Source organism: Cololabis saira, chromosome 4 (assembly GCF_033807715.1).
Source record: "Cololabis saira isolate AMF1-May2022 chromosome 4, fColSai1.1, whole genome shotgun sequence".
NCBI classification, from domain to species: Eukaryota; Metazoa; Chordata; class Actinopteri; order Beloniformes; family Belonidae; genus Cololabis; species Cololabis saira.
In genome coordinates, this window is record NC_084590.1 from 16,259,866 (window position 1) to 16,396,370 (window position 136,505).

Below are 136,505 nucleotides of genomic sequence, written 5' to 3' on the forward strand. Positions count from 1 at the left end.
GACCCTCTGCTTTAATGTGCCCAGCTGATCATGCAGGAGCAACAGAAAGTTCAGACAACGTTCACAACTACAAATCCAGGAGGAACCAATCCAAACCACTTTACATATAAGAACACACATATTTCTTACCCCCAAAATTAACGAGCCGGCTGATTCTTGTAGCAGGGACCTTCCTCTCTCTGGCGTGGTCACTCAGCTACAGAAAATGAATATAAACAAACATCACTTGTAAATTGAAAGAGGCAAGTTGACATTTTGGCCCCAAGACAGAAAAAAAAACAGATTATAAATATGATTTAAAGAAACAGAAATGTGTACATCACCAAGTAAGTATACACACACACACACAGTCATGATCTGAACACAGAGACATATTTCTAAAAATATTCTAGGAGCTAAGAAAAGTACTTAGATGAAAACTTCACCTCCAAAACTTATCGAAAAGATTGCTTTTAAATCATCAGGTATTAAATGACCTCATTAAAGTAAAACCATCGCCTCTTTACAGTCTCTCCTTAAGCATTAGCCATCAAGTGAAGACATCAAGTAAATGATGTGCTCTACTACGATTCTAAACATTTCAACTATCTCCACTGCAAGTCGTCTGTAAGCGAGTCCTTAAACCAACCTTTTGTCTGACCGGTTTCACCAGGGCCTGCTTGGCCTCCCTGGCCTTCTTGATGTCCTCTGGTGTGAGTTTGGCCACCACAGTGCTGTGGAGAGACCTCGTCTGATAATAGTACCGTTGCAGGCTGGCGGCAGTGTGCAGGAAGCGAGAACTCTGCCCCTGCCAGCCTGGCCCTCCCGCTGCAGACCCTGGATTAGGATAACCCCCTAGAACAGAGAGATGTTTTACTGAACCTGAACATCAAGGTCAAAATAAGCTTCTTCTTATGATGTCACACCTATAAAAGTCTCTCTCAGAGGCTGTGCAGCATGGGACTGCTGCACATGGATTCTGTCTGTAAGGCACAAAGGCAGAACAGTGAAGGGTACCATCATTGTGTCTGCGGCGATTGATGGTGCCGCATGATTCTGTAACACGGCTCATTTAAGCATGCAAAAGCCAAAGCTTACTAAGATTAGAATGATTATTCTCTGTTTCCCAATTTTCTGTACCTTCAATGTTCAAAGTGACAGCTATTGTCATAAAATCTTCCTGCCTGATTACCTTGATGAGAATTTCATTAAAAGTCGGGCCTCTCAATAACTGGGGCCGCGCTAAGCTATTGAGAGGCCCGACTTTGATGACACATTTTAATAAAATCCATTCCACCATGTGCTGGACCAGGATTGGAAGGCAGGCCAACGAGCTAACCAAAGGGTTTCCTTCAATTTAAGTTCAGAAGAAATTTTAATTTGAAATGGTACAAGAAGTATGAAGTGTGTAGTAAAAGCATGGTAAGATAACACTGTTCAGCACTTCACATTTATCTAAATTTTCTGGCACACAATGTCTCTACACTGAAGTCCTTTGCGAAGTTAAAATAAAAAGATAACGCACTCGAGGCAAACACTGAGTGGGGAAAAGAAAGACTGCACATTTTTAGGCATAATAACAACAGTGAGAAATCCAACAAACGACCCAGTACCTTTACCAGGTGGAGTAAATAAGGCATCTACTTTATGACACATGACACCTGTGATCCATGTATGTAAATATGGAATGAGGGTTAGTTTGAGGAATAATGACGAGCAACTTGTTACAACATGTTTTACTTTTGTGGCTTTTTTCCCCCCTTTATTTATTTTAGTTTTATTCTTTTAATTACAAGCTTTGGTGAACGAATACTTTTGGTACTAATATGAAATGCATCAATGCCATCCAGGAGAACATGACATAAATGTATTGTGTTAAGTAACGTAACTTAATACCTTTTAATAGATCAAACACACGTTACAGTTCAGTGGTCGGATTTTTGTCTCAGCACGTAAAGTTCACTTAAATCCTTACAAATTGTCTGTAATGATCTTCAGGTTCATGGGTGGTGCAGCATTAAAAGTAAAAATGATTCTGTGCAGGACATTAGTGACTCAGTACAGAAAATGCATTACTAATAAATATAAATAGAGTTAAAACTGTCCTCCCCTGTGATCTGAGCATTCAAAATTTCTTTCGGGGATTGTGGACACTGTTGTCCACATGCACTTTGCAGATAATAATTAACGGTAACAGTTTGTTACCTTCCCAGCCAAAGTACACCTTGAATATTTTCTCAATATAATTTGAAACCTCTCGCTGGAGTTCAAACCTATCATTTTCCTTGGTAATACTTGATACAAACATCTACCAGCTTAGTGTGACAGTACCTGTATGCATGCCGGCTGCAGGTCCACCTCCTGTCTGGCTTTGCTCCATGGCATCGGGAGGGAATTCAGACCCCACAGCCCACTTTGCTGCTTCATCAGGGTCCATATCTTCCCAGCCCTCAGCATCCGGAAACACATCCTCCTTTATAGATTGCTGCAACACCAACAAACAATATAGCTGGATCAGGCATTTATCCAACCACTTGTTTTTGTCAAAGATTCTATTGAACCGTGACTTTATTTTCATTGCATTTGTTAATTAATTCACCTGACTGGTGCCTCCAAAAACTGTGGTCACCAGTCCTTCTACAACATCCTGAGCAGCTTGGACTCCTGCACCCAGAGAGGAGTTGCAGGCCATGAACCGGAGCTGTTCTCCCTGAGTGGCGACCAGGGCAGAGCCCACTTTACCAGCTCCACGGAGCACCTGCAGGACTTCTGACAGCATCACTGTAAACACACAGGGACACGAGAACAAGACAATTACATGCTGTAAGATTATAATATTATAAGAGTCCGGAGGACCCAGGTTCAAGCCCCTGGATTGCAACCGAGGTCAACCCCTGAGCAAGGCCCTTAACCCTTACTGCTCCCCGGGCGCCGTGCAAATGGCAGACCACTGCTAGTTCAACTAGAAATTGGGTTAAATGTGTCCCATTGTGGGAATTTCCCAGTGATCTGAAAGCTCTCTAGACACTACCGTTGCTGCTCGAAAGTCTAATTCAGTCTTGTTTCCAAAAAAAGTTGGAACACTGTAAACAGATAAAAACAGATTGTAGTTTCAAAGACAACACGTCACTCTTAACAACACAGGGGATCTATGTTATTTTAAGAGTATTTGGTCATTTTGCTAACAGAAAACAAACACTGGGGCAATTTGGAATGGGGTGTTGTTGAAGTGTTATCCCACGCTAAAAACACCAAGTGGAGCATCTGACATGTCGTTAGGGTAAATGTCAACAGGTCTCTCCAGTTAGCCACCCTGTGGTGGTTTGACATAAACATTTGACAATGTATGATTGCATGGAATATATGTATCATACTATCTACAATACATAATATAGCTTGAAAACCCTGCCAAACGACATTAAGACTTCAACCTAGATGTGATGGCTTCATCCCTATTAAGAGGGAAAATCAATGCTTGGATTTTTCACCAAATGCTGCAAGAAAATGAAACTAATCACTGCACATTTAAGCCTTAAGATTTCCTCAGACTGGCCTGAGACTTTTGCCAATGATGTGAAGTTTAATTCACAACAAATAATACAAAAGACTTGATTCTCACCTAAATGTATATTGGAATATTATTATTATTATAAAGTGACCATTTATAAAAGCATGCCAGATGTGTCTCCTGTTCCAAAACACACATTTTAAGCAATATGAGAAGAAATAAAAATGCTAAAATTGCATTATATAAAAGTCCATTATATAAAAAACCAGGATTCCTTTTCCTCGGTTGGAGGTTTAACCTTGGATGCTCCTGTTTCAAGACGTGTCATAACCACGTGTGAGATTATAAATACTCATTAAGAGGAAATCTACAGATGGATTATACCTCTATCCTCACAGACACGTTAACTACCTCCATATCTGGTTCCTAAATGATTCAGGCTGAAACTCAGCTGATGTCAACAATAATCTGCAGCAGCAGAATGACGCTCAAAACATATATATATATTCTATATCCAGCAGGCAAAAAGCTTCACACTTAAACCCAGAGTTTAAAACTCGATGAAAACTCGTTTCAACTATCTTGATAACAAATAGGGAGACTTACTTTCCCCGAAGATGTATTACAAAGCTTTTTTTTCACAGGGTTTGTCCTTTTGCAGCTCTATGCAATCTGTTTTACAACGACTCCACACCCGGAAGTTAAACCTTGACTGACAGGAGAGACATCCAATCAAGTGTAGGTGGGCGGGGCTGAGACGACTAGGTCACGTGGGGGGTTCTATTAGCCAATGGGAGCACACAACGTCACAGGACGAACACCTATCGGGTCTGTTTGTCTAATCAAAGGCGTACCAGAAGTGGAACAAGCATCCAATGAGCGTTGTGGTTCCTGCATGCACGTGTATGCGCGGTGCAGTTATCAAACAGGACATATTTATGTTTACAGGCTGGAATTTGTTGCATTCTCAATTCAAAAACGAGCTGCCGTAGTATTTTTTATTTTTTTTTAATCTGTATTAATTGTCTGCATGTTTCTGTCTGACCCATTTTCAGCTTTTTCGGTCCCACTAAATGAACAAAGTTTGAATACCTTTTATGAGTCGAATTTATGCCCTATTATCAGAACTCGAGTTGTAAAAAAAAATTGGGGGGTGGTGGATTTGATCATATGGGGACAGATGATTTGTGCTGATTACAAATAATATAATATATTACAAATGATAGCACTGACCAAAACACCTGCAGAAATACTGCAGGAATGACATAGCAGCAGTTAAATGCAGCCTTCTGTAAGCTTTAAATATCCACTGGGCTTACATCAAATACATCAAAACACAAAAATAAAAAACAGTTTTCTGAACTTATCAATACGACTCTGTCCTTCACAGGATAAGTAAAATGGATCACTGCAAAAACTCAAAATCTTAACAAGAATATTTGTCTTATTTCTAGTTAAAATGTTTCATTTTAGTAAAAAAAATCTCATTACACTTAAAACAAGACTCATCACTGGAAAAAACAACAATTTTCACCTGTTTCAAGTAGATTTTCACTTAAGATAAGTAGAAAAATCTGCCGGTGGAAGATTTTTTTGCTTTTAATGAGAAGAAAAATCTTGTCCCACTGGCAGATTTTTCTACTTATTTCAAGTGAAGATTTACTTGAAACAGGTGAAAATTGTCAAATAAGTTATTTTTCTGATGTTATTTTTCTGGTGATGACTCTAAGTGTTGAAATAGCAGTAATACCACATCCATTGATGAAATGACATAAGGGATGGAAAGGGGGGGATGGCAGTTTTACAGGGGGGATGATTTTGACCGTTTTTATTTCAGGGAGGATGCCATCCCCCCTCATCCCCCCTCAACTCGAGTACTGCCTATTATACCACAAATCACTATTTTACATTAAATCTGGCCCTAATCTCAATCTCTCTTCAGTTTGCATGGAGTTCTGAGACAACAAACCAGTCCAGAGCAATGAGTTGCTAACAACCCATTCCTCTGGACTGTGTGAACAGAGGAAAATCTCATGAAAGAAAACCTATAAAAAAGATTTTTGACTCAACAGGTTTTTCTTCAAAACTCACATAAACAACAAATGAAAGAATATTGAACAGCAACAACAAAACAGAGGAGAACATGGGTTGCAAACACCAAAATGAGAGCCTTGTTAATCTTATTACTATTAGCATATCTGTGTAGACTGTATTGTGTGAGTGTGTACTATTTACTTTGTATTTATTTATTTCAGGCAATCCACAGACCACACGTAGTTTAATTTAAAGTGCACCCCACTGGGGGACACAACACCACCATCAACCCTACTCCTGTCTCCTATACCCTCGTCTCCTCCCCACAGGTTTTCATCCTCCTTTGATAGCCCAGTCACACCTCCTCTCTTTTTCCCCAAGTAAATTGTACTCGGCCACCCAAGGTCTTAACTAAAGCCCCAGGGTGCTCATGGGCGTGGAGCCAGTGGAGTACTTCACCATGTCTTCAGTGTGAGCCGGAGTCTGCATGGGGCCCCTGTGCTGTGGACAATATCCTGCCTTGTTCCTAGACATTGCATCCTAGTGGCTCCAAGGACTACATACTTGTGACATTGACCTGCTACGTCATGACGGTCCTGGAGAGACTTGTATTGGAGCAGCTGTGGCCCTTGATCAAATGGGACTTAGACCCCTACAGTTCGGCTGTCAGACCCAAATTGAAGATGCCAACAATTGCCTTTGTATGTGTATTTAAGCCCAATTTGACAAAAGTTGTGTTTTTTTTAACAAATATATCTCTAGTGCATTCAAAACCACGTATCATGGCTGAGACACTCACAGTGATGTGTGTGGATATGCAAATATGTTTTTTTCTGGTAAGGTTGCCTGGAGTTAACACTCTTGGTGTCTTGTGTTTTTCCAGAGATGGATATGATGTGATTTCTTAGATTGAGACTACAGTTTAGTTTTAAAAATGGGGAGAAAACTGATTTAAAAAAATCCAACTACAAAGGAGTGAGTGAGAAAGTTCATCTGGTTTCACATGGAAAAGTGTGAAACTTTGTAACAGGATTTGTGAATAAGGTGTCCTTGAGGGACCTGAGCGATTCTAAAAAAAAAAAAAAACAACATAGTTTAGCCTGTGTTTTGTGGTGTTAGAACTTTGTAAAGCATTTCTGATTAAAAAAAAAAAAAGGATTTTGGCATGTCTTTAATACAATTACAAAACTATGACCCCGTGCTTAGAGAAATTGACTGAACAAACGTTAACTAAATGTAAATGTACTAAAATATATATATATATATATATTTTAGGTACTAATTTCATAACACTTCTCGGAACACTTCTCAGAATGTAGGTGTTTGAATGGAAAGTGGGATTCTTCTTTGTCTTGTTGTGTGTCACAATACTGCAGATATTTCTTTACCTCAAGCCTCTGGATTTGTAAGCCTGTAATAAGCTTGTAATACAATATACATCTGGGTGTACTGCAATAAAGTACATCCAGATGTATACTGTGCATGTGTACAGTATGTATGTGCATCTGTTTATATCTGGAAAAGAAATACTGTTTACTAGTAATTACTAACATACAGGATGACCACACTATGCAGTGGCATGTGGCCCTCTGCTGGACTGACATAGTGTTGCTCAAAGCACATACCGGTATTCAGATTCTTTATGACTTTATTAATCCCTTTGGGAGGTTCGCTTGGGGAAATTGACATCTCCATCTCACACACACAGCACTGTCATTTACAAAACACCTCAAAAGCCAAAACACCCATATAAAGATGAAAAATTAAAAATAAAGATAAAAAATAGAAACAAAAGGTAAAAACAAAAATAAATAGTGCAGTGCCATAAAAAGAATTATATGGATAGAGAAAGTGTCGTGTAATATTGCAAGTTATTGCACTGTCCTGGTTACTGCACAGATATTGTACACTGACTGACCCCCCACAGTCCCTCTGTACTTCATTCCATACTTCATTTATATATATATATATATATATATATATATATATATATATATATATATATATATATATATATATATATATGTTATATATATATGTTATATATATATAAAAAATATATATATATGTATACCGTATTTTCCGCACTATAAGGCGCACCTAAGAGCCTTCAATTTTTTCAAAAGCTGACCATGCGCCTTATAATCCGGTGCGCCTTATATATGGATCAATATTGAGCCGCAACTTCACCCACTTCTTGAAGTGATTTTTCGTCAGATCAGCCTTCCGCATCAGTTCTGAAACAGCTTTTTTTCTCTCTTCTCCCTCTGGATATTTTTCAGCAAAGGCTCTGTGTGTATTGTTGAAATGTCTTGCGACATTTGACCGTTTATTGTTAGACAGTTTTTCTCCACAAATTAGGCATACTGGTAGGCCACTCTCATCAGAGGTAAATGCAAATTAATCTGCCCAGGCATCATTGAATGTTCGATTTTCTTCAGATATTTTTCTTTTCTTACATTTCTCCATACTTGGTCTTGCTGGGGTTGAAAGTCGCGACGAATGGATGGCGTTTTGGCGGGTATACCGGCTTTCGCGAGTATGATGTTTATTTGGAGCGATGAAAAACAATAAAATATATTTATTCTAATATGTCAAGATCACAATAATCTTCAAATTTAGAACTAAAATATTAAACAACTAACACAAATAAAATACACTTCAATTAAATACTTAGTTTTTTTTTTTTTTTGTAATTTATTTTAAGGATAAGGATGAAAGAGCCGCATGCGGCTCCGAAGCTGCAGGTTGCCGACCCTTGGTCTAATGGATGCAGAACGTAACCCCAGCCTCTACTGTAGCGCCTTATAATGCAGTGCACCTTATATATGGAAAAAGTTTTAAAATACGTCATTCATTGAAGGTGCGCCTTATAATGTGGTGCGCCTTATAGTGTGAAAAATACTGTGTATATATGTATATATGTAAATATATATACATATATATGTATACAGTATATATATATATATATATATATATATATATATATATATATATATATATATATATATATATATATATATATATATATATATATGTATTATATATTATATATTATATACACACACACACACACACGCACACACATATCTATACATACATGCAGACACCTGTCTGCTGTGGTCAGTGTGGTGTGTGTGTGTGTGTGTGTGTGTGTGTGTGTGTGTGTGTGTGTGTGTGTGTGTGTGTGTGTGTGTGTGTGTATGTATGTATCTCTGTATGTGTGTGTGTATCTCTGTATGTGTGTGTGTGTGGGGGGCAGCAGGGCAGCAGCAGGGCGGGGGGGGCAGCAGCTCCTTATTTGGGCACAGCCTCGACTCCGCGCCGCCATTGGCTGCTCGCCTGCGCAGCTGCTTGTCAACAAGATGGCCTTCCTCCTCTCGCAGCTCTGACTCTCACCACTCCGGTTTCCCCGAGAAACACACCGTGAACGCTCGCGTCGCCTCCGAGCAGACAGCGGAGGGGCGAGCAGCCGGGAGTCCTGGCAACAGCCGCCGTGGTCGGGGGGCTGACAGGCGGCGCAGCGGCGCTGCTGGCCGGGCCGGGCCAGCGTGTGCTGGGGCTGGGCTAGCGGCTAGCCCGCTACGTGGACCTGCGGTCCGCCGAGGACCTGCTGCTACCACCACCGGGACACCACCGGGACACCCGCACACCGCCGGGACACCGCAGGGGTCGTGCGGGGCCGAGCTGGTCCTCTCCAGACCTGCTGGTCCCGCAGCGCGGCGGGGAGCTCACCTTTACTCAGGTGAGGTAAACCTGAATTATGCTTCTGCGTCAAATCGACGCGTACCCTACGTAGGGTTGCCACCTTTCAGAAATAGAAATAAGGGACGCCCTGATTTCAGCAGCGGAGGAGCCAAAAAAAAGCCCCAAAACTTCTAAACTGAATAAAATATGTTTATTTTATATGAAAAAACAAAATGCTTTGATTTAAAGTTTAAAGTGCTTTAATAGCATTGAACTTGCATGACTGTACAGACAGACAACCATACTAGCAACTGAAATATCCTCCTATGCTCTGTATGTCCACATCAGCCCAGATGTATAATATAGCCTACAGGTGAAGAATATGGTGTAAAAGTTAATTTATTTCAATAATTCAACTAGAATATGGTGTAAAAGTTAATTTATTTCAATAATTCAACTAGAATATGGTGTAAAAGGTAATGAAAATACGGTACAAATCGTGTCCCGTATTAGTTCAATACGGGACGCAACATTTTTTTCTCAAATAAAGGACAATTCCGTATTTTTTACGGGACGGGTGGCAACCCTAACCCTACGCCGTAGGCTCTGCGTCGGGGCAACGCGGGACTATAAATCAGCCTTTAGCTGGTTAGCTCCGCAGAGCCAGGTGATGGATTAGCAGCAGAAACACACCTGCTGCAGCAGCTACACCATATTCTAGTTGAATTATTGAAATAAATTAACTTTTACACCATATTCTAGTTGAATTATTGAAATAAATTAACTTTTACACCATATTCTAGTTGAATTATTGAAATAAATTAACTTTTACACCATATTCTAGTTGAATTATTGAAATAAATTAACTTTTACACCATATTCTAGTTGAATTATTGAAATAAATTAACTTTTACACCATATTCTAGTTGAATTATTGAAATAAGTTAACTTTTACACCATATTCTAGTTGAATTATTGAAATAAATTAACTTTTACACCATATTCTAGTTGAATTATTGAAATAAATTAACCTTTACACCATATTCTAGTTGAATTATTGAAATAAATTAACTTTTACACCATATTCACGAGATTCACAGGATTCTGTTGTAACTGTTTTATGTCTTCGTTAGTGTTTTTACCGTGCAATACTTCTCTTGGACTATCTGTGCAATATTCCACTACATGTGTAACTATATACTATCATCTGTAAATAGAATCTCAGGTCTTCACTATTCATTTCTTTCTTTCTTTCTTTCAGGCTCATATCTTTCTTTCTTTATTTATTTATTTCTTTCTTTCTTTCTTTCTTCCGCGTGGATTTAACGCAGAACCATAAATCAGTTTTACACAAAAACTTCATCAACGGGAATTTATAATTTTTACCGTGAGATGACAAATTCTTACCGTGGGGAATATTTTTGACGGTTTATCGTGAACGGTAAAATATCGCCCATTCCTAATTGACAATAAAGTATTCTATTCTATATATAGTTGTATATGTGTTTGTCATGTTGGAGGGGGGTTGTTTCAGCTGGTTCTGCAGACTCACTAGGTTATCTCAAATACAGCTAGAAAAGTAATGGTTAAATGACTCCACAGGCCTTAATTTTTCGACTGGGAAGTCTGAGACTTTTAATGTCATGTAAACTAGCCACAGAGTCATCTTTTATACTTTCAGCGACAAGATAATTTGTTATGGGAACCACATGCTGCCAAAAGTAGGAGAAAAGAAGGAAACTTCAATAAGTAATGTTGTCAGTGGAGATCCTTTTGTTCAGAGATGTTGCTAAAGTTGCTAACCTTGTTAAGTAAGCAGACATGCTTGTAAACATGTTAGGCAATATCCTGATATGCTCTTCAATAGTCAATATAAAAACAAGTTGGTCAGTTACTAGATATGTCAATGATCCAATCATGTCAGGCCTATGGGTGGAAATACACTTACTGGAGAGTCACATTTGGTTTTTGTATGAATATGTATACAGTCGGATAAAGTTGGATTTTGAGAATGTCAGTATTTGTTATTATATGTTAAAAGTGATACATTTACTGAAATTGCAGTGTTAGTTTTCTTGATGTAACCCTCTAAAGTGATGTGATTCCCTGAAACGGTTAGTAATTGATTCTTCCTTCAGGTGTTCAATACGATAGAGCACTTTGACACAATGGCCTTTGATTACCTTGTCAAAGGTTGTATCAGTCTTTGCTTGGGACATTACTACAGTACAAACACGCAGATGCTCACATTTTGACTTGCAGGCCACAAAGCTGCTCCGTGGGTGGCTCATCTTGTTGCGCAGCCTTCAAAGACACTCATTTGGAAAGGGAGCTTGAGCATAGATTATTTTGGCATGTCTTTACACGGTCATTTGTGAGCTTTGAGCTAGGTGTGTGTGTGTGTGTGTGTGGGGGGGGGGGTGAGTGATTAAAATAAGTGTACTTGCAACTTATTTCATGTGTATTTTTGTTCACACACATAAATATAGTGGACTGGAGAGAATGATTTGTTGAGAGAAATGGTGCGGTCTGAAATATTTGATTTAGTTTGTATATTTATATCTTATAAGTAATTGAACAAAATTGTCAGTCAGTCATTGTACACCAGCTGGACAGTCATATGTGAACATTTTAGATTTAAATGTGTTCTGTATATTTGTGGCAGGCATTTTGTGAATGATCACGTTTTACCGCATCAGTAATCCACATGCCTCTGATTCTAATAATTGGCAGAAAGCCATGTGCGTATCTAGACATGTCTAGCAACCTTAAAAACACTTAATCAGTCTTGCAGATAGAGGAAGGCTGATGGATTCTGGATTATTGACATGATATACTTGTATGGCAAAATGGCGGTTTTTGGTCAGGTATAATTAACCAAACTATTTGATTAAACTGAACATTGATGTTTAGTTTAATATCTTACTCTGTATTGCTTTTGTAAGGGCTCAAATAGCAGTATCACTGATAAATATGGCAAAGTAGTTGGAGATATGTCATTTGGCTCATCTGTACACAGAGTTCTGTACAATATTGTGTGTAGGAAAGCAGTTGATTGTTAAAATATATTACTCTTTCTCCCCTTTTCTCTCACTTTGTCAGGCAACTTGGGCACCTAATGATGGAGTGCTGGGCACTGTAGTGTTGCTGTGGTGTCACTGGGCGCCACTGTGGACAGGATTTGAAGGATTATCTACTTGCAGAAGGCTTAAAACCAAACTCGAGGCTTTATTTGCAGCAACTGTTTTAAAGCAGTAAATTAAGCATAGAAAAAAAACACACCACTTTGTTGCATTTTTGATTTAAAGATAGTACAACCTAACTGGTATTAATACTTTTCTTGAATCTACCAAGCGTACTGTACATAGACACTATAGACCACCTATTGTTAGAGAGACATTGCAGGGTAAGCACTGCAAGACTATCTTGCATTTCTGACTTGGTTTGTCTCTCAACAACTACATACTGAGCTTTAAATATAGCTTCTTTTTTTAAAATTTGACACAGTGCAACTACATTTTCAAATGTGTCACACCAGACTTGGAAATATTGCACTGATCTGTTTTTGTCGTCACCATAACTAGAGTTGTGAGCAATGTCCCACAAGCTCATGTGTGCTCTATAGTCTCACTTGGCTCATTTTTCAGGGCTAAATGCGATACTACAGCCCCAAATTTATGTTGACTGACCGAGGAATCATTTTTAGAAAGGGGCAATTGTCATGAAAAATGGAAGCAATATCGTAAATAAGGCAACACGGTGTATTCTTTGTCAATGTGACTGAACATGCAGTATGTGGAGAAAAAAATATGCCAACTTGACCACTAATGTTAAACATGAAACACTCACAAATGACAGCATTCCATATGTGCTATGAGGGACAAGTGTATTTTTGCAGGGCATTTAACTTCAGCATTTGAAAGGAGGAATCCGTAGAAGTCAGTAGAAGATGCTGAAATACAAAAAGCACTGGTTTTTAAGTTGCTTCCTTGAATTGTGTGTTTAGTAATGAACTAATAAACTGTCTTCAAAATGCAGTGTACATGCACAACATTTATCTATTTGTGTAGAAGTGGATTTAAGTGGCGCTTCTAAATTCTGCTCATAATATTTTCTGGATAGTCTCTGTTGCTTTATGTTTTGTTGTCAGAAGTTAAAAGGTGGTGTTGTTGTGATGATTATTAAAATCTTATTTCAGCACTGAGGTGGTACTTGCTTTAGTGGCAAAGAAATGTTTACCAGCTTTACTGATGCTAACATACCTTTTTTATAATGGAAAAATACAATTAGATCAACTGTCGATGAGAAATGGGAAATCTTCAAGAGAGGGCTCTCCAGTTGTCTCTGGATGTGGACTACTGTACAAAGTATTTAAAATTATATTAAACAATTTTTCTTCCAAGACTAAATATTTTCAGAAGATACTTGATTGTATTTTGGACAGAAAAAAGAAAGCTGTTCCAAAACTGCAGATTTGTCAAAGCGCAGAGGAGTCTCCATTCTGAGAAGCAGAAACCTTTTCTCACGATACCTCCTTAATCCCACATTTTGAAGGCAGTTCTGTTCATCACACAACTGAAAATACTTTCCTTTTTTCTTAATTATATATAACAAATTGTATTTTCTCAGATGACATACCAGTGTTGGACTAACGAGTTAATCTATAATCTCAGTAAATCAGTTCAGTAATGTGCCGTTTACCTTTTGAAAACTTGTTGGCGTTTGTATACCTGTGCACGCTTGTTCAGCCCTTGGACAACAGAAAAAGCTTTGCAATAGCTCTGAAATTGTCTATTCAGCTGTATTGAAAAATAAAATCCAATATGTAGATATAGAGAACTGGAAGTGACAGGATGGCATTTTAACTTGAACACAACAGAAGCAGCCTGATTCTGACTGTTTAACTTTATATTTGTATGCATTTCTATAGAAAAAGGGGTCCTAATGGTTAATCTGCATATAAAGATATACCGTATCTTCCAAGCACTCTAAATTTGCAAGACAGTAAAAGCTTATAGAAACAAAATCTATATGTCTGGAGCTGGTTAAGGTGTGTGTGTGTGTGAGAGAGAGAGACTTCATTAGTGTGCAGGAGTGGTGGAGTCTTTCTTCTGGCTCCTCGTATAAGATGATCTAATTTGGTATGAGCAATGGATTGCGTGATTTGTGAGCAGAAAGTAGCAGAAGATGAGTGAATGAAAAGGGAAGTAGAGAACAAAAATGGATAAAGTTAAAGGGGTCATGGATAGAAAAGACAGTAAAAACATTGCTGTCGTGTTGTTTGTTTTCCTCACAATACTGTAATCTGTCTATAACTGAGTTTTGGTTGTGTGACTTATAGAGGAGGAATGTCATAGAAGTAATTCACACTATAGTACAGAATCAGAGTGGATTGATTGTTACAGTGGCAGAGCTTCGCCAGTCAGACACATATTTTTACCTTTGATGCTAAACCTCAAGTCCCTGACAACTATAGTTTTCTTGTGATCAGTATTTTCCTTTATGAAAAGGTTACCGCAAGCAGCAGTTCAAAAACTGCTGAAGAAAGTATAAGGGGTTGTTAATAGGAAAAGACCTGTATTGACCCCAAAAAAAATCAGTATTTTGATTATGAAACTCAGTTGTACAAATTGTACAACTGCTTGTCACACATTTCAAAACGATGCAGTCATGATAATAAAACGGCACACCTGCTTGTATAATTTCTTTCTCCACAGGGTTTATATGAGACCAATCAAAAGTGAGAGTTTTAGGTTTTATATGGCCTAGAGTTTGTCTTAAAGAGTATTATTTCTGTCTTGTTTAAGAACAGTGAGTTAAAAAAAAAGTATTTATTCTTTCAATGATAACCCCATTCACTTTCAGTGCTGGCAGTCACGTAGAGCTGAACTTTGAGAGCTGTCTGAGAAAGCTGTGGTGCTATAATCATGTGGGATTTTGACCAAAGCATGTCAGAGACAATTTATTAACACCTCTCTAAAAAAGGGCACAATGCGTCTCCTTTGCAGTGCAGGATTGCTGCACAGCATCATTGTAATAAAATATAAAGCTTTAAGGCATCAGTTTGTACGTCTCGTACTTAAAATAAAATTGACTGAGGATATTAATTGGATTAAGAAAGCAAACATGACATGTCACAACTTAATAATTATGGGCTAACGGTCATCAAAGACACCAGTAAAGGACAAGGATTAGACAGTATTGGCCATTTATTCAGCCATTACACGACACCTTCTTCATACTTTATAGTTTAGGAAGACTGCAACCTTTTTCAGCTCTCATTGGCTGAGAAGTGGGGTACAGTGTGGGCAGATATTCAGCTGGCTGGTGATTCCAAGCCAAATGTAAGGGTGTGTGAATGATTAATGTGTTTGGACTATGGGAGGAAGCTGGAGCACCCAGCAAAAACCCACGCACACACACAAGGAGCACACGAAACTGCTACAGTGAAAAGCCCCAGCTGAAGTTTTAACTAGAAATCTGATTGCCAACTACCACATCACCATGCATAATTTAAAGAAAACCAGAGAAAATGTGTGCTTATGCGTTGGCAAATGAGTACTGGTAAATGGTTAATAAAGACAGATGTGGTCATACTTCTGGAGTATTACTGGTATACATGACTCAGAGGCTTGTGTTGCCGGTGAATCATGAGACACATCACACAGTGTATTAAAAAAGAAAAGTCTCTGGTACTGTGAAATATTGTGCCACTATGGAACCAGATACAAATAGGGATCAAGAGAGAGATTAATTAAAATATACAAATTGCTATCTTTGCCAAGCTCCATCACAGTCCAGACCTCAACCATGTCCACCTGTATCCTTGTAAAGTGTTGCCAAGGAAAAGACTCTGCCATGGAGTCCACAAGGCCTTCATGGATGCCAGTCCCATCCTTTATGGATCCATCAAATATCTATGACTATGACTGCGACACACGCGTGTCCTTACAGGAACCCCATTAAAACCCAGTCTCTTCTAAATTGTGCAGCTATTTGTATTAATAAATACTCTGTAGGATGTCAGAATGCCTAGTATTTCTTAGTTTTTGCATTTATGCATCATATAATATACCAGATATTTATGTTTATTCATGATGTTTATGATTGTTTTGATGTGTATGTGGGAAGGGGGGAGGGATGAGATAAGATAAACCTTTAATAGTCCCACAGAGGGGAAATTTGCAGTTTACAGCAGCAAAGGGGATAGTGCAAAAACAAGAGGCATCAATATAAAAGTAATAACACAGTAATAATAATAACACACTATAAACAGTAAACTGGTATATACAATAATAATAAGAAGAAAAATAAATAATAAGAAATACTAGTATATAAAAAGATAACAGACTGATATTTACAGATGGATATTTACATAATTGCACGTTGCAGTGAATGAAAGATATTGCACATTATTTCCAGTATGTACATTTATTGTCAGGATTGTTTGTATTGTTTGTGGTCTACTGTGAGCAGTGCTGGTTGTGTAGTCTCTCAGCTGCAGGGAGGAAGTACCTTCTGTAGTGTTCCTTCACACACCTAGGGTGAAGGAGCCTGTCGCTGAATGAGCTCTCCAGCGCTTTGAAGGTCCTTCATGGGGTGGGAGTCCTTCTCCATCATGGATGACAGCTTAGCCATCATCCTCCTCTCTCCCACCACCTGCACTGTGTCCAGAGAGCAGCCCACGACAGAGCCGGCCCTTTTGATGGTTTTGTCCAGCCTCCTTCAGTCTGCAGCTGTGATGTTGCTGCCCCAGCAGACCACTCCGTAAAAAATGGCTGATGCCACCACAGTGTCATAAAAAGTTTGTGTGGGGTATATGTGTGCTGTGTGGGTATCAATGTGAGGATGTGTGTGAATACCTGATGTTTTTTAACCATGAGTGTGTGTGTGGGTTTTTTTATTTATATATATATATATATATATATATATATATATATATATATATATATATATATATATGTTGATTTTATTATGTAAAGCACTTTGTGCTGCTGTTGTCTGAAAATTTTTATATAAATAAAGTTTTATTTGATCTATTAGTAACCTTTAAAACATTTCAAGTTACGTACTTTATTTCCTCTATACTAAAGTCAAGAATATGAAATAATTTGAATTTTTGGGGTCTTGATTAATTGCACATATCAATTTGTATGACTCCATAAAATGGCTACAATTCATCATAATTAGTATTTGTTTACACACAAACAACAAAAAGTGTGAAATAGTCACACCATCGCTGTCTGCTCACATAGATGTTCATGGTATTGCAATCAAAATGTATTTTAAATATATTGTTGTAATTGGTTGACTTCTGTTTAAACTTTTTTTTGGTTATTTTTGTCAAAGTTAAGCAAGAGTGATATAAAATCCTTGCGTTGCACAACACAGATGTTAATTTATTTGATTTACCATTTAAATGGGATATGTAAGTAATTGAACACAGTGAGGTCATTGAACTGTTAATATCCAGGTAGATTGTTTTCCCTGAAGAGGTCCACTAATATCTTTAGTATTGTTTAAAGCCAAGTTGACCTGACGTTGGACTCAACAGTATATTGTCTTCCTTTTTATAATTTATTATATCACGTCAAAGACACGGGAGGAAGTGGAGGTGGAGGATTCAGTTCAGTTAATACTGTTTGGAACAATCAATAACAAGAGAAAAGCAGTAGTGTACATCAGAATGACATCATCATTGAATCATTGTCCTACTTCGTAACTTGTGATATGATGCACTTTGGAGCTGAAGAGGTCAGGGTTTGAAAACCCAGAAGAGTGACTGCCCTTGCATATGCTTCACATAAGTGATGTGGTTTAAGTTGATATGTTGATGACTGAGTCTTGTGGAGTTTTTTCTTCAGTATTTCAACTACCGGTATGCCTATTGCCTATTCAACTCCCCCATGAAGTTTGATTGAACATGGCCACCCCCTTTTTCTAAACAGTATTCAAGAGCTATGGTTGAAACCTTTTCACTAGTGATGCACCGAAATGAAAATTTGTGGCCGAAACCGAAAATAATAATAAACACTTGGCCGAATACCGAATAATACCGAACAATGGTTCTTCGCAGTTTTTCATTTATTTTGCCAATTTTTTCACCATTGCATAAATCAAATAAATGTGCAGTGAAATACCCGCCAGTCACAATTTGTTTTACTGTACTTATTGTATTGTTTCTCATAATCCTTTTTCATCTTCTCCCGTTCAAATTCAATTAATCGGGTCACTGTGGGATGGCTGATCTCCGCAATTTGAAGCCTTGTATAATAATTTGAAAAATCTGGGTTATTTTCTTGGAGGATCTGGTCATATCAGACAGTGAGGGTTCGCGCACCGCATCGGTAGTACGGGCCCTTTTCTTCTGCGCTTTCATCTCAGTGCTCCAACGCTCCAACTCAGCCTGGATCATTTCTTGTGTCCTCTGCTTTTTCCCCACATCCAAGTAATGATCTGACATGCTGACATGTTTTCTGCATTTAACAGTGCACGCCCCTCACTCCACGCTGTTCGCTGTTTGAATGCGTCATCACACGCGTTATTAATTGTTCGGTTTTTTTCCCCCACTTATTCCACCGAACACCGAAAGTGTTTTTTTTGCTATTTTTGGCCGAACAATTTCGGTTACCGAACATTCGGTGCATCACTACTTTTCACGGACACATTGAGTTATTAACTCGCATAACAAAAAGATGGTCCAGACAATAACTGTTGGAGATAAATTTAACTGATGACATAAGTTTTTCCAATTGAGTGTTTATTTGGTTGTCTTTAGTCAAGTCACTACCAAGTCAAAAACTGAAAGAACAACCCAATGTTTTTGTTAGGTACTGCTTAATGCAGATTTGCAGGGGGCTGGGTATGTCACAGTGCTCAGAGAAGAATTACTGAAATCACCATCTTCTTCAAAACAATTTTCAGCGTGGAAATAGTTCACTCAAATCTGTTTTAGGAGTAAAACTGTGGAACTCATTAGAAAATGACCTTAAACTAGCAAATTCAATAAAAGCATACAAGATATTATTCAAAGCAAAGGTAATGGACACATACAGAAACACAATAAGCAAACAAAGAAGAATGTACACATGCATGAGATAAAATGACAACTTTAATTTGTTTTGCCGGTTTCCTTAGCATCTTTTCACTTTCTGTTTTCAGAGCTATTATTATTATTGCTATTATTATTATTATTACTATTATTATTGTCGTCGTCGTCGTTATTTTGTGTAGACTTATGATACTTCATTTGTTTTTTTTTTGTATATTCTATTCTGTTAAAAGGTGGGCAAGATAAGCTTTATGCTTCAAGCCCAGACCTTTTCGGTCAAATAATCACAATGTTGACCAGGGAAAAACCTGTGTTATCTTGTTTGTTCATTTTTGTTTGTGATTGACCGAAATAAATATTTACTAACTACTAAATTGAGACTGAAATTGGTAAATACAACTGTACCATTACTTCAAGTTTTATAATCTGAAAATAAGTTTCAAATTTGAAGTTATGAAAGTTCTTCTTCTCTGGAGTTTTACAAGTATAGAACATAAGGTCATGAAGGCCTCACTGTAGCGCATCATTGTTTTGCTCTGTTTTAATGATCAATTAACAATAATCAACTATAGTTTCATTTAGGCTGCAAACTTTCATTTTGTTCTGGTACTGCATCAAGGCCATCTTGGGCTGAACTACACTCAACAAGTTTACAAGTGATTTCAATGTCACAGGCACATTTCTACAGTTGGAAGAAAATCTTATTCTTGCTAGAGTTAAAATAACTTGGGGTTTGGAGGACAAAGGAGATCAAAATAAGTTGTAGAACATTGGCACAATTCTGCTTCTCCTGTTTGCATCATACTTAAAGGCTAAAATGTTGTCACTTTTTATTCTCGGGCATGCGTGGGTTTATCTGGATGCGTACAGTATGTTGGCTGGTGGATGTGGACATTATTTCACCTTCATATCAAAATGCTTTTGTTTTTTGGTCCAATGTCAGCCCAGAAGACGCATCATTGTGATGTCCAATGATTGTCGAACCTCATCCTCAGAAGTAAATTGTACTTTTGAGTCACAAATTGATATGAATCAGAATTGTTCTGTCCACTTTTAATCCTTTTTTAATACAGATAAACCATGAAATGTACAAAAGGTGACCTCTGCTTGTGTGGGTTGTTTCTGCAGCTCAAATGAGATGTAAAGTGCTTTGTAGAGCTACTCTAGTTAAAAGGCATTACATAAGACAGTTTACCAATGAGACAAACAAGTTGCTCTGTTGCCACTTGTGTCCGTCCTTAAGCATTCTGGCACGTTCCTGGCATTCCCCATAGCTGGCCTAGCTACAGAAGCAAGGGATGTTGGGTGGATGAAAAGCTCCCTCCTCCTTTGGCTGTAGTACTCTTCAGCAGCGGGAACGGGCTGAGCACAAGGAGGATGGCAACAACAGTTTAACTTCTACCCCACTCTCTGCTGCTGTTGGCTAAAAATAGATCTGGCATATGCCCGCATGCTCCTCCCCATGTTGCCTCTTATTAAGCAAGTCCTCTTTGAAAGGCTGAGATGCAGCAGGAGAGGGTAGAGAATCCATTTGGTGCTTTTGTGTTCCATCTCTCATCTCTCTCATCGGCTGACCACACACCCCAAACCTGAAATGTAATCCCTTAATTTAATTTAGTGGCTCCAAAGTGGAGGATGTGATCTTGGTATGCACTGGCAAATGTAACTGCTAATTCAGTTTGGCCAAAGTACAGTATAAAGCAAGCTATCTGTGATTGGTCTCAGTCTAGTACAGGGGTCGGCAACCCGCGGCTCTAGAGCCGCATGCGGATCTTTAGCGCCGCCCTAGTGGCTCCTGGAGCTTTTTCAATAATTTTTCACCTTTTTTTTCCTTTTTTTTTCCCTTTTTCTTCTTTTTTGCTTCCTTTTTTTCTCTTTCTTTCTCTTTCTTTTCTCTTTTTTTTTCTCTTTTTTTTCCTTTTTTTCTTTTCTTGTTTTTTTTCTTTTTTCCCGTTTTTTTCCTTTTTTTCCCTTTTTTTTCTTTTTTTTCTCTTTCTTTGTCTTTTTTCCTTTTTTTTCTTGTTTTTTTTTGCTTTTTTCTTCTTTCTTCTTTCTTTCCTTTTTCCACTTTTTTTCTTCCTTTTTCCTTTCCTAATCTCGACATTTCGACTTTTTTCTCAACATTTCGACTTTTTTCTCGACATTTCCACTTTTTTCTCAACATTTCCACTTTTTTCTCGAGATTGTACTTCAACATTAATCTCAACATTTTGACTTTTTTCTCTAAATTTTGACTTTTTTCTCCACATTTTGACTTTTTTTAGACATTTCTCCTTTCACCATTTGTCTTCATTCTAAGGCTGATACAAGGCCTTTCATTTTTTGCGGCTCCAGACATATTTGTTTTTTGTGTTTTTGGTCCAATATGGCTCTTTCAACATTTTGGGTTGCAGACCCCTGGTCTAGTATGATAGTTCTGTTGTCTCCACTCTTGTGGCTGGGCCGTGGATGTAAACCAGCCTGTCCGACTACCGCAGGCCAACTCTTCAGGGTGGCCTTGATTGGCTATTGATTATCCGAATAAATCCCAGCCTTGACAAGCTTTGTTACCCTAGAGATAAAACTGTTTTAATTTATCAAGCTGTTAATCACAGTGTAATAATTTCTCCTTCTCCAACCCATCCCTCCCCCTTCCAGTGTTTGCAGGTTGTATGCCCGGCATTGGTGTTGGTCTTGCTGCTGGTGCCCATCGGGTTGCCACTGGAGCAGGGGTCCTATAATGAGAGCTCTACGTGTCTGCTGACCAGCATAGATGCAGATATGCCTCGGTGGTCTGCATCCTGATGGACCGAGACACCTTCTCCCACATCCGCCTCTGGTGCCCGCGCCCCTTTGGCACCTACTCCCAGAACAAAGCTAGGAGCCCAGGATCGGGGGGCAGTGGTGGGGTTGCCAGCGGGGCAGGGTCCCCCTCGCTCTGCAAGGCCGAGCTCTCGCAAGGGCCCAGAAGGACAGCAGACGATAGTGACGATGTAGGGATGATAGTTGGAGCTCAAGAGGGAATTGAAGAAGATGAGGATGTGGGCTCCGAGAACACGCCGCCTGAACCTGAGCTTGAGTCCAGCTCCTTGTCACCGAGCCAGACTCCTCAGCCCCCTTCCGGCCCTCCTTCCCCACCCTCTTCGGGGCCCCAGATGGAGGACGGACGTGTACTGCTAGACACCTGGTATGTTATAAAGCCAGGCAACACAAAGGAAAAGATTGCCTTCTTCGTTGCACACCAGTTTAGCGGAGCAGGCCAACCCAGACCGAGCGCCATGAAGGTAAGATGTTGAAAATGGCCTCAATTAGGGCTGTTCGATTAATCGATTTTAAATCGTAATCGCGATAATGTAATTAGAACGATGTTAAAACGTGAAAATCGTAAAATCGATTTTTCACTTTTTTTTTTTTTTTTTTTTTTTTTACCTTGTCTGCACACATATTAATGATTGATACCATATTAATGATTGATGGAAATACCTCTCAATACCTGCGACAAGTGCCCCATCGGAGAGGCTCTTTAGTGTAGGAGGGGGCGTTGGAACATGCCACCGGGCATCCCTCAAGCCAGATGCGGTAGACCGGCTCGTGTTCCTTGCAAAAAACTTGCAAATGTGAATAGCAAATGTAATGACTGACATTACACACCTCTACCTCCTTCATGGGTTGCATTATTATTTAGCATGCAAAGACCCAGTTTAGTTAAATGAGAAAATATCTTGTTTTATTTAATTGGAAATATAACTTACTGTATGTTTGCAAGTGCTGATTTGCTGATTTTTTTTTTTTTTTTCAGAGATAAAACTTTATATTTTATTATATTTTTTAAAACTTTTTTTCAACTTATTTTACAGAGTTTTGCACTTTATTCATTCATTTTTGGTTTAATAAGAGCAAAGTTTGCACTTAAAGCCCAATTGGGCAAATGTTCAATAAAAAAACAGCATACCGTATTTTCTGGACTATAAGCCGTTACTTTTTTCATAGGTTTTGAACCATGCGGCTTATACAAAGGTGCGGCTATTCTGTGGATTTTTCTTCCACCGCTCGGGGCGCTCTAACCGGTATTACAATCAAAACTAAGACAAAATAAATGCAAAGAAGAATACGCTACTTCTTCTTTAGCAGATAGAAGTAGAAGCAGATTTCAAACAGATAAATAGATAAATAAATACCAGTTATTTTCTCTTGGTTCTGTCCTGTTTTAATCAGCAAAGTTGCTGCCGTGTTAAAAGACACTGATAGGAAAGATCTATTTAGGTACAAACATGTACATTATTTACGTTCAAAATGGTTCTGTACATGTAGTAAATATCTAATCTAACAACATAAATATCTGCGGCTTGCATATCTTTTTTTTTTAAATAGAGCGGATGCGGCTTATATACAGGTGCGGCTTGTATATCTTTTTTTTATTATTTTTTAAAAAATAGAGCGGGTGCGGCTTATAGTCCAGAAAATACGGTATTTGAAATAATTTCTTTGCCTTTTGTCAATTCACCAAATAATCGTAATCGAAAATCGGATTTTGAGAGAAAAAAATCGAGATTTTATTTTTGTGCAAAATCGAACAGCCCTAGCCTCAATAGTTATTATGTTTTTGGTATTTCTGAATTCCTAATGAGATATTTCTTCTCCACAGGTTAAAGGTAACTGGGCAACTGACTGCAGCAAGGCCAAAAGACGACGAAGATGCTCGTCCTACGACCCCCCAACACGCTCTCAGGCTGTCAGTCATGAGTCGTCTCTTGCACCTCCGAGCCACGACGAGGCACAACTAGGAAATGTGAATGAAACAGACCTGCTTTCTGTGGCAGAGATGGTTGCCTTGGTTGAGCAGAGGACCGCCATGGCCCTTCAAGGGATCGTAGCTGTTCATGGAAACCAGCTTGAGGAGCAGCCATTTCCTATCACCACTCACAGTCAGGGCCTTACCAGCAACCAGCACACTCTACTCCGGGAAACGGTGTCGGATCCCTCTCCTATGGTGTTTATGTCAAATGGTTCCAGTGGTCAGCCCTCCAGAGAAGTCCAGAAGCCGTCGTCTCCCATTCAGACGGACCAGGAGCTAGAGGAGCAGGAAGAGTCGTGCAGGGTGGCACAGGCCATTGCACACTTTGAGTCCCAGAGCCTTGAAAATCGGCTCCATCTCGGCCCCAGTTCTGGAGTACATTCTTCTGATGGGGACAAAGAGAGGGACCATAGGAGAGGAGACGAGTCTGGCACTGTCACTCCACCGCCGCCACCCAACCACAGCCACGGGGAGGTCAGGATAGCCTTCAGAGTATCAAACTCCCGCTCTCTGCTGGAACCAGCCGGCCGGTCTCGTTGTATGTTCATGAGCTGTGGTGGAGGGAGTAATCAAGCAGCAGCCAGGGCCAAAGAGAAAATTACTTGTGATCTATACCAGCTGGTCAGTCCCTCGTCCAGAGACCCCGGCTGTCTGCTGCTCGCTGCCACAACTGCTGCCGGCCCCAAACCAGAGGGAGACCCGCATCATCCAGAACGGCCGGCGTGCAACAGCCCCGACCCAAAGCAGGAGCTCTGCTCCGGGGAGAAGAAGAGCTCCAACGTGTGCCGAGAGCGAGTCACTGGCTTCCACGTGGAGGTGGTGGTAACGGGCGCGGTGGACCAATGCGTTTTTTACGGCAAGGACAGCACGGAGAATGTGCAGGAGGAGACGGTGTGTTTTGCTTTGCCTAGTGGTGGCGTCTCTGGAGGGGGTGTTGGAAACTCCAGCGAACCTTCGTCAGACGACCCCCCTCCTGGACAACTCTTCTTCCTTCAGCCCCCTCGGGGACCAGAGGAAGATGCGAAAGCAAAATCCACTGGCGGCGGGCCAGGAATGTGCTCTTTGGACTGTGCCAACAACAACAGTCCCGGGTCGGGGTTGACGGTGGGTTCGGGGGAGCGGACGGCGCGACCAGATTCTCCCGGTGTGGGGGAGGACTGTTCGGATCCCTCGCTGTGTCGCCTCTACCGCCACGTGTCCCATGACTTCCTCGAGATCCGCTTCCAGATCCAGCGGCTCCTGGAGCCGCGGCAGTATATGCTGCTGCTCCCCGACCACATCATGGTCAACATCTTCAGCTACCTGCCCACGCGCTCCCTGGCCGCCCTCAAGTGCACCTGTCACTACTTTAAGGCGCTGATCGAGACGTACGGGGTGCGTGCCGTGGATTCACGCTGGAACCAAGACCCTCTGTACAGGGACGACCCCTGCAAGCAGTGTAAGCGACAGTACGAGCGGGGGGACGTTTCTCTATGTCGCTGGCACCCCAAACCTTACCACCACGACCTGCCTTACGGACGCTCCTACTGGATGTGCTGCCGGCGCACGGACAAGGACACGCCCGGCTGCCGCGTCGGCCTCCACGACAACAACTGGGTGCAGCAGCCGGCCGACGGCTCCACGCCCGTCCGCACCAAGAGGGAGGACAGGAGGGAGGAGGCCAGGTAGAGGGGCGCGAGCCGCCTCGCACACACCAACTTTCATCTCATTCTGCACCTCCTCCTTTCTCTCCCAGCTCTGGGAAACGGAGACGAGTACGAGGAGGAGCGACACTCCAGGACTGCTCCAGTGTTTTTGTTTGTTTTGTTTTTGCTTCCACCCTTCTTTTTCAAACTGGCCCTCAAAAGAGAGGGCAGCTGAGAAGTAAAGATGGAAGAGAGGTGTGTTACACCCCCCCAGCCCTCCAGATCCCTCTCTCCCCGACTGCTCCAGAGTGGCTGCTTTTAAGTTTGCATACCAGGGTTGGGGTCCTCTCCTGCTGCTGTCATTCAGTCCTTTATCTGCCTCTTAGGTGTGTGTGTGTGTGTGTGTGTGTGTGTGTGTGCATGAGTGTGTGTGTGTGTGCGTGTGTTTTCTTTTTTGTCTAATTACACATGGATGTTACAGTAGGTGATTCACGTGAAAATGTTGCAGTGTATTTTACTGAGATTAGCATTCAGAAAGTGACGCATAGAAATGTAACGCCCTAGAGCCTGCTGACTACTCCCAACACTTACTGTGTCCTATGTCGTATCACAAACATCCATGTTAGCTGTATTGTGGTGCTTCAGGAACGAGCTGTATTGAGTCCAACAGATTAAAAACCTTTCAGTGGTGGAATGTTCAGCATTACCATAGAAATGTGATTGTATAAAGCAACCCCCCCCCCTCCCCTCCCCTCTGATGTAAAAGATGCCATTTGTACCTGTCCTGCACCATCTGTTTCTATTTTTCTGAATGTGCTGTAATGTTGTACTGTGTTGATCAGTCCCCTGATGATGCTGCTGCTGAAGTTACTGCTTGTGTCTCTCGTGTTAAACCTGAACAGCCATACCATTGGTTCATGACAGACGCAGCCTCCGCATATACAGGTTTAGTCTGTAATCTTCAGAGTGGACCCTAACCTTGCTGATCAGCCATAAACAGGAGCCACTGAGTGCTTTCTGGTTTACAGAGAATTATGGGAGATGGACTTGAATGGGATTTAAAAAGAGAAACTTGATGTCACTTTGGAAAGGCCTGATGTCACTTTGTATGGTTTGATTGATTTGCTTGTTTGCCTTTTTTTTTTTTTTTTTTGACTGTTTTTGAGTTGTGTGTCAGAATGTTTGCCGTTATTTGCTTTTACTCTTGAGGACTGTGTTCTCCTTGTATCAGTCTGTCACCCTACTCAACCTGCAGAGATGTCTTTTTCTTTTTGAATACTCCATCTTTGTGGTTTGTTTTTTGGTTTTTTTTTACCTGAGCTCTCTTCCTTCCCTCTATCCCTCCGTCCTATGATTCGGCCGAGAGCAGTGTTTGCCAAACTTGTCATTCATGCTTTGAAGCGAGTGAAACATCTACCACAGACAGCAGAAACTCTCTTTACACCAGCTTCCAGCCTTAAAAGCCCCCTACCTCTTACCCACCCTCCAGGAGACTGAGGTGTCAGATACCTCGCAGATGATGAGTATTGGGAGTTGCACAGGACCCTGTAAGTGGTTAGGTTTCATATGCTTGACACTCCATTCGGCACTACTGGATCCACCCAAGACTCTTACTGTGGGAGCGTAACATTAACAGTGCCTGATGACGGCTCTGACTCTTCCTTCTTAAGGAGGGGGGGGAAAAAAACAAACGGTCTCTCCTTCCCCCTCGTCCCTTCCTTTTACACTCCCAGACCCCTGCAAACTGACAGACTGGACATTTGAGAACTGATGTGATGACTGATACTGAAACTCTGCATGAAAATGGGAAGATGGTTGGGGAGTCATGGGAGATCTGTAGGTTGCAGATGTGTACAGTGCTAATGGGAAGTATCTGCTTAAATAAAAACAGAAGTGATGATTAAAACTGGAAATCTCAATCACGACCTGTTTTCTTGTGGTGTGTTATATGCAGTGGTGGACAGTAACGGAGTAAATTTACTTGAGTACTGTACTTAAGTACATATCCAGAGGATTTGTACTTTACTTGAGTATTAGATTTCTTTGGTACTTATTATTCTTACTTGAATACATTTCCAAGACAAATATTTTTACTTTTACTCGAGTAAATTTCTAGGAAGGCTGAAAAGTACTCGTTACTTTCAGGTCTGCTCTTTTTTCTTCTTCCCTAAAATCCTATTGGACACAAGCTGTTTTTGTCAAAGGAGGAGACCTATCACAGTGCACGCTCTCCACTGGGATGTACGTAAAGCAGAAATACGTCAAGCCTCCTCAAAACGATACCGCCAAAGTAGCCTGCGTTTGTCAAGACAGAGCCGCAAGAAGTCAAGACAGAACCGCAACAAATAATTTATAAAAAATATAGTAATTTACTGATGTGGAAAATAAGAAATTTACTCTTACTCTTACTTAAAGTAAATTAAAAAGCATTTACTTTTGGATACTTAAGTACCTTTTAAAAGCAAGTACTTTTCTACTCTTACTCAAGTAATATTTTGACTGAGCTACTTTTACTTGTAACGGAGTAAATTTTGACCAGTAGTATTTGTACTCTTACTCAAGTACTGGGGTCGAGTACTCTGTCCACCTCTGGTTATATGTAGAAAGTGATTGATCATTTTCATGGGAATAGTACGTCTTGTCGGATCTCTCATGTACGTGTGTATTCTTTCATGACGAAATGTGTCAATAGTTTATCTAAAAACAGATTATATTGGCTCTGGAAAACCAGTTTGAGTTAGTTTGCCTAAGAAACTGCATTTAGAGTCATCGTGGTGAAATGAGCATGCAGATGTTTGATAGAAAGCAGCTCGGCTTTAACCTTTCATAGCGCTCTTTCGAGCTGAAGACTAAAAACAAGCTGGAGGGCTACTTAACAATTTATTGAATTTCATACAGAAAAATCTTAATTTAGGCTTTTTTGCAGTGAATGTGATTGACTTTGATTGGATCACCATGTAATTGTATACAGTAATGGATTCCTAACTTGATCAATGGTTTTAGAGCCTCCATTACACTTTAGATGAGTGGAGGCGAGGACTTTAACCGTTTTTTTTTTACATTTAGACGTGTGAAATCTATTACTTGGAGTGCAAGGACAACTTGAGGCCAGCAGATGGCAGCATTGTCTTCATTTTCTTCTCTGAGTCCAACACTAGAAATATAATCATCAGAGTGAACGATTTCAATCAAACTAAGATGCAGATTTTGACTGATCCGTTTTTATCAAGGACCAGAAGACTGTCAGGCAAAGTATCCCCACATGAAAACTGCTGCAGTCATCATGATGAGGGCGTTAACATTCACAAGGTTCTTCCACAGCGGGTCCTCTGTGATGTCAGGCATCTCCTGCTCCTCCGGTTCCGGTTCTTCTTGTTCAGGAGCCGGTGAGCTGCTATGCAGCCCAAAGAAACCAGCAACCAGCTGACAGATGGAAGGCTTTTCTTCTTCGGCCACTGAAAGAGAAGATGGGTTTGTGCTTGGATTTATTTTTAATATCTTTGCAAGTGTGATGTCCTTTCCTGCTCACCAACAACAGTGTTGTTAAGTTCTGTCCCCCTCCCCTTATCTTCTTCCTGGGCTCTCTGGGCTTTTTCCTCTAACTGCAAGTCCAGATCTTTCCTTTCCTCTTTGGAATGACGAAGACTGAACACCAGCCGGTGGAGCTAAGAGGAGAAATTGAGACGGTGGTTTTAATTTGCACTTCATCTTTAAAGGTTGTTGCTCTGCAGACAGGTGTCAAAAGTATTCACATTCATTACTCAGAAGTATAGATACTAGAGTTTAAAAATACTCTTGTAGAAGTTGAAGTATCAAGTCAAGTAAAAGTATAAAAGTACTGGTTTAAAAACTACTTAAAGTATAAAAGTAAAAGTAATGTAAGGGAGAAAAAAGCCATTAAGGACAAAAGCCATTGAAAATGAATGCATCTTAGTATAATGCAAATATATTAAAGAACCATATATGTGTACTATTGAGCATTAACATGTGTTTCAGAGAGCAGAAGATATGATGACTAGTTGCCTATAAGTATTGTAATGGTGCAAAAAGTCAAACTTCAGAGGCATGTTATCATTTATCCTAACCTTTATTGGAATGTACATCCAAGTTTAGTTGCAGGAATCTGAGGGAACGGATGTAAGAACAAAACTGGACAAGAACATCTGAAACAACCACAACCAAATTCACTCTATCCGGATGGTGCAATTTAACTGGATAGTTTTTTTTTAAAGGCCGAAATTAAATAGAGTAACGAGGCTGTTTTTAAAATGTAAAGATAATTGTGTGAAAATGTAAGGAGTAAAAGTAAAAAGTTGTCTGAAAAATAATTACTTCAGTGAAGTATAGACAACCAAAATTTCTACTTAAGTAAGGTAACAAAGTATTTGTACTTTGTTACTTGACACCTCTGTCTGTAGATGAGTTGAGCGTGTCACTTACATGCTCATCGGCTATGGGCTCAGTGCAGTAGCTGACTAGCAGCACCAGCACTGTCGTGCAGGAGAAGAGTATGATGGCAAAGTGCAAGTAGTGGACTCCACAGATAATGAAAGGGCACTGACTGGGGAAAATGCAGTTGCCAGAACCAAACCAGAATTCCAGCCCCATCCGACACAGACCAATCGCCAGGCCGCCCATCAGGCCCCAGAAGGCCCCCTGGAGGCAGAGGAAAACGCTTATGCTCTACATGCAGTACTTGAGGGGGGATGAGGGGGGATGGCATCCCCCCTGAAATAAAAATGGTCAAAATCATCCCCCCCTGTAAAACTGCCATCCCCCCTTTCCATCCCTTATGTCATTTCATCAATGAATGTGGTTTTACTGCTATTTCAACATTTAGAGTCAACACCAGAAAAATAACTTATTTGACAATTTTCACCTGTTTCAAGTAAATTTTCACTTGAAATAAGTAGAAAAATCTGCCAATGGGACAAGATCTATCTTCTCATTACAAGCAAAAAAATCGTGTTCCACTGGCAGATTTTTCTACTTATTTCAAATGAAAATCTACTTGAAACAGGTGAAAATTGTTGTTTTTTCCAGTGATGAGTCTTGTTTTAAGTGTAATGAGATTTTTTTTTTACTAAAATTAGACATTTTAATTAGAAATAAGACAAATATTCTTGATAAGATTTTGAGTTTTTGCAGTGATCCATTTTACTTATCCTGTGAAGGACAGAGTCATATTGATAAGTTCAGAAAACTGTTTTTTATTTTTGTGTTTTGATGTATTTGATGTAAGCCCAGTGGATATTTAAAGCTTACAGAAGGCTGCATTTAACTGCTGCTATGTCATTCCTGCAGTATTTCTGCAGGTGTTTTTGTCAGTGCTATTATTTGTAATATATTATATTATTTGTAATCAGCACAAATGATCTGTCCCCATATGCCATCCCTCCTGATTGTTTTTTACAACTTGAGTACTGTCTACATGTATGATTTTGAAATCCATCATCCATGCAGGCACGTGTTTTCTCACCGCTTCGTTGACCCTCTTAACAAACAGAGCCAGCAGAAACACAGCGGCGATAGGGGGACCCAGGTACGAGGAGATTGACTGGATGTAATCAAACAGCTGGCCGCTCTGTGCTGCCTGGACAACTGGAATCCAGCAGATGCTGATGGCTACGATGCACAGAACCCAGACTCTGAAGAGGAGGAGAGCCTTTCACACGTCAGCGTCGTCATATAAACACACAACACGGCGACGCCCATGGTTTACTTCTGGTTACCTGCCTACAATGATCAGCTCACGCCCAGAGGCCCGCGGCCTGATGCGGGTCCAGATGTCCATGGTGAACAAAGTGCTGCTGCTGTTAAAAATGGAGGCCAAGGAGGACATGAGGGCAGCCAGCATCACGGCGAGCATCAGGCCTCGCAAACCTGGACAGAGGAGAGCGGTCGAAGGCTATGAAGGATGAGATGTGACAAGTTTGTTTGTTTGTTTGTTTTAATATCTGTCCAGAAGTAGTTTTTACTTCTTACCGTTGGGCATGATAGTTACCACCAGCTTAGGATAGGCGATGTTAGAGCAGCCCACCTCAGTCCCACAAACCTTCTTACAGATCTCTGGGACCACGCAGCCAACTTCATCTGCAGGTGGACACAGCAAGTAAGGCAGGTTTATTTCTATAGCACAACTTTACAACAATGTGAAGTGCTTTACTAAGACGTAAATACAAAAATAAAAAGTATGATTTAACATTTTTAAGAAGAAAAAAAAAAGAAATATGAACAAAACATAAAATCTGATAAAATCAGTACTTAAAGGAGCTTGAGGCCGGATTGTGGCAAGATTTATGAAAAAAAATCCATATACATTTTAAGTTTTCTAGTAATAATGTCAGATGAAGCGTTCCAAACCCAAAAGAATGATTCCTCTAGTGTATCTCTCCTTTGCCTTGAACAGGCTGTGTGCTGCAAAATGTGCTGCAATTCGGTCCCGAATTTCCCGCGCTGCCCTGCGGATTCGACGTCACATGACGCTGCATGTGCGTTCTCCCCGTTCTCCTGTGCCGGCTTCACTGTTGGCTGCAGTACCCCCGACGGCTGTCGTGGTGAAGGGTGGCGCTAGAGAGTCTCATTTCTTAAAAGGAGCCTCATGCTCCTTTAAAATACAGTATGATTAAGTTTATAAAAGTACCAGTGCATATATAGAGCTTCACTCAAAGGCAGCTGAGAACTTCAACCTGGACTTAAAAACACTGAACGTTTCAGCTGATCTGAGTCTTTCTGGGAGTTTGTTTCTGACATGTGGAACATCGAAGCTGAATGCATCTTCTCCATGTCTGGTTCTGACTCTGGGAACTGATGAAAAACTAGATCCAGGTGACCTGAGTTCTGGAAGGTTCATACTGGGTCAGGAGGTCACTGATGTGTTCTGCTCCTGGACCGGACCATTCAGAGCTTTATAGACCAGCTTCAGAACTTTAAAGTCCATCCTCTGATGGGCAGCCAGTGTAAAGAGCTCAGAGCTGGACTGATGTGGTCCACTTTTGCAGCAGACTTATGGATGAGCTGCAGTTGTCTTACTGACCTTTTAGGTAGACCTGTAAAGATGCTGTTACAATAATAAAGCGTACCAGGTCCTGCTGAGACATCAGATATTTTAAGAGACATCCTCTTCAGATACTTGAGATGGTTGTCTATGAAGAAGCCTGTAGCTACTTTACATCCAAATGGCTACATGTGTAAGAAAACTTCTGCTAAAAATATTCCACTTAAAGACATTCAATGTGTTATCAAAAACTTGCATTCACCGTGTTTAAGGTTGCTTCTCATTTGATTTATGGGTGTGGCAGCTTCTCCCAGCAAGCAGTTTGGCAGTGGTGGACAGTAACGGAGTAAATTTACTTGAGTACTGTACTTAAGTACATATCCAGAGGATTTGTACTTTACTTGAGTATTAGATTTCTTTGGTACTTATTACTCTTACTTGAATACATTTCCAAGACAAATATTTTTACTTTTACTCGAGTAAATTTCTAGGAAGGCTGAAAAGTACTCGTTACTTTCAGGTCTGCTCTTTTTTCTTCTTCCCTAAAATCCTATTGGACACAAGCTGTTTTTGTCAAAGGAGGAGACCTATCACAGTGCACGCTCTCCACTGGGATGTACGTAAAGCGGAAATACGTCAAGCCTCCTCAAAACGATACCGCCAAAGTAGCCTGCGTTTGTCAAGACAGAGCCGCAACAATTAATTTAGAAAAAATCTAGTAATTTTCTGATGTGGAAAATAAGAAATTTACTCTTACTCTTACTTTTACTTAAAGTAAATTTAAAAGCATTTACTTTTGGATACTTAAGTACCTTTAAAAGCAAGTACTTTTCTACTCTTACTCGAGTAATATTTTGACTGAGCTACTTTTACTTGTAACGGAGTAAATTTTGACCAGATGATTTGTACTCTTACTCAAGTACTGGGGTCGAGTACTCTGTCCACCTCTGCAGTTTGGTGATGATGTACACATTTGTCCAGCAGTCAAAGGACAAAAGTGAAAAAAAAAACAAACTGACAGATCATGGCATTTAACTTTTGGATCCATGGGCAGGAACCATTTCAGCTGAGGCTGAATTTGGTCAGCTTATATGGAATATGGTCAGGAAGTGGGTGGACAAGCGGAAAAATACAAATTGTGATCAATGCAGGGTACTGATAGAGCAAGAATGGATCTCAGAAAAACCAACGCTGACTAGTTGTGTATTTGCCAATAAAACTTTTGAAATATGAAATGCTTATAAATGTAATTTAGTACACTAAGGAACAACACAAACCAAGCTTACTGACACAGCAACTTCTGCAGAAACCAACATTTGTATCACTGCTAACAGTTTTTGGCCATATTTGTAATCAATATTCTGCTCTCCTGAGTTGCAACAGATTACTTAGTGTACATATACATTAATATCAGTTATGTTAAAGATTTGCCCAGCGAAAGGTACGGACAGGTATTATACATGAAGCCTGAATTCAGTCAACACTCTCTCCAAAGAGCCAACCAGCCTCACCAGATCAGGTTTTTCGTTGGATTTGCCGGCTTTGTTTTAATGGGGTTTGTCGTGTTATGCCCATGCCACACACCTGGATAGAGGATCCTGCTGATCATGCCTGGAAACACCATGAGGAACATAGGGAGCAGTTTGAGGTAGCCACACAGGATACAGCCGGCCTTCACGTGGGTGATACTGCGAGCTGCAAGGCACCGCTGTACAATCACCTAGAGGAATGCATATGTATGGACACAGAAATATAATGAAATATAAATACAAATTGAAAAATTATTTTGTAAGATGTTTTGATTCAGATTATGAATCTGCATCTTGAGGTTTGGGGTTATGAGCAGTATACAATATTTGATCATTTTGAAATACTTTCCTGCGGCTCCTTTTTAAATTTATCAGCTTGAATTTTGTTGCTTCAGATTAAATCACAGTTATTTCACCCGCAGTAGCTAGTAGTTTGTAGTCATGACGATTTTCAAATGTAGAGGCATTGTAGTTCAATAATCAAAGAACCAATAATGTGGGAGTAAAGTGCTTTCTGATGCTCTTATGCCGTTCATGCTGAAAAGCTTTCATAACTGCATACTGACATCCCAGTTAGCACCATGTCATGGGATTGTCCATGTTAATAAATATACCTTCTGACAATCCTAAAGTTTATGTATTGAGATTTTATTTAAAAAGAGTTTCCAATTGTATTTTATTTTTGATAATTTTCCATGCTTCTGGTTCTTTTCTGAGATTTAAAGAAAAAAAATGTATGCACAAACAAACCCACTAGGGTTGCCACCCGTCCCGTAAAATACGGAATTGTCCTTTATTTGAGAAAAAAATGTTGCGTCCCGTATTGAACTAATACGGGACACAATTTGTACCGTATTTTCATTAACTTTTACACCATATTCTAGTTGAATTATTAAAATAAATTAACTTTTACACCATATTCTAGTTGAATTATTGAAATAAATGAACTTTTACACTATATTCTAGTTGAATTATTGAAATAAATTAACCTTTACACCATATTCTAGTTGAATTATTGAAATAAGTTAACTTTTACACCATATTCTAGTTGAATTATTGAAATAAGTTAACTTTTACACCATATTCTAGTTGAATTATTGAAATAAATTGACTTTTACACCATATTCTAGTTGAATTATTGAAATAAATGAACCTTTACACCATATTCTAGTTGAATTATTGAAATAAGTTAACCTTTACACCATATTCTAGTTGAATTATTGAAATAAATTAACTTTTACACCATATTCTAGTTGAATTATTGAAATAAATTAACTTTTACACCATATTCTAGTTGAATTATTGAAATAAGTTAACTTTTACACCATATTCTAGTTGAATTATTGAAATAAATTAACTTTTACACCATATTCTAGTTGAATTATTGAAATAAATTAACTTTTACACCATATTCTTCACCTGTAGGCTATATTACATCTTGGCTGATGTGGACATACAGAGCATAGGAGGATATTTCAGTTGCTAGTATGGTTGTCTGTCTGTACAGTCATGCAAGTTCAATGCTATTAAAGCACTTTAAACTTTAAATCAAAGCATTTTGTTTTTTCATATAAAATAAACACATTTTTATTCAGTTTAGAAGTTTTGGGGCTTTTTTTTGGCTCCTGCGCTGCTGAAATCAGGGCGTCCCTTATTTCTATTTCTGAAAGGTGGCAACCCTAAAACCCACACACTCTCACAAACTCTTCAAAACACTTTGCAATTAAATAAAAATGAAACTATTTCTTAATTTCAAAGGCGTTCCTACAAGAGGCCTGTTAGTAGCACACACACCTCCTGCACTGAACCCAGATGCTTGTTTCTATTTCTGCAGTATATTATCTACAAACCCACAGGAGACATTCACCTGGTCCGAGCACCAGTACCAGATTGATCCTATGGAGATGCCAAACAGCACGCCGGGCCAGGGCAGGTCCCCGGTGGTGGGGTCCCTCAGCAGGCTGAAGGCGTCCTGCCGCGGGGTGTAGCAGTGGGGGGAGATGTTGTAGCGCTGGACGTCAATGGAGGACACATTAAAGGGTATAGCGGAGCTGTATTTAGCAAGCAGAGCGCTGTAGCCCCCAACTTCAGCAAAGGCTAAACGTGAGGAGGAAAAAGTAGGAGTTCGTCATCATTTCATTGGAAATTAATCTTGTCTTGTGACAAATGACAGTGTGTGCATGTGCATCTTTTTTCTTGGTCTGTACATGATCTACAGCTTCCTTGTTTGTCTTATAGCTGATGTGAGTCAGGTGCTTATTCAGGCCAAACTGCTGAGTGGTGATGCACCACCTCACAAGTGGCTGAGAGGGCTGGTTTCTCCGCCACCTTTATTGTTTACGTCTTCTTGGACTTCCACCTACACACAGGGATTAGACCCAGATCTAATGATTCTTGGCCTTTATTGTTAAAGAGTAAGATAAAATCAATCTCTAAGCACATGAGGGGTGGGGAGTCTTTCCTCTGCAGCCTCAGCGTTCTTTTACCTCTGCAGGCAAATTAATGATTATAAATCGAGGTTAAACTCTTTCCGGCTGTGAAGCTGCTGAAGTTAGAATAAGACACACGGGAAAGACTTTAAGACAATGCTGTAAAGTTTGTACTTACAGAATCCTGTGAGAACGAAGGCCCCCACAATGATGACAAACGTCTGAACCGTGTCTGTGTACATCAGAGCTGCCAGGCCGCCTAGAAACACACGGTCCAAACACTTTTACCAACAAATCTGATCCTGAACATTAAAGTGGGGCTCATGTTGTCCTGTTTGTTGTCTTGACTGTAAGAGTTTGAAGTCTTCCTCAGTGAAGCTCGGTGTTGATGTCTATCAGAGCTGGACTTTTCAAAGCAGGCCTGTCTTCTGATTTGAAAGTTTCAGCCGCTCAGACGAGTTTATCGTCCAGAGGTCCAGGCTTTGCAAAGAATGACGGGTTCCTACAAACTAAGATGGTGGAGGCAGTAATCCAAAACTTGAAGCTTCAAAGTTAGCGTGGATCAATCAAACAGTGACATCATGATCTACATGGTCTATGCCAGAGGTCGGCAACTCAAAATGTTGAAAGAGCCATAGTGGACCAAAAACAAATATGTCTGGAGCCGCAAAAAATGAAAAGTCTTGTATAAGCCTTAGAATGAAGGCAACACATGCTGCATGTTTTTATATTAGTTAGAACTGGGGGGAGATTTTTTTTTTCATTATGCACTTCGAGAAAAAAGTCGAAATGTCGAGAAAGAAGTCGAAATGTCAAGATTAATGTTGAAGTACAATCTTGAGAAAAAAGTCGAAATGTCGAGAAAAAAGTTGAAATGTTGAGAAAAAAGTCAAAATTTCGAGAAAAAAGTAAAAATGTCGAGATTAATGTTGAAGTACAATCTCGAGAAAAAAAGTCGAAATGTCGAGAAAAAAGTCGAAATGTTGAGAAAAAAGTCAAAATTTCGAGAAAAAAGTCTAAATGTCGAGATTAAAAAGGAAAGGAAAAAAGAAAAAAAGAAGAAAAAAAGAGAAAAAAAAGAAAAAAAAGAAGAAAAAAAGAAGAAAAAAGGTCAAACATTTTTGAAAAAGCTCCAGGAGCCACTAGGGCGGCGCTAAAGAGCCGCATGCGGCACTAGAGCCGCGGGTTGCCGACCCCTGGTCTATGCTCATTAAATTTACATGAACTCGAGGACGTCAGTATGTCAGCCTCAAGATTATTTCAGGGTCTTCCTGCAGAAAACATCACGTGTGTAAAACACACATTTCTATTTCATATAAAATTCAGGTTCAGTAAATATTCTGCATATACACAAATTCCTACATTAGCACACACACCTGTAACTGTGTACAGAGCTGTGATCAACAGGAGGGCAACAACGGCTATGTAGATGTTCCACCCTAAAGCCTGCTGGATAAACACGGCCCCTGAAAACATGTCCACCTGCAGAGAAGGGAAGAAAGAAAGATGGAGAAAGCCAACACACATTTTGTTCTTGTTTTACTTAACAGTGTGTGGTCAGAGGTGACTCACCGAGATCTTGGTGAAAATGTACAAAAACAGAGAGATAACAGACAGGTAGAGACTGATCCGGGTCCCCCCGAACCTCTTCTTCAAGTACTGCGGCATCGTGATCACCTAACGTGCACATCATTAGATCACATCAGTGAACAGTTGTGAAACAGCTGTTTGCCGTTGGTCTCAATGATGGTGAAGGTCTTACCCCAGCTGTGAGGTAGACGGGCACGAAGAGCCAGCCGAGCAGCAGCACGATGAACAGAGCCTGAAACATCACCAGACACAACAACAGATGGTACGTTTACATCTTTAGACCTCATAACCGGCGCAAAGTTGGTGAAACACAATGGAACAAGGTGACTAACGTTCCACTCGAACCCCCCTACAGCAATGCCACTGGCTGCCCCGGTTCCTGCCAGGCCCACAAAGTGACCACTGCCAATGTTACTGGCAAACAACGAAGCTCCAACCTGCACAGAGAAACACACCAAAGACAGGTTTTAGCAGAGGTGTCAAAAGTATGCACATTCATTACTCAGGTAGAAGTATAGATACTAGAGTTTAAAAATACTCCTGTAGAAGTAAAAGTATAAAAGTACTGGTTTTAAAACTACTTAAAGTATAAAAGTAAAAGTAATGTAAGAGGGAAAAAAGCCATTAAGGACAAAAGCCATTGAAATGAATGCATCTTAGTATAATGCAAATGTATTAAAGAACCATATATGTGTACTATTGAGCATTAACATGTGTTTCAGAGAGAAGAAGATATGATGAGTAGTTGCCTATAAGTATTGTAATGGTGCAAAAAGTCAAACTTCAGAGGCATGTTATCATTTATCCTAACCTTTATTGGAATGTACATCCAAGTTTAGTTGCAGGAATCTGAGGGAACGGATGTAAGAACAAAACTGGACAAGAACATCTGAAACAACCACAACCAAATTCACTCTATCCGGATGGAGCAATTTAACTGGATAGTTTTTTTTTTAAAGGCCGAAATGAAATAGAGTAACGAGGCTGTTTTTAAAATGTAAGGAGTAAAAAGTACAGATAATTGTGTGAAAATGTAAGGAGTAAAAGTAAAAAGTCGTCTGAAAAATAATTACTCCAGTGAAGTATAGATAACCAAAATTTCTACTTAAGTAAGGTAACGAAGTATTTGTACTTTGTTACTTGACACCTCTGTGTTTTAGCCTGCAGAAACTTAAAGTGGTACAGCAATGACTATTTATCATCAAGGCATTAAACAGCTTCTTTTCGTTGCTGCTCACAAAACCAGAAATTGACAATTTTCTACCTTTTTTTTCATCTTTTCCATCTCAGATGCGATGAGGTGCTTCTGAGGTTTATTAAACGTTCACATGAGGATTCAGCAGACTAGGCTAAATAAACTATATGGATATCTTCCAGGATTAAAACATTGTTGTGTATTTATCAGCGTGTCACCACAGAGCTTCACTGAAGGAACAGAAGATGACAAAGTGTTCAGGACAAGAAGACGAATCAGGAGAGTAAAGGGTCAGGTCCCCTCAAGTTGCATCAGCGTTCTCAAGGGTATCTGAAAGTTGTCCTGGACTTCTCTCAGTACCGGTTTAAGTGTTTGATGCATTTCAGAAACCATAGAAAATACCGTATTTTCTGGACTATAAGCCGCTACTTTTTTCATAGGTTTTGAACCATGCGGCTTATACAAAGGTGCGGCTATTCTGTGGATTTTTCTTCCACCGCTAGGGGGAGTGCTAACCGGAATTAGAATAAAAACTAAGACAAAATAAATGCAAAGAAGAATACGCTACTTCTTCTTTAGCAGATAGAAGTAGAAGCAGATTTCAAACAGATAAATAAATGAATAAATACTGGTTATTTTCTCTTGGTTCTGTCCCGTTTTAATCAGCAAAGTTGCTGCTGTGTTAAAAGACACTGTTAGGAAAGATCTATTTAGGTACAAACATGTACATCATTTACAGTTCAAAATCCTTCTGTACATGTAGTATATATCTAATCTAACAACATAAATATCTGCGGCTTGCATATCTTTTTTTCTAAATAGAGCTGATGCGGCTTATATACAGGTGCGGCTTATAGTCCAGAAAATACAGTAGATTTTTTTTGTCTTTTTATCTTTGGCATTTCTGTAAGGAAAAAACTAAAAGTGTTATATTTTTAAGCCAAAATCAGCAGCTATGAAGCTTTTATTTTATTTTAATTCATTTTTGTTCTACACTGAACTCACCGGTAACCACGTCATCGTACGTCCTGCCAGGAAATATCCCCCCACTGTCGCACGATTGGTCCGAAGCATGGACTGGAACACAACAACATGTGATTATTCTTCCTGCTAATAATATTCAGACATCTGATGAAGAGACTCGGTTAAAATCACTCACCCAAATGCCGACACCGATAACCATGAGGAAATATCCAATGATGACGCTGATGTCTGCTGGATTGCTGATGGCCACCTTTTCTGATGAGAGATTCTCCATCGCTCCACTCAGATGTGACTCTGTATCACCAAATAAATGAAAAATGTTCACTCCAAAGCTGGGTTAAAAATATCTGCAGGTTTACCTGAAGTTTGCTGTGTTCTGCAGAGCCACCTGCACATGTACGTATGATGGAAAAAGCCGGGCAGCAACCTCAGGGTGGTCAGTTGAAACGAGATCATCGGTCACTTGTTACATTGGGCACATTCAGCAGTTTATTTATTAGCGTAATTATTAACACCAGAATACTGAAAAACAACATTCCAGCCATGTAGTTACAGTGTTTCAATGCTTTTACATCGGTCACAGCAGCATTGGTCCCTTTCTATGCAAAAACAGCTTTATTCTGTCTCCTTGAAGTCAAAAATGTTATTTTTGTAAGGCTGAAGATTGAGAACTTTTCATTCATTTCAAACATTTTACAGGGAAACGTTTGAGAGAAATGTGACTAATATCCATCGCTATGAGGAAAAAGAAAATTACAAGCCAACTTTGTATTTCCCTCTGAACATTAACAAGCCAACCATTCAAATTTATGCTATTTAAAAAGAAAAATGTCAAAATCAGGAAAAATATGAGCAAGCTGCCCTTTAATTATTTGATAACTGCTTTCACCTGCTTTCATTGTATCATTACTTTAGAGCGTCTCCAAACTCAAGCGGTGACTGTTTCGTTTGTTCAACTAGCCAGAAGAAATACTATAAATACTATGTTCCTTTTCATCCTCTGTCGTCCATGTGCCCCGACCACCCAACGAGTGACGTGGACCCAGTTAACCCAGGAAACATGTGAGCTCTCTCTCACAGGTTGTAGCTGGAGTTATGTGACCGGAGTCACACATCTCCAGATACAAACACCTGCTAGAGGTGGTCAAACCCAGGCGTCCTGGACCAACGGCAGTGCCATCGCTGCTGCAGCTGCCAGCTATGCATGGCTTGTATTACTGAGAGACCGAGGAAGTGACTGACGTTGAGAAGTCCTGGCAGCGGTGGGAGAAGGTTGCTCTGCAGGACAGCGCTGAGGCATTAATCCCAGCAGCACAAGAACAGGGCCCGGATTCACCAATATGTTCTTAAGAACGATCTTAAGAAATGTCTTAAGATCTAAAATTAGGAAGTTCATAAGAAAGTTCTTAGGTGCAATTCCTCAATATTTTCTGAAGAACCGTCTTAAGAACTGTCATTTCTTACGAATTTCTTATTTTTCCTACTTAAGAACTTCTTCAAATATGTCATTGCATTGCACGTGCCAACAAACAACATTTATACAGGTAGTTTGCGTTTTAACCGTCAGTCACTCACTAAACATGGAGAAGGAGAAAAAGAGATGCAGGAACTTTTCAAGGTTATGGTGGATGAGATTAATGTGTGAAAGAAATTACTATTGTGAAAAATTAATAATAATTAACTACCACACTAACTAACATGCTAACTAACAGTTAACAGGCTCTTTGTGTAATTAATTACAAAGTATATCCTCAAACTATGACCTACTAGTCTAAACTTGTCTAAAATGTGTTGAAAAAGGTGATATTAGAGGCTTACCTTTTCACAGAAGAAATTTTAAGACAGGTCAAGGTTGTCTTAAAGTTAAGAAAAAAGTCAAGAACAAATTTGAGAACTTTTATTTCAAGAATAACATTTATTCTTAAGTTTTTTCTTAAGAAGAAACTTAAGAAGAAAGTTGAGAAAATACTTAAGAACTTTTTTGGAGAATATGACTTGTTCTCTTTTTTCTTCTTAAGACTGAACTTAAGAAAAAAATGACACTTAAGAAGATTTTTTTTCTTAAGAATGTTTTGTGAATCCGGCCCCAGGCCTCCACCACGAGAGTCTACCTCACCCCGCGACCCCAGACTGAGCAAGGGTGCCCTGAAGCCTATCCGGCACATCATGACGGGACAGATGCAGGCGAGTGCAGTAAACATGGGACGCCACAACCAAGTAGCTGGAGAAATGTACAGGAGCATCTGTTCTGCATAGCCTATGTTTGGAAGTCCCAAAGTAAAGGAGACTTATAAAAACGGGGGATGGTGAACCAACCAGACATGGTGGGGCTGGAAAACTCCAGAAGACGGCAGTGGTGATTGATTTATCATTGCTGAGTGACAGCAGCATCAAGAAGAGGGAATATTGGAGGCTGGAAAAACACCAAGGATCGACAGAAGTGATGGGAAAGCTGTGGTTCCTGAGGTAGTTAAAGCTGTTTCCTGTCCCACGCAGCATTGATAAGGTGAAGCGAAAATGTTTGGATATGAAAATGGATTCAAAAAAGAAGGGAAAAAAAATGTCTTTGCAAAGATAAAACATTACTGCAACAGAAGAAAGGATGTTTCAAAGTGCATTAACTGTTTACCAACATCCTCATGACTTCTGACACACAGAAACGTCGCTCTGCAAACACGTTTCTGCACAAATTCAGAGTTCAACGTGTATTTAAACTGCAGTGGGGTAGAAACGTGTAAAACTTACAACGGAGGGTATTACGCTCTGTAAAAGAAGAAAGGCCCTCAACCTAGTGTATGGCTCTGGCGAAGCCATCGCGGCTGACATGTCTGCTCAACAGCGCCAGAGGCGGGAGCTGATAATCACATCCATCTACAGCGTTATCACCCAGAAATGATCATCATACGCTGAGGAAAGGAACCCTGACATATTGTTGGATTGTTTCCATCAGGATAAAGAAAGCTATAATCTACACCTCCGGGGTCCACTGTGACAAAGTCGTGTGAGTCACTAGAAATAACTTACTGTGGAGTGAAACATTTGCTGTTAACTGGGGAATCTGGGAAATCCCACTATCCCGTGACTGAGGGAGAAGATGGCTGAACTTTTAACCTCAGCGCTTGGTTGTGTCAGTATAAACTACTGAACAGCAAGTTTAGACGATAAGTGATGAGTCTGCTTTACAGCTTTACCGATAAGATGTCAGGATGTTGCAGTTGGAGCATGAGACATTTAAAAACAAGAATAAAAGCTTCTAAAGCAAACTCTCAATCCACTTTCAGTTCACCTTGCTAACGCCGACTTGTCTTGAGAAATGCCTTTATCATTTGTGTCGGAAAGTCAACAGGGGGCTGGAAACATCTCTTTACATCCACATCAACAGGATGGTGACACTGCAGTCCCATGATGCCATGATCCTGTTCCATCATACCTAGGGTTGCCACCCGTCCCGTAAAATACGGAATTGTCCTTTATTTGAGAAAAAAATGTTGCGTCCCGTATTGAACTAATACGGGACACAATTTGTACCGTATTTTCATTAACTTTTACACCATATTCTAGTTGAATTATTGAAATAAATTAACTTTTACACCATATTCTAGTTGAATTATTGAAATAAATTAACTTTTACACCATATTCTAGTTTAATTATTGAAATAAATTAACTTTTACACCATATTCTAGTTGAATTATTGAAATAAATTAACTTTTACACCATATTCTAGTTGAATTATGGAAATAAATTAACTTTTACACCATATTCTAGTTGAATTATTGAAATAAATTAACTTTTACACCATATTCTAGTTGAATTATTGAAATAAGTTAACTTTTACACCATATTCTAGTTGAATTATTGAAATAAGTTAACTTTTACACCATATTCTAGTTGAATTATTGAAATAAATTAACTTTTACACCATATTCTAGTTGAATTATTGAAATAAATTAACTTTTACACCATATTCTTCACCTGTAGGCTATATTACATCTGGGCTGATGTGGACATACGTAGCATAGGAGGATATTTCAGTTGCTAGTATGGTTGTCTGTCTGTACAGTCGTGCAAGTTCAATGCTATTAAAGCACTTTGTTTTTTCATATAAAATAAACACATTTTTATTCAGTTTAAAAGTTTTGGGGCTTTTTTTTTGGCTCCTGCGCTGCTGAAATCGGGGCATCCCTTATTTCTATTTCTGAAAGGTGGCAACCCTAATCACACCCCAAATGTGCTCTATTGGATAAAAACCTATGTCTGAGCCCACCATCCTAATGTTTCAGCAGAACCTGAGTCATCACAACGGGGAACATCTCTTTACCCTTCTACCGCCTAACTCTGGTGACCCATGTGATCTATAGCCTCAGTTTCCTGTCCTGAGCTGACCAGAGAGGCCCCTGGTGTGGTATCCTGCTGCTGCAGCTCATCTGCTTCAGAGATACTTCTCTATAATCTCCAACGAGCCTCGTCATTCTTCGCCGGCCGCTCTGGCTCCAGCAAGACATCTGTGCCCGGAGGACGGACACTCACTGGAGTTTCTCTTTTTCAGATCATTCCCTCTGTTAGATGCTTTTGTTAAATGTGAAGTAAAGGGAGGATTAGATAAATACAGGGCTGAGTGAGAGCCAACATATACAGGACTGTCTCAGAAAATTAGAATATTGTGATAAAGTTCTTTATTTTCTGTAAGGCAATTAAAAAAACAAAAATGTCATACATTCTGGATTCATTACAAATCAACTGAAATATTGCAAGCCTTTTATTATTTTAATATTGCTGATTATGGCTTACAGTTTAAGATTAAGATTCCCAGAATATTCTAATTTTTTGAGATAGGATATTTGAGTTTTCTTAAGCTGTAAGCCATGATCAGCAATATTAAAATAATAAAAGGCTTGCAATATTTCAGTTGATTTGTAATGAATCCAGAATGTATGACATTTTTGTTTTTGTAATTGCATTACAGAAAATAAAGAACTTCATCACAATATTCTAATTTTCTGAGACAGTCCTGTAATCAGACTGCTTCCCAGTTTTACTAGAAAAAGGCACCGTTTAATTGCTGAACCTTTCAGATGATATTTATTTTGTACTTTTTTTATGTATTATACTGCTGTACAAAGATTTGCACATTTTTCCCAGGATGATGACATAAGGATGCTGTGGTGTATACATGACCAAATATTCGGGTTAGAAAAGGAGTAACCCAGGGGTCATACTCCGGTTTTTAAAAACCGGAATATGAGCAATTTCTGGTTATTCAATGGGGTTATTGGTGTTTACATGGCCGTGCACAACCAGGTTATTACTAATATTCCGGTTAGAAAAGGGTTATTGACTGCATGTAAACGTAGTCATTGTTTCTTCAGTCTGGTGTCGTCTTCAATCAGCTCCAGTTCAGGCCTGTCAACTCTAGACTGAGCCGTTCCTACACCCTGAAATGCCCTTCTTCCCCAAAATTAGTGAGGCTTTACATTGCTTCCCTTCTTGTAAATGTGGCCATCAGTAATGTTAGGAGTCCTTTGCCCTTTACTAGTTCCTCTAATACCAGCGACAGTTTAGACACGATGGGATCTTCTTCTGGATCTCATCGCAAGGGAGTCCTGCTCTGCATCATCCCCACTTCTATTCACCACGATATGGGTTATTATTCATTTAAATATCTCTCTACCATCTTACTCTGGTCACTTGAGAACACTTTGTAAGTTGCCTTTATAAGTTTTTTTCTCAATAAACACGACAAGCTGTTAAAAAGTTTGTTTATGAAACATGTTCACACTTTCAATGTTTCCTTTCAAGTTAGATTAACGTGCGTCGTCTATGATTTGCATGAGAGGAAATCATGAGGCTCAGATTACACAAAAAACAAACTTTTATAAAGTTGTATAAAACTTAAGTAAAGTGGAACAAAGCATAGTCAGAAATATTGTCAAATTATCAAAATAATTCACATAATACTGGGATTTCCAAAACAGCTTTGAACTTGCTACACCAGCAAAACTCTAACAAGAGCGTTACACTCCAAGAAAATCATTTAAAGACTCTTTTTCACTCTTAAAGATGTTTTATTCTTCTGACAAATGGCAGACTTCAGGTAAACGTGTAACGGGTTCCTCCGACGGTCAGGATACGGAGCCCTGTCGGTTATAGGCCTGCTCGGTGGCTGGACACTGGTGGTGTAAAATTTGTATTTTCCTTCTCAGTTTGTTTCAAATATCAACATTGCATGAGGTCAAGGAGGAGCTACTTCAATGTCACGCTTCCCTCAGACTAGTCGCTGGGCTTCTTACAGTTCTCTTTGGCGAGCCTCAGCCTGGACAGGATGTGTTTCTTGGGGAATTTGAGGGTGGTACAGCCAAACTGGCTCACCCCCCCGGTGTCTCCAGGGAGCTTTTCCCGCCTCTGCACCCAGCTGCGCCAGCCCGGTTTCCAACAGTACACACTGTCGTAGAACCGCGAGCCATTCTCTCCCCCCAGCACGTAAATCCTTCTTTTCCACCGGGCCACGCCCCCAGCGGCGATCCGCCTCGGCAGTCCTGGGAACACAACGGGACTCGGGGCTCGGTCGCTCCCGCCGCCGGCGACTCCCCTCTGCTCCGCGCTGACCATCACCCCTCCGCCCGTCACTTCCCTCTCCATCCCGGACCCCCGGCCCTCCCTGAAGAACAGCACACGGCCGGTGGCGTCCAGAGTCTCCAGATTGGTGTAGTTTCCATCCAGGAACTTGGTGGTTTCCCTCATGTACCCCCCGATGGCGCAGACTCCGCCTCGCACGGCCACGCCCCCCGCCAGGCAGGTGGCGCCAGAGTCCAGGGCCACTCTCGTCCAGCAGTCCGTCAGGGTGTGATAAATAAGAACGCCTGAGTGGACCACGGCCCGGTTCTGTTCAAGCGTGGTTCCACCCAGCAGGTAGAGTCTTCCACGTAAAGCGGCGCAGGCGAAGGCCCGCAGCGGGAGCGGCAGCCGGGGCCCGGGACCCCACTGCAGCGTCGCCAGCTCCAGGGTTTCACTGGAGTCGAGCAGGGCTGAGCGGTTACAGCCCCCCAGGGCGTACAGGGACTCCCCACAGCCCAGCAGGCCCAGCATGGCGCGCGGCTGGACCATGGGGGGCCGTTCTATCCACCTGTTCAACACGTTATCGTATTCGTGCACGGCTGCAGACACGGAGCCCGTCCGCAGGATCCCGCCTGCTACAAACAACCTGCCGCCCACAGCCGTGCAGCCGGGACTGGCAAGGGAACCCAGGGCGGCTAACTTCTCCCACTTCCCTGTCCGGGGATCAAAGCAGTCCACGGTGTAGTCTCTCGTAGCAAAGTTCTCCTCATCTCGAGGCATTAAGTCTATGCAGACAATCTTTTTCTCAAACATGCCCTCCCTGGGTCTCAGAGGCCCCCCGAGGCTTTCTCCCGCCGCGGCGGGCCCCAGCTCCTGGCTCAGTCTCCTGCTCTCTTCCTGGGACAGCAGCCCGGGACGAAGGTGGTGCAGCAGCGCCGGCATGTGGGCGTAGCGGTCCAGGGGTTGGTGCTCGGCCCAGCGGCGCGCCGCGTCGTAGACCTCCGCCTCAGACTCCACCCCCAGCCGGTCGGAGCTCAGGAGGCTGCCTAAAGTGCCGTGGTCGAGTAGGAGGAAGTCCTTCTGCCTGGCCACCCGGGGAAAGTGCTGGGCCACCAGCCGCAGGGACGCACGCAGCAGGAGCTGGTCGTGATGAGAGCGGGCCAGAGAATACATCCCCAGGCAGTTATCCACCGAGAGGTGCTCAAATAGAAACCTGAGACAAACGAAAAGGACCGTGGAAGATGGAGTGAGAGACAGAAGCAAAACCAGGAAATAAAACTTTCAACTTAAAGGGGACCTATTATGGCATCTAATATCTATCTTTGAATGTCTTAAAAACAAGCTTTTGATTGTTTTTGCTAAATAAATTAGAAATTCAGCCTCTGAGCCATGTCTTTATCTTCCCATTCTCTAACCTCATTATCTATGCAGGATTCTGAGTGGGCGGGGCTATGATAATGAGGCTCTGTGCTGATTGGCTGCCTGAATGACACGATACACCGCTACGAAAAAATGGCGGAAGCTCCGGCCGGCGGAGTTGTTGTTGTTCCGGCCAGAGTTAGTTATGGGCACGGTTTCACGCATCGCGCCCGTCGTTACGTAACGACGGGAGCAGAATCTGAACGGCTCGTAGAAGTCACACAAGACTGGACGGCTCATCCGGGCGGCTGTACAGACACTGCAGAATTTGGTTGCAGGCTGGGAGTTGGCAGGCTGGGGGGAGACCACTTTATATATGTTACGTGTTTTTCATAATAGGTCCCCTTTAATATGCAAAAATCAAACTGATATGTTAGCGTCAACCTCATATCAAAGTACAACATCACTGGAAAACAGTTGGTGTGCTTTATAAAAGGTAAATAACAGAATCCAATGGTACATCCCCCAAACTAATATTTTATTTTATAATAAACATAGAAAATGCATCAAATGTTAAAAATGAGACATTTTACTACTGCTTGAAAAAACATTTGCTCACTTTGAATTTGATCACAGCAACATCAAAAAGTTGGCAACACAAGGCTGGAAAAGTGGTGCTAAAACCGAACATCTGGAGGAACATCTTGGAGTTAATACGGTTAGATGGCAACAAGCCAGTTACGTGATGGAGAATAAAATGAGCTGCACTTGCAGTGTTTTAAACAGCATGTACTGAATAATGGACCAGCGGTTTCTCTAATACAGAGCATCTATAAAAACATCTACACTATGGCACATATGGAAGTCGGTCATGCAACCACTCAGACCAGCCCTTGCTCATAGATGGCTTTTAGTACAGTATGGGCCCGATTTACTAAGATCCTAAATAAAGAGTACTAAATTGCGTGTGCACTGAAACAGTTTGCACGTGCTGTTGTTGTGTGTTTTGCGGGTGATCAACTAAGAATGCAATTGATAACAGGTGCAAACCGCAGTATTTAAATGAGGTGTTGCGTGTCTTAAGGTTTGCGCCATGGAGAGTCTGGATGGAATGCACAGTCACAAGTCACAAGCGCAAAATGAAATTTGACGAGTTGGAGTTAGAGATATTAGTGGAAGAGGCAAATAAACACATTCATGAACTACAGCAAATAAATTTAAACATTACCAAAAGAAACGCAATATGGGAGAAAATCTGCGATAGAATAAATGCAGTTGGTAAGACAAAAAGAACGGCAGATGAGGTTAAAAGAAGGTGGCAAGATATAAGGTGAAGAACTAAAGAAAAAATAATTTAAAAAAAAAGGTATAAAAATAAAGTGAAGTAAGTATATACATGTATACAAGCTGTTCTCTCTGCATATTCTTTGATTTTGGCGATGTCGCCTCCTTGCCACAATAACAGCAGCCATTGGTGCATAATGCTGGGCAGATTAGCACCTTCCGTTCGAACGTATTAAATACAGACGCAACCACAATCCCCGCAAAAACTTTCAGGCTTGGTAAATCTCATTGCGTGTGGTAAATGAACCTATTTGCATTTTCCCCTCCCAGTATTTAGCGCTTTCTGGCAGGTACGCCCCATATTGATTATTCATCAGGGCAAAAGTACTAAATGAACAGCGTGTGCTATTTTGCTCATTTGAGAGGCGCTGTCCTCTTTGCACGCTGTTAGTAGATCAGCTTGCACATTGGTTTGCGGGTGATGTCAAGTTTGCACACGTTTTTACACACGCAAACCTTTAGTAAATCAGGCCCTATGTGATGTAAACTGGTCAACTGCACATTAGAAAATGCTCCTGAAAGAAGCAAACAGGACTCACTTATAGTTTAAGCCTAGTAGAAACTGCCAGTCTCTCAGGATTAAGGATGAGCATAGGCTCAACAATCTGTGAAAAACGGTCTAATCTCCAGATTTGCAAACACGGGAATTTTGACTTAAGTGGAATTTTAGACAAACTCCTTTTTTTTTTTAAAATACAAGTTGTAGGTTGTACCACCAGAGCCACTGCAACTTCAAAGCCTTAATGCTGTTGGCCCTAAATCTCACCTGGAACAAAGGTCTTGAAGGGGCACAACCTGCAGCCGATTGGCAGCCACAAACAGATCCTCAGCGGTGTCCAGAGAGAGCCCCGCCTCGCCAGTGTACACAAAGTGGATGACCGTCTCCATGACGGACGGGGTCACTTCCTCCAAACGGATCTCAGTGAGGCGGGACTCCACCAGAGGAGTCGTAAACATGGCCCGGAAGTACGGACTCACCGCCGCTAGCAGGATTCTGCGAGGGAAGAGGGTCAGCAGGGGAGACACAGATGGATATGGAAGACACTTTCCAACATGTTTCAGAGCAGGGCTGGGCGATATATCGAGATTTTAATATATATCGTTATATTTTCAAACGCGATATGGTACGAGACAATATCGTTTATATCAATATAGCTTATTTTGCGACAAATTGATTGTACATCAACACTGACTCCTCGCGCCGGCAAAAAAGTACCTTTGTGTGCTGAAACCTGACAGTGTTGACAGGTTAGTTTTCCTGGCACAAAATCTGTAAAATGTACAGTAGTTGACTTGTTGTAATTATTTGAGATTTGCTCAAAGAGATGCAATATCTGTTTACATGTTTTATTTGAGATTTGCACAAATGTTTTGTTATTTGCACAACTGTCAACCTCAGTGGAAAAGTCTGCCTGTTACTGTCTACATTGTATTAATTGCACAGTGTATTTTCATTTAATTGTTATGCGGGAAAGGGATATTTGTTTTATTTTATTCAAGAAGCATTTTTATTCTATATATGCAGGCAGTTTATTTTTATTTCATTTGTTTTATACATTTTGATATTGTGCAGACCTCTGTTAATAAAGGTACCTGTGTGACATTTGGCACAAGGCATTGTATTAAAACTGAAAAACTGAAAAAAATTAAGCTAACAGAGATGCTATGCTATAATGCTTTGGGGGAAACCCCAATTATGTCACAGAAAAAAATATCGATATATATCGAGTATTGCCATTCAGCTAGAAAATATGGAGATATGACTTTTGGTCCATATCGCCCAGCCCTATTTCAGAGCCACCAGGTGATGTCACCAGATTGTTAAGCTCCAACTTATAAAGTGACATATAAGCAATCATACCTGTGACACATGAATTTCTTTCCCTCGACAAGCAGGGTGACATCACACAGTTGCTGAGCATCCAGGAGCTGCTTTAACCCTAAAACACCCAACAGGTGGAGGTGGGGGGAATAGAAGAGCAGAAGGATGGAGAGATACATTGGAGAGCGCGGATCGTGGTAGTAGAGAACCCCCTCATCTATGGAGTAAGATAACTTCCAAAAAGATGTGTCCATGTTATAACTATTCGTATTCGTAATGATAAACATTTGTATGTAAATAAAAAAGTTGCACCCCAAATTCTGCTGTCACACACATGAGTCTGATACATTATTAGGGTTAGGATTGTTTTTATGTGAGTATGAATCTAAAAGCTGTGAGTGCAAAGTCTTGTGAATACAACTAATTTCTACGACTACGAGTCTTCACTGTGAACACGAATTCAAGTTTATGGGTACGAGTCGAAAAACTGTTGAAATCATAGACATGTATCCTTCCATGGAGCTGCTGCGATACGTCAATGCCGCCGCCATATTGGATGTGGCAAGATTGCGCTGTAAACTAATACAAGTAAATGGAATTATTTTCATAAAGCGCCTTTCTACAAAGAAATTTACCTTTTACGTCTCATTTATTCATTAACACATGCACTAATATACTTGGGAAACAGTTAGGCACCAAATATAATATATTTAATTTTCTCAGATGGCAAAAATAAGAACTTTATTGATCCCACATAGGAGTAATTCATGTTATATCAGCTATAGAGAACAAGGTATTGCCGAAAAAAAATAAATATATTATAGTCTATCCCCCCTCACAAAAATAAGAATAGAGAAACATATTTTCTCATCAACAAAACAAATTTAAATTTTTTCAAATAACAAAATAACACATTTGAACCATTTTTCAGACAATAAAAGAACAGAAAAAATCTGAAGAATTGTTCAAATATGTTATTTTGTTACTTGAAAATTTAAAAATATGTAAAATATGCTTTGTTGGTGAGAAAATATATTTTTCTTATTTTTGTGAGAGGGGATAGGCTATATATTGTTTTTCGGCACTACCTTGTTCTCTAATATAACATGAATAGTTATAACATGGAGACATCTTTTTGGAAGTTATCTTACTCCATACTCGTCTACATCTTCCCAGCTCACCGTGTGTGATGTAGTCTCCCAGTGGGGTGGTGCTGTCATCGGGGAAGTCCTCCTCCTCAGAGTCGCTGTCTGACAGAGGCTCCCCTCCTCCCCCGTCCCCATCCTGCCATGGCTGGGGGCGCCAGGTGACTGTGCCCCCCCGCACAGCGTTCATCTGAGGAGCAGCACACACATGCATCATGCACCTGGGTCAATGACGAATAAGGATTTTCAACTAGTCAATTTTAAAATAATAAAGAAAATAATATCTATTGCAGTAATTCAAACATTAAGAATGTTGTGTACACATAAGTTCATATAAAAATTTTAAATTAAGTGATTTCAGAGTTTTTTGTCAAGATGAATTGGCACTAGCATTAAAAAAGGTCATTTGGTGCAACCATGGTTCATATTAAAATTAATTTCCTTAACATCTTGACATCTTTTTTTTTTTTTACAAGTTTTCAGTATTATACAAGAATGGTTGTTTTTTTAATGGTCGCACCACATGATATTTCATAAAATGGACATCAGTCAAACTTTGTTTGTATATTATGATGGAAATATAAATACAAATGTGTTGCAATCTTACACACTACAAGACATTTTGGAAATCATACCAGATAGGGCAGAAGATTGATTTAAATACAGAGTGATTTCAAAAAACTTTTCAAAACAAGAGTCATGGTCGGACGGTCGCACCTCATGACATTTTGACACTTAAAACAACAACAAAATCCCAAATAACTATTATTTTTTGTAAAATTCAAGTGAGTCCATATGTGGGACAGGTAGTTTATATATATGTTTTTTTTTTATCCATTTAAACCTTTAAAATCTGTTTTTCAGAAAATATAGGCGTCACGTCATTGACCCACCTCCAGTGAGAGGGAGGAAAACAGCTTTAATGCATCTTTCTGCCTGGGGTTACACATAGGATCTCTTGACATAAATGACACAGATAACAGCATGTCAGAGGAAAAAGACTGATCTCCAACCAAAGACTGTCAAGTTTTATTGCAGTGCTGTTGTTTCACACAGACTGAGCTTACCAAGGTTGTCATCACGTCAAAATGACAACCAAGACCACTCCCCTTGTTAAAAAAGAAGCAGTTTTCTTCCAGCAGCAGTTTACTGCTACCATTTCCTCACCTTTGCTCTCCTCCTGGTTTCCACCGTGAATGATGGTCGGGTCTCTCTGGAAGAACTGATGTGCAGCTTGGTCAACTGTATCCAAGCCACCTGTCTGTTATCAGCAACTCGGAGGCATTTGGTGGTCTCGGTGGTCCGGGCTCAGCTGGAGGGCTCGTCCCGGTATCAGGTCCCTGGTCCCTCGTCTCTGGTCCTGGTCTCAGGTCTCTGACCCCTGGTCCGGGTCTCTGGTCTCAGGTCTCAGGTCTCTGGTCTCTGGTCCCTGATCCCTGGTCCTGGTCTCAGGTCTCAGATCTCAGGTCTCTGGTCTCAGGTCCCTGATCTCAGGTCTCAGGTCTCAGGTCTCTGATCTCAGGTCTCTGATCTCAGGTCTCTGATCTCAGGTCTCTGATCTCAGGTCTCTGATCTCAGGTCTCTGGTCTCTGGTCCCTGATCTCAGGTCTCAGGTCTCTTATATCAGGTCTCAGATCTCAGGTCTCAGGTCCCTGATCTCAGATCTCTGATTTCAGTCTCAGGTCTCAGGTCTCAGATCTCAGGTCTCTGGTCTCAGGTCTCAGGTCTCTAGTCTCTGATTCCAGGTCTCAGGTCTCAGATCTCAGGTCTCTGGTCTCAGGTCTCAGGTCTCAGGTCTCAGGTCTCAGGTCTCTGGTTTCAGGTCTCAGGTCTCAGGTCTCTGGTCTCTGGTCTCTGGTCCCTGATCTCAGGTCTCTAGTCTCTGGTCCCTGATTCCAGATCTCAGATCTCTTGTCTCTGGTCCTGGTCCCAACACTGCCTGACGGTGCACAATACCTCACAAACAAGCACTTTTCTGGCCGCGTAAAGGCGTATTTTTGCAGCACACATCAGTCCAGCCCCGCAGGGTGCTCCGGTGCGCAGCCTGGCCTCGGGGCGGCTAACAGCAGCCTAACAGCAGCCTAACGGCAGCGGTGTCTGCGGGGCAGCCCGGACTGAGCGGCGGTCCCGTCGGCCGCACTTGTCATGTCTGAACCGGATTACAGGGACGAAACTTCCGCTGCTCTGATTGGCTGACCTTTGGCTCGTGACGTCACTTTAGGGCGGGGCTCCGTCCGTCTCTTTCAAAATAAAAACATACAATTTTACGTGATATTCCAGATGTAAAATAAAAGTTAAATATACAATAAAATAAAGCATAGGGTGTTGGGATTTTCTTGTTGTTGTTATTGTCATTATTTTTAGCATTCAAAAATCATCAACAGAACAATGGCAGAACCTCAACGCTCACTAACCGTTATTAAACAAGTGTACCGTTGTAATCAACGTTTGTACTAAACAGCTGAGAACTGTCAACTACAAATTCAGTTCAAATAAATTATTTTAAAGGATAGATTTAATTTATTTTCCAAGTGTTAAGGGAAAATAACATTGCCCGTTTATTTATTTTTCCTCTTTATTTTTACTGCTCTTCATTTTATGTAAAATGTTATCTTTGGCAGACCGGGGAACATATTGTTTGATATTTGTTGCCTGAAAAATATATTAAATTTTATTTACTGAATAAAATTGTCACCATTAATTAATATAAATTGTAAAATAAAACTCACGATTTTCCCCTTTTCCGTCTTTTGCCGTGTTCGTGTTGCGTTCAAAGAACTTACGGACGAATTCCACCCTAAATATTAACAAACAAAAAGAATACAGGAATATCAGAATGACTTAACTTGTTACAATAATCTATTATACTTAAGTTTAATCCTTATATTAAACGTGGATACTGACGCATGAACACAATAAAGTGTGACGGGATACTCACCAAGATCTCCAGTGAGCAGTAATAAGATAATTCGTTTTTCTCGTGAATGCACCACTCTCAAACATGGCGACCTGCATGAGAGCCGTGGCCAGAGTGGGGAGCATCGCCCTGTCCGGGCTGCAGCCGGTCGGCTCACGGTGTCCCAGGAGGAGGACCACCATTGTGGTCCCCCAGCGCTTTTCACAGGGAGCCCGCAGTAGTTTGTACGAGCACGTCCTGGAGGGCTACAGCGACAAGCCCGAGCTGGACATGAAGACAGTGATCGAGCAGACTGACAAAGTCATCGCTAACGTGGAGAGCAGGAAGGGAGACCTGCGAGGGGACGACGTCAGGAAAATAGTAAATCACCTTTATCTGACACTTCACACATGCTTTTGACTTTCAAGCATTTGTTTCGTGTCAAAAGACTAGAAATGTAGCATTCAGCTTGTTACCAGAGTCACTGGATGGTACCAAACCTCCTCCCACTCATGTCATGCTGCTGTTTCCTCTTGATCATACTAATTATCAGAGGTGTCAAAAGTATTCACATTCATTACTCAGGTAGAAGTATAGACACTAGAGTTTAAAAATACTCCTGTATAAGTTGAAGTATCAAGTCAAGTTTTTACTCAAGTAAAAGTATAAAAGTACTGGTTTCAAAACTACTTAAAGTATAAAAGTAAAAGTAATGTAAGGGGGAAAAAAGCCATTAAGGACAAAAGCCATTGAAAATGAATGCATCTTAGTATAATGCAAATATATTAAAGAACCATATATGTGTACTATTGAGCATTAACATGTGTTTCAGAGAGCAGGAGATATGATGACTAGTTGCCTATAAGTATTGTAATGGTGCAAAAAGTCAAACTTCAGAGGCATGTTATCATTTATCCTAACCTTTACTGGAATGTACATCCAAGTTTAGTTGCAGGAATCTGAGGGAACGGATGTAAGAACAAAACTGGACAAGAACATCTGAAACAACCACAACCAAATTCACTCTATCCGGATGGAGCAATTTAACTGGATAGTTTTTTTTTAAAGGCCGAAATTAAATAGAGTAACGAGGCTGTTTTTAGAATGTAAGGAGTAAAAAGTACAGATAATTGCGTGAAAATGTAAGGAGTAAAAGTAAAAAGTCGTCTGAAAAATAATTACTCCAGTGAAGTATAGATAACCAAAATTTCTACTTAAGTAAGGTAACAAAGTATTTGTACTTAGTTACTTGACACCTCTTGCTAATTATGAATGTCCACATTGCAGGTGTGTGTGTGGCAGGAGCTGCAGGCAGTGAAGACAGAGATCTGTGAGCTGGAAGAGGAGAAGACCCGCGTCAGTGGTGCAGTCAGGGCACTGGTGGTGAGTGATGCTGTAACCAGTACTGGAGTTGAGGGGGGATGAGGGGGGATGGCATCCCCCCTGAAATAAAAACGCTCAAAATCATCCCCCCTGTAAAACTGCCATCCCCCCTTTCCATCCCTTATGTCATTTCATCAATGAATGTGGTTTTACTGCTATTTCAACATTTAGAGTCATCACCAGAAAAATAACACCAGAAAAATAACTTATTTGACAATTTTCACCTGTTTCAAGTAAATTTTCACTTGAAATAAGTAGAAAAATCTGCCAGTGGGACAAGATTTATCTTCTCATTATAAGCAAAAAAAATCTCTGGTTCCACTGGCAGATTTTTCTACTTATTTTAAGTGAAAATCTACTTGAAACAGGTGAAAGTTGTTGTTTTTTCCAGTGATGAGTCTTGTTTTAGGTGTAATGAGATTTTTTTTACTAAAATGAGACATTTTCACTAGAAATAAGACAAATATTCTTGTTAAGATTTTGAGTTTTTGCAGCGATCCATTTTACTTATCCTGTGAAGGACAGAGTCATATTGATAAGTTCAGAAAACTGTTTTTTATTGTTGTGTTTTGATGTATTTGATGTAAGCCCAGTGGATATTTAAAGCTTACAGAAGGCTGCATTTAACTGCTGCTATGTCATTCCTGCAGTATTTCCGCAGGTGTTTTGGTCACTGCTATTATTTGTAATATATTATATTATTTGTAATCAGCACAAATTATCTGTCCCCATATGATAAAATCCACCATCCCCCCTGATTTTTTTTTTACAACTCGAGTACTGGGTGATGCTGTAACCACCTGGAAACCATGCAGGAGGCTGAAAGTCAAACTGTCCAAACTGCAATGTATCCACTATGATTTGATTTTACGTGTAGTTTCAAACCATACCAGGATAAAGGTGCATCTCTAAATATGACACATTGTTGGACAGCTCTCTCTTTCAACTCACTGAATCACTTTACCATGTATATATTGTTTAGAACAATCTGTTGCACCAACTACGCCAAAACAAATTCCTCATATGTCCAGTAACGTACTTGGCAATAAACCTTTTTCTGATTCTGATGACAATCTTTTCATCACAGAGCAAGACGGAAAAAAAGGCACTCTCAAATGTAAGTTGAACTCACAATATTATGTGTTTTTGTTTGTTTTTTCTCTGCTTTAAAAAAAAAAAATCACTGTATTAGTCAATTTCGGCATTGGGGACTAATATCACACATGCTCCGTGGTTCTCTGGGTTACTGTCGTCGAACAGTACACTGGAACATTAACGCATGCGTGGCTGGATGGTGTTTTACTTGCATAGACGTCGGTCAGTCACAGCATGCTCGGTTGGGAGAATCGGAAGAGATTTATGTCCCAGCCGTGCAAACTGCTTTGTGGTGGTACATTTCTTTTATCATCTAAAACACCACTCTTCAAAAATGTCAACACATTTACCCTGCATCACTTTTGCACGAGGCTTTTACAGGATTAATCACCATATTTCCTTAACTGCACAGCATTTGTGTTGTAACACAGTCCTTATGAAACTGACTGATACAACAGTGATGTGGTGTAAATATGTTTAATGCCAGGTGCAAAACATGTTGAAACTACTATAAAAAGTACGAGGTGTGAGTTGTTTTAGATGGTGAAATTCTATAGAGAAAACTATGAAACGGATAACTGCAAGAAGGGCTGTAACTTGTTTGACCTGCAGCTCCCAGAGTACGCTCATTCCCTGCAGAAGGGTCGGGACATCCGCAACAGACTGAATGAGCTCCATCTCCGAGAGACTGAACTGGATCAGGAACACTACAGCCGAGCACTCAGGCTGCCCAACAACACACACCCTGACGTGGTGAGGACGTGCTCTTATGTTTTCCTGAGCATATCAGAAGAGGAAAAGTGTCATGGATGTCAAGACTGTGAGGTTCAGGTTGTTTTTGCTTTGTTTTAGCCAGTTGGTGATGAGAGCCAGGCAAAGGTGTTGGAGCTCGTCGGACAGAAACCAGGTGACGGAGTGGGTGTGTGGTTTAATGATATAACGAGCTGTAATCACTTTTGGTTCATGCTTATATGAAAATTGTGGTTTATTATTGCTGCAGAATTTGACTTCAAGCCCACAGGCCATGTAGAGCTGGGGGAGAAGTTGGGACTCATCCGACAGAGGTGAGGACCACTCTGGCTGTTATTTACTACATATCCTGTTTACCAGGTGTAACTATTCAACCTTATATTGACAAGAATGGGAATATTTGCACTTTGTGTGTCCCCTGCTGCAGGCACCTGTCTCACGTTTCCGGACACAGGTCCTACTACCTCAGAGGAGCAGGGGCAAGGCTTCAAACGGCACTGCAGAACTTCACCTTTGACACACTACAGCGACGGGTGTGTTTGACGATGTTGGATATGAAATCTGCAAAATTAACAGGGGCTTATTTTGAAATATATTTGAGTGTTTGATTGTCACATTAAGAAAATCAAAAAATAATCTAACCCTCTCACTTTCAGGTGTACGCTTACTACAATAACATTTAAAACTATTTTAGAACATAATATGTATCTTTTTTCTTGTGTCATCATTTAACCTATTAGAAAGTCAAAGATCCGTTTCCTTTTTACTCCTGCAGGGCTTCATTCCCATGGTTGTGCCCGATATGCTGAAGGGGGCAGTGTTTGTAAGTATTGTTCAAAATAACACAAACAAAAAACCTTCATCCACAAGTTATTATAGTCCATGTTGCTGTCACCTGCACACTTGAGTTGGGCATGAAGATGTTAACGTGCAGCAGCGGCGTGTTTCTCCGACAGCGCCCACTCGGTCCATCGTGAGTCCGCTAAGTGTAAACGGCCACACTGGTGCTCCCGGTTCAGGACTTCATCTGATCTCAGCAAAGTAGCGACGGCTCCCAATAATGTGACCTGATCTGGAATGATTATCTGGAATGTCTTTTAAATCATTTCTAAAAACTGCAGTTGTTTAAATATACAGGACTGTCTCAGAAAATTAGAATATTGTGATTTTCTGTAATGCAATTACAAAAACAAAAATGTCATACATTCTGGATTCATAACAAATCAACTGAAATATTGCAAGCCTTTTAATAATTTTAATATTGCTGATTATGGTTTACAGCTTAAGAAAACTCAAATATCCTATCTCAAATCCTATCTGTTAGAATATTCTGGGAATCTTAATCTTCAACTGTAAGCCATAATCAGCAATATTAAGATAATAAAAGGCTTGCAATATTTCAGTTGATTTGTAATGAATCCAGAATGTATGACATTTTTGTTTTTTTTGATTGCATTACAGAAAATAAAGAACTTTATCACAATATTCTAATTTTCTGAGACAGTCCCTTTCACATCCCTTTCACATATCTGCAGTAAAGTTCTTGGTACGTCCGGCTTACACTAAGTACTGATCCGTCTGTAGCGGTTGTCAGCAAACCTTTATATGTTAGCATTTTCACCATCATCTGATTCATTCTGATAAAACATTGGCGCCTCATATTTACAGATGCATACCTGTTAAATATACACTTACGCCCTATAGAAGTTATTAAATAAAAAGAACGCTTTTAAGAATGAGTACTTGCTCTGGGTTTCCGCAGGGTTTTAAAAAGTATTAAAAAGTGATAAATGAAAATTGCCAAATTTAAGGCCATTAAAAGTGTTAAATTCACTGTCAGAGGTATTATTTTTTTTAAATTGGTATTATTTTTTACCTTTTACATTTTAAGCAGTCTATTTTATTGTCATTCACAAAGTGAAATAAATGTGAAACATCTGGTCAACTTCAATGAGTCTATAAATCTGTTTTCTGTATAGTGTTCTATAGTTCAAAATCTGTATTAATGTTAAAATGTCCGTGATTAACACTTAATGTTGTGACAGTTTTTTTTTTTTTAATCTGAAGGTAGTGAAAAAGGTATTAAATTGGTATTAAATTTAACATAAGGATTGCTGTATAAACCCTGTTGCTAGATACAGAAAACTCGGCTCAAGTTAACTATGGCTCTTGGCACGTTTTTATAACTTTCTGCAACACTGATAAAACTTTTTCGTGACTTTGTCAGTTGAGGTCGATTAGGAAAAAAGAAAGATGATTTTGATTCTTCGTCTGTATCAGAATATATCCCCAGAAAGAAAACAGTGCAAACATGAAGCTAAAAGTCTACTTTTAATTAGAAGTTCATGTAAACTCAGCTAGTAGTTGTTTTCAGGTTCTGTGTTTTAGTCAAATAAGTGCAGCCACACAGTGTCTGAAAGTGTCTCACGCTCCGCTGTGTGTCCACCTGCAGGAGGGTTGTGGGATGCAGCCCAACGCCCACCGCTCGCAGGTGTACTCGCTGGACCCGGCCCGCTTCCCAGACCTCAACCTGGCTGGAACCGGAGAGGTTGGTGTGGCAGGTGAGAACGTCACAGCATGTTTCCAGTCCTTCACCACGTTTCTTCGTCTTTGTGACGGTTTATCAGGATGAGACTTGGTTTATTTTCTAATACAGCAGCTGTGAAGAAAGAATCTCTATCGATGAATGTTAAACCTGTTAGTCTCAGCAAAACACTAATTAAAAACACAAGTGAACACTCAGTGTCGTATCAAAGGAAAGCATTTATTCTTGTGTCTTTCTTACAGGCTACTTCATGGATCATGCAGTGAACTGGAAAGACCTCCCCGTTAGGTGAGAAGCACGGCTCGCTCCTCGTTTGCTACAGGTAGGGGGGAGGTGGAGACACTGTAACTGATGCAAGCTGTCCCCCCGCTGCAGGACGGTGTGCAGCAGCACCTGCTACCGCGCAGAGACGGACACAGGCAGAGAGGCCTGGGGGCTGTACAGGGTTCATCACTTCAATAAGGTCTAGCAGACGACAACACAGATACATGGAGGGGGTTTGTGTATTGTATCGTGTATTACTGAACAGTATGAGTTGTACTATAACTGCATCATCTGTGTTGTGTGTGGAATCAGGTGGAGATGTTTGGAGTGACGGCTGACGAGACGGGCCAGGAGAGCGCTGAGCTGCTGGAGGAGTTTGTGTCTCTGCAGAAAGAGATCTTTTCTGCGCTGGAACTGCACTACCGGTCAGGACATTCCCAAAAACATTTAACACACACAAAATAAATACATCTTTAAATAAAATGTTGTAATAAAAGGAAAGTGACTTGTCACAACTAAAACTATACACCTTCCTTAAAGGAGCAATGTGTGAAGTAAAACCAGAAGTTAAATTCATACTCAACACTCAAGCCTGCCTCGTCGAGTCCATTCAAATGTATTACAACTCAAAACCCAAAATCTGATCATTAAAACAGAGAATTTCTAACCAAGAGTCCCACTTTTCTTTACTCGCCATCATTTCTAAAACCATCTCTGTTTCCGAACCCTATTTCTCAATTACTCTTTTTCCTTGTGGAGCTGCAGTTCTAAAACGGGTCAAATGAGCGTCGTGTCAGCCTGCTGCAGGCAGGGATATAGCTGAGATTAATACGTGTCGTATTGGCGGCACAGTAACTTGATTTACGCTACCTTCAGAAATGTTTAGCGAAACAAAAATCAGGAGGGGTTTACTTGCCAGTCTAAAAGAAACGTTGCAAGTTCTACATCAAACTTAATTTCTTCGTTATACATGAGCCGTCTAAACCACTGTTAACATTTACCCTGGTTTTAGCCCTGTTTTTATCTACTCTTAACGAGGTGTTCATCTGGTCCCCTAGTGGTTAAAGTGGGTTTTATACAGAGGTATTTTCACCTGGTGGTTGTGGTGGTGGTTTTCATCAGTATCAACATGAGGCCACTATGTTGCTTGCTACCGCCACACATGGTAGAAAGTGGTATGACGAGACTGGCCAGCCCGAAGCTAGTTAGTATGCTAACTTGGTCCTTATCTCAGCAGCCAAATACATAGTCATCACTTTTGTGACATGACTACAACTATTTCTTCTCCCTCTCTTGCAGTTTCTGTTTTATTTTGGGATCTTCTAATTTCACCCATTGCTCCTTTAATCCAACTTGACTTTTCATCTTTGTAGACATTTTGTCATCAAGTCAGTTTAACAGGTCATGCAGAGCAGCACCGTGACAGATGAACAGCGGGGGTCCGTTAAAAGCACACACGGGGTATTTTTGTTATTCTGCTTGATGGTTACTATGGTGAAAGCGGGGCTCTGGGTAAAAAACAGTAAATGATTTAAAAACAGCTCGTGTATCCAACTATATTTGAAAGTGTATTTCATTACATTCATCTGTTTGTTGGTGTATTTTTTTAGGTGCAACCATTTTAATTAAATGAAGAACAAACATGAAATTGCTTCATGCCATTAAATGAAAATGAATTAATGACACATAAAGCATCTTCACGCAATGCAGCAAGCAGAGAACAACACGTCCACGTGCTTCATGAGAAAATGGGAAACTCTCTAATAGTTCAGTGTGTTTTTATTCTTTTCAAAGAACAATAATGAAAATTTGTTGCAATCATATAAAGTTTTCAATAACAAGCTTTAGTCTATGTTCACATCACCAAGTATCAACTTTAACATGTAAAACTTTCATGGTTACGTGTCCACACGTATTTGACCCTCAAACCTGCCACCTGCAGCCTCTGTGTCAGTCGTTAGATACAACTCTTGAGTTTTAATGGATTAACACAATTGAAAGCTAAATGATGGTGGAGTTGCACTGGTTTCCCTTCAGGATCTGCTCTTCTGGGCCCCTTCGTACCCTTCACTTGTTTACCAAGCCTATGACAGGGGCCTTCACCAAAAGATGACACACAGATGTACAGGACTGTCTCAGAAAATTTGAATATTGTGATAAAGTTCTTTATTTTTTCTGTAATGCAATTTATAAAAAAAAAAAAAAAAGTCATACATTCTGGAGTCATTACAAATCAACTGAAATATTGCAAGCCTTTTATTATTTTAATATTGCTGATTATGGCTTAAGATTAAGATTCCCAGAATATTCAAATTTTTTTAGATATTTCAGTTGATTTGTAATGAATCCAGAATGTATGACATTTTTGTTTTTGTAATTGCATTACAGAAAATCACAATATTCCAATTTTCTGAGACAGTCCTGTATTATCACAATAGTGGCACTGGTTTTTGTTGTCCTTTATAATCATCTGCTCTTAAAACCTGCATTTAGTAACACTATGACTGCATATATGTGAAGGAGAAAAGCTATTCTAAGAGCCATCAACAACAGGCTATGGGATTTACTCCGTGCATGCGTGGCCAGTGGCCAGCGTGAGTCTGTATGACCGTGTGATGCGTTTATGGAGGTGTCATCTTCTCTTTGATGGATATAGGCCACCTGTCAATGCAAGACAGAAGTGTTGATTGTTCTGGAGGCACCAATTGATAGTAACACACGCCCATAAAGATGTGTTTTTAATTATTTTTTTAAAACTGAGCCTTGCTTACATTGCTTTTATGTTTTTGTATCTTTCCTCAGTTGACACAGAAACGGAATATTTTGGAAACTAATATTTGTCGGTCTTATTTTGCCTCAATTAATGTACATCCAGAAAAGAAGGAAAAACACCCGCTGTGACTGTTCTTTACTTTAATATAGGACTTGATCTTTATTTGTGCGTTTGGTCTCAGAGTGCTGGACATGCCAACTCAGGAACTGGGTCCTCCAGCACACAGGAAGTACGACATCGAAGCCTGGATGCCTGGGAGGAACCGCTACGGAGAGGTCAGTCCCTGCTAGTCAGCCTGTGTCCAGATTGTGAGATAATTCACACAACAACCAGGATGAAACGTGCTTCCCTTTCAGAATAACAAAACACCAAAAAGATTTGATTTGTCTGAAATAAACTTGACTTTTCCTTTTTAAACAATTCAAAACACAAAAAGACTAAACGTAAGTATTGTGGCATGTTGGGGATGGATGGGTGTAGTTTTCCAGGATGTCCTAGATGGTGTTTGTTCCCTGACATGAGTTAAAGATAATTGTTCATCATCTGTGATCGGTCCTGGTTAATTCTGTAGTACTTGCGCGTAGTCGACTGTAGGTGGCGATTACAGTTGTACAGTTATTGAAGGTGCGAGGAGACGTGAGGCCGTGCTGGTTCAACATAATCACATATAGTGTGTTTGCAGCTGAGTGGTGGCTGTGCAGGGGTTGCAAAGTCCCAGTGCTCTCTTCTGCTACCTGTAGTGAAAGACCGTGACACAGACCCGTACAGTATAGATATGAAGGGGCACACACACTCATCTGGAGCAGTGGTTGCTAGTTGACCCAAGATCTTCCAGGTCGTGCTCAGCAGGTATTTACAAGGTTTTAGAGTTGCAGACTTGGATGCACACTGTCTCTTTCCACCCGTCACAGAAGAAAGCTCTGATTCCAGATGCATTGATTAGGAGGAGAGGAGCTGCAGCAAAGAAAACGGGGGTGTGGATCTATGATGGCCACAAACGAAAGTTGGAAGTGTTTCAGCTCATTAAAGGAGCCGCAGCTGCTTGAAGGGTGTTTTTAGGTGTAATTCAAGCTCAATCTGAGGACCTGCTGAGGAAGTACGTGGGGGTTTGCATAGCTGCTCCAGCAGAACATTTTAACTGTGAAAGTAGTTTAATCTGCCACTTTTTAAAGAGGCCTACATCTGTTACGCCCCAATTGTTGGATTTTCTTTTTTACACATGAAAGCATTCCTCTTGATGTCATACTATGTCTTTCAGTCATACTGTACAGCTCAGGAAAGTGGGGAATGACCACAATCGGCTTCTCTTCCATTATCTTTGTGATCTGACAGTTTATCTGTGCGCTGAAGGTAAAACCTTTTTAGCTTTAGTGCAGGGACCAGGAGTGACGCGAGCATCCTTGCACTGTGCTCTGCTCACTCATATCATCACAACACATAGTGGAGGGGTCCCAGAGCAGAGCACAGCGGCCACAACGCCCCGTCTGAAAGGCCTTTTAGAAGCAGTTAATGAACAGAAACGGCGCTGTTTAAGATGGTGAAATGCTAACAGAGATGTTTTCTGACTGAAAGTGGTGTCGTGGCTAGTTTGAATCTTTGGAACAGCATCAGGATGTTTTATCAGAATGATTTCCAGACCGTCCTGGCCTACTTTCATCCCTGGATAACACTCGATCATTGAAATTAGAGACAATAAGACTGATATTGATACTGAGGAGTCCTGCCCTGTTTTTCAGATTTCTAGTGGATCCAACTGCACAGACTATCAGAGCAGACGCCTAAACATCCTGTATGAGAGGGAAGACGGCAGTCTTCAGTACGCCCACACGGTAAGAGCCGCTGCGGCAGCGCCCTGCAGCTCTAGATTACAGCAGTGCACCACCTCCACATCACTTGGGTGTTGTTGGTTTTGTCTCTGTTTTAGGTGAATGCTACAGCTTGTGCGATCCCTCGAACCATTATTGCCATCCTGGAGACCCACCAAACTAAAGTAAGACTTGCCGTTGGTCTGTTTAGGGACATGCCCGGTCAGTAATTACTGAACATATCCTCTGAATACATGTCATCAATCAAAGTCGTGGCTGTTCTCTTTTATTGCTCTGTTTCATGATATCTTCATTAAAATTCAATTATAACCAAGAATCTATTGCTACACTGTGCAGAAGCAGTCCAGTATTTACCAAATGCTATCAAACATCATCTTCAAATCAAAATGGCACTTAGAAAGACTGGTCATTGCGCTCAAGTGGATCTTTCTCCTCTGCAAACATTTGAAACCCTGACGTCACATGTGTCCTTCCCCTCAGGAGGGGGCAGTACGCGTCCCCCCCGCCCTGCAGCCCTACTTGGGTCTGGAAGTGATTGACAAGCCACCACACACTCCACTGAAATACATCGGACCCAACCAGCAGCACCGGCCCCCCAGGCCTGCCCCGAAGACCAGATGAGACTCGTGCAGGTCGAGTGCTGCGACACCAGCCCACATGGAAAACAGCTCAGTTGTGCTTAAATAATGAAAGTGAACTTCTTTTTTGTTCATTTACCTCAAGTGAAATCTAACCATACACAAAGTGTGAGTGTGTGTTATGAGAGTGAGTGAGTTGATGAATGTAAGCCTCTTGTACAGTCTCTTGTATTTAGAAATAGAGGGAAAATAAACATGAAATGTGTCACATGCACACGTGTGTTTGTATGTCTGTTTTCTTTTGTCAAATAGGAATCTGGAAAGATTTTTGTTCAATTTTTGCACAAAAGTCATTTCAAGTAACGATTGGTAAATATAAATTACAGAACCCAGCTTTAGTTTGAGTATTTTCACATCCAGATGAGGGGTTTCGGAACAACACATCAGTCAGGGGGTGTATCGTCCTCATGTGCTTGTAGGCACAATTTCTGTGGGCTGAGGTGACTAACAATTCAAAAACCCTTCAGTTATCATAATCCTGTAACTTAGTTTTTGGTATTGTGAGTTGATGGGTATTCCAGTGAGCTACTCGGGTTAGCAGGGTTTTGTGACATCACAGACAGAGCATTATCATCCAGTCAACTTCATGTCATGTCGTCTTCAATGTCCTTATAAAGGGGTCAGAACAACATTTTAATATAAAAGACTTAAAAACAAAACCCAGGAAGATAATAAAAAAACAGCAAAAGGCTCCAAGTACAACTGAAGAGGTGTCTAATCTGTATTATTGAAACACAACTTGGCTTGCAGGTTTGCAGTTGGTCAGGTGGCTTTGAGGCCACTGGGGAAAACCTTTAAACACACTGAATGTCTGGGGATCCAACCTCAATCTCCCCCACAGCCACTCCTGTCCAGGATCTAGTTTTGATTTTACTGTCCATTTACATGTGAGCTATGAAAAAAGAGGGTTCTGCACATTTAAGAATTGCACCTGATGTCAACACCCTAAAGTTTCAAGATTTAAGCTGAGGAACTGGATCTTGCACCAGATGTATTTAACAACACAGGTGTCAAGTAACGAAGAACAAATACTTTGTTACCTTAAGTAGAAATTTTGGTTATCTATACTTCACTGGAGTAATTATTTTTCAAACGACTTTTTACTTTTACTCCTTACATTTTCACGCAATTATCTGTACTTTTTACTCCTTACATTTTAAAAACAGCCTTGTTACTCTATTTCATTTCGGCCTTTAAAAAAAAAACTATCCAGTTAAATTGTTCCATCCGGATAGAGTGAATTTGGTTGTGGTTGTTTCAGATGTTCTTGTCCAGTTTTGTTCTTACATCCGTTCCCTCAGATTCCTGCAACTAAACTTGGATGTACATTCCAATAAAGGTTAGGATAAATGATAACATGCATCTCAAGTTTGACTTTTTGCACCATTACAATACTTATAGGCAACTAGTCATCATATCTTCTGCTCTCTGAAACACATGTTAATGCTCAATAGTACACATATATGGTTCTTTAATATATTTGCATTATACTAAGATGCATTCATTTTCAATGGCTTTTGTCTTTAATGGCTTTTTCCCCCTTACATTACTTTTACTTTTATACTTTAAGTAGTTTTGAAACCAGTACTTTTATACTTGAGTAAAAAACTTGAGTTGATACTTCAACTTCTACAGGAGTATTTTTAAACTCTAGTATCTATACTTCTACCTGAGTAATGAATGTGAATACTTTTGACACCTCTGTTTAACAACCATGTACTTGATGATCTCTCCGTACATAGCTCGGTCATCCAATGTTAACATACGGTGTCAGCAGGGGCGAAAATCCCGGGGGGGACAGGGGGGACAAGTCCCCCCCATTAGTAAAGCTGTCCCCCCCTAGAATAATTTGAGACAGAATTAATAATTTTGAAACAATGCAGTAGTATTTAGTAGTGATGCACCAAAATGAAAATTTGTGGCCGAAACCGAAATCGAAAATAATAATAAACAGTAAAATCTCATTACACTTAAAACAAGAGTCATCACCAGAAAAATAACTTGTTATTTGACAATTTTCACCTGTTTCAAGTAAATTTTCACTTGAAATAAGTAGAAAAATCTGCCAGTGCGACAAGATTTATCTTATAAGCAAAACAATCTTGTTCCACTGGCAGATTTTTCTACTTATTTTAAGTGAAAATCTACTTGAAACAAGTGAAAATAGTTGTTTTTTTTCCAGTGATGAGTCTTGTTTTAAGTATAATGAGATTTTTTTTAACTAAAAATGAGACATTTTAACTAGAAATAAGACAAATATTCTTGTTAAGATTTGGGGTTTTTGCAGTGTATTATGTCAGATGTGCTGTATTATTGCCACTTTCCACCTAATACCATTGTTTTGTATTACTCTAAGAAAGGTCTTCTGCCTGTTTGCGAGATAGAGATGAAAATGTCAAAATGCTGTATTAAAGGAAGGCTAAAACTTTTATTCCTTGTCCCCCCCTGGATTTTTTCCCTAAAATGTTACTGTTTATTGTCCCCCCCAACTATGAAACGGGATTTTCGCCCCTGGGTGTCAGCCAATATCAATATAGTTCAATAAATAGTGGGTGGTGCTTTCTCTGGATCCTGCAACTGGCTCGAGCGCAGATTTACAAATTGAATTTGAATTAAGGTCTGTGTTTTTGTTGACAAATGGGAGCTTAGCGGAACACCTGACCCCCGCGGATCTGTCACCTGACACACGGAGCTCAGCTCCACCTCTCCTCTCCTCTCCTCTCCGATCCAAACCAGCATTTCAAGGTTATCTCTGGCAGGAGCTTCACCCCGCGGATCCTATGGGGATTTTTACCATCGCACTTTGTCTTTGGGCTGCCGTCGGAGGTAAGCTTTCATTCCCCATCGCTCTGCGCGTATTATCGGACACGGTGTCGGGTTCGAGGCTGGACTGCAGCTTCAGCATCTTTAATAAGGCTGATTTATGGTTCCGCGTTACAACAACGCAGAGCCTACGCCGTAGGGTACCGCGGCGACGCGCAACGTACGGCGTAGGCTCTGCGTCGATTTAACGCAGAACCATAAATCGGGCTTAACGCACCGCCGCTGCTGCTGGAGCTCAGCTGCTGCAGCCGGGATGATAAAAGCACATTTTAAGAAAAAAGAAAAGGATAAAAGACGAATATAAAGAGCATATACGAGCCAAGCGTGTGTGTTTTACCTAAAGGCGAAAGCCAGGGCTTGAGGTCTAATACGCTTAACGAGCGCTGTTACATAATGACAGACTCCGTCTGTCCAGATCTGTCCGTCAGGGACGACGTTGGCAGGATTTACGCACAATAACACTGTGGAAAACACGGACCCAGTCAAGAAAAAACGAGCATATAAGGCTGAGCTTTGGGCAGCAGCGCCTAGAAATAGAAAACAGCTGTAATTAAAGGGCTGGAGGCCGAAACGCGCCTCCCACGGACACATGTGGGTGAGAGGAGCCGCAGAGAGACCTGTTTTTACCCGAGTCTGGGGGATAATACCCTGATCTGATCCAGGGGACTGCTTTAAACAGCAGATACCAGGGGCGAAAATCCCGTTTCATAGTTGGGGGGGACAATAAACAGTAAAATTTTAGAGAATAAATCCAGGGGGGGACAAGGAATAAAAGTTTTAGCCTTCCTTTAATACAGCATTTTGACATTTTCATCTCTATCTCGCAAACAGGCAGAAGACCTTTCTTAGAGCAATACAAAACAATGGTATTAGGTGGAAGGTGGCAATAATACAGCACATCTGACATAATACACTGCAAAAACCCAAAATCTTAACAAGAATATCTGTCTTATTTCAAGTTAAAATGTCTCATTTTTAGTTAAAAAAAATCTCATTCCACTTAAAACAAGACTCATCACTGGAAAAAAACAACAATTTTCACCTGTTTCAAGTAGATTTTCATTGGAACAAGATTGTTTTGCTTATAAGATAAATCTTGTCGCACTGGCAGATTTTTCTACTTATTTCAAGTGAAAATTTACTTGAAACAGGTGAAAATTGTCAAATAAGTTATTTTTCTGGTGATGACTCTTGTTTTAAGTGTAATGAGATTTTACTGTTTATTATTATTTTCGATTTTGGTTTCGGCCACAATTTTCATTTTGGTGCATCACTAATACTACTGCATTGTTCCAAAATTATTAATTCTGTCTCAAATTATTCTAGGGGGGGACAGCTTTACTAATGGGGGGGACTTGTCCCCCCTGTCCCCCCCCGGGATTTTCGCCCCTGGCAGATACTATCACCTTCTGATCCAGGGTCTGGTTTAAACAGCAGATACTATCAACACGTGAACGCACCCGCGTTCACGTGGACCTTGGGGGCATCACCAGTCCACCCTGAGCTCTGAGCACATCACATGTCCGCTCCATCACCGGGCCAATATATCAATTAGTCCTACTGATCTCGGTGTTTAGCTGCTGATCGGACTCACTGACGCGCACGCGCACATGTCCTGCTTGTTTTTTAAATGGAGGGAATCACAGTTTTTTTTTATCCGGTGTTGTGCCAAAAATTGATTGCCTGCCAGAATCGGATTTCTTCTGATTTCTGGCCGCGGGAGCGCGCACAGCAGCCCGTTGAGCGATTTTCAGATTATGAAGCTCAACAATGAGATCAAGTCATATTTAGGCAGAAACAACTTTTCATTAACTGTATTTGGCCTTCAATCACTTTTTGGAAGTTGCAAATGCCTATTTTGTGATGTAATGGTCCTTTAAAAGAGTTAAAAGCAATCCTGTGAGCTCTTGTTTATATTATGAAGCTCAAGAATGAGATCAAATCATATTTAGGTAGCAACAACCTTTCATTAACTGTATTTGGCCTTCAATCAATTTTTGGCAGGTAAAAAGACTAATTTTCAGGGGAGAAATCAGATTCTGGCAGGCAATCACTTTTTGGCACAGCCAAACTTTTACGCACAATCCTGCATCCACGTTTCCTTAAAGTGCTCGGTCTAAAGGCTGGCAGAGAGTGGTGTTTGATCCAGTGCCATTAGAGTACCTTACATGTATATTGCATTCAAAAACAGACCAATTCTATAAAGTTTGGGAGCCCTACTTGAACTTGAGAAATCAGATTCTGGCAGGCAATCACTTTTTGGCACGACAGGGAATCACAGTTTTTTTGATCCAGCATTTGAGGTCTTGTTTATTTTACATTCAGTGTGATGAGATGGAAAAAAGGTTTGAGGAAAGTAGCCTCTCCATATAGAGTGACACACACACACACACACACACACACACACACACACACACACACTCAAACACACACACACACACACACACCCATCCCCAGCTGGAGTGGGCTTCAAAGTCCTCCTCAGTAGCTATTTGGAGAGAGATGGGGGGAATGGTGCTGATGGAGATGCTTGGTGCAGGAAGGGGGTTGGCGACTGATTTAACCCCACTGGGGAGACTACCAGCGAGCTAAAGCCTCATCTCAGAGGCAGAATGTATAAGCTTCTTTGCCACGTCACTTTAGAGACCTGACCCTCACCTCAGAGAGGGAACAGCTCCATCTGTACCCATGTGGGAGGTGATTTGTGTTTTCTTTACAGCAGACATGCTAGATATACTGATATTTACTCCAGTGTAGCCTCACTCTTCACCTTTCTGCTCCTCCCTGCATGTTCGTGCATCAGTGGGAAGCCGGCCGGTGACATCGCCTCTTAATGATGCAAAGGTTTGTTTATACCCCTACTATCATTCTGTTTTTAATTACTTCATCATTAATTGTTCATGTTTTATTTATTATTTTTTACTCTGCCACCAGGTTGATTGTATTATTCAGAAGACCCTGAATGAGGATGACTTCCCCCCTGATTGTGGACCACAGCTGAACGGTAACAACCATGTTGTGCATTCATCAGTGTTTCAGTCAATCTTTGTACTCAGCGTTTCTATATTATACAATTTAACTTCCACATTCAGAGGGAGACAGTTCTGCTCTGCTACTTTTTATTTGGCAGCTTTAACCACTTTTACACTTAAGATTTTGCACAGCATGACAAAAGCTCCCAACCTTTCTAGCTTCTGTCATTTTATTCGAGGTCAACAGTAGTTTGCATCTCCCTTTAGTACAATTCTAATGATGCAATGTTATGACGCATTGGTAATTTTTGCATCTACTAAGTTACGAGTATATTGTGCTGGTATTATATTCCACAATTGTAATGAAATATTCTTGCCTGTGATGTGGTACCTTTAATATTTAGTATATTGTTACCTCTGCAGAGGAAGTTGATGAAACGCAAAGACATCAGGGTCTTCTCAGAGAGCTGCAGAAGCTTGCTGATGACGGTAAGAACACTTTTACACCAGGGGTGGAAAGTAACAAAGTACATTTACTCACGTTACTGTAATTGAGTACTTTTTAGGAGTAATTTGTAATTTTCTAAGTAGTTTTTGAAATATGTAATTTTTACTTTTACTCGAGTACATTTTGACCCAAGTATTTTACTTTGCTACATTTGAACCCCCTCACGTTACTGAGTACAAAATTTATGGTGAAAAAATTAAATGCGGGCAGAAACCAGCCACAAAAACCACAAAAACCCTTGGCCCAACTTATTCAACATTTAAAACGTATTCGCATTCAAACGCACAAAAGGCAACAACATTATGATGCCGTGTAAAATGTGCCTGCCCGGCAGAGCGGAGCTTTCAGCCTTCAAGACATCAACATCTAAAAAAATGTACTCGAACAAGTGTGGATGTGTACTTTAATATGCCTCAAAGTTGATTAATTTGATTCGTGACTCATCCTTTTTTTTGCATTAAATAACTGAAAGTAACTTTTACTCAAATTACATTTTAAATCAAGTACTTTTGTACTTTTACTCGAGTAAATTTTTAGATGAGTACTTTTACTTTTACTTTGAGTAGGATTTAAGCAAAGTAAAGATACTTTTACTCAATTACAATTTTTCAGTTCTTTTTCCACCTCTGTTTTACACCAACAGTAGTTAGTATTTTATTACTGGTAGAAAACATGTCCACATGCGCACAATGTTGTCCACAACACGACTGACAGGAACTGCTGCAATCCCATTTCTGCAGAGAAAGAAAAGGAACACGGGTATGAAAGAGAGAGATACGAGTACAATCTGGCTGATGATGAAAGTGACTTCGAGCAGACGAAGGACGACGAGGGAGACGTGAGCGATTCTGAAAAAAAGACAGAGGAAACGAAAGACAGGACGGAGGGCGATGAAACAAAGAGGAGGGCGGATGAGCCACGCATCGAAGGAAGAGAGACAGGCGATGAAGAGGAGAGAGCCAAGGAGCTGGAGGAGCTGCTCGCTCAAGAGATCACAAAGAAAGTCAAAGAGGAGAAGAACGATGAGGAGCTGAAAGAGCTGCTGAAAGAGCTGAAGAAGAAGCGATACGAGGCCGTGAAGGAGAGGGAGATCCAGAAAGGCCCTGACACAGAGCAGAAGGAGGACGCGGAGGAGGAAAAGATTAAGCAGAGCAAAGAGAAGGAGCAAGAAACGGCAGGGGACTTGGAGAAGCAGAAGATGGAAGAGAGAAGGAAGAATGAGGTGGAGCTGATGGTGGAGAAGGAGAAGGTGGAGAAAGAGCTGAAGGAGCTGCTCAAGGAGCAGGACAGCAGGAGCAAGCCGGATCAGGAGAGGGAGAGGAAGGAGAAGCAGGAGGAGCTGGAGGAACTCGTAAAGAAGATGAAACTGGCGCAGGAGCATGAGGAGGAGGAGGAGGAGGAGGAGGTGCAGGACGGAGACACGGAGGGTGGCGAGGATGGACAAGTTCAGGATGACCAGAGCACAGAGAAGAACGGAGAAGAGGACGAAGAGGTTGACGGAAATGCTGAGAAACAAGACAAGACAGAGGAAGCTGTGGAGATGAAGGAGCCGCCGCAGAAGAGAGTGATGGAGAAAGCCAGCGATGAGGCCACGCGGCAGTTTGAGCGGGAGAGGTACAATGACGAGGAAGAGGAGGAGGAAAACGGGGAAGATGAGGATGAATATGTCAGAGAGGATGATGAGGGCCAGGAGGATGAAGATGATGAGGACGAAGAGAATGTCGTGGAGGATGAAGGGGAGGTAAGTTCAAATAGTGTTTGAGTGTAATTGGGTGTTTCTGGATCAAATGTTCAGAGGTAGTATTTTGAAAAACATGATATGAAATAAAATGTTCCCCCAGAGGTGAATATTTGCCACAACTTAATATGCTGAACTGTAGTTTTGCTTTTTTTTTTTTTTTTTTTACACACAGAAAACAGGAGTGTTTTATTTTGAAATGTAATTTTCTCTTGAACAGTTTCTAAATATTGTTTTGCATTATGAAAACATTTATGAACTTTTTAAAAATTCCTTTTTTGTATAGATGTCTTTATTGGGGGCATTAAAAGAAAAAGAAATGAGAGTTACAATAACAATATAATTATCAATATTTTCCCCCCTTTTTTTACTTTTCATAACATTAATTAAACCAAAATAAATAAATAATAATAATAATAAAAAAAAAAAGTAAATAAAAATAAAAAACGACAGCACACCCTCTCCCCTTCCCTCCCTCATATGGTCAATAGATTACATCATTCAAAATAATTTAACATATGTCTATCAATACTAGAACAAAAATGAATAATAAATTAAATAATCAAGTCCTGTGTAACCACATTCATTAATATAGTCGATGATTCAGATCATTAGTCCATTAAAAGCAAAAAATCCAAAAAAGGTCCCCAAATAAGGTCAAAGTCTCTAGGTTTTTTTCTAACAGAATACAATATTTTTTCTGGAGTACAATATGATCCAAGTTCATTGATCCACTGTTTGGGTGCTGGGGGGTTTTCTGATTTCCAGTTTTTTAAAATACAATTTTTTGCTGCGGTGCCGGCAAGCAGAATGAAATACTTTTTATGATAAGTCATGTTTAATGAACTAATATCTCCCAGTATCCAGACTTTAGGATCAAGAATATGGGATTTTAAAATGTCAGAAATAGTTTTAATCACGTATTTCCAGAAAGCATCTATAATAGGACAGTTTTGCTTTTAATAAACTAATCCACAGTGGATGGAAGACGTAAAGACAGGTTTGGTAAAGAAAAGTAAGAAGTTGTCTGTGCAAGTGTGAGCCTCAGGTCTGAAGCTAAGAGCTACTAGAGTAAAAGAAGATATGGAGGTTTTCCACGGAAGGTTTGCTAAGAGTCTTTTTCACCGGAGAGCAAAACAATCTGATCACGTGTCACAGGGCATCCTGGGAACATATTTAGCTGCAATTAACCTCAGAGGAGCTGCAGGCGTGACACCTGTAAACCAAACCGACCTCCGCAGCAGCAGGTGGAACCAGACAGAAAGCTGCAAGTGTCCTATTTGTGAACCGTGGAACAATGTTCCGCTTATTCACGCTTGACTTTGTCAAGGTTAAATTACTGGTACTGAGGATTCAAAGATCTTTCTGTTTCCATGTTTTTGCAGCAAAACTTTGGTTTACATAAATTAGAACATGTTCTGGATTTTTGGAAACACTTTTTCAAAAGTAAATGGTACAAAACAATGTTGGACTCATTGATATTGGTGTTGGATCTCTCCGAAGCTCGGATGGCGAGGACTGGCTTTGATCACAGCTCTGCTACCTGACTATGCTGGCAGGGAATTGTGCTCGCCAGCTCACTGCTGTCGTCACAGTGATGTGATTATCTTTGACATTTGGTCAGGGTGGTCACAAAAAAGGTCTGAGTGGTTGAGTGGCATTTATCAAGCTGAGGTATTGGCCAACAGGAGAAAGTGCTGAAGAGGTCAAACATGCTGGACACTGGTTCAGATGTACTGGACAGGTTTCAAGGATTCTTATTGACAGCGTCAGGAGTTATCTTGGTACAAGTAGTCTTGTTTTTATACATTGTAACAAAGCTCGAATAAACCATGGATGTAGTTGTAAACCCCTCCTGCGCTTGCATCTGCAGGAGAACCTGGAACAGGGGTCGGCAACCCAAGATGTTGAAAGAGCCATATTGGACCCAAAACACAAAAACAAATATGTCTGGAGCCGCAAAAAATGAAAAGTCTTGTATAAGCCTTAGAATGAAGGCAACACATGCTGCATGTATCTATATTAGTTAGAACTGGGGGAAGATTTTTTTTTTCATTATGCACTTCGAGAAAAAAGTCAAAATTTAGAGAAAAAAGTCAAAATGTTGAGAAAAAAAGTCAAAATGTCGAGGAAATAGTCAAAATTTCGTGAAAAAAGTTGAAATGTTGAGATTAAAGGAGCTTGAGGCCGGATTGAGGCAGAATTTATGAAAAAAATTCGTATACGTTTTAAGTTTTCTAGTAATAATGTCAGATGAAGCGTTCCAAACCCAAAAGAATGAGCCCTCTAGTGTATCTCTCCGTTGCCTTGTGCTGCAAAATGTGCTGCAATTCGGTCCCGAATTTCCCGCGCTGGGCTGCGGATGTGACGTCACATGACGCTGCATGCACGTTCTCCCCATTCTCCCGTGCCGCTTCACTGTTGGCTGCAGTACCCCCGACGGCCGTCGTGGTGAAGGGTGGCGCTAGAGAGTCTCATTTCTTAAAAGGAGCCTCAAGCTCCTTTAATGTTGAAGTACAATCTTGTGAAAAAAGTCTAAATGTCGAGAAAAAAGTCAAACTTTCGACAAAAAAAGTCTAAATGTCGAGATTAAAAAGGAAAGGAAAAAGGAAGAAAAAAAGAGAAAAAAAGGAAAAAAAGAAGAAAAAAACAGAAAAAATAGAAAAAAAAGGAAAAAAAGAAGAAAAAAAGGAAAAAAAAAGGTCAAACATTTTTGAAAAAGCTCCAGGAGCCACTAGGGCGGCGCTAAAGAGCTGCATGCGGATCTGGAGCCGCGGGTAGCCGACCCCTGACCTAGAACTACAGGGAGTAGGACAGTACAAACCTCTGGGATGTCATTCATAAGTTTTCTGAAGCATGAAGGCTTTTTTTTTAATAGTGGGGTACGACGTTGCAGATGGGTGGACTGAATGGGCCCAGTGACCAGCTGGAACATGCCTTAGTTCAGCTCCTGCTAACACATGTTACCTTACAATCTTCCTGCTCAGTTCTGATGATGGTTTCTTCAAGATGACGTGTGAAATGAGTAATGTCTGAATTTAAACCAGGATAGGTGGAAGTCCGGTCCATCGGCTCTCAGTGAGCTGATGGTAAATTATGTCAGCCTTGCACTCCTGTAGACGTGGTCACAGCTGTGTCCCACTGGAAGTTCTGGACAACATTATTCAGTCTGAAACGGTAGTGTACCTGGAGGGTGGTGGAGGAGCCAGGACGCAGCTGTGATGAAGCCCAGGGGGGGTCTCAGGTCTGCAGGTGTTTAGCCGATCCACGGATCCATGGTAACGCTTAGCTACGTACCGGTACGTGAGTTTTTGTTTAGTTTTACTTTTTGAGGTATTAACCAAAAAAATCTGGGATGAAAGAATCCTATCAACAATGTAATACAGAACAAAAACCCTTTTATTCTGGGAGTAAGTTGAGAATCGGTGCTGGAGGTGAAAATACACTAGTAGTCAGAATGTAAAAAAAAAAGCCAAAAAAATAATGTCAGACATCAAAAAATGAAAACAAAGTTTAGTTTTAGCTGCAAATCAGTCTAGTTTCAGTTGGGCTGGTGTTGGTAATTGTAGTTTTCATTCAGTTTTAGTTTAATAAAAACTTTTTTTTACTTCAGTTCACGGGATTATTTTTTTTCACTGTTAGTTTAAGTTGTTTTCTTAGTTATTAAATGGTTTGGAGAGTGATCTGCGGTACACAGGAGAAGCTGTGCTTCAGCTGCTTTCACACTCAAATTGGCACTGTGATCCCCCCGCCATGCTGGGATCACATGCTTTTTTGTGAACCCCTTTGAAAGGAGTTTTTACCTGCCATTGTTTATGTAATAATTGCTCGGGGGTCATGTTCTCAGTCTCTGGAAAGATGCTAGAGACAATTTCTGTTGTAATAGACGCTTTATAAATACAATTTAATTATACTGAATCATAAAAAGTTATTTGAGTTGCTGCTTCGTTAAGGTCAAGCTGAGCTCTTTCTCTGTTTCCTCGCTGGCTGAGTTGGCTGCGTTTGCAAACAGAGACACCAATCCCTGTAAATGAGTTGTAGGTGAAACTGAGTCACATAGCTGAGACAACTCGTAGAAGTAAACTGCAAGGCCCGCGCCGAAAGTACTGGGTCTCTTAAAAGTGCTAACTTCAATGTTTCTTTGGTTGGGTGAGTTAGAATATTTAGCCAGTGTTTTATTTTGTACTTGGAGTGGAAAATGAGAAGAGATGTTGGATGAAATTACAGTAAACTATAGCACTTTAACCCTTGTGCTGTCTTCGGGTCAAGGAAGGAGGAAGAGAAAAAGGGAGGAAGGAAGGAAGGAAGGAAGGAAGGAAGGAAGGAAGGAAGGAAGGAAGGGAGAAAACAAGGAAAGAAGGAAGGAAGGGAGAAAAGAGGAAGGGAGGAAGGAAGGAGAGAGCAGGAGGAAAGAAGGAAGGAAGGAAGGAAGGAAGGAAGGAAGGAAGGAAGGAAGGAAGGAAGGAAGGAAGGGAGGGAGAAAAGAAGGGAGGAAGGAAGGATGGAAGGAAGGAAGGACGGAAGGAATGAAGGAAGGGAGAAAACAAGGAAAGAAGGAAGGAAGGAAGGAAGGAAGGAAGGAAGGAAGGAAGGGAGGAAGGAAGGGAGAAAAGAAGGGAGGAAGGAAGGATGGAAGGAAGGAAGGACGGAAGGAATGAAGGAAGGGAGAAAACAAGGAAAGAAGGAAGGAAGGAAGGAAGGAAGGAAGGAAGGGAGGAAGGAAGGGAGAAAAGAAGGAAGGAAGGAAGGAAGGAAGGGAGGAAGGAAGGGAGAAAAGAAGGGAGGAAGGAAGGATGGAAGGAAGGAAGGACGGAAGGAATGAAGGAAGGGAGAAAACAAGGAAAGAAGGAAGGGAGAAAAGAGGAAGGGAAGAAGGACAGGAGAATTAGGTAATTTTGACCCGAAAACAGCACAAGGGTTAAAGGTTCTTCTGTGTGACCATCCAGTCTTTTCAGGAGGAGTTTAGCAACACCACCAACTTTGAAATTTTTACTGTACAAGGATATACTCTCCAGTGACTAAGTGTTCATGTGGCATTTGCTCCCCTTCTTTCTGTCCCCAGGAGCTGTTGGAGATTGAATCAGAGCTGCGTAAAGTGGCTGCAGAGCTGAGGGAGCTTCGCAGAGGCTAGGACCCCCACAGCCGACGGACAGGCTCCTCTACTGCGGTCTCATTTTAAGCTCACACGTTTTTTATTTAACAGCCTTCATAATCTTTACAGCAATCGAAGAAATGTATTTAGATGTGAATCTGTAAACGGAGAGTCGTAGAAACTCTCCACGCTGTTGCGTTATGACTGCTTTTAAAATGTGTCGTTGGTTCCTCGGTTGGATGCAGTTTCCTGGAGAGTCCAAAGCTTGAGTCCAGCCTTGTTGTTCCTGTCCCGTTAATTATGAATGTTATTTGTAAAGTCGATATTTTCACTTCATTTGCACTTTCACACACTGTTGCACTTTCATTGAAACATTAATTTTGCTCGGCAGCCACCAAGAGTCACATTTTCTTTTGCAGTCTGCTTCTTTGTTCATCCCTACTTTTGCATTTTGGTGAGAAAAACCGCCTCCTAACTGATAATATGTAGATATTTTTGTGCAATAACTGTTACGTATATGTAAGCTGTCCCTGCTGTTCCGACTGTTAAAGATATATATCTGACACCGTTATTCTCCACACAGGAAGGACTCATTTCCTATTCATTTGTTTGATCAAGTAGAAGCCAGGATGGCGTTTCATTTGGCTCGCGCACTGTTAAAACCAGACTGTTTGTGATGAACTCAAGTGACACAAGCCGAACCCGACCAAGGATGCAGTAATTTTAGACGCCTTTGCTTAAGTCAGATGTGAACTCTGTCTTTCATGTGGGTGTAGCGCGGTGACGGTAGGTGATGTACTAAGAGCTTACCAGGTCTAAAAGTGTCACTTCAGGTTCTCGGCCAGCTTTGCACTCTTATCTCAACAAGCCAAGGAGGACGTGAGGGCCGGAGGAGGGACACACTAAAGCCATTTGTTGTCGTTGGGAAACAGCAACACTGACAATCTCAACTGATTTTATGACTGTCATCTCATTTGTGTAAATATTAGCCTCGTGGTCTGTAAGCCAAGGTTTTAAGAAATACGAAGCAACAGCGCCCCCTTGAGGACAGTGGCTAGACATGCACACGGTGCAGGATTAACAGGGTTGTCAATGGAGGCCCTCTTGCTGCAATAATACAGTATAGATTATAGCACACATGAATGCAATAAATAGCCAGAATTCGTTATTTAATGTATTTTAATATGTAATCAAAGTGCATCATTAAATTTTTGTATAGCAAATATAGTCCCTTGATTTTATACACAGCCAAGACTTATTGTACATTTATGTATTTGAACGCTGGCGAGGTAGCTGGTCAGTTTGTGTGGACAAAGAGTAACGACACACACTATGAATTGCTGAAGAGCTCATTACAGTCTATTCCAAAGAGGAGAAGTTTGTTGAATGTACTGTAGTTTTCTATAGAAGTGTGACATGTTTCCTCTAAATGTAACTTTCAAACCAGCAAGAAGGGTAGAAACTGTTAGTTTTTGTTGGGGTGACCCCCCCGAGCGGACATGACAATTCAAACACTGGAGAACAATAAAAATATGATTTGCAATATTACTGGCCAGTCAGAATCCTGTATTTTGTGCCTGCTGTATCCTCCTGTATTCCACCTGTCAATCAATAAACGGAGTATCAAACCACTTTGAGTTGCTTAAGTTGTTTGTTGGTTTGGAGCAGTGTTTCTACCTTCCTGTCCTCGGGACCCCCGTCCTGCATGTTTTAGACATTTCCCTCTTCAACACCCCCTGACACAAACGACTGTCATCAACAGACTTGTGCAGACCTGGATGACATGCTGATGACGGCCTTTCATTACAATCAGCTGTGTTTATACAAGGAGACATCCTGCAGGACAGGGGGTTCCGAGGACTAGAATTAAGAAACACTGTTTTTTTGACCAGTCAGAAAAATGCATAATCTTTTACGACTCAAGCAGAAACGACTCAAACATTGTTGCCATAGAGACAACCTGCAATGAAACATGACCAATGGGTTTCTGTGGTGATCACCAGCAGTTTGTGTGGACCAGCGGCCTGGGATACAGTAGAGGTCTCTTTGTCCACATGCACGTCCTCATGACCTCACAGGGGAAGACTGAGCATTCAGATAAATTTATCTTTGAATAAAAATGATTTTATACCAAAACAGGTTCACGGAGGATGGACAAGGGGAAGGGGCTATGTGTAGGTCTGCTTGGTTGAGGAGGTGCTCAACGTCCAGATGTTTATTCTTTGTTGCAGTTGATTCAAGTTTAAGTCCCGCCATGTGATCCACCAATAAATCTGTAATTATGTATTTTCACCACCAGGTGACAGAATTATGTATTTTCACCACCAGGTGTCAGAGTTACACTGAAATGATAGTAACCTAACGTTAATGTAAACGAGACAAATGGGGCTGAACTTCAGTAGATTTAATTAATCATCTGCTTGCAAACAGATAAAACGTTCATCTCTCTGAAGGTTTGATGAAGAATGACACAGAAAACCTGACAGCATGATCATTTCAACAGCACATGAATGCTTTTAGACTAAATAGGAAACATGTATTTTACCGTTTAAAACAAAAAAGATGGAAAATTAAAACTGGAAAGAAAAAAAATCAAGGATAAAGTTTGCCAGGGAGGCAGCGAGGCATTGGCTCTGGCACTTACAATCTTACATGTGTTGGGGAGTTGAGAATGACTATAGGGAAGTTGTTGTGTTAAAACTATGAGATTATTTCATCAGCACCATGATTAGTGTCAAAGGTAGTTGTTCACAGCTGTAGCTGCTAAGTGCATCTACTTTTGACTCTACTTCTTTCTCTTTGTCTCCAATAGGCAAAGACATGTTTTTGTTTCCCTTTTATCTTTGAATGTAATTTAAATTAAAAAAGAAACATTTAATGCATTATCGACGATGATCATTTAAACTGGAAACAACATATTGATACTGTATGCATGAAATCTACGAAGATGCTTGGTATTTTGAGAAAAGTTTGTCCTTTTGTTCTTCCTTCCTCTCATTTAACTCTCTATTATAGTTTAATCTTCCCTCATCTTAATTACTGCAACATTGTTTGGGCTTCGACACATTCAACATATATTAATAAAATTATTGATAATTCAAAAAAGGTTTCTCAGAATGATATCACATGCAAACAGATATGAGCCATCTGGTTCCCTTTTCATTAAATATTCATTATTATCCGTTAATAAAATTTACATTTTTCAAACATGTTTATTTATGTTCAAATTTAAAAATTATATACAAGATCTTACTTCTTCTTTTCATAATTTATTTTGTGTTAATTCTGATATTCATTCTTATGCCACAAGGCACAAAGATTATTTTAATTTACCGTTTTGTAGAACATGTAAACATCAATCTTTCATCACTTTCAGAGGCCCTCACTTGTGGAATTCACTCAATAAATATCTTAAATCATCACCATCCTTGCCAATATTCAAAAAACATTTAAAGAACTTCCTTATTGTTTCATCTTTGTAGTGTTTATTATTTAATCTGAGTTACATTTTCTTTTTTTCATTTTGTTTTTGTTTTGTTTTATTCATATATGGAAAGGATTCTATATAAGCCACCAGGCTTCTTCCTTTCCTTGCATGTTATTTCAATGTTTTTACATGTATTGTTCAATTTGTCTTATATTGCTAAAAAAAAAAAAATGCTAAATGTACTTCCCTCTTTATGAGTTTTTCTTGTCTTGAACTTTTCTTGAACATTTCTGAAAAGAAAAACTGCACCAAATCCATGATTTATCTAAACTTTAATTTGCTAGTGGTAGTCTACGACCTACCACAATACTGTTGAAGGACCTATTTTTATTTGAGATACTGCCATCTAGTGGGATATGACATCAGGTTAAAAAAATCAAGATGCATTGTGGGACGTGTAGTTATGGTCTATGCACATAATTATTGTTGCATGTTCCCCTGGGCCGGGAAAGGTGAGTTGATGGGCCAGATTTGGCGCGCAGGCCTTGAGTTTTATATGTCTGCTCTACAGAGTGGTGCTGGCTTTCTCTCTCTCTGTCTCTCTATTTCACACGGGTTTTATTTCTGAAGAGAATAATCCACTCTGTCTGTAAAGGGATAAACCAAAAAGACTACCCTGTTCCTGAGCTCACCATGTTATGGAAATATTCTAGTACAAGTCTGATGACCCTCTGGTGAAACCAGGCCACTGCTTGGAACAGCTGCTTTCTTGAAAATGCTGCTCTGATCCTTTTCTGTATATTTCCTCAGTCACTGCACTGAAATTAAAAAACAAACAAACAGAAAAGGATGTCATGTGTGAGACTTACAGAAAACAAGCAATTACTTACAGCACTTCCAACTCTATTACTAATATGTTAGTACAGGGGCGCAACTACCAACTTTAGCTCAATCAAGTGAAAATAATAATAATAATAATGATAATGATAATAATAATAATAATAATAATAATAATAATAATAATAATAATAATAATAATAATAATAATAATAATAATAATAATAATAATAATAATAATAATAATAATAATGTAACAGTTAGCAGTGACTTAAATCCCCTTAATATCTTTCTCCTTGGCTTCCTATCTGTATCCATCTTTACTCCCTGTCCGTCCTTATAGTAACAACACGATTCAAAATGGGGAAAAAAACGCGCTCCAGCGCGTGCTCGAGGGGGCGACGCCCCTATGCATACAGGACTGTCTCAGAACATTAGAATATTGTGATTTTCTGTAATGCAATTACAAAAACAAAAATGTTATACATTCCGGATTCATTACAAATCAACTGAAATATTGCAAGCCTTTTATTATTTTCATATTGCTGATCATGGCTTACAGCTTAAGAAAACTCAAATATCCTATCTAAAAAAATTTGAATATTCTGGGAATCTTAATCTTTAACTGTAAGCCATAATCAGCAATATTAAAATAATAAAAGGCTTGCAATATTTCAGTTGATTTGTAATGAATCCAGAATGTATGACATTTTTGTTTTTTTAATTGCATTACAGAAAATAAAGAACTTTATCACAATATTCTAATTTTCTGAGACAGTCCTGTATAGTAAATACCCACTTTTTGCGCCCCTGTGTTAGTAATAACACACTGGAATAATGTGGTGTCTGATTTGACAATACGAGGCTTTCTGTGTAACGATAAAGCACCCTAAGCAGGTGATTTTTAAAAGATGTTTAACTGCATGTATGTAAAATAATTATTCCTGCATAATATCTAAACAAAATGTTATTTACTGAAATCTCTGACGAGAGGAGAGCCCATGTCTGTCTGTCTGCCTGTCTGTCTGCCCGCATGTCCTTGCTTCCTTGTTGCCGGCTGCGTCCAATAACTGATGCCCAAAAAAAACGAAAGAGAAAGTAAAATATTTGTCAGGGAAGTAACTCCATTACACTGCGTGCTGTTTGGTTTGGCGCTGGCGCAGGCATGCGACTTTTCTCCCACTGACTCTTAAACACGCCAGAACTATCCACATCCCGGTCACATCCAGATACACGACGATCCTTCGCCAAGTTCAGCCGAGGTCACGAGCAGGATCATGTCGCGCGGCTCCAACGCAGGCTTCGACCGACACATCACCATATTCTCACCTGATGGCCGCCTCTACCAAGTCGGTAAGGAAGTCCTGCCAAGTTTAGTTTTAGGAGGAAACCTGCCAGGACACGGAGCTAAAACAAGTCAAAATACAGAAACAGAGGTGGCTGGATGGGTTAATTCAGTCAGGGGTGGGGGGCATTCAGCCAGAATAAATCAAATGAAGCTGCAGAAATAAAGGTGCACTGTATAAAATCAGATTGGGATTCAAATTTAAACAGCAAACATTAATTTTGAATGTCTGCTTTCCAGACATTTGATAATCGATTAATTATTTCAGTAAATGGAGGGGTGTTTTTTCTTCCATTTCTATTAATAAATAACTGAATTTAAGCGAACCTGCAACAGTGGATATGGACTTTTCTAAGAAAGTAATGTGGTTGTCTATATCTGAGATACTTACTGCATATGTAAATTATCTATAAAATCAATTAAGTAAGTTTGAATATAATCAGTTATTGATGAACTCAAACTTTTGAAGTTTGATTTTTGAAGTCAAACTCACATTTGACATTTGACGTGTGAAGTTAGCATAATTATAGATGGAAATATAAATGTAAAGTTCAGAATCCCAGAAAGAAAAGAGGGTATGATGCAAGTATTGTTTCTGAACAGAACAAGTGTACTGGCTCAGGTCCAAAGTGGAACCAGCTCCAGCTAGATTTGCCAGCTCTCACCTGTAACTGGCCAAATCTGGCAACCCCTGCAGTGCCAGAGCTGGCTCACTTTTTATCTTTCAGGGTTTCTTATTTATTTGAAAGTGAGGAGAGACAGGAGAGGGCAGATTGATAGGGTGATGACCTGATGACATGACCCTGGGCTGGTCCAGGACCTTTAGTTGCCAGACATGGGACTTGCCCGGTCCCCCAGGATGAGTTTCTGCCACTGGTGCGGACTCTTGGCCGCTCGCTGGGCCCGGTTCAGCTGGTTACCAGGGAAACACTGAAGAACTGTGCTCTCATCTTTGTCCGGTGTGTTTCCATGCAGAGTATGCCTTCAAAGCCATCTCCCAGAGCGGGCTGACCTCTGTCGGGATCAGGGGGACGGACAGCGTTGTGGTGGTTACGCAAAAGAAAATCCCGGTAGGATAACTCAAACACACACACACACACACGTACACACACATACACACACGCGTACACACACGCGTACACACACGCGTACACACATGCACACATCATCGGGATACCGTTAATGTGAGACTGAAGCCAAGCAGTAAAGCCACACGAGTCTGCTCAGCAAAAAGCTGGAACAAGACACCAGGATAATGTCCTGAACGTGGCGTTACTTATGCTACCACGCTACGGACTACTTTTAAAGCGTTTGCTCATCATATTTTTGGAGTTAATTAACCTGTGTGAGCCCAGGTGTAATCGTAGCCTTATCAGTAATTAGATACACAAATCCAGCTGAGAAACACGTATACAGGACTGTCTCAGAAAATTAGAATATTGTGATAAAGTTCTTTATTTTCTGTAATGCAATTAAAAAAACAAAAAGTTCATACATTCTGGATTCATTACAAGTCAACTGAAATATTGCAAGCCTTTTATTATTTTAATATTGCTGATTTCAGTTTACAGTTTAAGATTAAGATTCCCAGAATATTCTAATTTTTTGAGATAGGATATTTGAGTTTTCTTAAGCTGTAAGCCATGATCAGCAATATTAAAATACCGGTAATAAAAGGCTTGCAATATTTCAGTTGATTTGTAATGAATCCAGAATGTATGACATTTTTGTTTTTGTAATTGCATTACAGAAAATATCAAATATTCTAATTTTCTGAGACAGTCCTGTAATGTGGTCATTTATTAATCAGTTTGGGTTGCAACACATTTTACACACGCAACAGTGTGTAGCACGTGCACAGAGACTGGTATGTGTGCATCTGTGCAGTAAGGGGTTTCTGTGCGTCTCTTTCCTGACTGCAGGACAAGCTGCTGGACTCCTCCACCGTGACCAACATGTTTAAACTGACTCCTCGCATCGGATGTGTGATGACCGGGCAGCATGGTGAGTATTCATCACTAGTACAACATGTATAAATGTGAAGCTGCCGCTGTGAACAAATCTAAAACAGCAGCAAGAGGATTTGTGAGGGGAAGAGTTTAAAATGCAGTGCATGTGCTTTTAGAGTGCTCAGGGATGTTCTTCTGTGTTAGTAAAGTTAGACTTAGGGCTGGGCGATATATCGAGATTTTAATATATATCGATATATTTTCAAAGGCGATATGGTACGAGACAATATCGTTTATATCGATTTAAAAAAAAAAAATATATATATATTTTTTTTAATGATTTTGATATAGCTTATTTTGTGACAAATTGACTTGAATGTTTTATTTGAGATTTGCACAAATGTTTTGTTATTTGCACAACTGTCAACCTCAGTGGAAAAGTCTGCCTGTTACTGTTTCTACATTGTACTAATTGCACAGTGTATTTTAATTGAATTGTTATGCAGGAAAGGGATATTTGTTTTATTTTATTCAAGAAGCATTTTTATTCTATATATGCAGGCAGTTTATTTTTATTTCATTTGTTTTATACATTTTGATATTGTGCAGACCTCTGTTAATAAAGGAACCTGTGTGACATTTGGCATGAGGCATTGTATTAAAACTGACTGTTTTTTTTAAGGGTTTGCCTCAGAGAAAAATGAAGCTAACAGAGATGCTATGCTATAATGCTTTGGGGGAAACCCCAATTATGGCACTGAAAAAATATCGATATATATCGTGTATCGCCATTTAGCTAGAAAATATCGAGATATGACTTTTGGTCCATATCGCCCAGCCCTAGTTAGACTGAGTTTCTACTTGTAGTGAAAAACTACACGTTTGTGCCACTAACGCTGCTGCCCTCTGGTCCGTGCAGGGGACAGCCGCTCGCAGGTTCACCGAGCCCGGGTGGAAGCTGGAGAATGGAAGTATAAGTTTGGTTACGACATCAACGCAGATGTGTTGTGTCGCAGGCTGGCCGACATCTCCCAGGTGTACACGCAGAATGCTGAGATGAGACCTCTGGGCTGCTGTGAGTGAAGGCCCGTCTTTCTTTCTTTCTTTCTTTCTGACAGTAGCTTATTTCTGAGCACACATCTCTGCGTCCTCCTCCAGGTATGATCCTGGCAGCCATCGACCCCCAGCAAGGCCCCGTCCTGTATAAGTGTGACCCCGCGGGCTACTACTGCGGCTTCAGAGCCACGGCGGTCGGTGCCAAGCAGATAGAGGCCAACAGCTACCTAGAAAAGAAACTGAAAAAGAAGCCAGAGTTGACCCACAGCAGGACAGTGCAGGTAAAATCCAGTCTTACTATAATTAATGTGTATTGATTATGCCATGATGAGTTCAAGCCTGGGATTTGCTGAGCGTGTCGTTATTTTTGGACTCTACATGCTTTGAGCATATATCAGTTCTTGAGAGAGATGAGGGAAATGTCTCAATAACATAATTACTGAGTAAATATATGAGTATATGCAGGGACGTTTGGTCAGGGGAGGCAGGTGAGGCATAGCCTCACCTGTCATCATGACAAGTAAAAAAATAAATAATTATAACATCAAATTTAAATTAATATTTGTCCACTGATCTTTATGTATGTAATTTCGAAAACATTTTATAGTCAAAATCGCTGAATTTGCCTATTTCCTGTTCAAATACCGGGATGAAACGAGAGGTGCGGCAGCGCCGAGCCGAGCCTCATATTGCGCAATCCATCACAAACTGGGTTGCAATTGGCGCGTGCTGGTTGCCGTATCTCTGCATGTCGCCAATATAATGTTTGCAGATACGTTTATTTGACCCGATTTTCCACAGTCTGGCTAATGTTTTTAACCATTAAAGTTTAATGTTTGTTAGTGACAGTTAGTTTTGCTGATGGGAAATAAAACCGCAGTGAAAAAGGCACAGGGTGAGGCAGATAGTACTCTGCTGCACTGAAAAAACAGTGAGTACGTGAGTCAACGGGTACAAACACTTTTAATTTCAATCTCATAAAAAAGTGATTAGACTAAGAAAAATACAATAGAATATTTAAAAACTCAAATAAAATATTCTTTGTTTTTCTTTTCATGCTTTTTGTTGAGCAATCTGCATAAAATTGATTAAAGTATCAGAATTAAACATTTTAAAAACAACTGAATATTTCCCTAAAGGTCAAAATTCTAATCCGTGGTTTTGTACACCAGTCTATACTCTCATTTATGTTGTATGAATTATAGAATTGCGACGGCCAATACATGGAGGGTGTAGAGGAAATGCACGTTCTTTCTTACCTTTACGTATCTGTAATATGTACCGTGTGTGCGCGCGTGCATGTGCCCGTGTGTTTTTTTGTGAAGAATGCTGATGAGATATGAAATAACCAGTAGCCAATTGAATAAGCTACCCTTTTTGGTTTATATATTTGTAAATCTGACACTAAAGTAGTCAGTGCCTCACCAACCATGAACCTCACCGCACGTCACTGAGTATATGAGAGGGGGCACCGATGTCTCATTTCCATCTGTCCAGCACCCTTCAGGTTTTTCTCTCTCCATCCACATCATGTACTTTCTCCTTGATTTCATTTCGTTTCGTTTAATTATTTATTCAAACAGGTTAAAACAAAAAAAAAATAATAAGAATACATAAAATGTATATACCGAAAAAAAACAAACAAAAAAAAACCATAAGCAAAAACAAAGCAAATTAAAGAGACAAATCTATATGTAAAATGTAATGTAAATGTTGATTTAACTAACTCAAGACACAACGTCATCACCAGATTTCAACAAATCTATTTTAACTGAACTGAAACGACTACATATTTATGAACACAGCCTGGGGAGTAGTAGCACCTTCAGTGCCAGGTCATGGGCCACGCAGGGGCAGCGCCAGTGACCGCTTCTTATAGTATGTTGAAGACATTTACATCAAAAAACGCAGACACCAAAGACACACTTTTAAGCCTTCATCTTGCTCATGCAAACTCTTGATCTGCAACCCCTCTCCCCCCACAAAAGCCCCCCACATGCATTGAAGTGCATCAGTTTGAGAAATGTGTTCTCACTTGGCAAGGCATGTATGCTTCTTATATCATATAGCAATATTTGATTTAAAGGGGACGTGTTATGAACTGGAAAAAAATCTTTTTGCTTGAGATTATTTATTTAGGTGTCAGAAATAACCAGTAATTCAACTTTCACTTAATTTCAGGCATATAATGTGTGTTCTTTGCTTTTCCCTCTTTGAAGTTGCCAACTTTTAAGTTCCCATATTTGAGTGAATGCACCAACAGTTGAAAGCACCGTCAGAAAAACACTGGTAACACGTGTGAATTAACAAAACTGTAGATTTGGAAGCAATGGCGTAGTTGTTTTTATTCGTTATTTACTCTTCTGAGTCACCACATGTCCTTCCCTAATTCAACCGTCACCTGAACACAACACACACTAAGGTGTGACACTTCATTAGTGGAACAGTGACACTAGATAATAAAACCACAGTTGCTTTTATGGGCTCCTACAAGGAAAATCTTCAGCAAATGTTATTCCCAGTGGGTTTTTTTAAAGCCTGTTTTCGATGGATTTTGTTTTGACTTTTTTAAATTTTATTTTTTTTTATTATTTAGAATCATTTTTGAAAAAGAAAGACTGGAGTGTATGCAGTCAGGTATTATGACGAAAGCATGACACAGACATTTCTTTAAGACCTCAAGAAATGGGCAAATTATCTGTATTAAAGATGTTCTGATAACAGCTTTTTCTTTCTGATACCTCGACTTTGGGTATCAGCTGATATTGATTACTGGTCTGATACCAGGCTTATTACAATATTTAGTTTACTGAAAGTATAAACAATTATTTAAAGAAACTGAAAGGGAATTTTATATTTTGTAAACTGAAGTGTGTGAAGGTGATTGCCTGCAGTGTTTTTAGCTGATTTAAATAGGATCAGTCCCGTGACCCTGCACAGGATTATACAGGTATAGAAAATGGATGGATGGAAAATATAAGTAGTCAGTCACACATCGGTTGGAGGGAGCAGCGATGCCTTTCTGACTTGGAAAACTACACCAGGGCTCCAGATTTTCAATCACACATTGAAATCCATCATTTTTAACTAAGACCAGGGCGAGTCATCTAGAAAAGTGGACTCTACAGTTATTATTATCCATCACCACTTTGAGTCTCTGGCTCTCTGGCGTTCCCAAATTCAGAGTATTGCTTAACATCTTGTGCTGGCATTTACAGCAAGGAAAGATGATTGTTATTCTTTTTATAAATAAATAAAATTGCATTGTATCAGATGGTGTATCCAGGTAAATAGTTACTGATACTGACACCCTCATTCAGCAGCATCAGCGAGTGTTTCCGATGCTGGTGTCGGTATGGAAACAACTAATCTCCATGGCAACAGTAGCTTTGACTCACTGTCAATTTATTAAAGTAAATTCAAATAATCTAACTGGATCATTTGCTTTTACATGTGTCCTTTAACAGATTTCTTATTGCTTTGAAAGTGATCATATTTGCTGGTCTGAAACATTTGTTGTTTATGTATTCAGTCTTGCCAGCATCCTCACCTCTGTCCTCCTGTCCTCCCAGTTGGCTATCTGCTGTCTGTCCTCTGTCCTGTCGTTGGACTTCAAGGCCGGCGAGCTGGAGGTTGGTGTGGTCACCAAAGACAAACCTAAGTTCAGGTAACTTCTCTCAGACTCTGACTGTGGGTTTGTGCAGATCATGTAACATATGTTTATACGTCATCAGAGTCATCAGAGAATCATAGTAAAATGTATGTTTTGTAATGGATTAGAAGTTTTATGAGATAACCTGGATTAACAGTCACAATTCTCGTTTCTTCAACTAATATATAAAGGCACGATAAAAAAGAATCGACAGAAACATGATGATTCTTTTTTATCGTGCCTTTATTGAGTCTATTTTATCTTTTTCTTTGGTGTCATGGTTTGGAAGCCTTTCTATTAAAAACAAGAAGGCATTGAATCAAATTGTGAAATGGTCAAGTAAGCTGATAGGTGAGCCACAGCTGAACCCTTCTTCCCTGTACACCAGGCAGTTACAGCGGATAGCCACGACCATTTTAAATGATAGTTTACACCCTTTGCACAGTGAATTTCAGTTTCTCCCCTCTGGACGGAGGTTGTCGGTCCCATTTTGTAAAACAAAACGTTATAAAAACAGCTTTGTTCCAGCTGCAGTAACACTGGTGAACAAGCTGTAGTTTGCACAAAAGTTGCACAAGTCACTTTTCGGAGCACGATGTATTTTACAATGTTTTTATCTTATTGCTCTTATCCATTCCTAACTTGGAGGAAATTTTGCTCTTGGTGTTTTAATTCTTTTTTAGCCTCATGTCTTTTATTTCTTATATTTATTTCATGAACTGCAGCACTTTCTGTCGAGCCGAAGCTGTCTCTTGTTTTATGTGTATGTGTTCTTCTTAAATGTCTTGTTCCTGAACTGATTGTCTGTTTTCTGCTGCTTGTTTAACTCTCGACTGCAAAACCAGTTTACCCTTGGGTATCAATAAAGTAACCTGAACCTGAACCTGAACCTGAACTAATATTTAGTATTTGTTCTCCATCCCTGCAGGACACTGACAGAGGCTGAGATCGAAGAGCACCTGGTTGCCATAGCCGAGCGGGAGTAGAGGGGCCGTTGGCAGACGACCGTCAACATATCATCATGGCATTTCAGTTATTTTGATACGTACAGCCTATTTTAACTACACAGTTGCAACAGTTGGAAGACGGAAGCAGACAGTCTCTCCCATGTGTGCCCAGGAACATGAATAATTAAAAAACACTGTTATAAAGGATTTTTATATGTTGGATATAATAATGATTTGATACCCATAGGGTATTTTTTCCACAGAAGTCACTGAAATTAAATATAATGTTTAGGTACTGATGTCCCATATTGTACCATCTTGAACAAACACATAAACAGTTAGGTCATGTACCATATTTGGTAACGAATATCCATATGTGACTGGGAAATATTGTTGCACTTAAACAGATTCTTTGTCATAACAACATATTTAGTACTGTGTGTTTATACCCTTCTAAAATCACAACCTGTCAACGGGTCTCACTGGGACCCCTTGTACAACGGCAGTCATAATAAAACAGGATGAACAGTAGATTAAACAGTGTCATGTGGTGCTTTGAATCGTGGAAGAGTGAGGTTAAAGGGAGAAGAGATAAAGAAGGTGGAGGATTTTAAGTACTTAGGGTCAACGGTTCAGAGCAATGGAGAGTGTGGAGAAGAGGTGACGAAACGTGTGGAGGCGGGATGGAGCGGGTGGAGAAAAGTCACAGGTGTGATGTGTGATAAAAGAGTTTCCACTTAAAAGAAAGGAAAGGTGTACAAAACTGTGAGACCAGCGATGTTGTTTGGTCTAGAGATAGTGTCACTGGGAAAATGACAGATCTGGATGTGTCTTTGAGCATGATCTAACTCCAGTATTCAGTTAGAGGCAGTACTCGAGTTGTAAAAAAAAAATCAGGGGGGATGGTAGATTTTATCATATGGGGACAGATAATTTGTGCTGATTACAAATAATATAATATATTACAAATAATAGCAGTGACCAAAACACCTGCAGAAATACTGCAGGAATAAGCAGCAGTTAAATGCAGCCTTCTGTAAGCTTTAAATATCCACTGGGCTTACATCAAATACATCAAAACACAAAAATAAAAAACAGTTTTCTGAACTTATCAATATGACTCTGTCCTTCACAGGATAAGTAAAATGGATCACTGCAAAAACTCAAAATCTTCAAGAATATTTGTCTTATTTCTAGTTAAAATGTCTCATTTTAGTAAAAAAAAATCTCATTACACTTAAAACAAGACTCATCACTACAAAAAACAACAATTTTCACCTGTTTCAAGTAGATTTTCACTTGAAATAAGTAGCAAAATCAGCCAGTGGAACAAGATTTTTTTGCTTGTAATAAGAAGATAAATCTGGCAGATTTTTCTACTTATTTCAAGTGAAAATTTACCTTAAAAAGATGAAAATTGTCACATTTTCCTGGTGTTATTTTTCTGGTGATGACTCTAAATGTTGAAATAGCAGTAAAACCACATTCATTGATGAAATGACATAAGGGATGGAAAGGGGGGGATGGCAGTTTTACAGGCGGGATGATTTTGAGCATTTTTATTTCAGGGTGGATGCCATCCCCCCTCATCCCCCCTCAACTCAAGTACTGGTTAGAGGTAATGCTCAGTAATAAATACAAACCTCTGATAGAAGAAAATAGTGGGACTACCACATGTATGCAGGTGTTCACCAGTGGTGTAAAGTAACGAACTACAAGTACTTCGTTATTTTACTTAAGTAAGATTTTTGAGAATTTGTACTTTTATTGATACTTTCATTTTTCTGTACTTTTACTTTTACTTCGTTACATTTTCAAGGAAATAATCGTACTTTTAATCCGCTACATTTAAAATTGGACACGTCGTTACTCGCTACAAATTAAAGAACAGCACAGCGGGGGCTGATTTATGGTTCCGCGTTACACCGGCGCAGAGTTACAGCGTAGGGTACGCGGCGACGCACACTCTACGCCGTAGCCTACGGCGTAAGGTGTGCGTTGATTTAACGCGGAACCATGAGGCGGACGGGAAGGAAGGGGGGCGCGTGAATATACCGAGAAGGAGCCGCAGCTCCCGGGAGAGTTACGCCGCAGAGGCGGGCCGGAAGGCCGGAGGAACCGCCGTCGCGTCGAGTACCGAGGAGGACTGATGCCTGAATTATGGTTCCGCGTTAAATCGACGCAGAGCCTCGCCGTAGGGTACGTTGGTGTAACGCGGAACCATAAATCAGCCTTGAGCGGCAGCCCACGTGTGTCCATGCGCACCATTCTTTGATTCCACCCCTTCTAAGGTGGTTTTGGCATTTAAAAGTTCAAAAGTCTCATCCTTTATCAGCTGGGGTTGCTTAATGTTGTCACTGCATACTACAGGCTGGGGGTGAACCTGTCAGCGGGGCCAATGGGGAACAGCAGCAGTGATGAGAAAAAGGGAGAAATTAAAATGGGGTAATGGAAAAAAACACTAAAGGGGTCAGAATAATATCACCATTATTTAGAGTTGTAAGCAAATTCTTGGATTCTTCATTTCTTTGCAATCCTTTTGAAAATAATTTTGTACTTTGAATTTTGTACTTTGTACTTTGTACTTTTTACTTTTGTACTTAAGTACATTTTAACCCATGTACTTTTTGTACTTTATTATATTTAAGTTGAGGTACTTTTATACTTTTACTTAAGTAATTTTCTTAATGGGTACTTTTTACTTTTACTTAAGTAATTTTCAAGCAGAAAATTTGTACTTTTACCTAAGTACAATATTTTTGTACTTTTTCCACCTCTGGTGTTCACTGACTTCAGCAACAACGTCACGTCTGATCTCAGGCCTCTACTGTCGGGGATGAGCAGTTTCCTCGTACGACCACTAGATGGCAGTGTTGCACCTGCGTCCAGATTCCGCTCGACGTTTTATGGAAGTTTCTTGTTTCTACCTCTCAGTTTAGGGAGAGCTACGTTGATTCTTGCAACTATTAATACCTGTAGGTTTTTTGAGATGATGTATTTGTGTGTGAGGCAGCGAATTCTGGTATTATAACGTGTTATTTAATCGAATTCAAAATACTTTATTGATTCCCAAAGGTAAAAGTATGTGTTCCTATGTGCAGGTAGGCTATATTTGTCCTACCTTGATTTTCCACAAACCTTCCTGTTCAAGTATCAAATGTAGCCTGCAGCCTGATAATATATTCATATCTGTGCATGTACGTGCTCACACTTTAACAAAAAAACATAGCAGGGACAGAGTAGGAATATGTTTATGTGTTCACTTTATTAAAGCAGGATATAGACTCTCACATAATTCAAAAACAGATTTTGTAACATGTCATACAACATCACTGTTTTCTATTATCTGTTTAATTCGCAATCAGTGCCTTTAAATTGAACTGCCCAACCACCTTATTCTAGAAACATCTTTGTTGGAGCCACACATTGTAATTCTTCAGGTTGAAGATCAAACCTCACGACAGACCGGAAAAAATAAGGCCAATAAGAGGAGTTGGGGATATGGACAAATGAATTAGTCACAATTAACCCTGTAACTAAGATGGGGAGTATAAAAACAGTGGATCCTCACTTTGTTTGCTGACACAGTGAAGATTTAGACAGCGTTGCATGTGTGCGACTCTCGGAGAGCGAGAAAAGGCCTGGCTTGTCTCATTAGATCAACAAGTGGAAGATGTCCCAAGTTAGATTGGATCTTTATTTGCTTAAATGTCTCTTGTCCTCTTACCTTATGACCAGGAGAGCTCCATGTCTTCTAAGATAAAGAAAAGATGAATACAAAAGGTATAATTCTTCCCATCTGACCTGTCCTGGCTTACGTCAGGCCCATGCCAGTGTTGTGTCTACTAGCGTGGTCTAAAGCTAAAGGTTAAATGATTATCGTGTCAGAAACACTGTTTACATACTAATAGGCTAAAGACTCCCCAGTCCAATGTTGGACTCTTCATCTTCACTGCGTGCTCAGGAACCTGCAGAGGAGATGGAGAGAACTGGTTAGAAACAATTAAATTGCAAAAAAGCAAAAAAAAAAAGAAGAGAGAAATAAAAGTTAGAGTGACACCAACGAGTCAGAGTTTTTAGAGTTGTCATGCCGACCAACTAAACTGGACTGTAATTACTAGAGAAGGGGAGCTTGTGCACGTTTCACTGTTTGGCTCTTACAGTTCTTGTTAGAGAAAATCACTGCTGCAACTACAAAGAGTGAATTTTTTGTCCGTTTGAATCTTCCTGTGTGACAGTGAGCCATTATAAATGTTATCATTTGAACCTGTGGTTTTTCCACTGAAATGTGCTCGATGAAAAACGCCTGTCCGGACAAACATCACAAAAGACAACAGCAAAGATGGCAAATCTTGAACGTCTTAAGCACCAATATTCACCTTGTTCTCACGAATTAAATGATTGACAATAAAGAAACTTATTTTCAGCCACCACTTTAACACAGTTTATTTTAGAAGGCACAGTGTTAACTACCATTCAGTGATAAGATCTTTTCTTTTGTTATGTTAACCTTCAAAGTAAATAGTTCCTGATCATTTTAAGCCTTTTATCTTATGAGAACTTTTTTCAAGCATTTTAACACTCATCTTTTACATTCAGCATTATGTTTATCACTTTTTTCAAATAATGTAACGAGTTTAACACATCACACTCTGAATTACTTGATTTGAAGGGAAGAGCAGAACTTGTTTTTGATGGTTACCCTTTATTACTGGAAACAGTTTGAGGTTAAACAGCTTTTTTTCTGTAAAACATGTTGTGCTTCTGTTCTCCTTCTTCGCCCCACATTCTTCCCATCCGTCTTCTCCGTGCTTTTCCTCCCTCTGCATCATCCCTCTATGCAGCCCCCCTCTCCTCCTTGAACTGCCCGGCTCACCTGCCCTCTGACTGCTCACCTGTGCTACCTCCACCTCACATATGAAAACCCCTCCGCCTCAGACCCCGACACACCGCACTCTCCCCCCACCCCCTCACCCCCTCACCCCCTCAATCCCCCCCCATCCCATCCACATGAAATGTTGACCCTGTGGCTGGTGTCTCCTGGTACTAGGACTGGCCTGGCAGGCTGAATGGGCCCAAGCCATGTGTGCGTGTGTGTGTGTGTGTGTGTGTGTGTGTGTGTGTGTGCGGGGGTGTGTGTCTGTGTTGGGTCACAGCGTGGGGATTAGTTGTGTGTGAGTGATTGAGGGTGACAGCGGCCCTAGCATTAGGTGCCCTGTGGCAGATTTTGCAGGCCTGTTTTAGACACACTAAGCTGGATTTACCAGCAGCAGTGTGTCAGCAGTGATGCAGCCTGGCTAGACCTCCTAGGGAACACACACACACACACACACACACACACACACACACACCCGGTTCCTACCTATACATTGGTAAAGAATATCTCTGTCTTGTAAACTGAGGTACGGCTGGTACCGGGTTGCCTGCAGACCACTGCAGCATGCACTGCAAATCATCCTACAGCTGGAGTCCAAAATGAATCCGGGGGCATTTTTTCCAAACAATAAATATTTGCAAATAACTAATTTAAACTCATAGCCAGCAGAGCTAAGCACATCTCCACTGGGAGATGGTTAAATGCATATTGTGCTTTGTGGCTGCACCACATGCCTCTGAAGATGCACTCAAAGAGAAAAGTTCAGGAACCAGTTGGTTTAAATGTTTAACTGATTAAGTAAAAGCTGTGTTAATAGCAGTGATGATGTTCAAAATGGTGATGGACTAGAGCTGTAGAGGGGTACCAGTCGTTTTAATGCGGACCGTGCAGTGTTTCTCATATTTTATGAAGAGCAACGGCGTATCCGAGTTTTTAGACATTTCCTACCTGTCTACTGGTTGCTATCCACTTGGGCACTTTGCATTATTATTGTCATCTTTGAGAATGCTCGGCTTAGTTGAATTGCATCCTGGGTATGTTGCTGTGTATGTGTGGTCACTTTGTCGAGGTGTGAGGGCCCCCCTGGCCCCCAAGAGTCTGGACACATGCCCTGATGCTCAAACGTCTGCACAACCTGTGTCCTGCACACCTCTGCCCCCTGAGTGTGTGTGGGCATCGCTGTGTGCTCCCGCACAGATCTCTGTTACAGCGTTCCTATTGTGAAAAAGAGTGTTGAGCAAGATCCTGACCCACCGGGCCGCACTAATCACACACATTCCTCAGGATTAGACGGCCAATTAACAATAAGAGAGCCATTGTGGCCGTGTCCCCTTGTGCGTCACAGTTAAAAAGTTTTGTGTGTCTGTGTGTGTCGCCGTGTGTGTGTGTCTCGGAGGGCAAGGTGCTTTATGCTGATCAAAATGGACTCTTTGTGTTGTATTGGTGCATTTCACCTCATTGTCATGGTGTGCAGCTTCAGCTCCATATGAAGTGCACGACGCCATGATGGATATCAAACACAAGTCATGTTAAAATGTCTACGGATGCAGAGAGAGAGAGACGTGCACTCCTGGTGTGGTCTGCAAGTCATAAGAGTGTGTGTCGGCCTTCTCAGGTACCAGCAGCAAGCCCACCTGCTCTGAACATATTTAGATATTTAGATGCAGTTGATAAAGTTTATCGCTGAATGTGCAGTGCGTGCATGTGTGTACATGAGTCCGAGCAGCGTCCCCGAAGCCGCGGCCCCTGAGTGTGTATGTACGTGTATGCATAGGGTGGGTGTATGCATCAGTGCGGCACGTGTCGGAGTGTGGCCGAGGATTAGCGGGGCTCAGGGCCTGTTGCTCCACTTCCATAATTACTACTGCTGCCTTCTGCCATATGTGGTGGTGGGGTCGCAGGTGGGGGGAGGGGGTGGAGGTTAGGGGGGTGGTGGGGGCGCAAGCTACTGTACCAGCACCAGCAGCACAAATACCCCCCTCTTTCCTCCCTCCCTCACCACACCAGCACACACATGCTCTCAAAACACTAGTCCAGGGGCCCTTTACACACACACACACACACACACACACACACACACACACACACACACACACACACACACACACACACACACACACACACACACACACACACACACACACACACACACACACACACACACACACACACACACACACAGTCATGCATGGATGCACACAGGAGCTTTATCTTCACGAGCTGGAGACTGTGTGAGTTTGAGAAACATAAATCAGTTTCTGGAGTCATATTTAGTCACTAGTTGGGGTTCCTGCAGTATAACTGATGACACCTGAGTCTGTGGGTCGTTAGAATGACTCGAGTGGTAGTTAGTATAATAGTAGTTTGCCACATAATCTGGATTCTTTTTAGGAAAAAAGAAATAATAACCAACTTAAAAGGGTTAGAAAATAATGTCAATTTTTAGTGTCAATATTATTAGATTCAGACGGTGATGGAGCTGCTTGTCTCAACAGATGTGTGATGCAAACTAATTTAAAGCTTAACATAACCAAAGAAAAGATCTTATCATTGAATCATCGGTAGTTAAAACTGTGCCTTCTGAAATAAACTGTGTTAAAGTGGTGGCTGGAAATAAGTTTCTTTATTCTCAATAATTGAATCTGTGAGAACATTGTGAATATCTGTCACTGGTGCTTGAGCCGTTCAAGAGTTGCCACCTTGCCACTGTCTTCTGTCATGTTTGTCCGGACAGGCGTTTTTCATCGAGCACATTTCAGCAGAAAAATCACACGTTCAAATGATAACATTTATAATGGCTCACTATCACACAGGAAGATTTGAACGGACAAAAAAATCACTCTTTGTAGTTGCAGCAGTGATTTTCTCAACCGTTCTCTAACACCTACTGTCAGAGCCAAACAGCAAAACGTGCACAAGAACTCACATACGAATACGTTTTTAGGTCTTTCTAAATGAACATCAAATATTTTTGCATGCTTCCTCTAACGTTCTAGTGATGCAAATGTATGTATGGTACATACTGTAGAAGTGTGTGACACCATGAACAGGTGGAACACCTCGGACCCCAGACGGCGGTCAGAAAGGGGCCTAAACGACCTTAGTTAACTAACACACGTATGTACTGTACGTACACACACGCGCGCGCAGCATGCAGACCCCACTTACTGCTGTCTGCAGCAGATTAGAAATCTGTCGACCCTCAGAAGACAGCAGGACGCACACATGCACGCATCAGGGGGTCTGCAGTCTGTGAAACTGATCAAGATGCTGGCCAGACATTACTTACAGATGAACTCATGTTCAGACGGATTCTCCCTCTTCTGCCTCAAACACACGGCTCCCCGAGCAGGCTTAAGCATGACACGCTGCCAGCTTCGCTCGCATCCCTCAGAGGCTGACCACGTTCACATCAGCACTCTTCCTAATAACATATTAGTCAGCCAGACATGAAGTTATTCTATAACAATACTGGTGTTCACTACTAATACATTATTTGTAGAGTCATGCATATTAAAATTCATAGATATTGTATATTTAAAAACATTAGAAATGTTGTTTCGAGTTAAGAATAATAGCCTTCCTGCTTGTTTTCAGCATTTCTTTAAATTAAGAGAAACAAATTATAATTTAAGAAGGCTGTGGGTCTTTGAAAGATGTTGTGTGAGGACTAATGTTAAATATAGATGTGTTTCATTTTTGGGAGTCAAATTATGGAATCAACTTAGTGATGAAGTGAAACTGTGTAAATCTCTGTTGAATTTTAAAAAAATATTGAAAAGTAAAATAATTAAGGATTACAATGCTAAATGATTGGAGTATAATTTGGTTAAGCAGAACAATTTAAAGGGAAATTTCTCTTTTTGTTTCCTTTCATATTGCAGATAATCTGGGTTTTCTGTTGGAAAGTACAGGGTAGGCAAATATAAGCTTTGGCTTCAGCCTATTCCTTTTTTGGTTACAGAGTTTATTATTATTTTTTGTGTGAAACTGATGAGTAAACTTGTATGAAAGTGTTTTGTCATTTACACACACACACACACACACACACACACACACACACACACAGTTTGAATTGCAAATAATGTAATGTAACCGAAATAAACAATTCATTCATTCATTCATTCATGGTGCAAATTAGATTTTTTTTCGTTGCTGTCAGAATTTTACTTAAATTTAGGCTGATCTATCTTTTTTAGAGAAAACATTGGTACAATGAGCTTCAATTATATGTAACTGATATAAGATATATTATGTAATTAAAGTGCATCTATATACGGTGCTCTTTGGTTCCACACACAGTAATCCGGTTGGTTGTACAAATACAGCCATCTACATATAACATGTATACTCTTCCTCGTTATATAAATGACTTCAGTTTGTCTTTAGGCCAGACTCCTAATAGACTGCTGACGACCCAAATCCCTCCAGACGGACGCGCACCCACAGGCCCACATGCGCATGCATGTACATACACTAATGGCATGTAGGAGTGCTCCACATGCAGGACTGGTCAGGGTCACCTGCACGCAGCGTGGGACCTCCATATCATATGGCCCATTGTGCTTCTGCAGATATGAGAGATGCAGGGAGACACATGGTGCCTGGACTCACGCAGAGTAATCCTCACATCACTTAAATGAGGAGTGAACACACTGTGACCTCAATATACACACACACACACACTCACACAGAAGTGATTTAAACCACACACAGACTCGCTGGCAGGCGTACAATATAAAAACAGGTTCACTCATGAATAACATTGCATAGGAATAATTTAAGTTTCTACATTTAAAAACATTAAAAGCAGTAAAACAGTGAGACCCTCAGAACCTGCTTCCTCTAACCTGCCCCGTCCTCGTGCCCCTCCCACACCCCCCCTTCCCCATCTGCCGCTCTCTCACTCATTTCTGCCCCGTTTTATCATCCCGTTCCTGTCCTCTTCCCTCTGTCTACCCCACCCCATCCGCCCCAACTTTCCACCCAGTTCCCTCCAGTTATAATGTCAATGGCTACCAGTCAGTCCCTTGCAGAGAACCTACACTCCTTCCCTCTCGCTTGTGTGTCAGGGGCCAGCTTTTCTCTCTCTCTCACACAAACACAACACATCCCGAGGCTCCCTCTATCAACGCCGCTCTTTCCTGCCCCACAAGGTTCAGTTACCTTATCAATAGTGATCAATCCAGCAGTAGAAGTCAAGGTCCGGCTCTGCGCTCCACTCTAAAGAGCGTTAGGTTCTCTCCATCCACCCTTCCTCTGTCAATCTGGCCACAAACCCCTCTTTCCTCCCTTTATCCCGAGGTAAGATACTTACTTTTCAGATAAAGCATATTATGATAAATCGGCTGAACTCAGTGCGTGTGTGTGTGTGTGTGTGTGTATGTGTGAGTGTGTAACTGTCTCACACACTCACACATGCACCATAAACACACGGTGAGCACACAGACATACAAAAATACACTGTGTGTATCGAACGACGTGATGCCAGAGGTACCAAACAGCTGGGAAAGTGCATGTGCCAGAGTGTGTGTGTGTGTGTGTAAATAATGCATGGTTGTGTGTGGGATGAGGTGGTGTTTGGTCCATCTCACACCACAGACCACCAAGTACTGGAGATATCACCGTTATCAACAGCATCACACACAAACTATGGTCATAAACATCACACAGTGGCTCGGCAGGCACACAAGCAGGGCTCCTGGAGAAGGGGATTCTGGGAAAATGTCTGTTTTCTTACTATCCAGTAAGAAAGGAAAATGGGTTTTTGTTCAGTCGGGGCCTCGGGATCATTTCATTAGAGTGATTGTTCAGAAGCCATGACTTAGTCAAACTTCATTTCAATTTCACTTTGAAATCCTTTTCCAGTTTTGATCCTTTGGGAGAGATTGTTCAACTGATTTAACAATAAAAACAGGCTGATGAAACTGATGAACAGGAAGATATGGATGGATCCACTCAGCAAATGGATAAGATCTCCTTTCCAAGTATTTTTCTGGTTCTGACTATAATTGTCTAGAAAAAAAAAAAGCAACGAGTTTGTGCTTGGCTTTGTAATCATTGAAGGCCCTTTGCTAATGAAAATAGGATGAGAGAAATAGTGGAGCATACGGTGCTCTAACAATGTGGGATGGAAGTTGAGGTCAACAAGGGGAATAAAAGAGTTTGGAGAAAATGAAAACTAAATGAAAATACAATAGCAGTGTTTGCCTCTGGGACATGCATGCATGCTTGTTTCAAAATGGGATATTTATGAAATGCTGTGTGTGTCCGTGTGTGTAGCGCTATGGATTAGATGCACTAAGCCTCTTATGTGATGGTTGTCCTTAATTTGCTTGTGCTCTGGGTCCTAGTGCGTCCAACCACCAGCAGACCTCCGTCACAAAGCAATTTCCTCACAAACAACCCAGAAACAGTCGTCATGCAACAACAGCCTGAAACACTCTGTCTTGTTCCAGAAGTATTATAATGTTGTACTGGTCTTAAGGACAAAGTGGGTGCAGGCAAGAACACAAGCTGAAACAATAGAAAGTAAATTACTCTGAGGAAAAAGAAGAACTGAAAGAAATGAACTAATCATTGTCTTCAATTTTAAGTTTTCATTTGCTTCTCTGGGGATGCTTTCCCCACAAATATATAAAGACACAAATGAGAAGTTACTGGTAACGTTTTTAGTCATTTTGTTGATTTAAAATTTAAATGTTAAAGTGTTTTTATGATTTTTCTATGAGGAATATAATGGATTTTGATAAATAGTAGCAGTTATATACATTTTTTTGTTAACATTCACCCTGTAGTCTTCCCTACACACACACACACACACACACACACTTTGTGTGTATATATATATATATATATATATATATATATATATATATATATATATATATATATATATATATATATATATATATATATATATATATACATATATATATATGCATATATTGCACCTTCATTTCCAGACAAATACAGAATCTGCATCATCATTTTTCAGTATTCCATAATGTAACAGTGTTTTATATCAAAAATAAAGACCAGAGAATCATGATTTTAAAAATAAATAAGCATGAATTTGCCAAACTGATTTAATAGATTGAAAAGGGTTTCAAGTTTAGTCCTATTTCATAAATTAAAAGGACCTAGGATGCAGGAGACAATGTAAATGGTATTTCCACTAAAAAGAAGACCGATCTAAACAGATTGTAGTCAGATAGTCCTCCACAGGCCTGATATTGTAGGTTATATAAAATCAGCTCATTACAAGTGAAGAGTCTGGAGGAAGCAGCCTGCGCGTCAAGAGTGCGCGTGCACTTTAGCCTTCCGCGCGCTCCCAGGCCAAACGAGAGGCGTCTGCGTTCCCGCCTGCTTTTAACTTATAATGTCAGTCAGAGTTTTCGATAACTTCTTGCGGTGCGACCCCCGCGGTCACCTCGGTCACATGATTGACGCGACTCAACCCAAACAGCGCACAGCCACAAACACATGAACAAACAAACAAACACCAAACAAACAATGAAAGCAACAGTGCGTACCTGCAGAGGAAGCGAGGCGTCCCCTGGAGACGCCAGGTATCCACACGCCCACACCTGCACACACACCCGCGACACACACCTCAGCAGCAGCAGGGGAACACGCTTTTATTTGAAAACAGTTCAAACACTGCGGTAAAGTCTCCCTGTCGTCCCGTGTGTGTCTTTATATCTCTGCTTTGGCTTTACAGAGCTAGATAAACCCCTTATACAGTTTGGGCTGTAGCTACATGGGTCTGTGTGTGTGTGTGAGTGTGTGTGTGAGTGTGTGCGTGGATTTTAAAGTATAAGAAATCCGATTCAATTAACAAGCGCATAGAATCGGCTTTGGACACTCTGAAATTGTCCGGCGCAGAGGATGCAGCAGAGCAGCCAGCCCGGTGCGCCGCGCACACGCAGCTCACCGGTATTACGCACCGGGTATCTGGCAAAAGGGACACGTTAATTTCGCAGGACATCATATGTTGAAGAGAAAACCTTACAGTTATCTCCATTCTGCGGAGTGCGAGGGAACAAGAAAAAAAGATAGCCTAATGATAAAACAAGAAAAATAATGATAAAGATCATTTTATTCCCAAAGTCTGTTGGCCTTGCATGCTACAATACTCTATATTCTAAGATATTTCATAATCTGCTCATAAAATACTACAGTACTCTGCTAAAGTCTTGAGCCCATTTGCTTCCAAGGACCCTCATCCTCCACTTATCCATCTTTCAGTACCAATCCATGACATTCGCTTCTTCTTTTGTTTGCTGTGTGACTGGGTGTTTTTTAAATTTTGATTTGCAGGTCTGTATTCACAAAAATAACCAAATTCTCGCTAATTTACGCGGCGTACTGGACTGAAAACAAGTGAGAAATCGGCAGAAAATGAACATTTGAAAGGCCTCCAGAATTCCTTGACAACTATTTCCAAAGAGCACTTAATTTTAAAGAAAGTCTGGCTCTGGAGGGACTCAAGATTATTATTATTATTATTATTATTATTATTATTATTATTATTATTATTATTATTATTATTATTATTATTATTATTATTATTATTATTATTATTATTATTATTATTATTATTATTATTATTATTATTATTATTATTTTAGTTCGCATAGATTGGACCAAAGGGAGCATGCTGGGGATCAGAGAGGGATTTCATTGCAGAACAACGAGGTCTTTGTGTTGTTTTAATCCGGCCTGAACCCCTTCTCACAGTTGCTCTGTCTCTGCCTGCAGTCCCAGGCAGGGTCTCCCAAGTCTTTTAGGAGGCCAATTTCAAACATGGCTTTTAACAATAAAAGCCTGCGGAGAGACACTGCGACTCACGAGGCCTTAGATAGCTGTCCCAGGTCATCATTTAGGGAAGTCAGTGAAATAACCTTCTGTTCTTGCCCTCTGGTTATTTTATTTGTACATTTCGATTATTGCGCATATCAACAAGTGTACTGGAACATTTGTGTGCACCGTGGCCTAAATTGTGACTAAATACATAAAAATTGTGATCGAAAAAAAAACCAAAACATGTTAAACCTATAAGAACACGTATGATAAAATTGTCAAAAAAAATACATGTATATAATAAAAATAAACGCGGTGAAATTGAACGGTCAATGTATAATTGCAAATTGCTTGCGATGGCGTTTGCGTAAATCGAGAGAGGGAGAGAGAGAGAGAGAGAGAGAGAGAGAGAGAGAGAGAGAGAGAGAGAGAGAGAGAGAGAGAGAGAGAGAGAGAGAGAGGTAAGGGAGGGGGTGAGGGAAGGAGGGAGGGCTCTGGGTGTCTACTTTGGTAAGAAGTTACTTCTAATTAGCCAGTCTGTTCTCGCTCGCCTCACTTGTTCACCCTGCAGATCCGCATCCTCTTCTCAGGGACCAGAGCAAGCCCCGGGCCCGTGCTCGCCTCTCAGCATCCGTCAGACCGCTTGCAGAGAGCTGCTGTGGATCTGCACCTTTTTTGGCACCGTATAGGTCCGCGCTGCAATTACGCGCGACTTTGGTGGAGAAACAGAAAAACAGAATAGTGGCACAGGTCTCGTTTTGTGAGCTTGAGCATATACTTTTGATTTGGTGTCTTCCTCTGTTGATTTTGAACGATTTGAATTGTCCGTTTTTGATCTGAATAGAGGAAGCACACACAGTCGACTCTTTATAGCCTGCACCGCTGCGCTTTTACGCGTGCAGACTGTAAGGAGCGCACCGCGGTTAGAGCCAGGGCTGCTTGGGGACGCGGATAAACGCAGCCAGGGGGACTAAAAACAGACACAGAAACCCTAAAACAACAAGTGAGTGATAAATAACGAGGAAAAGGAAAAATAGAGGGAGGGAGTTAGGAGGAGAGACAGTAGAGAGAGAGAGAGCAGGGGAGAGAGAAAGAGAGACACCCCCCGGGACTAGTCAGGAGAGCCGGCCCCCGGTCTGAGAGAAGGAGAGAGAGTGAGGAGTGAGGGAGTGTTTTAAAGCCGCCAGGAGGAATGATGTCCTACATTAAGCAACCCCATTACGCCGTGAACGGGTTAACGTTGTCCGGCCCGGGCATGGATCTACTCCACTCCGCCGTCGGATATCCCAGTAAGTAAATACTTCTAACTTTACATCTGTTCTGCCCGTCATTTACTTCTGTGACTGACTGTGGCACAAAGTAAAATACTGAAGGTCACGTAGAAAGAGTTATTTATTTTGCCTAAAATATTGTGCCTATATAAAATCTGTAATCTGTAATTAAGGGGGACCGAAACCGTTTTTTCCCCTTAAATTAAGATGCATTTATGAATATGAATATATGTCTGATTCTTCAGCTTTTGGAGCATGTGCTTAGTTGACCTATAAATTCAGTGGATTACAGAGTCAAAAACAAAACAATGAAATTGTGTGTGAATGGAAACTGCAGCCTGTTCTCACACCGAATTAAAACGAACCCAATCTGTTCGTCTAAGCATTTAAGCCATTAATAAAAAAAAATACATTCACTGTATTTTATTTTACGCCTTTTTTTGAGTGAACACATCTTGAGTTGACTGGATTAACTGAGTCTTTCACAAGAGTTTGAATGAAATAAAGCCGAAGTGGGTTTTTTTTTTTTGGCACGGCGGGCGGAAGGCCTTCTTGTTTAAAGTTTAATGTTTAAAAGCATTTCTACATGAGACCGATAAAGCCGAGTAACTTTCGTTTCGTTGCATTAAACAGAATCTGCCAAGTTGGTTGCTACTGTAAAGCAATATAAACTTTCCATATTTTTTTATGTTCTTTGGCATAACGTTACACAAATTGTCCCTTTAAATAATAGTTGCTATGTGCGATGATTCTAATTTTAAACGACCGGTGACTACTTCAGGGATATTAAATTCAAGCGCATTTGTTTAAATAGAATGTTTAATTTTTTATAACGGATATATTAAAAAGGGTTGTTAAAATGTATTAAATAGCAGGACAGAAAAACGGCATCATGCTCTTGAAATGTTTTTTTTTTTTTTTTTTTAGCATACATTTATTGAAAAGTCAATAATAATAATAATAAAATAATAATAACAATTTCCAGGCACCCCACGTAAACAGCGCCGGGAACGCACCACCTTCACCCGCGCGCAGCTGGACATCCTGGAGGCGCTGTTTGCCAAAACCCGCTACCCAGACATCTTCATGAGGGAGGAAGTGGCCCTCAAAATCAACCTGCCAGAGTCGAGAGTGCAGGTAACACATTCAAGATATTTTTTCAGCATATTCTATCATCACAGGAATAAAAAAGAGAAATGGGCTGGCCTTTTGTGTGTGTGTGTGTGTGTGTGTGGAAGATGGTTTCTCCACAATCTCAGCATTTATGGTTTTATAGTTCATTTCATGGTTGTTTTTGGTTGTAAAAACGCTGATTTTTAACCAGTCCAATTCACATTTGCCACCCCGAAAGGTTTGGTTCAAGAACCGTCGTGCCAAGTGCCGCCAGCAGCAGCAGCAGAGCACAGGCCAGTCCAAACCACGGCCTCCTAAAAAGAAGGCATCCCCTACCCGCGATACCAACGCGGAGGCCAGTGCCAACCCCAGCAACGGACCCTACAGCCCCCCGCCCCCTCCCCCGGGCACCGCCATCACCCCCAGCTCCAGCTCTGCCACCGCCACCGTGTCCATCTGGAGCCCGGCCTCCATCTCTCCGCTGCCCGACCCCCTGTCGGCCTCCACCACCCCCTGCATGCAGCGCACCAGCGCCTACCCCATGACCTACACCCAGGCCCCGGCCTACAGCCAGAGCTACGCCGGCTCCTCCTCCTACTTCACTGGGCTGGACTGCAGCTCTTACCTGTCTCCAATGCACCCGCAGCTGTCCGGCACCGGGGGAGCCCTGAGCCCCATCACGGCCTCCTCAATGGGGGGGCCCCTCAGCCAGTCTCCTGCCTCGCTGTCCTCCCAGGGCTACACAGCTGCCTCACTGGGCTTTGGAGCCGTCGACTGTCTAGATTACAAAGACCAAGCTGCCTGGAAGCTGAATTTCAACGCGGCTGACTGTCTGGACTACAAAGACCAGAACTCCTGGAAGTTCCAGGTCTTGTAGACAACAGGAAAATGGGATTCGGGGAGGGAGGGAGTTTGGGGGAAGAAGTGTGAAATCAAAGAAAATCAAAGTAGGGGGAATAACCTTAGATCACCTTTGGTATTGTAAAGGAAAGATGAGCACTTCAGACACAATATATGAATCATATCAGATGAAGAACGAATCAGCTGAAATAAATTCTTTATAATTTTTTCTCCAGATAAACACATGCAGGACTTAAATGATCCATTAATTCTTCTCTTGGTGATTATGACAGTAGCGTTTCAGTAAAACACCAGTCTTTAAATCTGAGAATGGCCACGTGTAAGGATAACAAGCATGATTTTACATGTAAAATAAAACATGAGTGGTTACAAAGAACAAAAGCTTTATTTCTCCTTCACTGTGGACCAGACGATCAAAAATAATTTGATTTAAATAGTGTCAAAATAATCTATGGTGGACATGCAAAACAAAGGCAATTTGACTTGTTGTTGATAGACGTTTTGCAGATTTATTTTGAAATCTGAACCTGCATATTAGCCTTTGCTGGACAAATTCTGAGGCAGAAGACAACCGCTATTGCACCGTCAGCAACCTGGAGTCTGTCTGCATCCATAACGCAGGCAGCGCGGGGACTGATGGGTCGCAGCACAAGCACATCTTATCTCATCCATCTAGACTCTGTCTTATATATATATCTCAAAGCTTTGGGACAAACCCCTTGGTCAACTCTGATGTCAAAAGGAAGTGTCTTAAGAGGGAGATTGCTAGTTCATTTCCACATGAGAGAAGCACAGCAGGCACAAGTTGATGGTTCCCAGTAGCCTTGTATGATACTAACCTTCTGCAGCCTGTGTGATAGAAGATGAAGGGGAAGAATCAAAACCAGCTCAAAACCAGTGACTGCAGAACAAACCTGTTGCCTTTGAGCATGGTTCAAATAATCAGCACAATGGCTCGTACATTGTTTGTTTAATAGGATCACTTCCGCACAATATGGGCAACAATGGTCACATTGTGGCCATCGGCAGCCAAGTAACATTCCTCCTCTCAACCTTCGTCTCGCAATAGCTGCGTGAGCTAAGCTGATTGTTGAAGCAGTTCTTGAATGTGCTGCTCCAGTAAAGTATTTGATTGGGGAGAAGACTGCACCGGAGAAAGGGAAGGGACTGGGCCGCCATGCAGCCCCACCCCTTTGCACAGAGTGTCAGGTGTGTGTCTGATCTCCAACCTGTAAAGATGTGACACCACTTTTTGTGTTTGATGTTTTCTTAGATTTTTTTTCTTTCTTTATTAGACTTAAACAATATTATGTTTCTTTTAAAAAAATTGTGAATTTGTTTAAGTAAAAATTGTGGTAATTTGTTTGAAGTCAATATTATCAGTATTATTACTATCAGTATTAATATTATGTCTTCAGCTGACATGGACGTTGCTAATATACATTTTTGTTGTTGTTTTGTAAATATTAAACTTGAAAATGCAATCATGTCTGGTATCAGCAGCGTGTTGTTACACAGGCACCCATCCAACAGACTCTTTCTTCTTCTTTCTTTAAATCAAAAAAAAAAAAAGACGACAAAAAACTGCCAACTTTTTACTGTTTTTGTTTTTCTGGTTTCTGCTTCTTCTTCTTCTTCTTTTCAAACTCAGGGGTTTATCCAAACAAAGAAGCAGTAATAGGACATAACAGTGTTAATGCTTCTTAAGCATTTAATGTATTTTTATCTTTTGCATTATAATCTCTGCTTATTTTTCTCATATGGGTTATTTTGTATATTTCTTTTTTTCTCTTGTGTTTGACCAATCTCACCATTACTATGCTAGATAGCTATGATGTTTCTGAGACATTAAATAACTTCATTAAAACTCTGGGGTCGCTGTTTTGTGTAAGTCAATTCCAGCAGAATGAAAGAACCGCTGCACCATTGTTGTGCTCCTGACGCGTGTTAGCTCTCTATTTTAATACCATCCGGTGTCGCTAATGGAAAGAAGTGGAGTTGGGCATCTGCAGCAAGGATATCGGGAGTTGTTTAAGGGAGCGCTCCACTAATCCATACAAGATTGTCAGTAGATGTAAGGCAGAGATGGGCGGGAGGCAGCGGGGGCCAGAGTGGACAGAAAAACAGATTAGAACTAACCATTATGACTAGTTCCTCCACTCTGCCGTCCCCAAACCCAAGTACGGGAGATGGACAGATTACTCTGGATTGCGGACATTTCCAGCGAGTCCCTGCCGCTGATAGGCCAGAGGGCCAGCTCCATGGGGGTTACCAGAAGTGCACTGGATGAAAGGTTTTAAATGCACTATTAGTTCCTGTGTGTTCAGATGACTGAAGTCTGGGGTTTTGTGTCACGACACAACGCACTTGTGGAGAAGAGCCTCTTTGATCTGCATTACCAAAATACTAAAAGGTTGGCTTCTGCCTTCCTGCTCTTGCTGAGCAGGAAAGGTGTGATTTTATACCAACACGGTCAAACGAACAAGAATAGGTCTGAGTTGGTGAGCCAATGCAGTATATAATAATACATATGCATATACAGTATATACTGCAGTAACTGCAATACTATACTGCTAATAATGATAATGATGATGATGATGATAAAGGGGCATGTGTGTGGTGACAGTAATAACTGATACACCTTGGAACATTCAATAAACATTTAATACATCAAATAAAAGTTTAAAAAGTCACATTTTCACATGAGATGTTTTCATACACCCCATCCTAGCCTTACCAAGGAGGTGCACTGGAGTATTTCCACTTGTCAGAAGGAGTTTTTTTTTTCTGTGGTAACCTGCTGACATGTGCTGGTGAGTACCAGCGGTACCCAGTCCAGCGGCCAGTGAGTGCACGCGTGTGAAGTGAAAACTGTGGAGCTCGTTGCTGGAGGGGTTGGGTAAATATTTTCATATGTTCAAAAAGTCATTAAATTATAAGACACTGAATAGTTTATGTGAGTAGTTTGTGACAGAACCTGGTGTCCAACTACCACGAAAAAACAAGAGAAGAAGGCTTCATTACTGCATGACTCTGGTAAAGAAAACAACAACCTGTGAGCTTAAATGCTCATCATGTACAAGCAAAAAACAAACAAACAAAAATTATATATATATACCGTATTTTCTGGACTATAAGCCGCTACTTTTTTCATAGGTTTTGAACCATGCGGCTTATACAAAGGTGCGGCTATTCTGTGGATTTTTCTTCCACCGCTCGGGCGCTCTAACCGGAATTAGAATAAAAACTAAGATCAAAATAAATGCAAAGAAGAATACGCTACTTCTTCTTTAGCAGATAGAAGTAGAAGCAGATTTCAAACAGATAAATAGATAAATAAATACTGGTTATTTTCTCTTGGTTCTGTGCAGTTTTAATCAGCAAAGTTGCTGCCGTGTTAAAAGACACTGTTAGGAAAGGATCTATTTAGGTACAAACATGTACATCATTTACAGTTCAAAATGGTTCTGTACATGTAGTAAATGTCTAATCTAACAACATAAATATTTGCGGCTTGCATATCTTTTTTTTTAAATAGAGCGGATGCGGCTTATATACAGGTGCAGTTTATAGTCCAGAAAATACGGTGTGTATATATATATATATATATATATATATATATATAAATAGGGTAATATGAATGTATTCATTATTTAGACCAATCTCTAGCTCAACTCTAACATGTCTTTATTATACTACTGCACTTTAACTCATCCTTTTTCTCCTCTTTTCTCTTTACTTTTCATGTTTTCATCATGGAAAGCACCTTGAATGGCCTCGTTGCTGAAATGTGGTGTACAAATAAACTGGCCTTGCGTATATGTATCCACTGAGTCAACACTGCCAGGTGTAGCTCGTGTTTTGTAAATCTGTCAAAGATTAAATACATCACATTCTTCCCGATGTCTCACCGTATGGCTGGGTTAGGTGGCCACTGGGCCACTGTTTGTTTCTTCCACCACAGAGGCACAAACATGCTAACTTCACAACAAATTAATGAAATCTTGCTATGCTATGAGGTCAGTCAGATTAAATTTAACAGCGTGTCATCACACAGCTAATTTACAATTTCTGCCTGTGGAAAATACATGTGTGCTGCATGATTGTGTTTTGGGGGTCTGGGTTTTCAAAAGAGGTCAGATAATTCCTTGTAATTTCAGTACATTAATGCTCCTCTACCCACTTTTCAATATTCATCCCGTCCATGTGCCGATGTTCTCTGTTGCAGCTGATACTGACATAGCTGATCCTGTCATTTCAGGCTGAAGTGGGACATTCAACAGCGCCTTCTGAAAGTATTCACCCCTTGGGTGGTTTCCCTATGTGTTGTAGTGCAAACTGTGGGTTTATATATTGTAGCTGATAACACAGAGCCGGCTTGAGCCTCGTGGTGATGCAGCACAACTCTGGCTAGAGCAAAAGCTCATTAGCAAAGTGCGCTAGACCTCAGCCACTGGCGTGCTTGAATAGGATCATTTATTCAGTAACACTTAATATTAAATGCCTAATATTAACATGCACAGATCCTCATTCTCTATCAGCAACTGTTGCACATTTTTGGTGTTTGGGCAGTGAGCAGGGACAGGATACTGAATCAAACAGCACACAGATAATTAGCAACAAGCTGGGATAAAGACTGGGGTAGTTCCTGAAATGTCCTTCTATTCACTATATAGCCTAATCAATATTATTATTTATTAATATTTATTATATATATATTATCACTTATCTGTCGCCGCTGGAATTAGAAATTGAGCTCACACTTACACTTTGATGTACAGTTTTGTCAATGTTGTTCTTTGCATCATTGCTTTCGTTTAGATCAAATGTGATGGATTGCCATCATCCAATGCAGTGGCCCTCAGTTGCATACATTGAAGGATTCACTTAGCCCACTATATGGGGTACACGTGTCAAACACTAGCCAAATCCAGCCGCCCCACTGTTTTATCTGGCCACCAAGAACTTTTGACCCATAACAACATGTTCAACAATACACCTTGAATGAATGGTTTATTTCGGACAGAATACATTGAAACATTTACATGTTCGTTTCACAAATAAAATAAAAGGTAAATAGAAATGTCCGAAAAAGGAGTAGGCTGAAGCCAAGGGCTTATTATAGCCTATCCTGTGCAGTGTATATCATTGGGTGGATGATAATACACAAATAAGAAAAGAAATATATAAAAAGAAAACAAAGAGAAACTTTCATTGCATTATATTATATAAAAATAGTAAAACCAATAATGCAAAAAGGTATATAGTGGTGCTATTTTCATGTTAATCTATAATAGGCTATACCAACATAATTAACAAAATTCTTTATAACTGTTTATCATTTTATATTTAAACATTTTTTTGAAAACATAAATTGAGGTACACATTCTTAAATCATTATCACAGCAATTCCACAATTTCACCTTGATTTCATGACCTGCACCATGATGGCATCTCTCCACTAAAAGGCGATATCTCACACTAAGTGATTTCCTACAGCAGTTTTGTGGTTAAGCCATGGATTTTCAACAAAAATGTCAAAGAAAAGAAAACCTTATGATGTGAGAAGGCAATTTAAACACTGCAAAAACAGCCCTGTTAGAAATAAACCTAATATTCCTTAATCTAATCAAATGTGTCTTATTATGAGCAAAAATATCTTAGCCAATGGGGTAAGAAAGAGTTTCTTGAATAGAATTGTTAAAACTGGCAAAATAGTCTGAAAACAGTCTTTTTTCTTGAAACAAGACTTTTTAACTTTCTAATAAGTTTTTTCAGTGAAGGTAGAGAACAGGCAAAAACATGCTACTGCATAATGGTAGAAGCCTATTCCTTGGAACTGGCCTTTGACACTAACCATAAAGCCGATGTGGCGTGGGATGAAATATAATTTGACTAGGGGAATAACAGTTATCATGAAAATAATGGCAAACATGTTTTGTTAGATAGATAGATAGATAGATAGATAGATAGATAGATAGATAGATAGATAGATAGATAGATAGATAGATAGATAGATAGATAGATAGATAGATAGATAGATAGATAGATAGATAGATAGATAGATAGATAGATAGATAGATAGATAGATAGATAGATAGATAGATAGATAGATAGATAGATAGATAGATAGATAGAGGTCCTGTAATCCCTCAGCTGCAGCATATGGGCTGTGAAGCACAGACACAGAGACACAGATACATTCAGGACTTAGAAATATGATTCATTTCTTTCCTCTCTCTAATCCCCAGCAAACAAGCTGGTGGCCGGCCTGTTCTGGAGGCGCGCTGTAATCATGCCCCGGCCTGCTGCTGCCCGAGCTGCAGTCCACCTACACCCCTTCCTCCCTTCTTACTCCCTCCCTCCACCCTGCAGTCCAATTTCCTCTTAATCGATTCCTAATCCCAACGCCGACAAGCTCTGAACACATGACCACACACACACACACACACACACGCACCCCCACGCACACGCACCCCCACACACAGACGTACAACTATTTTTGAAAAGGAAGTGGCACCAAGTCCAAGACTTTTTTACTGCTTGGATCTAAAGGTATGAACAGGGATCGTAACTTGTGCACAGTTATGACAATAAGAAAGGATTTTAAATTAGAAAAATACTGTACAACCTCAGATAAACCAAAACACATTTCATTTTAAACCATGTTAAACTAAGTGAATGAACAAAAACTGCTGAAATACAGACCTGGGATGTGAGAAACGACTGCCGTAGGAAATGTTAGTGAGCAGCCAGGATCTGTCAATCAAATGACATGTATCTTTATAGATCTCGATAGAATCTGGATTTTTAGCACATTGCTGCTCTGGACATGTCAGGTGTAGTAAGTCAATGAGAATGGGAAGTGCTATAAAGCCATCTCCAAACGATCTGAAGTCGATACAGTTAAAAATGAAACAAAAGAAAAGAAAATCTGACTCTAAAGGCCTCGTGTGAAGCATGGCTTGTTTGTAAGAGTTCTCTTACCTGTACCTTACATTGTACCTGCACAGATCAAGGACACCCTGTACCAGACGCAGCAAAGCAGCCTCAGAAGATAACTGAGTCTCCTCCATGTTTCACTTAGTTACAGTCTTCTTTCCTTTGAATGTTTTATTTATGCATCTGTGAACACAGAGCTGATGTGACCTGCCAGAAAGCAGCAGTTTTTGTCTCATCTGTTCAAAGGACATTCTCCAAGAAACTTGGCGTTCTCCTCAGTCGTCCACTTAAACACTGATGGATGCTGGGATCTCACAATCTCACACTGATGAACCTTGACCTTGGTGTTCACCTTGAATCTCTTTGGAAGTTGTTCTGGGCTCTTTGGCTACCACCAGTATTATCCATCCCTTCAAGTTGCCACCAGTTTTCCTCTTGTGACCCCGTCTAGGCAGATAGACTGCAGTCCTGTGGACCCTAAACTTCACAATGAAATGTGCATCTGCAGTCGCAGGAGCATCGAGCTGCTTGGAGATGGTCTTCCAGACTTTACCATTAACATGTTTCCAATTATTGTCATTCTTTTGTCCTCAGAAAACTCTCTCTTTCTCTCTCTGGTCCATGTTCAGCGTGGTGACCACCATGATACCAGATAGCAGAGTGCCCCTGAACAAAGGAAGCAGGCATAGATAATGGATTGATAATGCTGGATTTTTGCTTACAGGGTTCATTGGCAAACATGTAACTTTGCTATTATCTTATATATCAGTGGTCCTCAACCTTTTTTCAGTGATGTACCCACTGTGAAATATTCTTTCAGCCAAGTACCCCCTAACCAGCGCAAAGCACTTTTGGTTGTAAAAGAAAGACCTAAAACAGAGCACTGTGCCATCAGTAACTGATTTATTAAACATAAAAATATTGCTGCTATGCTTCAACCACGACTCCATCGTTGGTCCAAGTGATTGACAGGTGAAGCCAGGTGATTGACAGGTTAGGTGGAACCATCCTGGTGTGGGGGAGACTCTGCGGTTTTAGGATAATAAGTTGAATAGCCTACTCCTGAAGATAAAATTAATTTTATGAATTTAGACTTATATTTTCCTCAATTATTTATGAAATTTTTATTTTTAAAGGATTTTTGGATGGATGCTACTTTTTAAATATATGTATATTTTAAAATCTCACGTACCCCCAGGGGTACGCGTACCCCCATCACTGATCCATTTCATTATCATACATTACGATATATATTTTTTTTTGATTTTCTGCAAAAATATGTTTAAATATGCAAAAGTGGCATTGCCTAATTTGAACAAACATGTATGTGAGGTGTTCTTTCAACGAGCAAGAAGTCACGCTGTCATAGCAAAACAACCCAGACTCTACAAAATGATCACTGCATAACATCCCAGTCATGCAACAAGATCACTTTACAATCAGTTACGCATGTGTTGTTTATTCAATTGCTCATTTGCAGTTATCAGCTGCCAAATTATTACCATGTTGATCTCAATTTGCATTAATCATTAAATAAGATTTGTAATGCTGCTGAAGCACATCGTCCTGCAGGGTAAGTAGGTATGTGTGATCTGCAGCTGGTGGTGGTAACAGGATCAGTATTACACTATGAATGGATCAACCGGCACTGTCAACCTCACTATACACTTCTGCTAAGGGCTTTACTGCAGATTACAACTTAACACCTAGTTAATATCGCTAATAGTAAAAGTCAGTGTTTAGAGCCACAGATTAATGCTATGTTCGAGTGAAACGGTCTTTAGGATTATGCCTAATAAGAATATTGATCAAAGACTGTGATCTGAAGTTATGGGCACTGCTTTGATGTCTGTGTACACCCCATAAACGCTGCTGACCAAAATGATTCAAACTGTCAAAATCAAAATCTTCCTAAGAACTTCTATCAAAGTTTTTTTTCTCAATACTTTCTTGATGACGTCTCTTTTGGGCTTGCTTGTCCACCTCTTCCTGTCTTCTCTCTCCATCCTCCATGCTTCCACCTGCCCTCATGTGCCCCTTCCCCTGTGCCACCTCTCCCACTCTGACCCCCCATCCCTCTGCTCCACCTCTCCTTGCAGTTTGTTATTCTTGCTGATCTAATTTAGAGAATGTCCCAAATCCTCTTAGTGTCCTGCTCCCTCAGCGCAACACTAAGTGAATTAGACAGGATTACTGTCTCCCTCTTCCTCCTCCTTTTCTTCCTCTTCCTCTTCATACTCGCTGTCACTCTCTCATCATCATCATCATCATCATCTCTCCACTTGGATGTCTATCTTGCTCAAGACATGTCTCTCTTCATCGCCGGGATTACAGCGCTCTCGCTCCGCAGAGGACAAATTGGTTCCAATGTTCCTCCTCAGTGACAGATGCTGCGCCCCAGTGCATCATGGGGCGTAAAGTATTGGTAATTAAACTTTGACCCCTTGGAGATAAAAAGGGGGAAGGAGATAACGCTGGTGACGTCAACCCAACCTCAGCGTAAATAAAATAGTGGCGTTTTCTATTTCTTTATGTTTTTTACTCTCACATCCAATAATGAGTGAAAAGAGCAGAGTTGGCATGATGTTCTCCAGCCTTTGTGACTGGTGGCTGCAGGAACTTTATGATGCACTGATCTGTACCGGATCACCCTGACTTGGGCTGAGCCGCTGCAGGTCAGTTCAGGTCCACAGGGATAAAAATACTGCCATCCAACTGAATTGTTTTAGGTTAAAAACTCACCTGAAAACGAAGGTTGAATCATGATGTGCATAGTTTCCAAGCTATAAAAATGATATTTAGTTTATAATAAGAAAAAAAGGTGGAATGAATTTCAATAAATGTTTCAACACGCGAAAAACAGACCAAATAAAAATACATAATTTCAGTGCAAACAACCTTAAATTAATTCTAAAATATCTTTTTATAATAAAAGTGCACTTTATGAATTTATAAAATACATATTATTTTACATTTGACTCATTTTGAATATATAAAATAAGTGAGTGAAGCATTTATTTATTCAGTATGAATTGCACAGTTTCTGATGTTTTTTCGCTGCCGTTGGGATAGAAGCTGTTTTTTAATCTGTTTGTCCATGTTTTAATAGTCCAACATAATCTAGCCAATGGCAGCAGTTCAAACTAGGAGTAGCCACAGTGGGATGGATCTTTTTGAATACTGTTGTCACATTTCTTTCAGGGATGGGAGGGCAACCAATTATGTTTTGGGATGCTGTGACAACTCTCTGAATCACTTTGTCCACATAAACAGTTAAACTGGCCAACTTGGTGCACGTGCCGTATACAATACAATACAATACAACTTTATTTATAAAGCACTTTAAAAACACCAACATGGACCAAAGTGCTGGACAGGCAAATGAAAGACAACACACCATAAGGCACAGGGTACATAAATAAAACAATCATGATAAGTTAAGTCAATAAAAAGGATAAAATAGAAGATAAAAGAATAAAATACTAAAAAGGATAAAATAAGCACAACTGTCTTGCTAAGTGTTAAAAGCCAAGGAGAAAAGGTGGGTTTTAAGAAGAGATTTAAAAACAGACAGAGAGGAGGCCTGTTTGATTTGCTGAGGCAGGTTGTTCCAAAGTTTTGGAGCTGCAACAGCGAAGGCGCCGTCCCCTCTGAGCTTTCTATTAGTTTTAGGCTCTCTCAGGAGCAGCTGATCAGCTGACCTGAGAGAGCGACTGGGGGAATAAGGGTGTAGGAGCTCAGAGAGGTACGGCGGGGCAAGACCATTCAAGGATTTAAAAGCAAATAAAATAATTTTAAAATGAATCCGGGACTGTATGGGCAGCCAGTGGAGGGAAGCTAAAATGGGGGAAATGTGCTCAAATTTGCGAGTGCCAGTTAAAAGGCGTGCTGCAGCATTTTGGACCATCTGGAGACGGGAGATGGAAGAAGCACTAACCCCCACATAGAGGGCGTTGCAGTAGTCCAGTCTAGTGGTGACAAAGGCATGTATTACTGTTTCAAGCTGCCGTCTTGAAAGAATTGGCTTTATTTTAGCCAGCTGCCGCAAGTGATAAAAACTAGATTTGACAACCGCCCTGATCTGGCTGTCAAGCTTTAGAGCTGCATCCACTTTGACCCCTAGGTTGGTGATGGTTGGTTTAACATGCTGGGCCAAGGGCCCCAGATCTGGAATGGGTGTTCCAGTGGTGCCACCAAAAACCATCACTTCAGTCTTTTTCTCATTGAAGTTTAAAAAGTTCAGAGACATCCAGGCCTTTATGTCGTCAAGACACTTAAGTAGGGCAGTAACAGAGTAATTGTCTTTCTTTTTAAGTGGGACATAAATCTGACTGTCATCTGCATAAAAATGATAGAAAATCCCATGCTTCCTAAGTATGGAGCCAAGCGGGAGCAGATACAGGGAGAACAGGAGAGGGCCGAGGACCGAGCCCTGCGGAACCCCACAAGAGAGAGGAGCGGAGGAGGACACAGAGTCGCCAAGGCTGACACAGAAAGTTCGGTCTGCCAAGTATGACCTGAACTTTCCAGTGCTACGCCCCTGATGCCCACCCACTGCTCCAAGCGAGAAATTAAAATGTTATGGTCCACTGTGTCAAAAGCTGCCGTTAGATCTAAAAGCACAAGAATAGCACAGTCACCTGAATCTGTGGCTAAAAAGATATCATTAAAAACTCTATATGTGTATGTTGATGCACTTTCTGAAGGACACAAGCAGTTTTTCAGTGAGCTGTTTGGTCATGAGTTGCCTCAAAAAGTACAGTCTTGGCTCAGCACTCTTGATGAAAGCTGTGGTTTTGGTGCTGCAGGTCAGCTCATCCTGCATGTAGACGTCCACAAACACAGAGGATGAAAATTAAGTTTCAAAACAAAAGTATCTTAACAAACTGCAAACAGAGAGGAAGAAAAAAGACTGGTAGAAACACTGATGGGCCAGCAAGGAGGAAGGGAAAAACAAGACAAGATATACTCACAGGACTGACGAGGCACAGGTGGAAACAAAAAGAGAGATGAGGCAAAGGACACAAGACAAAGACTTTCAAAGTAAATCAGGAAGGAAAGTTAACAGAAACAGAAGAGGACAGAGACGAGAAACCAAGAAAAGACTCAAGAACACCAACAAATAAACCAAACCCAGATACTAACAGAACACCAAAACTAAAGAACCAAGTATGACACAAGTATACAACCTCAAACCCAACCCCAATAACCCGACACCATAACACATAGAGGTTTCAGAGCAACATATGCTCCCATTTCAGGGAAGGAAGGCCTTGCATATTTCAGCAAGAAAATGGTAAAACACATACTGGATCCATTACAGCAGCGTGGCTTTGCAGGAGAAGAGTCCGGGTGCTGAACTGGCCGGTCTGCAGTCCAGGGGCCTCATTCATAAAACAGTACGTAGAGCCTACACTTAAATTGTATGTGCTAGCATTAGCCGAAAATGGCGTGCACTGAAAAATAATGGTTGCAATACCCAGGTAGCAGGTTTGTGTTGCATAGTGTCAGAGAAGAAGGGAGACACTGACTCGGCAGACACTACAGACGAACCTGGTAAAGCACAGTTACATATTTTATACAATTACAGTTTTAGACACATGTAGACATATGGCTGATGTGCTGTGTCCTTCAGTGCTTCCCCAGTCGAGGCCGGTAGGTGGTGAGGACGAGGGGGTCCCTGACGGGGGAGATGTGGCTGCCAAGCGTCCGACTGTCCTCATATGAGTGCATCCAGTGTGCATGGCGCATTAGCGGCATTAATGTCATAGCTGATGAACTCCAAGATATCAGTGGGCCTCAGTGCCATGTTATGGAGAACTCCATATACCCCGACAATCTTGTAGACTTTTGTTGGGTGTTACAAAAGTCTACCACCTGAGGCCGATAATTGTTTTAAATAGTACCGGTATATTCATATTGAAAGACGCTTATTAGTTATGGCTCTAAATGAGACCCCAGATGGGACTGTTGGGCATCTAGGATCCTGCATCAGACAAGAATGGGGCCCCATTCCTCTCTCCAAACTCCCTAAACTCCAGCAACTGGTCTCCTCACTTCCCATATGCTTACAGTTTTAACAAGAAGAGTCAATGCTAAACAACGTAAGCGTTGCCTTTTCCAACATCGAAGATCTGTTGCAAATAGTTACATCCTGTTTTGTTCTTTTGTTGTGTTTTTTGTGAAATAAGGGTTATACATAATGCAACAAATGTCTAATAAAGGGTGTGTCCATTTTCTGAGCACCAACATGGCTTTTACCTTAGAAAACCTAGCTCATATTAATCACCGCTAACGTTGTGAGTTTACCTCAAATTATGGAGTTGCTGAGTACCAGAGGCAAAGTTATAACTTTATATCTAGTGCTAGGTAGCTAAAATCATAGTCGTAAAAAGAAAATTGCACAACTTGCACTATGCATTGTATAAACTGTTAATAGCTATTTGCAATTGAACTTAATTTAGCATTGAACATAACATTTTTCTGTGTTTGTATGCAACTATTATATAGCTGTCATGCATGTCCTATGTGTTTATCTATCTATCTATCTATCTATCTATCTATCTATCTATCTATCTATCTATCTATCTATCTATCTATCTATCTATCTATCTATCTATCTATCTATCTATCTATCTATCTATCTATCTATCTATCTATCTATCTATCTATCTATCTATCTATCTATCTATCTCCATCCATCCATCCATCCATTTAGTAGATTTATATTTTCATAACTTTACTGCGAGGTAGCTAATAGTAGCTCCCAAGTTACGTAGTACTATAACTTCAGATGTAACACAGTAGATCTGAAGTTATGCCTTTTCTCACATTATACTAATTACAAGTAAATTCACTTAATCTTACACTGTGGTGCATGAACAATGTTGGTCCTGGATCACGTGTGATAATGATGAGGACTGTACCATGAAGCATCTCGTACTTCTACTGGGATCTGCAAAACGGTTTATTTCGTACTAAAAATATTTATCGCTCCGTGGCATATTAAGTAAATTAAGCAAGACTTACTGATGAGTCATGTTTACCAGCAGTCAGTAGTGACGGGCTGTGGTTTCAGCCTCAACGGGTACGACATCAAAGCCTATCTTAGCAGGCCGCTTGTGTAAACCATGTGACAGAAACATTTGAAAAGAAGGAGAAAACTGTGAATGTTGAGTCACATTAGATCATTTAAAGAGCATATTGCAGGTTAGGGTTTTTTCAAAAATTATACCTGACCTTATGTGACTATGTGAGAAGTTAATGTAGGATTTAATATGTTTTACAAGACATTAGGGCACGTATTCAGAAGAAAAAGTGGCTGATTTTAGCAAAGCGCCTACAAACGCTTTTTTTTTTCGAACACCGCGTCATATGACGCAGCACCAGGGAGACGTCTCCACAGCTCTGCCCCATCTTACTGCGCAGACCCCGTACACACATAGCCGGGTATCTGCTAAACCGAAGATATTTTCCTACGTTTGGACCTGTCATCCACATGAAAACGCAAATAAATGAATGTTTAAAAAAACTCCGGGCAAAGTGAAGATTTTTGAAAACTCCGTTTATGTAGATGCGTGTAGACAGAGACAACCGGAGTTTTGCGTTTTTGAACGCCACATTATGCTCCAAAACAACAACAAATCTGCTCTGAGTCTGACGTCTAACGTGCGACCTTTGTTTACAACAGAACTACAGATGATCCACCATCTGTTCTCCAAGCTATTTATTAAATAAATGGTCTCTATTCTTGACCAGCGTTTATTGCGTTACACCGACAGCGACACGCAGCCCTATGCCGTACCCTACGGCGTAGGGCTGCGTCGATTTAACGCGGCAGCTCCGTGGTGGGACACGGGGGGACTCGGGCTCGTTACCGGCGCAGCTACCCGGGGTAGCTGCGCCGCAGAGGCGGCCCGAAGGACGGAAGACCAGATGATCTACAGATTTGGAATGCTTATGAATGTGGTCGAAAATGCAGATCTTCGGTTATGTGTGGAAGGTTTTTTTTTTTAACAACGATGTAATGTGGATACAAATTATTTTATAAACGAAGGGGGGGAAATATTCGGTTTTAAAAATACCCGGCTATTTCGGATGCATTTAATCAGAAAAAAGAAAAGATAATAAGCTTGTTTTCTGTTTAGAAAGTATAAACGCAGACAGATTACAAGTACTCACGCATCTTTTAGGAGTTATTTTCGGAGTTTCTTTCAGGAGCACGGAGCAGGAGCGCTGCAGTGAATAAAGGCTGATTTATGGTTCCGCGTAAAATCGACGGCGTAGCCTACGGCGTAGGTTACGCGGCGCACGCAGCGTTCTGTGCGTCGCCGCGTAACCTACGCCGTAGGGTCTGCGTTGATGTAACGCGGCCCCATAAATCAGCCTTTTAAAAAGCGAGTTTCAGCTGTCAATCAAAAGAATGTGGGGGCCCTAACGGGTTCGTAATTATAAGGCTGTGGCCCGTCATATTGGTGTGAATACACATTCACAACCTCTTCAGTGTCACAACTAACATTAAGATCCATTATTTTTCCTATTGTTGAAATTCACCGAACTCCCTGGTGCTACGTCACTTCCGGTTCAGCTTTTTCAGATGCGAAAGTAAAATACTCTCACAAAAACAACTTTGGAGGTCACTGTAGTATATATTTATGCGTATTTCAATGAAAATTCAGTTCCTACATTATTTTCCTACACATTGATTCACAGGGGTCTCCAACCTGCAATATGCTCTTTAAGGACCTCTCCAAGTAAAGTTCATCAGTCAACCCCCAGCTTGCAGGCGGACACAGGTAGGCTTGACCCGCTGCAGCTGGTCTTGTCCTGCGAGCAGCAATGAGGGGTCCCAGAGAAGAAGTCAAGTATACAAGTCTATGACTGCGTTTACATGCAGTCAATAACCCTTTTTTGATAGCTTTTTAAAATTTGACCAACAAGTGGACAATGTTGTGAAGACAAGTTTTTATCAGTTGCTTCTTTTAGCCAAAGTAAACGACATGGAGAGAGCTATCCACGCTCTAGTCAGCTCCAGATTGGACTACTGTAATGCACTTTATGTTGGCATCGCCCAATCCTCTTTTAGCCGTCTTCAGCTGGAACAAAATACAGCTGCTCGTCTTTTAACGAACACACCCAGACGAGAGCATATCACCCCGGTCCTCTATTCCCTTCACTGGCTGCCTGTTCATTTTAGAGTTGATTTTAAACTTTTAATGTTTGTTTTTAAAGCTCTTAACGGCCTTGCCCCTTCTTATTTATCAGAGATTTTAACGGTGCGTGAGCCTGGCAGAGCTCTGAGATCCTCCAACCAACGTTTGTTGGAAGTGCCCAGGTCAAAGCAGAAGCGCTGGGGTGACCGAGCCTTTTCAGTTGCCCCGGGCTCTGGAATCAGCTCCCCTGTGAGTTACGCACCATCTCTGACCTGGGCCTTTTTAAATCTAAAATGAAAACTTATTTATTCAGGGTGGCTTTTAATACCCAGTAGTGTGGCAACACTTTTTTATACTTGATGTTTTATATGTTCATATGTTTTATTCTTGTTTTATTTTGTTGTGTGTTATGTAAAGCACTTTGGTTCACCTCTAGGTTGATGTAAGGTGCTATATAAATAAAGTACATTTACATTTACATTTACATTTTTAAAACCCGAATATTGGCAATAACCCGATTTGCACGGCCATGTAAACACCAATAACCCCTTTGAATAACCCGAATTTGCTCATATTCCGGTTTTTAAAAACCCGAATATAACCCCTGGGTTACTCCTTTTAAAACCTGAATATTGGGTCATGTAAACGCCAACGGAATATCCCCATCAAACGAAACAGGAATTTGTTTTCTGCGCATGCTCTGTTCGCAAGGAATCTTGGTCTTTTGAGTCCAGGAAGTTCTTATAAACACGGGGAAACGCAAGACCACGCCACACTTTTGGAGTGAGGAGGAGACTAATCACTTCATAAATGTAATGTAGGATATGAACATTTTGGCATTTGTAGATGGTAGAAAGTACCGGGATAGCCAGATTTACAAGAAGGTGAGCGAAAAGTTGCGCGAAGCAGCATTTGTTTTAAATTTGGATACAGGAAGAAGAAGCGGAAATGACGCTAATTGCGTCATCACATTCTCCGCGCATCGCTGGTTTGATCGGGATATCCAGAATGATTAATTACCATGTATACAGGGATAACCCTGTTTGCTCACGCATGTAAACGGAATATTCCGAATGTTTCAGTAACCGGAATATTAGCAATAATCCGAATTTTGACTGCATATAAACGTAGTCTATGTTTAGCCATTGTGTTCAATTGTGGTGCTTCTTTTAAGAGGAATAACAATATTCCACCTCCACAGCACAACCACATAACATTTAAACCTTTTCTGTCCTTTTCAGTGTGGTCATCAGATAAAATGGTCTTCATGGGCCACATGAAGCCCGCTTGTACTTTGTAGAAGAAAGTACTTCTGTGTATTTCAGTGGCCTCTACCTCTGCCAGGCTGTTGACAGACTTACAGCACCGCCAGTGACTTCCTGTCTGAGCCACTGACCTTTGACCATGTCATTCCACCACACGTACGCTCCCTGCTGTTTTCTTTATCTGCCTTACTGCATAGTGAATAAGTTGTTCATCTTCTTGGAAAAAGGGCTATTTTATTGTTATGGAGCAACGCTCTGTCCCAACATTACCGGTACATCAAAGCACCTCGCATGACACGACGGGACCTTTGAATCGCTCAATCCTGCTTTTAGTGTAAAGCACCTTCATATCTTCACTCTCTTTGTCTCAATCTCCTCACAATTTCTCATTACTCTTTCCACTCTCTCTTTCTCTTTTCATCTGTGGGTCTTCTAAAGCCCCCCCACCACACACCCACCCAGCTCTCCTCCTTCACTTTTAGTAATTCCAGCGATGCCGCTCGCTCGCTCGCTCGCTCGCTCACGTAGCTTGCCCTAATCCAGCTCTGACCTCAATCCCGTGATGTAACGGATCATGTGATGTGGAGAGAAAGGCAGAGAGAAATAGAAAAGAGAAGAGAGACAGGAACAGGGAACGGAAAGGGGGAAACATGGCCTAATCCCCGATGCTGGAGCCGCAGACCAATCATAAACCGATGGGGTAGGGGGGGGGGTGGGCTCCATTAAGTTACACAATATTAGTTGGAAGCATGCTGATGCTCTCTCACACACACACACACACACACACACACACACACACACACACACACACACACACACACACACACACACACACACACACACACACACACACACACACACACACACACACATGAGCACAAATGCACCCTCCTGGAAACAACAAGTCAACATGTTTGTTTCATCTCTGTGACTCGGAGACCATTTACATGCCTTTTTGTCTGCTGTGAACATCAACAACCACCTTGTTTGTGTCTGGCAGCCTCACATACAAATATTTACTCCGTCTTACTTGGTGGATATATGTGAATTATTACACACTTTATTCTGAGAGAAACTTTCTGTGTGAACTAAACCATGAGGTTCAAGCTTAATGTTCTCTTAATGTTACATTTATACCTCAGAAATATAAAGGTGCTACGGACAGACGGACTGTTATATTCTGTTCCAACATTTCTATATAAAAATAAAGATATCCATCCATCCATCCATCCATTATCTATACCCGCTTTATCCTTTGCGGGGTCACGGGGGTCTGCTGGAGCCTATCCCAGCTCATTTCAGGTGAAAGGCAGGGGTTCACCTGGACAGGTCACCAGTCCATCGCAGGGCAAAATAAAGATACATTGAAGTCATTTTTATAAATCTTACTATTGCTATTTTTATGGGGATTGACCGTAAGTTAAGTACATTTACTAAAGGTCATAAAGTACATATTTAAAGTAGAGTCTTTTCTTTTCATTCACTTTCATTCACTTTCTGTTGTTACACCACTAAATCTTATAAGGAAATAAAGAATGTTTCAACAAACTGTACTTCTCAAACTGCATTAAAAAAAAAAGAAAATCCTGCTTCACCATTAGTGCTGTGCAGAAAATACGCCGGGAGTATTTTCCTGTAAGTATCTAGAGGTCATGGCAGGTAAAGGAAATAATGAAAAAAAGTCTCTATTTTTCACGATTGACAGCAATTATTTGGATATTTGAAGCGACAGCACCATCGTAACTTTGCTCTGAAAACATGTCATTCAGTGAGCTGTCTAGATTTTTTGGGGAACTGTTACATCACTGCAGCAAAGTGATCCAGCCTCCACACATTCATGGTCAAAAGCATATATAAGCATATAAAAAAACACGAAGCTCAAATTTTAAAATCCATGAAACTCTGCAAAAGAGAAGAAAAAAAACTCAGTTTAAGAGTTTAAGGAGTTATGTTAAGGCAATATCGTGTTTGTTAGCTGGTTAGGTGCAAAGGCACAACCAATGGGAAAATCGGTAGCCTATTAGGTAATTGCAGCTATTTATTATTAATATTTATGTTTAATTTATGATAGAGGTAACAAAGGGGCAGGGTTAAATAAGTTTTACTTCTACCTGCTCGTTTTCGGACACTATTCCCCCCCCCCCCCCCCCCCCTGTTTGTATTACGTTTTTGTTGTTGTTGCTTTTTTTTCTGTATGTTTTGAATTTGTTTTAAAATCTTATATTTTTTTCCTTATGTGTTCGAAATAAACAATTCAATCAATCAATCAAAATCATTCATGTCCACTTACCTTTGATTCATGCTACAGATTAACTTTGGTTTGTTGTTGTCAGCAGTTCTCATCAGAGATGATATAGTTCACCTAACCAAGAAAGAACTGAAAGAAAGAACTAAATATATATGGGTATAGATGATGGATGGAATGATGGATGGATGGATGGATGGATGGACGGACGGACGGACGGACGGACAGACGGATGGATGATTTCCTAGTTGTCATTGTATTCAGAATGTCATCCATATAGGCAACAGGTAGCAACATTAGCCTTGTAAAGCTATAGGATGGATGGAGGTCAGGTAATATGATTTTGACTTGTCTCTGAAGCTCTGGCTGCCTGTTACATTGCATAAGTGTCCATCCATCCATCCATCCATCCATCCATCCATCCATCCATCCATCCATCCATCCATCCATCCATCCATCCATCCATCCATCCATCCATCCATCCATCCATCCATCCATCCATCCATCCATCCAGCCTATCCCAGCTCATCACAGGCGAGGGGCAGGGCTACACCCCGGACAGGTCGCCAGTTTGCATAAGTGTCTTGGCATCTAATTCAGTATCTGCTAAGTGGTGATCAAGATGAGATTCTACATAAAAGTGTAATCAGTACATACTGTCTGCAGCCGACCTGCATTATGAGGCAAATTTAGGTATTTGAGAACTACATTCTTCAAGCTGATTTTTTTCTTTTTTTAATCAGTCTTTTAATCAGTAAGTGCTGTGATGATGTGATTCAAACGTTATTGGGATTTACATAGAAATGTGTAGCTGGAGGACATATGTTGGAAAAATTGTGCTAGAGTGGGAGTGTGTGGTTAAATAAACACATATGTAAAGACTCGGTTCAACCAAAGACTTGGTTCAAAAGTGTGTTTTTTAGACTGTACTTCTTTGGAAATCGGACCACCGTGTGGCGCAGACTTAATAATCGACACCTTAGGAAGTTCTGTCAACATCTAAAAAGGGTAACCTTCTTTAGTTTTTTTAAATGTCAGAAAAATGACAAAATATGATTTAGTGTCTTCAAAAGCCCAAAATGACCCTCTCGAAAAAACCTAAAGATGTTCAGGTTACTGTCAAAGAGAAGAAAACATATAAGTGTAACAAGCTGGGATCAAATAACTTTTTCTTTTATTTAAGAAAGTTATTTTAATTAGGCTATATAAAGTTATTTAAGGAGTATACATTTTTAAAACAACCTGAAAATAGTTAAATAGTTTAATACTGATGATTTAATCCATGAATATTTGCAGTTGTTGAACATTTAAAATCCACTTCTTGTGATAACACTAACTTTTGTGTTAGTAAATTTACATTTTTGATGACAGGCTTTTACTTTTAAGGGAGTTACACTGTTATATCAGTACTTTTATGATTACTTTCTCAACTACTGGTTTTATAACTGTTCCAACTTCCCTTTGTCAGCCTCCTTTGCTATGCTACCTTGACATTAACTCTTTAGGAGCACAAAACAAAGGATCACGGCCAGATTTGAATCAACACAGGCCGAATGTGTGCCTGTAACTCCCTGTAATACCACACCCGGACACCAGAGGGAGCTGTACGGTGGTAATCCCTCATGCATGCATACATAAAAACCATGTGTTTGCAGAGACCCCCCCCCCCCCCCTGTCTTTGTGAGCAGTGTGACTAGAGAAGCACATGGCCTGACCGATACAAGCCGGCAAAAACACGCACAAGCACGCACAAACACACTGGCACATGATTGTGCTGCATTACAGCCCAACTCAATGAGGTGAAATATATAGAGTAAGTCCTGTTTTGCTCTTACAGGCTGATTTAAAGCCGCTGGTAGCTCAGGAACATGTTTTGTATGTTGTTGTTCATTTCAGTTGGCTGTGTACACTGATGTAAATGTACAGCAGAGAGCAGGCCGCTGTCAGTCTAGTTCACCTGCTGAAGTGGGAAGGCTTTGTAAATTACATTAGTTCAATAAGGGATTTATTTTAACATATTGGGACCAACTGTAAGAAGAGAAGCCTGTAAAAGAATATCTAATTAAGAGCAGACCTTTAGGTCAAACATGAGATGTTTTGTGTCTGGGAATATAAAATTTCAATTAAACATTTTAAATATTTTTGTTCATATATTCAGACCTTTTTACAGATGACACAGATGTAAATGTAAAAACGTTTAAATTGTTTTTGTGTTAATGATAATATGTGTTGTACGAAAACCATACACTTATAATTATAAAACGTATAATTAACATTTATAATTATACACATATAACAATTCTAATTTGAGTTTATGAGCCAAACCCTTACTCCACAGTGCTATGTGAGTGAGTGTTGATGTATGGTACCATGTTGGTTCCCTTAAAGGCCTCACACACATAAGCTTAGTCATGGATGCATCGCTACCAACTGTCCCCAACATTCAATCCAAGTTTCTTGCAGACAAAAATCAAAATGCAGCAGCAAGTCATCCGGGGCATATAGGGCAACCAACTTTGCTTTGTTTGAACTGTTTCTTGCTGACTTGTGTCTTTCTTTCCAGTTACCCGTTAACATGAGAGGTTCCTCCAACACAAACTGGGTCATCACTGGTTCGGCTCTGGTTTTCTCTCTCTACTGTCGCCTCACGCTTCATCAGGATGGGGATAACATGACTATGTTGGGTTCCTTAGGTTGGCAGTTATTCGTAAAATAAATTGGATTGAAATGGAATATGACTTTGATTCAAATGGATTACAGTTTAATTATCTTTGTAAACTTTGAGTTGACTGTGATTTGGCGTTATACAAGTAAAGTGAATTGAATTTAATGATTTGCAGGAAGGGGTTGTTATCCACCATTTTCAATATGCTGTAAACATAATTTTTTGCCTCTGCCGCATTTCTTGATGTGAGAGCCCAAAATCTCCTGGTCAACAACCCAAACATCTGAGAAAGATCGGACCTTTATCTTCCTCCTATTCTCTGGTATTCAAGTGTGAAAATTGCTATACCTGACCTGCTCCCCTGCTCTCTTTGAAGGAATACGCAGCCCTGTTTCAGGACTCTGAAATACCAATCACTGGTGTGATTGGTGTCTCTGATTCTTCCTTTTTGGGACTTTATTAGAGTTGGAGTAACTATAAATCATGTGATTATAATTGCTAAACAGTCTGATGTACTGTAGCTCTTAGCTTTTAGCAGCTTTCTAAATCATCTTAAATCTTCAAACATTATCCGCAGCTTATATTATTCTTTCATTCTCCTGGTCATCTTAAATGACCATTTCATCCTGTTCAGAGTCAGGGTAGGAGCCCATCCCAGACGTCATTAGATGGAAAAGCGGGCACAACCTGGACAGGTTGCTGTCCATCACAGTCCCAGAGACTGGACTGGGTGACCCCAGCATGGGCAGAACATGCAAACACCACCGGCCCCAGCGGGTCCTCAAACCTGTAGATCTGCAAGAGAACAATCCTACCAACTCCACCACCGTGCTGCCCTGCTACCGCTAATAGCTTCAGATTGAGTTAAACAGCATGGATGTGTGTGCACTGGACCCTGCTGCGATGCCAGCTCACTAACAGGTTGTGCTATTGACTGAACATACTTAATCCTTAGGAGCAATCCCCAGTTGTCCCACACCCCCACTTCGACTTCCTCGGCCTGCAATCTCCCCCTCGCCATGTCTTTTTGTGCAACATTAATGCACTATATTCATTTCAGCTCATAAAATAACTTCCCACACACACAAACATGTCCTTCCCCTCTCCTACCAGACACCCTCACTGCACTGCACTTACTCCTAACTGCATGAGGTCAGTTTGGGGTAAACTCCGACTCGTCTCTTTGCTTCATGGGATGAAAAGGGCAACGTTGCAGGATCTGATGAAAAGTGAGGCATTTCATCAGAACAGCACAGTTCCAGCTCCTGGTACTAAGTTCTGTACTAATACAACATCCTTACACCTCTGCATGACTACTTTTTAAGCAGTTCCCATTTCTACTTTGACTCTGAAGCTGGACTGTATTTCAGAAAACACAATCAAAACCTTTATATATATTATATGTAGAGCGTGTTAATAAAAGTTTGTATTTCAGACTACGCTGATCTACTGTGTCTCTAAACTACACCCCCATCTATCCACCATATACATCTGTTCCTCTCTGCTGTTGTACCCCCCTCCCCCAATCGTTGGGACACGCCATTTAGGCACATATCGACTCACACAATGTACCAGTTGTCTGCTAATCTAGGGCCGTCCTCTCAACCTACCCCAGACCCCCCCACGCGCCCATCCCCTACACATGCACCTCTCTTCTCCCTGCCACATCCACCCGCTCCTCTCGGCTGCCCTACCAGCATCTCCCCATCTCCCCATCTCCCCGTCTCCCCTCACCCCTCCCCAATCCCAGCGCTGTGTGTTAATCTGGTGCTGGTTTGACGGTCAGCACTTTGAGCTGCAGACAGACAGATTGGCTGTAATCCCCTGAGTGCCACAGATGGAGCGGCACGACGCAGACCTTGGGGAAGGTGAATGCACTGTTGTGAACAAACACACACATACGTGCATATGCACACAAAGGCATACAATTAGAAAAAAAAAAAAGAAGCTATGTGCATACCTCTTCAGATGGGCATGCAGAGTCCATTACATAGGCTGCAATTAGGACGGCATGCTGGTAATCTGTGGCAACAGTCTCGTGAGATGCTCCTTCAATTTACAGAAAGAAAAACTACAGCAGACCAAAGATTTCTGAATAAAGAAAGAACATGCAAACAAGAGGTTTATATTAGCCTGTGTTACTCTTTCTGAGGCTCCACTGTTAGCTTTCTTGACCAATACCTTTGTGGGAAATATAGTTTTAGTTAATACAACATATATAAATAATCCAATCATTATGATTCATCCCCATGTACGCTTATTTAGGACAATAAACGCCAAGGAAACGATCCAATGTTCCAGTCCAAATTTCTATAAGAAGCAGTGCTTCTGATGTGCTGCCTCATAATCCTGGTACTACATAGTTAAACAATGATGTTTTTCTTGAATGATTGATGGTCTGATAGTGTGAACCAAGTCCTCAATGTTATATGGAAGAAATGTGAAACATTCTGGGGCAGGAACGAGCCGTGGTCAAACTTACCTTCATGAAGATCACATAAATGTTATAAGTCTTTTTTTCTTAATTGTAAAAATCAGCATGATGATTAGCTGAAACCTCCCCCCACACAATGAATCAATGATTATAATAATCCATTGTCATATCAGCGTTTTCTCTCTGCTCTAACGCTGCACAAGATGAATAATATACCACTACAACGATAACTGTAAATAATAAAAATAATAATGATAAAGGCAAGACAAGTTTATTTGTAAAGCACATTTCAGCAACAAGGCAATTCAAGGGGCTTATAATGAGTTAAAAAGACGACAACAAAAACAAAATCCCACTTTCAGAGGGTGGGCTATGTATATTGAACTCCAGGAGAAGCAGCTTCCCAGCAGATTGGACTGATGTCATACAACCTATGCTTGGTGATCAATATGGATGCTGTGAACATGATCAATGGTTTTATTATTTAATCAATAAGCAGCTACAAATGTTTGACTACACCTAATGTCTCCAACAGCAAAATGCCCAATCAGAAGGCATAAAGATGTCCCACAAGCGTCCAGTCAAGTAAAATATTGAATACAAAACATAAAACAGTTCAATAAAATGCTCCAAATGTTTCATAATATCATAGTTGTGCCACAGAAATGATGTAATAAAGACCACAGATGCTAAGCCGTGAGTTGGCTTTGCAGTTGTGGATCATTAAAAACAATTGCACTGGTTCAGAAGTGACCACACTGAGCAACAACTTCACTCCAGAGAAGTGTTTGCTTGCCTGCATTGATTTGTTGGCATGCCTGTGTTTGTAGGTCTGCTCCAAAGTGCCTATGCAAAAACAACGGGATTAAAGGCTGGTGTTTGATTAGATGTTTGTTTGCCGATGTGTGTTTCATTGTAATGAGAATAGCTGAGGCTGCAGTGCTCTGAGGGTGCCTGTGTGAGACTACTTCATTGAAATGAATATGGCTGAAGGCACAGCTTTATCCCTTTTAATCAAGGAAGTAGAAGGATGGCATGAAACACTGATGAGGGGAATGATGTCAGACCAAACAAGGATATTAATTGTTATGCTATCGTCTCTTGTCTCATTTTGAGTTTGTTTTCCTCTGTGTCCGTGTGTCTGTCAGAAAGAGACTTCATTTAAAAAGTCATTAGATCTAAGGGAAAGGAAAGAATGACAAATGTATGCACATGACAACAGCTTCCAATACTTCAGGACTTAACTTAAAATTACCTTCCATGTATTTATTCAATTAAAAAATACTTTATTAATCCCCAAAAGTAGATTAACTGTTGCAGTAGTCATGAAATAAGTCTCTTTAACTCATTGTAGAAGGTTAATGATGTGGGGAAACTGCAATAACCATTATAACTCTTATATTAAACAGTCAGCCACTGCAAACAAACACACAAAAGCATTTTGCAAAAGTACAAGTAATATGAACCCTGACACGTCGTTTCTAGATTACTATAGTATTTACTTTATAAAATAAATACTCTTATTCTTTACCTAATCAGCAGATATAAAGAATCCTTTTAACTTCATTCAAGATGAGTGCATATTGTAACTAATCCTCGGGAGGCTCGTTATTCTACATCAGCCAGTTTTAAAGGAACTGAAAGCTGCTGTTTGACTGCCATCTAGTGGCACATCGTTATTACTGCTTAAGAGAAATCATGAAGATTAGCCCAATAACTGTAATAATAAATAAATTACAATTTGCCTTGATTTGA

General features: G+C 40.5%; 8 protein-coding genes and 1 long non-coding RNA gene across 13 annotated transcripts in view; 5 read left to right on the forward strand and 4 right to left on the reverse strand.

Annotated features, from left to right (window-relative positions):
* The window catches only part of coq8b (coenzyme Q8B), a 15,430-nt gene extending 11,216 nt beyond the window's left edge, over nucleotides 1–4,214 (reverse strand). The window contains exons 1-5 of the mRNA XM_061718998.1: nucleotides 4,094–4,214; nucleotides 2,579–2,760; nucleotides 2,311–2,464; nucleotides 629–834; nucleotides 130–196 (exon numbers count right to left, since the gene is read on the reverse strand). Of these exons, the coding sequence (XP_061574982.1) occupies nucleotides 130–196; nucleotides 629–834; nucleotides 2,311–2,464; nucleotides 2,579–2,760; nucleotide 4,094 (610 nt within the window). The 5' untranslated portion in view covers nucleotides 4,095–4,214. The remainder of the gene's footprint in view (nucleotides 1–129; nucleotides 197–628; nucleotides 835–2,310; nucleotides 2,465–2,578; nucleotides 2,761–4,093) is intronic.
* Nucleotides 4,215–8,874: 4,660 nt separating this feature from the next.
* fbxo46 (F-box protein 46) lies at nucleotides 8,875–27,574 on the forward strand. The gene is made up of 3 exons (XM_061718999.1): nucleotides 8,875–9,266; nucleotides 21,897–22,522; nucleotides 23,884–27,574. Exons 2-3 carry the CDS (start codon nucleotides 22,043–22,045, stop codon nucleotides 25,699–25,701), a joined length of 2,298 nt encoding a protein of 765 aa, XP_061574983.1. The 5' UTR covers nucleotides 8,875–9,266; nucleotides 21,897–22,042; the 3' UTR covers nucleotides 25,702–27,574.
* Nucleotides 27,575–28,531: 957 nt separating this feature from the next.
* On the reverse strand, nucleotides 28,532–40,789 carry slc5a2 (solute carrier family 5 member 2). Its single transcript, XM_061719000.1, has 16 exons — nucleotides 40,742–40,789; nucleotides 40,558–40,676; nucleotides 40,404–40,475; nucleotides 38,536–38,640; nucleotides 38,376–38,435; nucleotides 38,186–38,290; nucleotides 37,990–38,095; nucleotides 36,792–36,872; nucleotides 36,052–36,281; nucleotides 34,240–34,375; nucleotides 31,644–31,751; nucleotides 31,391–31,541; nucleotides 31,138–31,306; nucleotides 30,099–30,314; nucleotides 29,188–29,323; nucleotides 28,532–29,113 (listed from the first exon to the last, which is right to left on the reverse strand). The coding sequence occupies exons 1-16, from the start codon at nucleotides 40,776–40,778 to the stop codon at nucleotides 28,902–28,904; spliced, it is 2,043 nt and encodes a 680-aa protein (XP_061574984.1). The 5' UTR covers nucleotides 40,779–40,789; the 3' UTR covers nucleotides 28,532–28,901.
* A 5,336-nt stretch (nucleotides 40,790–46,125) lies between these two features.
* On the reverse strand, nucleotides 46,126–53,959 carry si:dkey-260j18.2 (uncharacterized protein LOC325231 homolog). The gene is made up of 5 exons (XM_061720237.1): nucleotides 53,773–53,959; nucleotides 52,642–52,795; nucleotides 51,500–51,578; nucleotides 50,405–50,632; nucleotides 46,126–48,148 (listed from the first exon to the last, which is right to left on the reverse strand). The coding sequence occupies exons 2-5, from the start codon at nucleotides 52,793–52,795 to the stop codon at nucleotides 46,651–46,653; spliced, it is 1,959 nt and encodes a 652-aa protein (XP_061576221.1). The 5' UTR covers nucleotides 53,773–53,959; the 3' UTR covers nucleotides 46,126–46,650.
* A 1,644-nt stretch (nucleotides 53,960–55,603) lies between these two features.
* On the forward strand, nucleotides 55,604–66,958 carry sars2 (seryl-tRNA synthetase 2, mitochondrial). Its single transcript, XM_061720238.1, has 16 exons — nucleotides 55,604–55,882; nucleotides 56,789–56,884; nucleotides 57,972–58,001; nucleotides 58,592–58,732; nucleotides 58,832–58,886; nucleotides 58,980–59,043; nucleotides 59,157–59,262; nucleotides 59,505–59,552; nucleotides 61,182–61,290; nucleotides 61,517–61,562; nucleotides 61,650–61,737; nucleotides 61,851–61,963; nucleotides 64,493–64,586; nucleotides 66,048–66,140; nucleotides 66,236–66,301; nucleotides 66,618–66,958. Exons 1-16 carry the CDS (start codon nucleotides 55,607–55,609, stop codon nucleotides 66,756–66,758), a joined length of 1,566 nt encoding a protein of 521 aa, XP_061576222.1. The 5' UTR covers nucleotides 55,604–55,606; the 3' UTR covers nucleotides 66,759–66,958.
* A 2,488-nt stretch (nucleotides 66,959–69,446) lies between these two features.
* LOC133441568 (cilia- and flagella-associated protein 251) lies at nucleotides 69,447–81,539 on the forward strand. Its single transcript, XM_061719001.1, has 6 exons — nucleotides 69,447–69,601; nucleotides 72,402–72,442; nucleotides 72,533–72,602; nucleotides 72,994–73,059; nucleotides 73,819–74,819; nucleotides 79,879–81,539. The coding sequence occupies exons 1-6, from the start codon at nucleotides 69,556–69,558 to the stop codon at nucleotides 79,945–79,947; spliced, it is 1,293 nt and encodes a 430-aa protein (XP_061574985.1). The 5' UTR covers nucleotides 69,447–69,555; the 3' UTR covers nucleotides 79,948–81,539.
* A 3,724-nt stretch (nucleotides 81,540–85,263) lies between these two features.
* On the forward strand, nucleotides 85,264–93,466 carry psma6l (proteasome 20S subunit alpha 6, like). Its single transcript, XM_061720239.1, has 7 exons — nucleotides 85,264–85,525; nucleotides 86,493–86,587; nucleotides 87,440–87,521; nucleotides 88,386–88,541; nucleotides 88,625–88,803; nucleotides 92,095–92,189; nucleotides 93,103–93,466. The coding sequence occupies exons 1-7, from the start codon at nucleotides 85,450–85,452 to the stop codon at nucleotides 93,158–93,160; spliced, it is 741 nt and encodes a 246-aa protein (XP_061576223.1). The 5' UTR covers nucleotides 85,264–85,449; the 3' UTR covers nucleotides 93,161–93,466.
* Nucleotides 93,467–96,366: 2,900 nt separating this feature from the next.
* On the reverse strand, nucleotides 96,367–105,713 carry LOC133442277 (uncharacterized). 5 transcript variants are annotated; one of them, XR_009782537.1, is made up of 3 exons: nucleotides 105,533–105,549; nucleotides 101,287–101,421; nucleotides 96,367–97,089 (listed from the first exon to the last, which is right to left on the reverse strand). It is a non-coding gene; the product is annotated as an uncharacterized LOC133442277 (long non-coding RNA). The 5 variants fall into 5 exon arrangements; XR_009782536.1 differs by lacking the exon at nucleotides 105,533–105,549 and adding an exon at nucleotides 103,164–104,560; XR_009782533.1 differs by lacking the exon at nucleotides 101,287–101,421 and having other exon boundaries at nucleotides 105,533–105,713.
* Nucleotides 105,714–107,342: 1,629 nt separating this feature from the next.
* Nucleotides 107,343–111,927, forward strand: otx5 (orthodenticle homolog 5). The gene is made up of 3 exons (XM_061719002.1): nucleotides 107,343–108,091; nucleotides 109,059–109,210; nucleotides 109,425–111,927. The coding sequence occupies exons 1-3, from the start codon at nucleotides 107,995–107,997 to the stop codon at nucleotides 110,061–110,063; spliced, it is 888 nt and encodes a 295-aa protein (XP_061574986.1). The 5' UTR covers nucleotides 107,343–107,994; the 3' UTR covers nucleotides 110,064–111,927.
* Nucleotides 111,928–136,505: the final 24,578 nt, after the last annotated feature.

Excerpts from the sequence above, each read along its gene's own strand:
- otx5 (XM_061719002.1), top strand. The coding sequence starts at position 107,995 with ATGATGTCCTACATTAAGCAACCCCATTACGCCGTGAACGGGTTAACG. Across the intron at positions 108,092-109,058 it reads CTCCGCCGTCGGATATCCCA|GCACCCCACGTAAACAGCGC; the intron begins GTAAGTAAATAC and ends AACAATTTCCAG. Across the intron at positions 109,211-109,424 it reads TGCCAGAGTCGAGAGTGCAG|GTTTGGTTCAAGAACCGTCG; the intron begins GTAACACATTCA and ends CCACCCCGAAAG.
- LOC133441568 (XM_061719001.1), top strand. The coding sequence starts at position 69,556 with ATGGGGATTTTTACCATCGCACTTTGTCTTTGGGCTGCCGTCGGAG. Across the intron at positions 72,443-72,532 it reads CGCCTCTTAATGATGCAAAG|GTTGATTGTATTATTCAGAA; the intron begins GTTTGTTTATAC and ends CTCTGCCACCAG. Across the intron at positions 72,603-72,993 it reads TTGTGGACCACAGCTGAACG|AGGAAGTTGATGAAACGCAA; the intron begins GTAACAACCATG and ends TTACCTCTGCAG.
- fbxo46 (XM_061718999.1), top strand. The coding sequence starts at position 22,043 with ATGGACCGAGACACCTTCTCCCACATCCGCCTCTGGTGCCCGCGCCCC. Across the intron at positions 22,523-23,883 it reads CCAGACCGAGCGCCATGAAG|GTTAAAGGTAACTGGGCAAC; the intron begins GTAAGATGTTGA and ends TCTTCTCCACAG.
- si:dkey-260j18.2 (XM_061720237.1), bottom strand. The coding sequence starts at position 52,795 with ATGAACGCTGTGCGGGGGGGCACAGTCACCTGGCGCCCCCAGCCATGG. Across the intron at positions 50,633-51,499 it reads AAGAAATTCATGTGTCACAG|AATCCTGCTAGCGGCGGTGA; the intron begins GTATGATTGCTT and ends CTTCCCTCGCAG. Across the intron at positions 48,149-50,404 it reads CTTCAAGACCTTTGTTCCAG|GTTTCTATTTGAGCACCTCT; the intron begins GTGAGATTTAGG and ends CGTTTGTCTCAG.
- slc5a2 (XM_061719000.1), bottom strand. The coding sequence starts at position 40,778 with ATGTGCAGGTGGCTCTGCAGAACACAGCAAACTTCAG. Across the intron at positions 38,436-38,535 it reads TAGGGGGGTTCGAGTGGAAC|GCTCTGTTCATCGTGCTGCT; the intron begins GTTAGTCACCTT and ends GTGATGTTTCAG. Across the intron at positions 29,114-29,187 it reads ACTTAACAACACTGTTGTTG|TGGCCGAAGAAGAAAAGCCT; the intron begins GTGAGCAGGAAA and ends CTTCTCTTTCAG.
- psma6l (XM_061720239.1), top strand. The coding sequence starts at position 85,450 with ATGTCGCGCGGCTCCAACGCAGGCTTCGACCGACACATCACCATATTC. Across the intron at positions 87,522-88,385 it reads TGTGATGACCGGGCAGCATG|GGGACAGCCGCTCGCAGGTT; the intron begins GTGAGTATTCAT and ends TGGTCCGTGCAG. Across the intron at positions 88,804-92,094 it reads CCCACAGCAGGACAGTGCAG|TTGGCTATCTGCTGTCTGTC; the intron begins GTAAAATCCAGT and ends CTGTCCTCCCAG.
- sars2 (XM_061720238.1), top strand. The coding sequence starts at position 55,607 with ATGGCGACCTGCATGAGAGCCGTGGCCAGAGTGGGGAGCATCGCCCTG. Across the intron at positions 58,887-58,979 it reads GCTCGTCGGACAGAAACCAG|AATTTGACTTCAAGCCCACA; the intron begins GTGACGGAGTGG and ends TTATTGCTGCAG. Across the intron at positions 61,964-64,492 it reads GCGCTGGAACTGCACTACCG|AGTGCTGGACATGCCAACTC; the intron begins GTCAGGACATTC and ends GTTTGGTCTCAG.